The sequence below is a fragment of the Hyperoodon ampullatus genome (assembly GCF_949752795.1).
Source record: "Hyperoodon ampullatus genome assembly, chromosome: 3".
NCBI lineage: Eukaryota > Metazoa > Chordata > Mammalia > Artiodactyla > Ziphiidae > Hyperoodon > Hyperoodon ampullatus.
Window position 1 is genome coordinate 42,998,028 of NC_136916.1, and position 123,957 is coordinate 43,121,984.

General features: G+C 43.1%; 2 protein-coding genes and 1 pseudogene across 3 annotated transcripts; all 3 read right to left on the reverse strand.

Annotated features, from left to right (window-relative positions):
- Positions 1-63,639: 63,639 nt before the first annotated feature.
- On the reverse strand, positions 63,640-66,548 carry LOC307049503 (T-complex protein 1 subunit delta-like; annotated as a pseudogene). The gene is made up of 3 exons: positions 66,537-66,548; positions 64,876-65,498; positions 63,640-64,631 (listed from the first exon to the last, which is right to left on the reverse strand). The product of its transcript is annotated as a T-complex protein 1 subunit delta-like (transcript).
- Positions 66,549-66,857: 309 nt separating this feature from the next.
- On the reverse strand, positions 66,858-69,922 carry BCL2L10 (BCL2 like 10; the record flags this gene model as incomplete). The annotated part of the gene is given in 4 exon segments (XM_079699074.1): positions 66,858-66,980; positions 68,968-69,284; positions 69,287-69,590; positions 69,836-69,922. Coding segments are annotated over 4 exon segments (831 nt in total).
- Positions 69,923-69,926: 4 nt separating this feature from the next.
- Positions 69,927-121,129, reverse strand: GNB5 (G protein subunit beta 5; the record flags this gene model as incomplete). The annotated part of the gene is made up of 12 exons (XM_079699075.1): positions 69,927-70,031; positions 78,028-78,272; positions 79,597-79,693; positions 81,221-81,269; positions 84,464-84,555; positions 86,348-86,491; positions 92,195-92,327; positions 98,756-98,832; positions 100,840-100,881; positions 104,389-104,525; positions 117,637-117,748; positions 121,004-121,129. 12 exons carry the CDS (start codon positions 121,127-121,129, stop codon positions 69,927-69,929), a joined length of 1,359 nt encoding a protein of 452 aa, XP_079555201.1.
- Positions 121,130-123,957: the final 2,828 nt, after the last annotated feature.

Sequence of the window (123,957 nt, forward strand, 5' to 3'; positions counted from 1 at the left end):
CCTTAGGTGAGTGTGGGGGCCCAGAATGGTTTACCTTAGTTGACTGGATCATGGAAGGGCTAGGAAATTCTACCCTGTTGTTTGTGAGGACACTACCTTACCTGATTGTGGGGGTCCATGAAATCTCCCTTAGAAGATAGTGGGGGCCTGGGTAAATCTACCTTATATGATGATGGTGACCTAGGAAACTATACTTAAGTGATTGTGGGCACTTGGGAAAATCAAACTTAAGTGATTGTGGGGCCCTAAACTCAAACGTAAGTGGCAGTGGGGTCCCAGGAAACTCTTCCTTGGTGATTGTGGGGCGCTGAAGATTGGACCTTAGGTGATTGTGAGAATCCAGGAATCTCTGTGGAGGAGATTGTTGACCAGAGAAACTCTATCTTATGTGTTTGTGCGGTCCCCCACAACTTAACCTCAGGTGATCATGAGCTTGAGAAACTCTACCTTTGGAGAGGTTGTGGCCCAAGAATCTCGACAGTAGGAAATTGTCGAGACCCAGAAAGCTCCACCTTAGTTGATTTTGAGGGGCTATAAAAATCTAACTTAAGTCATGCTGTGTCCCAGGAACTTTCTCTTGGCGGGGGAGGGGGACGCGGCAGGAGCAGGAACCTCTGTCTTAAGTATTTTTGGGTTCAGGAGACTTGCTTAGGTCAATGTGTGTCCCAGTGCACTCTGTCACTATTAATTTGATTCTTCCTTATTTGAGTTTGGTGGCGAAAAATTATTACTTTAAAAAGAATAAACAAATGATTACTTTAGGTGAGGTAATCCTAGGAAATTTATTTCAAATGATTGAGGCCTCATGCAACAGTACCTTAGGTGACTGGGCGATGCTGAAAACATTGGCTTAGGTGTTTCTAGGGCCCCAGGAGACTCTTCATTGGTGAATGTTGGGGGCCCATGAAACTGTACCTCAGATGATTATGGGGGTGGCTCAGAACTCTAAATTGGGTGATTGTGGGGACACGGGACACTCTGGCTTTGGGGATTGTTGGTGGCCAGGAAATTCTATCTTAGATGATGGTGGGGGATAGGGAAACTCTAGCTTAGGTGATACGGGAAGCTAGGAAATTCTTCCTAAGTTGATTGAGGGACCAGGAAAGTCTACCTTAGATAATCATGGGAGCCCAGGAAATTCTACCTTAGAAGATTGTGGAGACGCTATAAACTGTAACTTACGTGATTGTGGGGACCCAGCAAACTGTGACTTATGTGATTGTAGGGACCGAGGAAACTCTAGCTTGGGTGATTGAAGTGGGGGAGGGGGCAGTGAATCGTCCTTATGAGACTGTGGAGGACCTAGAAGTACTACTTTAAGCTATTGTGGGTCAAGGAAATCTATCTTTGGTGATTGTGGACCCAGGAAATTCATCTTTAGGTGATTGTGGGCCTCAGGAAACTCTGCTTTAGGTAGTTTTTGCTGCCCAGGCAATAATACCTTTAGGTAACTGTTGGGTACCAGGAAACTTGAGGTTAGGTGACTGTAGGTTCCCATAACTCTACCTCATTTCATTGTGGGACCCAGGAAACTCTACCTTAGTAAATTTGGGGCCCTAGGAAACTCTACTTCAGGTGATTGAGGGGCCCATGAAACTGTACCTTATGTGATTTTTGAGGCCTATGAAACTCTACCTTAGGATATTTTGGGGATCCAGGAAACTCTGTTAGGGGATTGTGGGAATTGAAGAAACTCTACCTTTGGTAGCTGTGGGAGCCTGGAAGTTTCTCCTTATGTGATTCTGGGGGGCCCAAAACTATTACTTTAGGTGACATGAGCCCAGGAATATCTACCTAAGGTTATTGTTGGGGAAACTCTAGCTTAGGTCATTGTGGGGGTCCTGGAGACTCTAGCTCAGGTGATGGTGGAAGGCTGGAAACTCTTCCTTAGGTGATTGTGGGGGGCCAGGAAACCTTACAATATTTTGGGAGCCCAAGAAACTTTACATAAGGGGATTATGAGGGCTTAGGAAACTCTTACTTATTGATTGTAAGTCCCAGGAACTCTACCATAGGTGATTGTGGGGGCACTTGAAACTTACAAAAATTGGGGGCCCAGGAAACTCTAGGTTCTGTGAATGTTGGGGGCCCTGAAACTCTACCTTAGGTAATTTGGGGGGACCCTGGAAACTCTAGCTTAGTGACTATGGATGCCCAGGAAACTAGCTTAGACGATTGTGTGGGCCCAGGGAAATCTACTTTATGTGATTGTGGGAGCCAGTAAACTCTAGTTTATGTGATTTAGGGGCCCAGGAAACTACCTTAGGGAAATGTGGTACCTCAGCAAAATCTAATTTAGGTGATTGTGGAAGACCAGGAAATCTATCTTGGGTGTTAGTGGGGCTCCAGGAAACTCTTTCTTAGGTGATTGTGAGTTCTCAGGAATCTCTACCTCAGTTATTTGCTGGTTCTCAGAAAACTCTTGTCATTTCATCGTGGGGGCCAAGAACCTATACTGAATTTAGGGCCCAAGTAAGTTCTACTTTAGGTGACTTAGGGGGCCAAGGACTGTACACTTTGTGAGTTTTGAGGCCTGGGAAACTACCTGTGGTTGTTTTGGGGCCCAGGAAACTGTTAGGTGATTGTGGTGGGGGGAGGGTGTCAAAGAAACTCTACCTTAGGTGATTGTGGGGGACCAGGAAGATCTTCCTTATGTGATTCTCAGGAGACCAAATCACCTACTACTTTAGGTGATGTGGGCCCAGGAACTTTACCTAAGGTGACTATGGAGGCCCTAGAAATTACCTTAGTGAATTGTGAAGGCCAAGGAAAGTCTACCCTACATGATTGTGGGCTCAAGAAACTATCTTAGTTCATTGTGGGGGCTAGGGAACTCTACCTTAGGTTATGGTAGGTGCCCAGGACACACTACAATAGATGACTGTGGCCCAAACTCTACTTTAGGTGATTGTGGGGGCCTGGAAACTTATCTTAATGATTTTAGGTCCTCCAAAATTCCATCTTAAGGTTTTCTGTGGCCAGGAAACTCCACCTTAGGTGATTTGGGGGGCCTAGTAAACTAATTCTACCTTAAATGATTGAGGGGGCCCAGGAAACTCTATCTTAGGTGAATTTGGGGGGTCCAGGAAAATCAAGCTTAGGTGATTTGGGGTCTAAGAAACTCTAGCTCAGGTGATTGTGGGGTCCCAGGAAGCTTAGATGACTGTTTTGGTCCAGGAAATCAAGTTTAGGTAATCACGGGGTGGCAGGAAATTCATCCTTAAATGATTGTGGGGAAATTCTACCTTAGTAATTGTTGGTGCCTAGGAAAATGTATCTTAGGTGATCAATTATAGGGGTCTTAAGAACTGTATGTTAGGTAATTTGGGTCTAGGAAACTACCATAGTTTATTGTGGGGAATAGGAATCTAACTCTTAGTGATTTGGGGTCCCAGGAAAATCTACCTTAGGTGATACTGGGGGCCCTGGAAACTCTATATTAGATGACTTTGGGGGCCTAGGAAACTCTTATGTGAGGGTGAAGAAAATCTACATTAGGTTAGTGTCGGGGCGGGGCAGGAAATTTTTCTGTATGTGATTCTGAGAGACTAAAAACTTACTTTAGATGAATTTGTTTCCAGGAAAATCTACCTTAGGTGATTGTGGGGGCCCAGGAAACTCTATATGGTAATTGTGCAGGCCCAGGAAATCTGGCTTATTGTGAGGGGATTAGGAAATTCTACCTTAGTGATTGTAGGGGGCTCATGAAATTCCACTCTAGGTTATTGTGGGGGTCCACAAACTACCTTTTGGTGATGTTGAACTAAAATAGACTGTCAGTTATTTCTTCAGCAAGAGAATGGGTTTATTTGGGATCTGCAGAAAATTAAAATTCAGGGTGTGCAACTATGTGGAACTACTTGCATGTCCCCACACAGCAAGGCAAGGAGAGCTCTTACAGAGGAGAAAAGGAAGTTGAGAGGACTAGAGTAAATAGAGTCCATGGCTTTTCATTGGCTGAGTCATTGCCAGGAAAGAAGTCTGTCTTCTTCCTGTTGGGCTCTGTTATCATCACAGGACATGAGAGTTCCCCCTTCTGGTTTCCTGACTCTATCTGAGGTTTCTCTATTTTTTTCAGTGTTGATGGAGTCAGGATACTCTCCACCTTAGGTGATGTGAGAGCCCAGTAAACTCTAGTTAAGATGATTGTGTGGGCCCAGGAAAGTCAAACTTAGGAGAGTGCAGGGCCCCAGGAAATTCCTCCTTGGTGAATGAAGGGGCTCTGGAAACTCCACCTTAGGAGATCGTGGGGGCCAGGAAACTCTACCTTATGCCAGCCTTAGGTTTTTTGAAGGGTGGGGTTGAGAAGAGCAACCATGCCAGGGGTCCAGATAACCTGCCTACACATCTAGGCTCCCTGGTGTATTGTGACCTCAGCTCTGCTGCTTCTCTGGCTTCAGTTCTGCTGCTTCTCTGGCTTCAGATCTCACTGTGGTGGCTCCCTTGCCAGAACTCTAATTTCAGGAAATGGTAATTATGCTTTTATCCACTGGAGAATAAGCTAGAGTCAGATGTTTGGGGGTTTGAAACTGGCCCTGGTGCTTCACTCCTTATTTAATGCCCAGCTAACTTCCAGGCACTACTCCCTCTTTATATATATATATTTTTAAGAATCTTTCTTCTTTCTTTCTTTCTTTACTTTTGGCTGCATTGGGTATTCATTGCTGTGTGCAGGCTTTCTCTAGTTGCGGTGAGCGGGGGCTACTCTTCATTGCAGAGCACAGGCTTCTCATTGTGGTGGCTTCTCTTGTTGTGGCACATGGGCTTACTTGGTCCGTGACATGTGGGATCTTCCTCGAATGGGGCTGGAATCTGGGTCCCTTGCATTGGCAGGCAGATTCTTAACCACTGCATCACCAGGGAAGCCCACTAGTCCCTCTTTTGATGCCTTTGCTGCATCTGATCTTGGCATTATTCCATGGTTTTGTTTTCTTTTTTCTTTTCTGCAGTTTTCATTTTATTTTATATTTTGGTATTGGAAAATACATAATGAAATCAGCAGTCTTAATGATGTACATATATTTATTTTTTTATTTTTTTTTCTGTGGTACACAGGCCTGTCACTGTTGTGGCCTCTCCCGTTGCGGAGCACAGGCACTGGATGCGCAGGCTCAGCGGCCATGGCTCACGGGCCCAGCCACTCCACGGCATGTGGGATCTCCCCGGACTGGGGCACGAACCCGCGTCCCCTGCATTGGCAGGCGGACTCTCAACCACTGCACCACCAGGAAAGCCCATATATTTATTTTTTAATGTTTATTTATTTTCTTATTAGTCATCCATTTCACACACACCAGTGTATACATGTCAATCCCAGTCTCCCAATTCATCACACCGCCCCCCCCACCCCCCCACCACTTTCCCCCCTTGGTGTCCATACATTTGTTCTCTACATCTGTGTCTCAATTTCTGCTCTACAAACCGGTTCACCTGTACCATTTTCTAGGTTCCACATATATGAGTTAATATATGATATTTGTTTCTCTCTTTCTGACTTACTTCACTCTGTATGATAGTATCTAGATCCATCCACGTCACTACAAATGACCCAATTTCGTTCCTTTTCATGGCTGAGTAATATTCCATTGTATATATGTACCACAACTTCTTTATCCATTCGTCTGTCGAAGGGCATTTAGGTTGCTTCCATGACCTGGCTACTGTAAATAGTGCTGCAATGAACATTGGGGTGCATGTGTCTTTTTGAATTATGGTTTTCTCTGGATATATGCCCAGTAGTGGGATTGCTGGGTCATATGGTAACTCTATTCTTAGTTCTTTAAGGAACCTCCATACTGTTCTCCATAGTGGCTGTGTCAACTTACATTCCCACCAGCAGTGCAAGAGGGTTCCCTTTTCTCCACACGCTCTCCAGCATTTATTGTTTCTAAATTTTTTGATGATGGCCATTCTGACTGGTGTGAGGTGATATCTCATTGTAGTTTTGATATGCATTTCTCTAATGATTAATGATGTTGAGCTTTCTTTCATGTGTTTGTTGGCAATCTGTATATCTTCTTTGGAGAAATGTCTAGTTAGGTCTTCTGCTCATTTTGGGATTGGGTTGTTTGCTTTTTGATATTGAGCTGCATGAGCTTCTTGTAAATTCTGGAGATTAATCTTTTGTCACTTGCTTCATTGCAAATATTTTCTCCCATTCTGAGGGTCGTCTTTTGGTCTTGTTTATCGTTTCCTTTGCTGTGCAAAAGCTTTTAAGTTTCATTAGGTCCCATTTGTTTATTTTTATTTCCATTTCTCTAGGAGGTGGGTCAAAAAGGATCTTGCTGTGATTTATGTCATAGAGTGTTCTGCCTATGTTTTCCTCTAAGAGTACTATAGTGTCTGGCATTACTTTAGGTCTCTAATCCATTTTGAGTTTACTTTTGTGTATGGTGTTAGGGAGTGTTCTAATTTCATACTTTTACATGTACCTGTCAAGTTTTCCCAGCACCACTTATTGAAGAGGCTGTCCTTTCTCCACTGTATATTCTTGCCTCCTTTATCAAGGATAAGGTGACCATATGTGTGTGGGTTTATCTCTGGGCTTTCTATCCTGTTCCACTGATCTATATTTCTGTTTCTTGCTAGTAGCATACTGTCTTGATTAATGTAGCTTTGTAGTATACTCTGAAGTCAGGGAGCCTGATTCCTCCAGCTCCGTTTTTCTTTCTCAAGATTGCTTTGGCTATTCAGGGTCTTTTGCATTGCCATATAAATTGTGAAATATTTTGTTCTAGTTCTGTGAAAAATGCCAGTGGTAGTTTGATAGGGATTGCATTGAATCTGTAGATTGCTTTGGTTAGTAAAGTCATTTTCACAATGTTGATTCTTCCAATCAAAGAACATGGTATGTCTCTCCATCTATGTGTATCATCTTTAATTTCTTTCCTCAGTGTCTGATAATTTTCTGCATACAGGTCTTTTGTCTCCTTAGGTAGGTTTATTCCTAGATATTTTATTCTTTTTGTTGCAATGGTAAATGGGAGTGTTTTCTTAATTTCACTTTCAGATTTTTCATCATTAGTGTATAGGAATGCTAGAGATTTCTGTGCATTAATTTTGTATCCTGTTACTTTACCAAATTCATTGATTAGCTCTAGTAGTTTTCTGGTAGCATCTTTAGGATTCTCTATGTATGGTATGTTATCTGCAAACAGTAACAGCTTTACTTCTTCTTTTCTGACGTGGATTCCTTTTATTTCCTTTTCTTCTCTGATTGCCATGGCTAGGACTTCCAAAACTATGTTGAATAACAGTGGTGAGAATGAACAACCTTGTCTTTTTCCTGATCTTAGTGGAAATGGTTTCAGTTTTTCACCACTGAGGACGATGTTGGCTGTGGGTTTGTCATATATAGCCTTTATTATGTTGAGGAAAGTTCCCTCTATGGCTACTTTCTGCAGGGTTTTTATCATAAATGGGTGTTGAATTTTGTTGAAAGCTTTCTCTGCATCTATTGAGATGATCATATGGTTTTTATTCTTCAATTTGTTAATATGGTGTATCACATTAATCAATTTGCATATATTGAGGAATCCTTGCATTCCTGGGATAAACCCCACTTGATCATCGTGTATGATCCTTTTAATGTGCTGTTGGATTCTGTTTGCTAGTATTTTGTTGAGGATTTTTGCATCTATGTTCGTCAGTGATAATGGCCTGTAGTTTTCTTTCTTTGTGACATCTTTGTCTGGTTTTGGTATCAGGGTGATGGTGGCCTCATAGAATGAGTTCGGGAGTCTTCCTCCCTCTGCTGTAGTTTGGAAGAGTATGAGAAGGATAGATGTTAGCTCTTCTCTAAATGTTTGATAGAATTCGCCTGTGAAGCCATCTGGTCCTGGGCTTCTGTCTGTTGGAAGACTTTTTATCACAGTTTCAATTTCAGTGCTTGTGATTGGTCTGTTCATATTTTCTGTTTTCTGGTTCAGTCTTGGAAGGTTGTGCATTTCTAAGAATTTTTCCATTTCTTCCAGGTTGTCCATTTTATTGGCATAGAGCTGCTTGTAGTCTCTTAGGATGCTTTGTATTTCTGCAGTGTCTACCATAACTTCTTTTTCATTTCTAATTTTATTGATTTGAGGCCTTGCCCTCTTTTTCTTGCTGAGTCTGGCTAATGGTTTATCAATTTTATCTTCTCAAGGAACCAGCTTTTAGTTTTATTGATCTTTGCTATTGTTTTGTTTCTATTTCATTTATTTCTGCTCTGATCTTTGATTTCTTTCCTTCTGCTAACTTTGGGTTTTGTTTGTTCTTCTTTCTCTAGTTCCTTTAGGTGTAAGGTTAGATTGTTTACTTGAGATGTTTCTTGAGGTAGGATTGAATTGCTATAAACTTCCCTCTTAGAACTGCTTTTGCTGCATCTATATGTTTTGGATCGTCGTGTTTTCATTGTCATTTGTCTCTAGGTATTTTTTGATTTCCTTTTGATTTCTTCAGTGATCTCTTGGTTGTTTAGTAACGTATTGTTTAGCCTCCATGTGTTTGTGTTTTTTACGTTTTTTTCCCTGTAATTCATTTCTAATCTCATAGCGTTGTGGTCAGAAAAGATGCTTGATATGATTTCAATATTCTTAAATTTACTGAGGCTTGATTTGTGATCCAAGGTGTGATCTATCCTGGAGAATATTCCATGCGCACTTGAGAAGAAAGTGTAATCTGTTTTTGGATGGAATGTCTTATAAATATCAATTAAATCTGGTCTATTGTGTCATTTAAAGCTTCTGTTTCCTTATTTATTTTCATTTTGGATGATCTGTCCATTGGTGTGAGGTGTTACAGTCCCCCAGTATTATTTTGTTACTGTCGATTTCCTCTTTTATAGCTGTTAGCAGTTGCCTTATGTATTGAGGTGCTCCTATGTTGGGTGCATATATATTTATAATTGTTATATCTTCTTCTTGGATTGATCCCTTGATCATTATGTAGTGTCCTTCCTTGTCTCTTGTAACATTCTTTATTTTAAAGTCTGTTTTATCTGATACGACTATTGCTACTCCAGCTTTCTTTTGATTTCCATTTGCATGGAATATCTTTTTGCATCCTCTCACTTTCAGTCTGTATGTGTCCCTAGGTCTGAAGTGGGTCTCTTGTAGACAGCATATATATGGGTCTTGTTTTTGTATTCATTCAGCGAGCCTCTGTCTTTTGGTTGGAGCATTTAATCCATTCACGTTTAAGGTAATTATAGATATGTATGTTCCTATGACCATTTTCTTAATTGTTCTGGGTTTGTTTTTTTTTTTTTTTTTTTTTTTTTTTTTTTTTTTTTTTTTTTTTTGCTGTACGCGGGCCTCTCACTGCTGTGGCCTCTCCCGTTGCAGAGCACAGGCTCCGGACACACAGGCTCCGCGGCCATGGCTCGCGGGCCCAGCCGCTCCGCGGCATGTGGGATCTTCCGGGATCGGGGCACGAACCCGTGTCCCCTGCATCGGCAGGCAGACTCTCAACCACTGCGCCACCAGGGAAGCCCTCTGGGTTTGTTTTTGTAGGTCCTTTTCTTCCCTTGTGTTTCCCACTTAGAGAAGTTCCTTTAGCATTTGTTGTAGAGCTGGTTTGGCAGTGCTGAATTCCCTTAGCTTTTGCTTGTCTGTAAAGCTTTTGATTTCTCTGTCAATACTGAATGAGATCCTTGCCAGGTAGAGTAATCTTGGTTAGAGGTTTTTCCCTTTCATCATTTTGAGTATATCATGCCACTCCCTTCTGGACTGTAGAGTTTCTGATGAGAAATCAGCTGTTAACCTTATGGGATTTCCCTTGTATATTATTTGTCATTTTTCCGTTGTTGCTTTCAGTAATTTTTCTTAGTAATCAAATTTGCAAAAATTAAAGACAATGTGTCTTGGCATGAGTCTATTTCCATTTTGTGGATAAGTTCATTTGTGTCGTATTTGAGATTCCACATATGTAATATTACATGGTATTTCTCTGGCTTACTTCACTTAGTATAATCTCTAGGTCCACCCTTGTTGCTGCAAATGGCATTTAAAAATTTTTTTTATGTCTGAGTAATATTCCATTGTATATATATGTGCCACATGTTCTTTATCCATTCCTTTGTCAGTGGACATTTAGGTTGCTTCTGTGTCTTGGCTGTTGTAAATAGTGCTGCAATGAACACAGGGTTGCATGTACCTTTTTGAATTAGAGTTTTCTTTGGATATATGCCAACGAGTGGGATTGCAAGATCATATGGCAAGTCTATTTTTAGTTTTCTGAGGAACCTGCATACTGTTCACCATAGTGGCTGCACCAATTTACTTTCACACCAACAGTGTAGGAGGGTTCCCTTTCTCCACATCTTCTCCAGCATTTGTTATTTGTAGACTTTTTAATGATGGCCATTCTGACTTGTAGAAGAACAACTGACTTTAGACAAACCTCCTCACCCCTGAACCCAAAGCCCTTCTACTCCCTGCTTGTTTGACTACTGGGCAGAAGTGTACGCTAATGAAATTGTCTTTTAGGTTTTTAATCTCTGGAGAACTAAATATTATTTACTTCTCACCCTAAAAATACAATTGTTTTTTGTTTTTATCATTTTTGTGTGGCCCATTTTTACAGTTTTTCTGTGGGAAATTAGCATTAACAAAAACATAAGAAGTCTCTGTACTGTTGTCCCAAATACATATAAGGCAGATAGCATGTAACAGCTTCCTAGAACAAATGCAGTCACTGCAAGAAAAGGAGAAAGGAGTTTTGTGGGATGGTCAGAGAAAGAATGATAAATTATAAGAACACTCAATTTTCCTTAATAGGGCAAAACCAGGAACATCATCCTCCAAGGTATACCTTACATGGTTCAGTGATTCCCAGAACTCTGTCAAAGCAAATCAGGGAAGTGGAACATGATATTTAGAGGTGTGAAGTCACTTGGACAAAGCTGATAAGTGGTAAGAATAATATTTTTTAGGTAACAGTTAGTACGTGTTATGTGGCAGGCTCTAAGTACCTTATATGTTTCATATAATTCAATCTTCAAAACAACCTTATGTTGTAAATCTATTAATAGGTATTTTTCTGTACTAATGAGGTAACAGATGTTACAAAAGGCTAAATAATTTGTCCAATGTCATTCAATTAAAAAGTGGCAGAGCTGAGATTAGACCAGGCAGGGTCAGGGGGCCAGCCAGTCGTCATAGTTTGCTTTTCAGCATGTCATTGTGCTAATGGCTGTGAGGGAAACTCTCTGAGTGATAACCAGGTGGGTGCAGTATTGTGGCTGGGATAGAGGTCTTGGAAGTCATTTGACCTTGCTTCAAGAACTGGCCCCTCACCTATAATGTGTCTTTGGGCAAGTCACTCAACCTCTCAAAGTCTGTTTCCTCAAATGAGTACAAAGCATAGAGTGAATAATGAATAAATGTTAATTAGCTAGTATAAATAGCTGTGAAAGCAGGCAGGAGTGAATATACGAGAGGAGAGCTTAGATAAAGGTTAAGGAGAGGAAACATCATGCTATACTTTGAATAATTTTAAAATTCCCAATTAGCCCTGAAAAAGTTGAGAAAAATTCCCAATTGATAATGCAAAGTTTCAAATCAGAAAGCAGAAGCTCAGGGATAAGACAGAAGGTGGGGACAACAGCAGTTTCTCTTTCTGGCTCAGAATTCTTTCACTTCTACAGTGACTACCACATTGGGCCTTGAAATGGACCACTCATTTACACTGAGTCTTCAGAACTAGAATGTCCAGTGACTTGGCATTCAGATTGCTTTGGATATAAAGATAAATTCCTGAACCTGGAAATGATCAAGTTTTGCTTCTGTACTAGTTACTTCAGATGCTTCCTTTGTATTGTTTTTTAATGGTGGCCAAGCAAAGTGACTTGCCTGCCTTCTCCTGCACAGGAAGAAGGATCATCTTAAGGATCCCATACTGGGTAAGTAGTGCTCAGCTCCTGCTATCACACACCTACTCCTCCTAAAACCTCCAACACCTTCTCTTCCATCCTTACTCCAGATAAGGATCTTGCTTCTTATTTCACTGAGACAATGGAAGCATCTGAATAGAACCACCACATGCTCTCTCCACCAGATCTCCCCCATGCTGTGCATCTGTGTGCACACACTCGGCCTTCTCTCCTCTAACCAGGGAGACCACTCTGCATCTATGTAAGGCCACTCCTCCATCCGGGCATGAGGGCCCATCTCCTCTTGTTCCTGCATCTCGTTCCTTCCATCTCTTGGATCAGTCCCATAAGTATACACACATGCTGTTATTTTTCCCTTAAAAAAAGGTCTCTTCTATTGGAAAAAGATAAACACAGATGAGTTATGACATTAAGGCACTACTGTTAATATTGTCACTGTGATTATAATTTTTAAGTTCTCATCTAAAAACAATATATACTAAAGTTATCAGAGGTGAAACAATGATTCTTTAAAATACTCCAATCAGAAAGTTGTAGATGAAACAAGATTGTCAAAATATCAATAGCTATTGAAACTGGGAAACGAGTACATGTATCAGTAGGTCCATTTTACTTTTCCCTCTATTCTTGTGTATGCTTGAAAATATACATGGAAAAGGTTAAAAAAATCATCTTAATTCCACTTTCTCTCCAGCTATTACATTCTTTGCTTCCCTTGATGGTGATACTCCTTGAAATAGTATATTCACTGACTGATTTCTTTTCCTCCTATTCCCTTGAACCTCCTTTATTCAGGCTTCTTTCCCTTACCATTTCAGCAAACTTGCTTAAGACCACTAATGACCTCCACGTTGTTAAGTCCAGTGGTCATTTCTCAGTCTTCATCCTACATGATGCATCAAGCGTGATTTGACAGCTGATCTCTCCTTCCTCCTTGAAACACTTACTCCACCTGACTTCCAGGACTGCAGCCTGTGGGGGACTTGCAGTTGTCAACAGTACTGATATTATTCTTTTAGCTCATTAACTCCAATGAGTAAAAATGGTTTCTGAATAGATTTGATTTCCATCTGGGTTAATTACATACAAGGAAAGGATGTGCTCAAGGGCACAATGCAATGTTGGCAGCTGGTCACAAGAGTGAGGCTGGGAGTGCAGGCAGTATCATGGTGGCATGAGTTGTTCCTTTTTTTCTCTCCCCCTCAACGTACAACTATTAGACATCTGTAACAGAAAGTGCCTCTGCACACACACCAAGACACCCAAGAGATGCATCCATCTGTGCATCTGAAAGTGGGTGGGTTGGATCTTGGAGAAGACCACAGAGCCAAGGGAGTTGCAGTGGTGGTGGCAACAGTCTCTCTGGCAGAGGAGGCGGAAAGTGAAAGGGGTGACAGTCTGCCTGGCAGAGTCCTGAAGAGAGACCTCTGTAACCAGGAGGATGGAAAGGAAAGAAGGCAGCCAAAGACAACCGAAGGTATGGGTTTCCTGCCATGTGTCCTGGAATTCCATCAAGAAGTCCTCCTATGCACTGCTGGAGCTCCCCCAGTGGAAGATCCCCCTACCAGGCCATGGGCATACTCAAAGCTCCAAGTGCTTATTATGTACCCCCACAGTCTGTCACCAGCCTTTGTTCTTTTTTTAACACCAGCTTTTTTATGCACATGCTCCCAACTTAGCTCCAGTAAGTCAAAAACGTGTGCTATATTGCCACCTTCTGGAAAGCAAAAGAAAGGCTTCTTATTGCCAACCTGTTTATTAGAATCAAAGCAAACAAAGCCTTACCTGTTACTTCAAATGAAAATGTGCAGAGGCACATTTCATCAAACACTATGAAAAAATCGTCGTAATATGGCAAAAGTAAAAATAAAATGACAGTTTTTCAGCAACTGAACCCAAAGACACAGAATACTGTGATCTACCTTATAAAGAATTCAAGAGTTGTCATGAAGAAATTCAACGAACTTTCAGTGAACTGAAGAATGAAATTAATGAACAGAAGGAATACTTTACCAAGAGAATGAAATTCTAAAGAACCAAACAAATTCTGGACCTGAGGAACTCACACAGGAAATGAGACGAAGGCTGCATTAAAAACATTGGAAATAGAGCAGATCGCATGGAAGAGAGGATTAGCAAGCCAGTGATAGGACTTTAGAAATGATTCAGGTGAGGGAAGCAGTCAAGATGGTGGAGTAAAAAAACCCTGAGCTCACCTCCTCTCACAGGCACACCAAAATCATAGCTATCTGCAGAACAACCATCAATGAAAAAGAAGAACCTACCAAAAAAGGTCTTCTATAACTAAAGAAGGAACCACAACAGTTAGGAGGGGGCAGAGTCACAATATAGTCAAGTCCCCTACATATGGGTTGGCAACCCACAAATGGGAGAGTAATTACAATTTTTTTAAATATCTTCAACTACAGTTGCTTTACAATGGTGTGTTAGTTTTGCTGTATAACAAAGTGAATCAGCTATATGTACACATATATCCCCATATCCCCTCTCTCTTGCAGACTCCCTCCCACCATCCCTATCCCACCCCTCTAGGTGGTCACAAAGCACCGAGCTAAGGGAGAATAATTACAATTGCAGAGGTTCTCCCAAAGGAGTGAGAGGTCCGAGCTCCATGTTGGACTCTCTAGCCCAGGGATTCTACACCAAGAAGATGAGCACCTAGAGCATGTGGGTTTGAAGGCCAGCAGTGCTTACTTTCAGGAGTCCCAGAGTCTGTAGGAAATAAGAGACTTCACTCTTAAAGGGTGTGCACAAAATATCACACACTCCAGGACCCAGGGAGAAGCAGTAATTTGATAGAAGCCTGCTGATCTTGGAAAGTCTCCTTGAGGCAAGAAACAACTGCAGCTCATCCTGGAAACATAGACACTGATGGTAGCCATCTTTGGGAGCCCCTTTTACCATGTGGACCCTGGTGCTGGCAAGTGCCATTTTGGAATCCTCCCTCTAGCTTATTGGCCCCAAGACCCAGCAACTAACTGGGTGTAACCACAGTCCCACCCACCAGTGGGCAGACTGCCTTAAGACCCTCTGAGCCCACAGCTGCCTCTGGACGTGGCCCTGTCCATGAAAGGGCCCAGGACTCAGCCCCACATGTCAGTGTGCAGGCACTAGCCGAGGCCCCCCAGGACCCGCCAGCCAAAGACCCCAGGACCCACTCTCACCCACTAGGACGCAGACACCAGCTGCAAGAAAACTGTAGCCCTGCAGCTTGCAGACCCAGCAGGCCAGATTCTGCCCAGGGACCAGCTGGGCCCTGGCCACCAGCAGGCCAACACAAGCTTCAAAACACCCCAGGTCCCACAGCTAACTGTGTCAGGAACTGGCCCCACTCACCAGCTATCTGACCCCAGTTCTGGGACCTGCAATCAGACACCAGGACCCACCTCTATCAGCCAGGAGGTTGGCACTAGCCCCAGGACTCAGTTTCACATAGTAGTGGGTGGACAACAGCCCTGGGGTCTCCTGGACCCTGACTCTGCCCACCAGTAACCCAGCATTAGCCTAGAGAACCTGTGGGGTTCCACAGTCAGCCGCCTCATGACCCAGTCCTGCCAACCAGCAGCTAGCAGCCTCCACAAAAGGTAGAACCTGGCAACCAACCAGGCTAGGGGCCAACCAAGCCTACCAGAGTGACCACACAGTCAGCCTACCAAGAAAGAAAGCCCCACACAGCTCTCTAGGAACCCCTAGCTCATATAGCTCTGGTGGCAAGAGGGGAGTGTACTGCTCGGATGCATGGGATGTCTCTTACAAAAGGCCACTTCTCCTAGGCTGGGAAATGTAAAGAACAAATTAGGCAAAATGAGGCAACAGATGAATATGTTGTGAACAAAGGAACAAGATAAAACCCCAGAAGAACTAAGTGAAATAGAGATAAGCAATCTACCCAAGAAAGAGTTCAGGGTCATGATTGTAAAGATGACCAAAGAACTTGGGAGAAGAAGGGATGCACAGAGAGAGAGAGATTAGATGTTTCTAACAAAGAGCATATACAAAGAAAAACCAAACAGATGAAGAATACAATAACTGAAATGAAAAACACACTAGAAGAAATCAACAGCTGACCAAATGATACAAAGGAATGGATCAGCGAGCTGGAAGACAGTAGTGGAAATCACAAACTGAACAGAAAAAAGAATGAAAAGATATGAAAATGGTTTAAGAGACCTCTGGGACAACTTAAGTGCACTAATATTCGCATTATGGGGGTCCAGAAGGAGAAGAGAGAAAGAGACTGAGCACATACTTAAAGACGTAATGGCTGGAAACTTCCCTAATTTGGGAAAGGAAATAGATATCCAAGTCCATGAAGCTCAGAGAGTCTCATACAGGATTAACCCAAAGAGGAACACAGCAAGAAACATTATCTTTAATATTCTCTCTTTTTAATTACAATGGTGGCAAAAATTAAAGGCAGCGAGGGAGAAGCAGCAAGTTACACACAAGGGCACTCCCATAAGGCTATCAGCTGACTCTTCAGCAGAAACTGTGAAGGCCAGAAGGGAGTGACATGATATATTTAAAGTAGTGAGAGAGAAAAACCTAAAACAAGAATAATCTACCCAGCAAGGCTCTTGTTCAGATTTGTTGGAGAGATCAAAAGCTTTAATGACAAGCAAAAGCTAAAAGAGTTCAGGATGACTGAAGCAGCTTTACAAGAAATGTTAAAGGAACCTCTAAGTGAAAAAGAAAAGACCACAATAAGAAAACATGAAAATTACAAACAGAAAAAGCTCACTGGTAAAGGCAAACATATAGTAAAGGTAGGAAATCGTTCACTCATAAAGCTAGTAGGAAGGTTAAAAGATAAAACTAGTAAAATAGGGCCTCCCTGGTGGCACAGTGGTTGAGAGTCCGCCTGCTGATGCAAGGGATACGGGTTCGTGCCCCAGTCTGGGAGGATCCCATATGCCACGGAGCAGCTGGGCCTGTGAGCCATGGCCGCTGAGCCTGTGCATCCAGAGCCTGTGCTCCACAACGGGAGAGGCCACAACAGTGAGAGGCCCGCGTACCGCAAAAAAAAAAAAAAAAAAAAAAAACTAGTAAAATAATCTATATCCACATTAAGAAGTTAAGGGAAAGACAAAACAATCAGATGTAAAATATTGTATCAAAAACAGTAATTGGGAGGAGAGTACAAATGCAGGGTTGTTAAAATGCATGTGAAATTAAGAGATCAGCAACTTAAAACAATCATTCATATCTATCTATCTATCTGCGAGCTAGCTGTATGTGAACCTCATTGGAACCATAAATCAAAAATCTATAATAGATACACACGAAGAAGAAAAATGAATCCAAACATAACACTAAAGATAGTAAAAATCACAAGAAACAAAAGATGAAAGGAACAAAAAAGGCCTACAAAAACAAATCAAAAACAATTAACAAAATGTCAATAAGAACACATACATCAATAGTCATTTTAAACGTAAATGGACTAAATACTCCAATCAAAAGACAAAGTGGCTGAATGGATACAATAATCAAGACCTATAAATATGCCGCTACAAGAAACTCACTTCAGATCTAAAGACACACACAGACTGAAAGTTGGATGGCAAAAGGTATTCCATGCAACTGGAAATCAAAAGACAGCTGGGGGTAGCAAAATACACTTTAAAATAAAGACTGTTATAAGAGACAAAGGAGGACACTACATAATGCCTAATGATCAAGGGATCAATCCAAGAAGATATAACATTTGTAAATATATATGCACCCAACATAGAAGCATACATAAAGGAAATATTAACAGACACAAAGGGAGAAATCAACAGTAACACAATAATAGTAGGGGACTTTAACACCCCAATTATATCAAAGGAAAGATTATCTAGACAGAAAATCAATAAGGAAACACTGGCCTTAAAAGACACATTAGATCAGGTGAACTTAATAGATATATATAGAGCATCCTATCCCAAAACAGCAGAATACACATTCTTTTCAAGTGTACATGGAACATTTTCCAGAATAGATCACATGCTAGGACACAAAGCAAACATCAGTAAATTTAAGGAAATTGAAATTCTATGAAGCATCTTTTCTGACCACAACAGCATTAGACTAAAAATCAACCATAAGGAAAAAAAAACCCACTAACATGTGGAGGCTGTACAATGTACTACTACACTACCAATAGATCACTGAAGAAATCAAAGAGAAAATTAAAAAATACCTGTACGCAAATGAAAACAAAACCAAACCTCAACAATCCAAAATTCTATGGGAACAACAAAAGCAGTTCTAAGAGGGAAGTTTATAGCAATACAAGCCTACCTCAGGAAACAAAAAACCTGAAATAAACAACCTAACCTTACACCTAAAGGAGCTAGAAAAAATAACAAACCCCAAAGTTAGTAGAAAGAAAGACATGGTAGAGATCAGAGCAGAAATAAATGAAATAGAAACAAAAAAAATTAAAAAGATCAATGAAATTGAGAGGTTTTTTAAAAGCTAAACAAAATTGACATATCTTATCCAGACTCATCAAGGAAAAAAGAGGGCCCAAATCAATAAAATCAGAAATGAAAAAGGAGACATTACAACTGACACCACAGGAATATAAAGGATAAGAGACTACTACAAATAACTATATGCCAGTAAATTGGACAACACAGAAGAAATGGAGAAATTCCTGGAAATGTACAATCTCCCAAGACTAAACCAGGAAGAAATAGAAAATATGAACAGACCAATTAAAAAAAAACCTCCCACCAAACAAAAGTCCAGGAACAGATGTCTTCACAGGTGAATTCTACAAAACATTTAGAGAAAAGTTAACACCTATTCTTCTCAAACCATTCCCCCAAAATTGCAGAGAAATGAATGCTTCCAAACTATTCTACAAGGCCATCATCAAAATAATACCAAAAACTCAGACAAAGATATCACAGAAAAATGAAAATTATAGGCCAGTATCACGGGTGAACATAGATGCAAAAATCCTCACAAAATATGAGCAAACTGAATCCAACAATACATCAGAAGGATTACACACCATGATCAAGTGGCATTTATCCCAGGGATGCAAGGATCCTTCAATGTATGGAAATCAATCACTGTGATACACCATATTAACAAATTGAAGAATAAAAACCAGATCATCTCAATAGATGCAGAAAAAGCTTTTGACAACATTCAACACCCATTTATGATAAAAACTCTCCAGAAAGTGGGCATAGAGGGGACCTACCTCAACATAATAGAGGTCATATAAGACAAACCCACAGAAAACATCATTGTCAATGGTGGAAAACTGAAAGCATTTCCTCTAAGATCAGGAATGAGACAAGGATATCCACTCGCACCACTATTATTCAACATAGTTTTGTAAGTCCTAGCCATGGCAATCAGAAGAAAAAGAAATAAAAGGAATACAAATTGGAAAAGAAGAAGTAAAACTGTCACTGTTTGCAGATGACATGATACTATACATACAGAATCCTAAAAATGCCACCAGAAAACTACTAGAGCTAATTAATGAATTTGGTAAAGTTGCAGGATACAGAACTAATGCACAGAAATCTCTTGCATTCCTATGCACTAATGATGAAAAATCTGAAACAGAAATTATGGAAACACTCGCATTTACCATTGCAACAAAAAGAATAAAATATCTAGGAATAAACCTACCTACGGAAACAAAAGACCTGTATGCAGAAAACTATAAGACACTGATGAAAGAAATTAAAGATGATACCAACAGATGGAGAGATATACCACATTCCTGGATTGGAAGACTCAATATTGTGAAAATGAATATACTACCCAAAGCAATCTACAGATTCAATGTAATCCCTATCAAATTACCAATGGCATTTTTTTTTCTTGCGGTACACAGGCCTCTCACTGTTGTGGCCTCTCCAGTTGTGGAGCACAGGCTCCGGATGCACAGGCTCAGCAGCCATGGCTCACGGGCCCAGCCGCTCCATGGCATGTGGTATCCTCACGGACCGGGGCACGAACCCATGTCCCCTGCATCGGCAGGCGGACTCTCAACCACTGTGCCACCAATGAAGCCCCCAATGGCATTTTTTACAGAACTAGAACAAATCATCTTAAAATTTGTATGGAGACACAAAACACCCCGAATAGCCAAAGCAGTCTTAAGGGAAAAAAACGGAGCTGGAGGAATCAGGCTCCCTGACTTCAGACTATACTACAAAGTTACAGTAATCAAGACAATATGGTACTGGCACAAAAACAGAAACATAGATCAATGGAACAAGATAAAAAGCCCGGAGATAAACCCACACACCTATGGTCAACTAATCTATGACAGAGGAGGCAGGGATATACAATAGAGAAAAGACCATCTCTTCAATAAGTGGTGCTGAGAAAACTGGACAGCTACATGTAAAAGAATGAAATTAGAACACTCCCTAACACCATACACAAAAATAAACTCAAAACGGATTTGAGACCTAAATGTAAGACCAGACACTATAAAACTCTCAGAGGAAAACACAGGAAGAACACTCTTTGACATAAATCACAGCAAGATCTTTTTTGATCCACCTCCTAGAGTAATGGAAATAAAAACAAAAATAAACAAATGGGACCTAATGAAACTTAAAAGCTTTTGCACAGCAAAGGAAACCATAAACAAGACGAAAAGACAACCCTCAGAATGGGAGAAAATGTTTGCAAACGAATCAACGGACAAAGGATTAATCTCCAAAATATATAAACAGCTCATGCAGTTCAATATTAAAAAACAAACAACCCAATCCAAAAATGGGCAGAAGACCTAGATAGACATTTCTCCAAAGAAGACATACAGATGGCCAAGAAGCATATGAAAAGCTGCTCAACATCACTAATTATTAGTGAAATGCTAATCAAAACTACAATGAGGTATCACCTCACACCAGTTAGAATGGGCAACATCAGAAAATCTACAAACAACAAATGCTGGAGAGGGTGTGGAGAAAAGTCCAGCAATCCCACTACTGGGCATATACCCAGAGAAAACCATAATTCAAAAAGACACATGCACGGGCTTCCCTGGTGGCGCAGTGGTTGAGAGTCCGCCTGCCGATGCAGGGGACATGGGTTCGTGCTCCGGTCTGGGAAGATCCCACATGCTGTGGAGCGGCTGGGCCCGTGAGCCATGGCCATTGAGCCTGCGCGTCTGGAGCCTGTGCTCCGCAACGGGAGAGGCCACAACAGTGAGAGGCCCACATACCTTAAAAAAAAAAAAAAAAAAAAAAGACACATGCACCCCAATGTTCATTGCAGTACTATTTACAATAGCCGGGTCATGGAAGCAACCTAAATGCCCATCGACAGACGAATGGATAAAGAAGTTGTGGTACATATATACAATGGAATATTACTCAGCCATAAAAAGGAACGAAATTGAGTCATTTGTTGAGACGTGGTTGGATCTAGAGACTGTCATACAGAGTGAAGTAAGTCAGAAAGAAAAATATCGTATATTAACACATGTATGTGGAACCTAGAAAAATTGTACAGATGAACCGGTTTACAGGGCAGAAGTTGAGACAGAGATGTAGAAAACAAACGTATGGACACCAAGGGGGGAAAACCGCGGTGGGCTGGGGATGGTGGTGTGCTGAATTGGGCAATTGGGATTGATATGTATACACTGATGTGTATAAAGTTGATGACTAATAAGAACCTGCAGTATAAAAAAAACACACAAACAAAACAACTAATACTAAACTTTCTTTGGGTTATTTGTATGGCAATATGTTAATATAAATGTTTCAGACATTACATGAAATTTCTAAAAATCTTATATGTTCTGGTAAAATGTTATAAGTCATAATTCTAGTTATTACTTTAAAATGTATATCAGAAATAACTAAATTTCCTTGTTAATTGCATTATTATGAACTTTCATCAAATCTTTAACTGTGGTCATTTTAAAGTCTTGTCATTTACAGAGAGTTCTGAGTGTACTCTGATGCTTTTCCAAAAATGTTCCTATAAAAGGGTCTCATCTTCAAGGAAATCATGGAAAAGACTCTGACAAGTACAGGTTTCTGGTAACTGACTATACTGCTGAACTGAATGAATAAGCATTTTCAGAACTCTAATGGAAAACTGATGAATTCAAAGAAGTGCTAACAAAAGATCAAGATGAAAAAAAATTAATTACATGGGACTGAGTGAACTGATGAGGATGATTATAATTTTTGTGACTTTCTGTTTGAATAATAAAAAAAAAATCCCAGAAGGACTCAGAGGCAAAAAATATACAAATCAATTTTCACTGCAAAGTTAAGGAGCTGTTACAGTGGAGGATTACTGGACTGAATGTCAATATTATGACATAGTATGAGTGTGTTTCATGTTTGGTAATTGCAGTCATTGTTGCTTTTGTTGTGGTCATCCAGTTACAATGCTTGGTGTCAGTTTATTTATCTCTTGTAAAAATAAAATACAGTGTGTGTGTGTGAAAAAAAAATGGCTGGAAGATCTAAACGGACATTTCTCCAAAGGAGACATACAGATGGCCAAGAGGCACATGCCAAGATGCTTAACACCACTAATCATTAGAGAAATGCAAAGCAAAACCATAATGAGGTATCACCTCACACTGGTCAGAATGTCCAGCATCAAATAATCTCCAAACTATAAATGCTGGAGAGGGTATGAAGAAAAGGGAACCCTCCTACACTGTTGGTGGGAAGGTAAATTGGTACGACCATTATGCACAACAGTATGGAGGTTCCTTAAAGAACCAATAATAGAGCTACCATGTGATCCAGCAGTCCCACTCCTGGGCATATATCCTGAGAAAACCATAAATCAAAAAGATACATGCAATGTTCACTGCAGCACTATTCACAATAGCCAGGACATGGAAGCAACTTAAGTGTCCATCGACAGAGGAATGGATAAGAGGATGTGGTACATATATACAATGGAATATTACTCAGCCATAATAAGAATGAAATAATGCCATTTGCAGCAACATGGACGAAACTGGAGATTATCATACTAAGTGAAGTAAGTCAGACAGAGAAAGACAAATATCGTATGATATCACTTCTATGTGGAATCTAAAACATGGTACAAATGAACTTATTTACAAAACAGAAATAGAGGGACAGATGTAAAAAACAAACTTACGGTTACCAGTGGGGAAATGGAGGGAGGAATAAACTGGGAGGTTGGGATTGACATATACACACTACTATATATAAAATTAGATAACTAATAAGGAGCTACTGTATAGCACAGAGAACTCTACTCAATACTCTGTAATGACCTATATGGGAAAAGAATCTAAAAATGATTGTATATGTGTATGTATAACTGATTCACTTTGCTGTACACCAGAAACTATCACAATATTGTAAATCAACTACACTCCAATAAAATTTTTTTTAAAAATTAAAAATAAAAAACAATGGAGCGACAAAATAACCAGAAGGAAAAAGATTCAATGGCAGTAGTAAGTTCTTACATATCAACATCACCCTAAATATAAAGGGATTGAACTCAGCAATCAAAAAGTACAGAGTGGCTGGATGGATTAAAAAAAATGACCCAACTATATGCTGCCTAAGGAGACGCATCTCAGCTCTAAAGGCATATTAATACAGAGGCTCAAAATGTAGGGCCAGAAAATGATATTCCAAGCAACTGGAAACAAAAAGAAAGTGGGTGTAGCAATATTTATATCAGACAACATAGACTTGAAATAAAAAATGGTAAGAAGTGACAAATAAAGACAAAAGAGTCAATACACCAAGAACATATAAAAATTATAAACATAAATACACCCAACATAGGAGCACCAAATACATAAAGGAAATATTAACAGACATAAAGGGAGAAGCTGACAGTAACACAATAATAGTAGGGGACTTTAACACCCCACTTACATCAATGGTAGATCATCCAGACAGAAAATCAATAAGGAAACACTGGCCTTAAAGGACACATTAGACCAGATGAACTTAATAAATATACATAGAACATTCCATCCAAAAGCAGAATTCACATTCTTTTCAAGTGCACAAGAAACATTCTACAGCATATAGCATATGATAGGACAGAGAACAAATCCTAGCAAATCTAAGAAAACTGAAATCATACCAGCTACCTTTTCTGTCCCCAATGGCATAAAAGTAGAAATCTAGATCAAGAGAAAAGTGAGATCTACAAACATGTGAAAACTAAACAATACACTTTTAAACAACCAATGGGTCAAAGAAATTGCAATTGAACTAAAAAGTTATTTAACAAAAGAAAATGTAAATACAACATATCAGATCTTGTGGGATGCAGCCAAAGAGGTTCTGAGAGGAAAGTTTTAGCAATCAACACATATATAGTCTAGCTATCTTTTCAAAGAATTAGTTTTTAGTTTTGTTGATTCTTCCTATTTTTATCTGGTTTCCATTTCTTTCACTCTGATTTTTATTTCCTTTCTTCTACTAATTATGGGCTTAATTTGTTCTTTTTTTAGTTCTTTGTGGGGACCGTTAGCAAAACAGCTTACAAGCCTGGGCCAGCTAGTAATATGGCAGCATAATCAGTAAGAAAGGATGCCCCATGATCATCTGAACAGGAATACACAACAGCCTCAAAAAGAGCTATTTGCTTAAGAGATGGAATGACAGTATCTGATTTGCATCACTATTCAAATAGTTCCATAGATTTCTTCCTCTATGTCATTCCAGGCACTGTGTGAAGTGCTGGGAGTACAAATGGAATAAGTAGGACACAGTCCCTGCCCTCAAAGAGGTTATGGTTCACATGGGGTGAGACAAGCCAAGAGTCACAGTTTGAGCTATAAATATGCACACAAGATAGGATGTTGTACAGGAAAGTGTCCTGTAAAGAGGCTTCTAGAAGAGGAGACACTTGAGCTGAGTCTTGAACAACAAGTAAGATTCAGCTGCATAAAGGATACAGATAGGAGAGCAGATGGAAGCACACAGGATAAAACCTGAAGGTAGCAAGTTATAATCACTTCCATAAAGAAGGAATACCGTGGAGAAAGGGTAGGAAAAGGCAGAGAATTGGGTGGGTGGCTTGTACAGAGCAGGATATAAGGTCAGAGAGCTGAGCAAGATGCCAATGGCTTAGACACTTATGGGTTAATTTAGATAGTCTAAACTGTATCTGAAAGCTGGGAAGCTGGACACCATTAGGCTGGCTTTTAAAGAAAGAGCTTTCTGGCTGCCACATGGAAGACTATTAGGAGGGTTGAGCTTCTTGGGTCCTGCTTCAAAGGGGATGAGGAACTGACAGCTGTTATGGACTAAATTGGCCCCCACAAATTTGTATATTGAAATCCTACCCCCCACTGTGATTTGGAGATACGAATTTTAGAGGTAATTAGTGGTAAATAAGGTTATAAGGGTGGGGCTTTAATCCAATAAGACTGGTGTCATTATGAGAAGGGAGAAACCAAGGATGCCTGTGCAGAGAAGTCCATGTGAGGACATGAGAAGATAGCCATCTGCAAGCCGAGGAGAGGGGCCTCAGGAGAAACCAATGCTGCCAACACCTTGATCTTGGATTTACAGCCTCCAGAACTGTGAGAAATCAATTTCTGTTGTTTAAGACATCTAGTCTATGGCACTTTGTTATGGTAGCCCATGCAGACTAATACAAGTGTTTACTCTAAGTTTTAGATGTTGTAAATAATAATCATGGACATAGGCCTTAATCCATGAAGGCTGAGAACACTAATCAGGTGAGTGTTAGATAACTGACACATTGCAAAATACATACAATCAATTATACGTGCGGGGGATCAATCACGGTGTGGAGTAAGAGGACGTGGAGCTCACCTCCCCCCATGAACACATCAAAAGTACATCTACATGTGTAACAATTCTCACTGAAAACTAACTGGAAACTGGCAGGAGGACTCCTATACAACCAAGGATGTAAGAAAGATACACGTGTAATCTGGTAGGAAGGGAATAGAAATTGGGTAGGGACCTATGCCCCTGGGAGGGAACTCAGAGGAAAAGGGAGATTACATGGGTGGACACCCACCCTAGGGAGTGAGTGGTGAGAGCCACAGATTGAGCATCCCAGTCCTGGGGTCCTACACCAGAAGGAAGAGAACAGCCTCCTTTGCTGGTTGGAGGACTGCTGGGACTAAAAGAAGGGCTATGGGAAGCCTGGACTCCACTTGAGGGGAGCACACATGTGCTGGCTTGCCCCTGAGGCAGGGCAGAGAGAGTTCTGCTCTAGAAGCTGCTGAGTTTCCTGAAACCATGGTGGTGTGCACCCCAGCCTGAACCAAGTGAATGGTCAGCCCCCTGTTCATTCCATGTCACAGTGCAGCACTGGATCTGGGGTGGCCATCACCAGGGAGAAGACTTGACTGTGGGATATAGAGGTGACCTGGTCCTGGGGTGGAGCCTGGGCAGGGCAGCGGTGGCCACTGTTGGTGCTTACTCAAGTGGCATACTAGAAGCAGCCCAGAGTCTGATGGGGCTGCCCCTCCACAGCTTACCCCCAATACATGCTCAGAGTCCACGTGGGCCCCTCCTGCCCTGCGGTGGGGCTCCACATGGGCCCCATTTGCTTCAGCACTCCCTTCCTCTGGGGCAACTGTCCCCGTCTGGGAAGAAGGGAAAACACACACTTAAAGGGAACACAACCAGGTCAGCCCAACCCTCAGGGCTTCTGCTCCAGCACCTTGGGATCAGACCCTGCCTGTGATAGGGTGGTGACAGCCACTGAGCAGAGGGAGGGGAAGTCCTGCCTTATACTAAGCTCCAGCTCCAGGCCCTTCATCTCCAGCCCCACCCCCTACCAAGGTGATAGCTGCCAGCACACCCTGAGGAAAGAGGTAGTATGCATCCATGTCTAATCCAGCTCTCCCATCAAAGGCACTGGGCACACACAGTCTGTATAGGGATACTCCCACTTAATAACACCCCTTCAAGATGCAATAGGTAACTGTTTCACCTAAATTCATAGAGGCAGAGAAAGTTAAGCAAAATGGAAAGGCAGAGGAATTGCTCTCAATTGAAAGAGCAAGAGAAAACCCCTGAAAAAAATAATGAAACAGAAACAAACAATTTACCAGATAAAGAATTCAAAGCATTGGTAATAAAAATGTTAACTGAATTAGACAGAAGAATAGATGTACACAGTGAAAAATTTAACAAGGAACTGGAAAATATAAAAAAGACCCAATCAGAAATGAAGAATTCAATAGCTGAAATAAAAAACACACTAGAAGGAATGAATAGCAGACAAAGTGATACAGAAGTATGCATAGAAGGACAGAGGAAGATGGCGGAAGAGTAAGACGCGGAGATCACCTTCCTCCCCACACATACATCAGAAATTCATCTACACGTGGAACAACTCCTACAGAACACCTACTGAACGCTGACAGAAGACCTCAGACCCCCCAAAAGGCAAGAAACTCCCCACATACCTGGGTAGGTCAAAAGAAAAAAAGAATAAACAGAGACAATAGGATATGGACGGGACCTGCACCAGAGGGAGGGAGCCGTGAAGGAGGGAAGGTTTCTACACACTACAAGCCCCTTCGCGGGCGGAGACTGCAGGTGGCGGAGGGGGAAAGCTTCGGAGTAGCGGAGGAGAGCACAGCAACAGGGGTGCGGAGGGCAAAGCGGAGAGATTTTGGCACAGAGGATCGGTGCCCTCAGGCACACACCAGCCCGAGAAGCTTGTCTGCTCGGCCGCCGGGGCGGGCGGGGCTGGGAGCTGAGGCTCGGGTATCAGCTTTCAGTCGGAGCGCAGGGAGAGGACTGGGGCTGGCGGCAGGAAGAGAGCCTGAAGGGGTTAGTGCTAGCCCGGAGGGAGTCCGGGGAAAGGGTCTGGAGCTACCGGAGAGGCAAGAGACTTTTTTCCCTTTTGTTGCCTGGTGCGCGAGGAGAGGGCATTCCCCTCCCCCCCCCCTGCCTGAGTGAGCCAGAGCCCCCGAATCAGCAGCTCCTTTAAACCCGTCCTGTCTGAGCGAAGAACGGACGCCCTCCAGCGACCTACGCGCAGAGGCGGGGCCAGGTCCAAGGCTGAGACCCGGGAGTTGTGAGAGCAGAGACAGGGAAACCTCTCTGTGCAGCCTCGGAGGCAGTGGATTAAAGCTCCACGGTCCATTTGATGTGCCCTGCGTCTGTGGAGTGTATGAATGGACAGCGAATCATCCCAAATTGAGGAAGTGGACTTTGAGGACAAGATTTAAGACTTTCCCCCCTTTTTACAACAAATTATCCCAAATTAAGGAGGTGGACTTAGCAAGATTTCAGACTTCTCGCCCTTTTCCTCTTTTTACAACGAATTATCCCAAATCGAGGAGGTGGTCTTGGAGGGCAAGATTTTTGATTTTTCCCCCTGCTCTCTTTTTGTGAATGTGTATGTGTAAACTTCTGTGTAAGATTCTCTCTGTATAGCTTTGCTTCCACCATATGTCCCAGGGTTCTATCGGTCCGTGTTTTTTTTTTTTTAATAATTACTTTTTAATTTTAATAATGCTACTATATTTCAGACTTTATTCTATTTTACTTTACCTGCTCTTTCTTTTTTTCCTACCTTCCCTTCCTCCCTCCCTCCGCTCCTCCTTTCCTTCTTTCTTTTTCTTTCCTCCCTCCCTCCCTCCCACCCTTCTTTCCACTTTCTTTTTCTTTCCTTCCTCCCTCCCTCCCTCATGTCTTTCTTTCTTTCTTCCCTTCCTCCCTCCCTCCCTCCCCTCTTCCATTCACTCTTCCTTTTGCTTTCATTCCTCCCTCCCTCCCTCCTTTCTTTCCTACTTTCTTTCCATCCTCCCTCCCTCCCTCCCTCCTTTCTTTCTTTCTTCCTTCCTTTCTACCCTTCTTCCTTTCTTTCCCTCTCTCTTTCTTTCTTCTACTAATTCTTTCTTTCTACTTTTTCTCACTGTCATTCTGAGCCGGGTGGATGAAAGACTCGTGGTGCTGCAGCTAGGAGTCAGTGCTGTGCCTCTGAAGTGGGAGAGCCAACTTCAGGACACTGGTCCACAAGAGACCTCCCAGCTCCACATAATATCAAGCAGCTAAAATCTCCCAGGGATCTCCATCTCAACACCAGCACACAGCTTCAGTCAACGACCAGCAAGCTACAGTGCTGGTCACCCTATGCCAAACAACTAGCAAGGCAGGAACACAACCCCACCCATTAGCAGAGAGGCTACCTAAAAACATAATAAGGCCACAGGCACCCCAAAACACACCACCAGACGTGGACCTGTCCACCAGAAAGACAAGATCCAGCCTCAACCACCAGAACACAGGCATTAGTCCCCCCCACCAGGAAGCCTACACAACCTACTGAAACAACCTTAGCCACGGGGGACAGATACCAAAAACAACGGGAACTACGAATCTGCAGCCTGCAAAAAGGAGACCCCAAACACAGTAAGATAAGCAAAATGAGAAGACAGAAAAACACACAGCAGGTGAAGGAGCAAGATAAAAACCTACCAGACCTAACAAATGAAGAGGTAATAGGCAGTCTACCTGAAAAAGAATTCAGAATAATGATAGTAAAGATGATCCAAAATCTTGGAAATAAGATAGACAAAATGCAAGAAACAGTTAACAAGGACCTAGAAGAACTAAAGATGAATCAAGCATCGATTAAAAACACAGTAAATGAAATGAAAAATACTCTAGATGGGATCAATAGCAGAATAACTGAGGCAGAAGAACGGATAAGTGAGGTGGAAGATAAAATAGTGGAAATAACTGATGCAGAGCAAAATAAAGAAAAAAGAATGAAAAGAATAGAGGACAGTCTCAGAGACCTCTGGGACAACATTAAACGCACCAACATTCGAATCATAGGGGTTCCAGAAGAAGAAGAGAAAAAGAAAGGGACTGAGAAAATATTTGAAGAGATTATAGTTGAAAACTTCCCTAATATGGGAAAGGAAATAGTTAATCAAGTCCAGGAGGCACAGAGAGTCCCATACAGAATAAATCCAAGGAGAAATACGCCAAGACACATATTAATCAAACTGTCAAAAATTAAACACAAAGAAATCATATTAAAAGCAGCAAGGGAAAAACAACAAATAACACACAAGGGAATCCCCATCAGGTTAACAGCTGATCTCTCAGCAGAAACTCTACAAGCCAGAAGGGAGTGGCAGGACATAATTAAAGTGATGAAGGAGAGAAACCTGCAACCAAGATTACTCTACCCAGCAAGGATCTCATTCAGATTTGATGGAGAAATTAAAACCTTTACAGACAAGCAAAAGCTGAGAGAGTTCAGCACCACCAAACCAGCTTTACAACAAATGCTAAAGGAACTTCTCTGGCAAGAAACACAACAGAAGGAATATACCTACAATAACGAACCCAAAGCAATTAAGGAAATGGGAATAGAAACATACATATCCATAATTACCTTAAATGTAAATGGACTAAATGCTCCCACCAAAAGACACAGAGTGGCTGAATGGATACAAAAACAAGCCCCATATATATGCTGTCTACAAGAGACCCACTTCAGACCTAGAGACACATACAGATTGAAAGTAAGGGGATGGAAAAAGATATTCCATGCAAATGGAAATCAAAAGAAAGCTGGAGTAGCAATTCTTATATCAGACAAAATAGATTTTAAAATAAAGACTATTAGAAGAGACAAAGAAGGACACTACATAATGATCAAGGGATCGATCCAAGAAGAAGATATAACAATTGTAAATATTTATGCACCCAACATAGGAGCACCTCAATACATAAGGCAAATACTAACAGCCATAAAAGGGGAAATCGACAGTAACACAATCATAGTAGGGGACTTTAACACCCCACTTTCACCAATGGACAGATCATCCAAAATGAAAATAAATAAGGAAACACAAGCTTTAAATGATACATTAAACAAGATGGACTTAGTTGATATTTATAGGACATTCCATCCAAAAACAACAGAATACACATTTTTCTCAAGTGCTCATGGAACATTCTCCAGGATAGATCATATCTTGGGTCACAAATCAAGCCTTGGTAAATTTAAGAAAATTGAAATTGTATCAAGTATCTTTTCCGACCACAATGCTATGAGACTAGACATCAATTACAGGAAAAGATCTGTAAAAAATACAAACACATGGAGGCTAAACAATACACTACTCAATAACGAAGTGATCACTGAAGAAATCAAAGAGGAAATTAAAAAATACCTAGAAACAAATGACAATGGAGACACGACGACCCAAAACCTATGGGACACAGCAAAAGCAGTTCTAAGGGGGAAGTTTATAGCAACACAATCCCACCTTAAGAAACAGGAAACATTTCGAGTAAACAACCTGACCCTGCACCTAAAGCAATTAGAGAAAGAAGAACAAAAAACCCCCAAAGTTAGCAGAAGGAAAGAAATCATAAAGATCAGATCAGAAATAAATGAAGGAAATGATAGCAAAGATCAACCAAACTAAAAGCTGGTTCTTTGAGAAGATAAACAAAATTGACAAACCATTAGCCAGACTCATCAAGAAAAGAAGGGAGAAGACTCAAATCAATAGAATTAGAAATGAAAAAGGAGAAGTAACAACTGACACTGCAGAAATACAAAAGATCATGAGAGATTACTATAAGCAACTCTATGCCAATAAAATGGACAACCTGGAAGAAATGGACAAATTCTTAGAAATGCACAACCTGCCAAGACTGACTCAGGAAGAAATAGAAAATATGAATAGACCAATCACAAGCACTGAAATTGAAACTGTGATTAAAAATCTTCCATCAAACAAAAGCCCAGGACCAGATGGCTTCACAGGCGAATTCTATCAAACATTTAGAGAAGAGCTAACACCCATCCTTCTCAAACTCTTCCAAACAATATCAGAGGAAGGAACACTCCCAAACTCATTCTACGAGGCCACCATCACCTTGATACCAAAACCAGGCAAGGATGTCACAAAGAAAGAAAACTACAGGCCAATATCACTGATGAACATAGATGCAAAAATCCTCAACAAAATACTAGCAAACAGAATCCAACAGCACATTAAAAGGATCATACACCATGATCAAGTGGGGTTTATTCCAGGAATGCAAGGATTCTTCAATATACGCAAATCAATCAATGTGATACACCATATTAACAAGTTGAAGGAGAAAAACCATATGACCATCTCAATAGATGCAGAGAAAGCTTTCGACAAAATTCAACACCCATTTATGATAAAAACCCTGCAGAAAGTAGGCATAGAGGGAACTTTCCTCAACATAATAAAGGCCATATATGACAAACCCACAGCCAACATTGTCCTCAATGGTGAAAAACTGAAACCATTTCCACTAAGATCAGGAACAAGACAAGGCTGCCCACTCTCACCACTCTTATTCAACCTAGTTTTGGAAGTTTTAGCCACAGCAATCAGAGAAGAAAAGGAAATAAAAGGAATCCAAATTGGAAAAGAAGAAGTAAAGCTGTCACTGTTTGCAGATGACATGATACTATACATAGAGAATCCTAAAGATGCTACCGAAAAACTACTAGAGCTAATCAATGAATTTGGTAAAGTAGCAGGATACAAAATTAATGCACAGAAATCTCTGGCATTCCTGTACACTAATGATGAAAAATCTGAAAATGAAATCAAGAAAACACTCCCATTTACCATTGCAACAAAAAGAATAAAATATCTAGGAATAAACCTACCTAAGGAGACAAAAGACCTGTATGCAGAAAATTATAAGACACTGATGAAAGAAATTAAAGAGGATACAAATAGATGGAGAGATATACCATGCTCCTGGATTGGAAGAATCAATATTGTGAAAATGACTCTACTACCCAAAGCAATCTACAGATTCAATGCAATCCCTATCAAACTACCACTGGCATTTTTCACAGAACTAGAACAAAAAATTTCAAAATTTGTTTGGAAAAACAAAAGACCCCGAATAGCCAAAGCAATCTTGAGAACGAAAAACGGAGCTGGAGGAATCAGGCTCCCTGACTTCAGACTATACTACAAAGCTACAGTAATTAAGACAGTGTGGTACTGGCATAAAAACAGAAAGATAGATCAGTGGATCAGGATAGAAAGCCCAGAGATAAACCCACGCACATATGGCCAACTTATCTTTGATAAAGGAGGCAGGAATGTACAGTGGAGAAAGGACAGCCTCTTCAATAAGTGGTGCTGGGAAAACTGGACAGGGACATGTAAAAGTATGAGATTAGATCATTCCCTAACACCATACACAAAAATAAGCTCAAAATGGATTAAAGACCTAAATGTAAGGCCAGAAACTATCAAACTCTTAGAGGAAAACATAGGTAGAACACTCTATGACATAAATCACAGCAAGATCCTTTTGGACCCACCTCCTAGAGAAATGGAACTAAAAACAAAGATAAACAAATGGGACCTAATGAAACTTCAAAGCTTTTGCACAGCAAAGGAAACCATAAACAAGACCAAAAGACAACCCTCAGAATGGGAGAAAATATTTGCAAATGAAGCAACTGACAAAGGATTAATCTCCAAAATTTATAAACAGCTCATGCAGCTCAATAGCAAAAAAACAAACAACCCAATCCAAAAATGGGCAGAAGACTTAAATAGGCATTTCTCCAAAGAAGATATACAGACTGCCAACAAACACATGAAACAATGCTCAACATCATTAATCATTAGAGAAATGCAAATCAAAACTACAATGAGATATCATCTCACACCAGTCAGAATGGCCATCATCAAGAAATCTAGAAACAATAAATGCTGGAGAGGGTGTGGAGAAAAGGGAACACTCTTGCACTGCTGGTGGGAATGTGAATTGCTACAGCCACTATGGAGAACAGTATGGAGGTTCCTTAAAAAACTAAAAATAGAACTACCATATGACCCAGCAATCCCACTACTAGGCATATACCCTGAGAAAACCATAATTCAAAAAGAGACATGTACCAAAATGTTCATTGCAGCTCTATTCACAATAGCCCGGAGCTGGAAACAACCTAAGTGTCCATCATCGGATGAATGGATAAAGAAGATGTGGCACATATATACAATGGAATATTACTCAGCCATAAAAAGGAACGAAACTGAGCTATTTGTAATGAGGTGGATAGACCTAGAGTCTGTCATACAGAGTGAAGTAAGTCAGAAAGAGAAAGACAAATACCGTATGCTAACACATATATATGGAATTAAAAAAAAAATGTCATGAAGAACCTAGGGGTAAAACGGAAATAAAGACACAGACCTACTTGAGAACGGACTTGAGGATATGGGGAGGGTGAAGGGTAAGCTGTGACAAAGCGAAAGAGAGGCATGGACATATATACACTACCAAACGTAAGGTAGATAGATAGTGGGAAGCAGCCGCAGAGCACAGGGAGATCAGCTCGGTGCTTTGTGACCGCCTGGAGGGGTGGGATAGGGAGGGTGGGAGGGAGGGAGACGCAATAGGGAAGGGATGTGGGAACAGATGTGTATGTATGACTGATTCACTTTGTTATAAAGCAGAAACTAATAAAAAAAAAATAAATTAATTAAAAAAAAAAAAAAGGAAGTATGCATAAATCATCTGGAAGATAGAATAATGGAAATCACCCAATCAGAACAACAAAAAGAAAAATTTAAAAATGAAAACAACTTAAAAGATCTCTGGGAAACATTAAGCATACCAACATTGGCATTAGAGGGGTCCCAGAAGGAGAAGAGAGACAGAGGGGATTGAAAATGTATTTGAGGAAATTATGGCTGAAAACTTCCCAAACCTGAAGAAGGAAATAGATATCCAGATACAGGAAGCACAGAGGGTCCCAAACAAGATGAACCCAAACAGACCCACACCAAGGCATATCATAATTAAAATGGCAAAAGTTAAAGCTAAAGAGAGGATTCTAAAGTCAGCAAGAGAAAAACAAAGAGTCATACACAAGAGAACCACCCCTGCTAGAAGGCTATCAGTTGACTTATCTGCAGAAACATTGCAGTTCAGAAGGGAGGCGCATGATATATTCAAGTGCAGAAAGGGAAAAATCTGCAACCTAGGATACTCTACCCAGCAAAATTATCATTTGGAATAGGAGAGATAAAAGAACTTCTCAGACAAGCAAAAACTAAAGGAGTTTATCAATACTAAACCTACTGTAAAAGAAGTGTTAAAGGGCCCTCTCTACATGAAAAGAAGTAAGAATCCAGAGGAAAGGGAAAATACCTATAGGAAAGGCAAATATAGAGCAAGGACTGAGAGTCAACCACTTAAAGAAGCCAGCCTGAAGACTAAAAGACAAAAAAGCGTAAAAGCAATTATAACTACAATAAACAGTTAAGGGATAAACATGGTGTAAAATATGACATCAAAAACAAAAAATGTGGTGGAAGGGAGTAAAAAAAAAGTAGATCTCTCAGGTGTGTTTGGACTTAAATGAGTACCAGTTTAAAACAAGTAGATATAGGTCAACATATATTATCCAGGGTTTCGAGAGAAGATGGCGGAAGAGTAAGACGTGGAGATCACCTTCCCCACAGATACATCAGAAATACATCTACACGTGGAACTGCTCTTATAAAACACCCACTGATCGCTGGCAAAAGACCTCAGACCTCCCAAAAGGCAAGAAACTCCCCACGTACCTGGGTAGGGCAAAAGAAAAAAAGAAAAAACAGGGACGGGACCTGCACCAGTGGGAGGGAGCTGTGAAGCAGGAAAGGTTTCCACACACTAGGAAGCCCCTTTGCGGGCGGAGATGGGGGTTGGCGGGAGGGGGGAAGCTTCGGAGCCGCGGAGGAGAGCACAGCAACAGGGGTGCGGGGGGCAAAGCGGAGAGATTCCCGCACAGAGGATTGGTGCCGACCAGCACTCACCAGCCCGAGAGGCTTGTCTGCTCACCCGCCGGGACGGGGAAGCAGCCCAGAGCAGTTTTCCCCGGACAGGTCCGGGGAAAAGTCTGGAGCTGCCAATGAGGCAAAAGGCTTTTTCTAGCAACTTTTCTTGCCTCTTTGTTTCCAGGTGCGCAAGGACAGGGGATTAAGCGTGCTGCTTAAAGGAGCTCCAGAGACAGGCGCGAGACGTGGCTGTCAGAGCGGACCCCAGAGACGGGCATGAGACACTAAGGCTGCTGCTGCCGCCACCAAGAAGCGCAAGCACAGGTCACTATCCACACCGCCCATCCCGGGAGCCTGTGCAGCCCGCCACTGCCAGGGTCACGTGATCCAGGGGCAACTTCCCCGGGAGAACACACAGCGCGCCTCAGGCTGGTGCAACATCATGCTGGCCTCTGCCGCCGCAGGCTCGCCCCGCATCCGAGCCCCTCCTTCCCCCCAGCCTGAGTGAGCCAGAGCCCCCGAAGCAGCTGCTCCTTTAACTCCGTCCTGTCTGTGCAAAGAACAGACGCCCTCAGGCGACCTACACACAGAGGCGGGGCCAAATCCAAAGCTGAACCCCGGGAGCTGTGCGAACAAAGAAGAGAAAGCGAAATTTCTCCCAGCAGCCTCAGGAGCAGCGGATTAAAGCTCCACAATCAACTTGATGTACCCTGCATCTGTGGAATACAGGAATAGACAATGAATCATTCCAAATTGAGGAGGTGGACTTTGAGAGCAAGGTATATTATTTTTTCCCCTTTTCTTCTTTTTGTGAGTGTGTATGTGTATGCTTCTGTGTGAGATTTTGTCTGTATAGCTTTGCTTTCACCATTTGTCCTAGGGTTCTGACCGTCCAATATTTTTTTCTTTTTTTTTACTTAGAATTTTTTTCTTAATAATTATTTTTTATTTTAATAACTTCATTTATTTTATCCTACTTTATCTCCTTTCTTTCTCTCCCTCTCTCTCTCTCTTATTTTTTTCTCCCTTTTATTCTGAGCCTTGTGTATGAAAGGCTCTTGGTGCTCCAGCCAGGAGTCAGTGCTGTGCCTCTGAGGTGGGAAAGCCAACTTCAGGACACTGGTCCACAAGAGACCTCCCAGCTCCACATAATATCAAACAGCGAAAATCTCCCAGAGACCTCCATCTCAATGCCAAGACCCAGCTTCACTCAAGGAAGGGCAAGCTACAGTGCTGGACACCCTATGCCAAACAACTAGCAAGACAGGAACACAGCCCAATCCATTAGCAGACAGGCTGCCTAAAATCATAATAAGGCTACAGACACCCCAAAACACACCACCAGATGTGGACCTGCCCACCAGAAAGACAAGATCCAGCCTCATCCACAAGAACATAGGCACTAGTCCCCTCCACCAGGAAACCTACACTGAACCAACCTTAGCCACTGAAACAACCTTACCCACTGGGGACACACACCAAAAACAATGGTAACTACGAACCTGCAGCCTGTGAACAGGAGATGCCAAACACAGTAAGATAAGCAAAATGAAAAGACAAAAAAACACATAGCAGAGGAAGAAGCAAGGTAAAAACCCACCAGTCCTAACAAATGAACAGGAAATAGGCAGTCTCCCTGAAAAAGGATTCAGAATAATGATAGTAAAGATGATCCAAAATCTTGGAAACAGAACAGAGAAAATGCAAGAAACATTTAAAAAGGACTTAGAAGAACTAAAGAGGAAACAATCAATGATGAACAACACAATAAATGAAATTAAAAATACTCTAGAAGGGATGAACAGCAGAATAACTGAGACAGAAGAACAGATAAGTGACCTGGAAGATAAAATAGTGGAAATAACTACTGCAGAGCAGAATAAAGAAAAAAGAATCAAAAGAATTGAGGACAGTCTCAGAGACCTCTGGGACAACATTAAATGCACCAACATTTGAATTATAGGGGTCCCCAAAGAAGAAAAGGAAAAGAAAGGGACTGAGAAAATATTTGAAGAGATTATAGTTGAAAACTTCCCTAATATGGGAAATGAAATAGTTAATCAAGTCCAGGAAGCACAGAGAGTCCCATACAGGGTAAAACCAAGGAGAAACACACCAAGACACATATTAATCAAACTATCAAAAATTAAATACACAGAAAACATATTAAAAGCAGCAAGGGAAAAACAACAAATAACATACCAGGGAATCCCCATATGGTTAACAGCTGATCTTTCAGCAGAAATTCTGCAAGCCATAAGGGAGTGGCAGGACATATGTAAAGTGATGAGGGAGAAAAACCGTCAACCAAGATTACTCTAGCCAGCAAGGATCTCATTCAGATTTGACGGAGAAATTAAAACCATTACAGACAAGCAAAAGCTGAGAGAGTTCAGCACCACCAAACCAGTTTTACAACAAATGAGAAAGGAACTTCTCTAGGCAAGAAACACAACAGAAGGAAAAGACCTACAATAACAAACCCAAAACAATTAAGATAATGGGAATAGGAACTTACATATCGATAATTACCTTAAATGTAAATGGATTAAATGCTCCCACCAAAAGACACAGACTGGCTGAATGGATACAAAAACAAGACCCATATATATGCTCTCTACAAGAGACCCACTTCAGACCTAGGGACACATACAGACTGAAAGTGAGAGGATGGAAAAAGATATTCCATGCAAATGGAAATCAAAAGAAAGCTGGAGTAGCAATTCTCATATCAGACAAAATAGACTTTAAAATAAAGACTATTACAAGAGACAGAGAAGGACACTACATAATGATCAAGGGATCAATCCAAGAAGAAGACATAACAATTGTAAATATTTATGCTACCAACATAGGAACACCTCAATACATAAGGCAAATACTAACAGCCATAAAAGGGGAAATCAACAGTAACACAATCATAGTAGGGGACTTTAACACCCCACTTTCACCAATGGACAGATCATCCAAAATGAAAATAAAGAAAGAAACACAAGCTTTAAATGATACATTAAACAATATGGACTTAATTGATATTTATAGGACATTCCATTGAAAAACAACAGAATACACATTTTTCTCAAGTGCTCATGGAACATTCTCCAGGATAGATCATATCTTGGGTCACAAATCTAGCCTTGGTATATTTAAGAAAATTGAAATCGTATCAAGTATCTTTTCTGACCACAATGCTATGAGACTAGATATCGATTACAGGAAAACATCTGTAAAAAATACAAACACATGGAGGCTACACAATACACTACTTAATAACGAAGTGATCACTGAAGAAATCAAAGAGGAAATCAAAAAATACCTAGAAACAAATTACAATGGAGACACGACAACCCAAAACCTATGGGATGCAGCAAAAGCAGTTCTAAGAGGTAAGTTTATAGCAATACAATCCTACCTTAAGAAACAGGAAACATTTCAAATAAACAACCTAATCTTGCACCTAAAGCAATTAGAGAAAGAAGAACAAAAAATTGAAGGAAATGATAACAAAGATTAATAAAACTAAAAGCTGGTTCTTTGAGAAGATAAACAAAATTGATAAACCATTAGCCAGACTCATCAAGAAAAAAAGGGAGAACACTCAAATCAATGGAATTAGAAATGAAAAAGGAGAAGTAACAACTGACACTGCAGAAATACAAAAGATCATGAGAGATTACTACAAGAAACTCTATGCCAATAAAATGGACAACCTGGAAGAAATGGACATATTCTTAGAAATGCACAACCTGCCAAGACTGAATCAGGAAGAAATAGAAAAAATTAACAGACCAATCACAAGCACTGAAATTGAAACTGTGATTAAAAATCTTCCAACAAACAAAAGCCCAGGACCAGATGGCTTCACAGGCGAATTCTATCAAACATTTAGAGAAGAGCTAACACCTATCATTCTGAAACTCTTCCAAAATATACCAGAGGGAGGAACACTCCCAAACTCATTCTATGAGGCCACCATCACCCTGATACCAAAACCAGACAAAGATGTCAAAAAGAAAGAAAACTACAGGCCAATATCACTGATGAACATAGATGCAAAAATCCTCAACAAAATACTAGCAAACAGAATCCAACAGCACATTAAAAGGATCATACACCATGATCAAGTGGGGTTTATTCCAGGAATGCAAATATTCTTCAATAGATGCAAATCAATCAATGTGATACACCATATTAACAACTTGAAGTAGAAAAACCATATGATCATCTCAATAGATGCAGAGAAAGCTTTTGACAAAATTCAACACCCATTTATGATAAAAACCTTCCAGAAAGTAGGCATAGAGGGAACTTTCCTCAACATAATAAAGGCCATATACGACAAACCCACAGCCAACATCGTCCTCAATGGTGAAAAACTGAAACCATTCCCAGTTAGATCAGGAACAAGACAAGGTTGGCCACTCTCAGCACTCTTATTCAACATAGTTTTGGAAGTTCTAGCCACAGCAATCAGAGAAAAAAAGAAATAAAACGAATCCAAATCGGAAAAGTAGAAGTAAAGCTGTCACTGTTTGCAGATGACATGATACTATACATAGAGAATCCTAAAGATGCTACCAGAAAACTACTAGAGCTAATGCATGAATTTGGTAACGTAACAGGATACAAAATTAATGCACAGAAATCTCTGGCATTGTTATACACTAATGATGGAAAATCTGAAAGTGAAATTAAGAAAACACTCCCATTTACCATTGCAACAAAAAGAATAAAATATCTAGGAATAAACCTACCTAAGGAGACAAAAGACCTGTATGCAGAAAATTATAAGACACTGATGAAAGAAATTAAAGATGATACACATAGATGGAGAGATATACCATGTTATTGGATTGGAAGAATCAACACTGTGAAAATGACTCTACTACCCAAAGCAATCTACAGATTCAATGCAATCCCTATCAAACTACCACGGGCATTTTTTAAAGAACTAGAACAAAAAATTTCACAATTTGTATGGAAATACAAAAGACCCCGAATAGCCAAAGCAATCTTGAGAACGAAAAACGGAGCTGGAGGAATCAGGCTCCCTGACTTCAGACTATACTACAAAGCTACAGTAATCAAGAGTATGGTACTGGCACAAAAACAGAAATATAGATCAATGGAACAGGATAGAAAGCCCAGAGATAAACCCACACACATATGGTTACCTTATCTTTGATAAAGGAGGCAAGAATATATAGTGGAGAAAAGACAGCCTCTTCAATAAGTGGTGCTGGGAAAACTGGACAGGTACGTGTAAAAGTATGAAATTAAAACACTCCCTAACACCATATACAAAAATAAATTCAAAATGGATTAAAGCCCTAAATGTAAGGCCAGACACTATAAAACTCTTAGAGGAAAACATAGGCAGAACACTCTGTGACATAAATCACAGAAAGATCCTTTTTGACCCACCTCCTAGAGAAATGGAAAGAAAAACAAAACTAAACAAATGGGACCTAATGAAACTTCAAAGCTTTTGCACAGCAAAGGAAACCATAAACAAGACCAAAAGACAACCCTCAGAATGGGAGAAAATATTTGCAAATGAAGCAACTGACAAAGGATTAATCTCCAAAATTTAAAAGCAACTCATGCAGCTCAGTAACAAAAAAACAAACAACCCAATCCAAAAATGGGCAGAAGACCTAAATAGACATTTCTCCAAAGAAGATATACAGATTGCCAACAAACACATGAAAGAATGCTCAACAGCTTTAATCATTAGAGAAATGCAAATCAAAACTACAATGAGATATCATCTCACACCGGTCAGAATGGCCATCATCAAAAAATCTAGAAACAATTAATGCTGGAGAGGGTGTGGAGAAAAGGGAACACTCTTGCACTGTTGGTGGAAATGTAAATTGATACAGCCACTATGGAGAACAGTATGGAGGTTCCTTAAAAAACTGCAAATAGAACTACCATACGACCCAGCAATCCCACAACTGGGCATATACCCCGAGAAAACCATAATTCAAAAAGAGTCATGTACCACAATGTTCACTGCAGCTCTGTTTACAATAGCCAGGACATGGAAGCAACCTAAGTGTCCATCAACAGATGAATGGATAAAGAAGATGTGGCACATATATACAATGGAATATTACTCAGCCATAAAAAGAAACGAAATTGAGTTATTTGTAGTGAGGTGGATGGACTTGGAGTCTGTCATACAGAGTGAAGTAAGTCAGAAGGAGAAAAACAAATACCTTATGCTAACACATATATATGGAATCTAAGGAAAAAAATGTCATGAAGAGCCTGGGGTAAGATGGGAATAAAGACACAGACCTACTAGAGCATGGACTTGAGGATATGGAGAGGGGGAAGGGTAAGCTGTGACAAACTGAGAGAGTGGCATGGACATATATACACTACCAAACGTAGGGTGGATAGCTAGTGGGAAGCAGCTGCATGGCACAGGGAGATCAGCTAGGTGGTTTGTGACCACCTAGAGGGGTGGGATAGGGAGGGTGGGAGGGAGAGACATGCAAGAGGGAAGAGATATGGGAACATATCTGTATGTATAACTGGTTCACTTTGTTGTAAAGCAGAAACTAACACACCATTGTAAAGCAATTATACTCCAATAAAGTTGTTTAAAAAAAAAACATATTATCCACATGGTAACCACAAATCAAAAACCTACAATAGATACACAAAAGCTAAAAAGAACAGAACACAAGCATATTCTAAAGAAAATCACCAAACCACAAGGGAACAAAATAAGAAGAAATAAACAGACAATAACTACAAAAATAACTGGAAAACAAGTAATAAAATGCCAATAAGTACATACTTATCAACATTTGCTTTACATGTCAATGGACTAAATGCTCTAATCAAAAGATGGAGTGGCTTATCAGATGAAAAAACAACACCCTTCTATATGCTGCCTACAAGAGACTCATTTCAGAGCTAAAAATACACATAGACTGAAAGTGAGGGGATAGAAAAAGATATTTCTTGCAAATGGAAACAAGAGAGCAGGGGTAGCAATACTCACATCTGACAAAGAGACTTTAAAACAAAAGCCATAAAGAAAGACAAAGGGCATTATATAATGATAAAGTGATCAACACAAGAAGAGATTATTATACTCATTAACATATGTGCACCCAATACAGGAGCACCTAAATATATACAGCAAACACTAACAGACGTAAAAGGAGAAATTGACAATAATAATAGTAGAAGACTTTAACACCCCACTGATATCAATGGACAGATCATCCAGACAGAAAATCACTAAGGCAACAGTGGTCTTAAATGACACAACAGACGAGTAGGACTTAATAGATATCTATAGGACAGTACATCCCCAAACAACAGAATACACATTCTTTTCAAATACACATGGAATGCTCTCCAGGATAGATCACACACTAGGCCAGAAAACAATTCTCAACAAATTTAAGAGGACAGAAATTATATCAAGCATTTTTTTAACACAATAGTATGAAACTAGAAATCAATTACAGAAAGAAAAATGGGAAAAAGAACAAACACGTGGAGACTAAACATCATGCTACTAAAAAACCAATAGGTTAATGAAGAAATCAAAGAGGAAATCAGAAAATGCCTCAAGACAAGTGAAAATGGAAACACAACACTCCAAAATCTGTGGGATACAGTAAAAGCAGTTCTAAGTTTATAGTGATACATGCCTTCCTCAAGAAGCAAACAAACAAAAAACTCAAATGAACAAACTAACCTACCACCTAAAGGATTTAGAAAAAGAACAATCAAAACCCAAAATTAGCAGAAGGGAGGAAATAAGATCAGAGAGGAAACACAGACAAAAAAAAAATCAATAGAAAAAACTGTGAAACCAAGAGTTGGTTTTTTGAAAACATAAACAAAATTGATAAACCTTTAGACAAACTGAAAACTTACCAAGAAGAAAAGAGAGAGGACCCAAATAAATAAGAAATGAAAAAGGAGAAATAACTGATACCAGAGATACAAAAAAAATCATAAGCAAATACTATGAACAATTATATGCCAAAAAATTAGACAACCTAGGAGAAACAGACAAATTTCTAGAAACATACAACCTTCAAAGACTGAATCAAGAAGAAACAGACAATTGGAACTGACCAATCACTAATTGAAATTGAATTTGTAACTGAAAACAAACTCCCAGTAAACAAAAGTCCAGTACCAGACAGCTTTGCAGGGGAATTCTATCAAACATATAAGAAGAACTAATATCTACCCTTCTCAAACTAGTCCAAAAAAATTCAAGAGAACAGAACACTCCCCAAGTTTGTTCTATGAGGACACCATTACCCTGGTACCAAAACCAGACAAAGACACTACAAAAAAACAAAATTACAGGCCAGTATTTTTGATGAATATAGACGCAAAAATCCTCAAAATATTAGCAAACTGAATCCAACAATATGATCTTTAAAAAAAGATCATACACCATCAAAGTTGGATTTATTCCAGGGATGAAAGGATAGTTCAATATTCAAAAATCAATCAATGTGATACACCATATTAACAAAAGGATAAAAACCACATGATCATCTCAACAGATGCAGAAAAAGCATTTGACGAAATTCAACATCCATTTGTGATTAAAAACTCTCATTAAAGTGAGTAGAGAGGAAACAAATCTCAACATAATAAAGGCCACTTATGACAAACCTACAGCTAACATCATATTCAACAGTGAAAAGCTGAAAGCCTTTGCTCTAAATTCAGGAACAAGACAAGGATGCCCACTCTCATCACTTTTATTTAACACAGTATTAAAGTCCTAGCCACAGCAATCAGACAAGAAAAAGAAATTAACAGTATCCATATCAAGGGAAGAAGTTGAAGTGCCACTATTTGCAGAGACATGATACTTTATATAGAAAACCTGGAAGTCTCCACCCAAAACTACAACTAATAAATGAATTCAGCAAAGGTGCAGGATACAAGGTTAATATACAGAAATCTGTTGTTTTTCTATACACTAATAATGAACAGAAAGAAACTAAAAAAAAAAAATCCCATTTAAAATTGCATCAAAAATAATATACTTAGGAATAAACAATCAAGGAAGTGAAAGACCTATACTCTGAAAACTATAAAACACTGAGGAAGGAAATGGAAGATGATACAAAAAAGGGAAAATTATCCTATGCTCTCTGATTGAAGAATTAATATTATTAAAATGGCCATACTACCCACAGCAAGCTACAGATTTAATGCAACCCCTATTAAAATACCCATGACATTCTTCACAGAACTAAAACAAATAATCCTAAAATTCATATGGAAACACAAAAGATCCCAAATTGCAAACGCAATCTTGAGAAAAAAGAACAAAGCTGGAGGTGTCACCCTCCCAGACTTGAGACTATACTATAAAAGTATAGTAATAAAAACAGCATGGTACTGGCACAAAAACAGACACATAGATCAATGGAACAGAATAGAAAGCCCAGAAACAAACCCACACACTTAAGGTCAATTAATTTACAGCAAAGAAAGCAAGAATATACAATGGAGAAAGACAGTTTCTTCAATAAATGGTGCTGGAAAAACTGACAGTCACATGTAAAACAATGAGATTAGAACATTTCCTCACACCATATAAAAAAATGGTCATTAAAAAGACAAGAGATGACAAAAAAGAGGATGTGGAGAAAAGGAACCTCTTGTGCATTGTTGGTACAGCTGCTATGGCAAACAGTATGGAGAAACCTTAAAAATGTAGCTACCATATGATTTAGCAATTTGACTTCTGGGAATTATCCAAAAGAAATGAAAACATTAACTCAAGGAGATATGTGTACTCTCATGTTCATAGCAGCATTATTTACAATACCCAAGACATGGAAAAAACTTAAGTGTCTGTCAATGGATGAATAGAAAAAGAAGTTGTGGTATATGTATGTTAGTTCAATATTAGTGTACAGAAAAGCAACAGACTTCTGTATATTAATATTGTATCCTACAACTTTGCTGAATTCATTTATCAGTTCTAATAATTTTTAGGTGGAGACTTCAGGGTTTTCTATACACACACACACACACACACACTTACTTACACACACACACACACACACACACACACACAGGAGTATTATTCAGCCATAAAACAACAATGAGGAAATCCTGCCATTTGCAACATGGATGGACCTTGAAGACATTATGTGAAGTAAAGTAAGTCAGAGAAAGACATACTGTATGATCTCTATATGTGAAATCTAAATATATATGTGAAATCTAAAACAAAACAAAACAAAAAAACTCATAAAAAAGAGATCAGATCTGTGATTACCAAAGGTAGGGAATGGGGGGAGGGAGAATTGAATGAAGGTGGTCAAAAGGTACTAACTTCCAGTTATAAGATAAAAAAGTACCAGGGATGTAATGTACAACATGATGACTATTGTTAACACTGCTGTATAATATACAGGAAAGTTGTTAAGAGTGTAGATCCTGAGTTCTCATCACAGGAAAAAAAAAATTTTCTTTTTGTTGTAGTAATAATTTCATAATATATGTAAGTTAAGCCATTATGTTGTATACCTTAAACTTATGTAGTAATGTATGTCAATTACATCTCAATAAAACTGAAAAAAAATACTGTGACCTTCTCCCCCACCCCCCCCACAAAAAACATCCAGAGGGAGGAAAATGAAAACCCCCATGCCAGGCAGGAGCCATATGGGTCAATCAGAAAGCAATTCAGCCCTAAATTACTGCTGCAGTTTCTATCACATGACATTAAGGAGTCCTGACTTCTTCAAGCGTCACCTCCTCTTGGTTTCCATCACACCCCTAGTTTCCTCCTTTTCTCTGCTCTCTTCTCTCCCCTTCCCCCAGGGCTCTCCACTCCTCCTGCGACTCAAACTTCACCTCTACAGGGAGGCCCTCCTTGAATCCTCATTCTAAATTAGCCCTCCAAAAACAAAAAAAAGCTGAAAAAAGGGAATTCCCTGGCGGTCCAGTGGTTAGGACTCTGTGCTTTCACTACTGGGGGCCCGGGTTCAATCCCTGGTCGGGGAACTAAGATCCCACATACATACATAAATATTAGCCCTGACTGCCCCACTTTCATAGCACTGCATTTCCGTAGTTGTAAGTGCTTGCAAAAGGAAACCTTTGGGAAAGACCAAAGAACCAGGTATGTTTTGGTTAAGGTCCTAGCTTTTATACTGTGTGGTGTATTCATGGTTATCTCATTAAAAATAAGCAGTCCGTGCAGGCATGGATTAATGATGTGTATGTCCTGAACTAATAATTATGACTGATGTGATTCTCTGCACCCGAGAGCCATTGAAAAGCTAATGAAGAGCCATTATTAAGTATTCTGAACACTTTATGTATTTGGCTTTCTGTTGATAATGAGTTGAGGGTAGTAGAAGTCAGGGATTTGTGCTTATTTTAATAATTTAGCCCATTTGATGGAGGTGAGAGAAGGGAAGGGGAGTAGTAAGGTAAGAACTAAAATACAAAGTGGCAGTTGAAGCCCAAGAGAACTTAGCAGTAAGAGGGAGATGTTTTCTTGAAATTTCACTGAAGAGACAAAATTTAATATGGGTATTGAAGAATTTCAGCAAGTGATGGATGGGAAAGAGTGTTGTTGTTGAGGAAATGGCATGAACACAAAACTGGTTCAGAGACAGTACAGAGAACATGAATCTAGGGGACAGTGGGACAGACTGGCAGGACTATGAGGCCAGAATGAGGGAAAGCTGGTCTCGGGATCTGGACTGTTTCCACTGTAGGCCATGAGGAACCAATAAAGATCTTTAAACAAGGATGCATCCCTGAGAAGCATTTTACTATTTATTCCAGGTAGCAAAGTTGCAGATGGATTTGGCATATATGAGGACAAAAAGTGGTCAAAGAGAGCTGGAAAGGTTTTAAGGTCATAAATGTGGGGCATGTGGGGCAGAGAAGGGCTTCTAGAGGAAGATTAGAGAATATTTTCATTAAAAGAGGGAAAGAATACACCCTCAGAATGATAGTAGTGTGGGTTGGGAAAAGCAGTAGGGAGATGAAGGGGAGTGGGGTCCTAAAGAACTATGGGAAAAGGACAACTGGAAAAAATGGATGAGTTTGAAGCAACAGCATTTACCTAGAAGTGCCCAGCTAGAAGCTAGAAATGCAGGATAAATTTGAGAAAAGATAATAACAAATATATTATCCTTCAAGGTAGACAAGGGATAGGGTATGAGACAAAATTTTGAGGGACCCAATGCTTACAGGCTGATGGGTAAGAATATTACTAGAAAATGCACTCCAACCCAGCACCTCAAGAGTGTCTTGGACTGTCACATTACTCAGTGCTACATAATGCTATTCATCTTCTTCTCATGAGCCCACAATAATTAGCTTGTGGAACAAGCATACACATGCTAAGAACAATGACAAAATTACCACATGGGAAAAATATTTCATCCTCTTGTGGCTAGATAGGTCCAGTCAAAAACATATCTGAAACCTGGAATGCTTCATCACTCAGCACTGTCAGTGCTGTTAAGGTACTGTTTTTTTCTTACCAGAGGATTAACATAGGTGTGTCTAATCCTTAATTTACTCAAAGAACCTGAGAGATCCTAGGTTAAATTTTGGTCTGAGCAATGACACCACAACTCCCCCCTCCTAAAATGCTAAAATGAAAAAAAATGCTGGAAGAAAAGAAGGCTATCAACAGACCAGAAATCAAGGGAATTCCTGGGAGATAGAAAACAACTATCCCCATCATTCACTAATTTATACAATTATCTAAGAAAAAGAAAGTGAGGTATAAATTTTGAGAAAGAAACATTAGTTCCAACTAGTTAGAGTTCAAAATAGCCAGATTTAAAACCCACATTACCTTTCTTTTTATGACAGCCATTACTTACTAACAAATGTAACAGGGAAAAATTGATTCTGTGACTCAATAATGAATTGAGTTTCACTTGTAAAAAAAAAAAATCAGTTTAGAGATTAGCTCAAGATGGTGGAGTAGAAGGACATGAGCTCACCCTCTTCTTACAAAAACACCAAAATCACAACTAACTGCTGAACAACCATCGATAAAAAAATGCTGGAACCTACCAAAAAAGATACCCTACATCCAAAGACAAAGAAGTAGCCACAACAAGAGGGTAGGAGGGGTGCAATCATGATAAAAATCAAATCATATACCTGCCAGGTGGGCAACTCACAAACTGTAAAACAATTATACCACAGAAGTTATCCCGCAGGAGTGAAAGTTCTGAGCACCATGTCAGGCTTCCCAGCCTGGTGGTCAAGCAACGGGAGGAGGAGTCCCCAGAGAATATGGCTTTGAAGGCCAGTGGGGTTTGATTACAGGACTTCTACAGGACTGGGGGGAACAGAATCTCCACTCCTGGCAGGCACTCAAAGTCTCATGTGCACAAGGACCCAGGGGAAAAAAAGCAGTGACCCCATAAGAGACTGGGTCAGACCTACCTACTAGTATTGGAGGGTCTCTTGCAGAGGCGTGGGTGGCTGTAGCTCACTGTGGGGACAAGGACACTGGCAGCAGCAGTTCTGAGGAGTACTCACTGGCGTGAGCCCTCCCAGATGCCACCATTAGCCCCACAAAACAGCCTGTAGGTTCCAGTGCTGGGTCACCTCAGGCCAAACAACCAACAGGGCAGGAACACAGCCCCACCCATCACCAGACAAGTTGCTTAAAGTCTCCCTGAGCATGGCCCTGACCACCAGAAGGACAAGACCCAGCTCTATCTACCCATGGGCAGGAACCAGCCGCTCCCATCAGGAAGCCTGCACAACCCTCTTAGACAGCCTCAACCACAAGAGGGCAGACAGCAGAAGCAAGAGCTACAATCTTGCAGCCTGTGGAAGACACTGCAATCATAGAAAGTTAGTCAAAATTAGACGGTAGAGGAATATGTCCCAGAAGAAGGAACAAGATGAAACCCCAGAAGAACTAAGTGAAGTGGAGATAGCCAACCTCCTGGAAAAATGCTTCAGAATAATGATAGTGAAGATGAGCCAAGATCTCAGAAAAATAATGGAGGCAAGGATCAAGAAGATGCAAGAAATGTTTAACAAAGACCTAGAAGAACTAAAGAACAAACAGAGATGAAGAATACAATAACTGAAATGAAAAGTACACTAGAAGGAATCAATAGCAGAATAACTGAGGGAGAAGAACAAATAAGTGACCTGGAAGACATAATGGTGGAAATTACTGCCATGAAACAGAATTTTAAAAAAAGAATGAAAAAGAAATCAAGACAGTCTAAGAGACTTTTGGGACAACATTAAATGCACCAACATTCACATTATAGGGGTCCCAGAAGGAGAGGAGAAAGAGAAATGACCTGTGAAAATATTTGAAGAGACAATAGCTGAAAACTTCCCTAACATGGGAAAGGAAACAGTCACCCAAGTGCAGGAAGAGAGAGTCCCAGGCACAGATAAACCTAAGGAGGAACACTCTGAGACACACAGTAATCAAATTGACAAAAATTAAAGACAAAGAAAAAATATTAAAGCAATAAGGAACAAATGACAACATAAAAGGGAAGTCCCTTAAGGTTATCAGCTGATTTCTCAGCAGAAACTGCAGGCCAGAAGGGAGTGGCATAATATACTTAAAGTGATGAAAGGGAATAAACTACAACCAAGAATACTCTACCCATCAAGGCTCTCATTCAGATTTGACGGAGAAATCAAAAGCTTTACAGACAACCAAAAGCTAAGAGAATTCAGCACCACCAGACCAGCTTTGCAACAAATGCTAAAGGAACTTCTCTGGGCAGGAATGAGACCAGCAACTTAAAACAACCATGTACATATATAGACTGCTATATCAAAACCTCATGGGAACAGCAAACCTGAAAACTACAATAGATTCACACACACACACACACAAAAGCAACCCAAACACAACACTATAGACGGTCATCAAACCACAAGAGAACAGAAGAGGAAGGGAAGAAAAAAGACCTACAAAAACAAACCCCAAACAATTAAGAAAATGACAATAGAAACATACATATCAATAGTTACCTTTAATGTAAATGGATTAAATGCTCCAACCAAAAAGACAGACTGGCTGAATAGATACAAAAACAAGACCCATATATATGCTGTCTATGAGAGACCCACTTCAGATTTAGGGACATTTACAGACTGAAAGTGAGGGGATGGAAAAAGGTATTCCACACAAGTGGAAATCAAAAGAAAGCTGAATGGTAATACTCATATCAGACAAAATAGACTTTAAAGACTGTTACAAGAGATAAAGAAGGACACTGCATAATGATCAAGGGATCAATCCAAGAAGAAGATGTAACAGTGGTAAATATATATGCACTCAACATAGGAGCACCTCCATATATAAGGCAAATACTAACAGCCAAAATGGAGAAATTGACAGTAACACGATAATAGTGGGGGACTTTAACACCTCACTTTCATCAAATGGACAGATCATCCAGACAGAAAATCAGCAAGGCAACAGTGGTCTTAAATGACACAGTAGACCAGCAGGACTTAACAGATATCTATAGGACATTCTATCCCAAAACAACAGAATACATATTCTTTTCAAATACACATGGAATGTTCTCCAGGACTGACCACATGCTGGGCCACAAAGCGAGCCTCATTTAATTTAAGAAAACTGAAATCGTATCAAGCATCTTTTCTGACCACAATGCTATGAGATTAGAAATAAACTACCAGAAAAAAACTGTAAAAAACACAAACACCTGAAGGCTAAACAATATGCTACTAAACAACCAATGGATCACTGAAGAAATCAAAGAGGAAATTAAAAAATACCTAGAGACAAATGAAAACAAAAAGACAATGATCCAAAATCTATGGGAAGCAGCAAAAGAAGTTCTAAGAGGGAAGTTTATAGCAATACAATCTTACCTCAAGAAACAAGAAAAATCTCAAATAAACAACCTAACCTTACACCTAAAGCAACTAGAGAAAGAAGAAGAAATAAAACTCAAAGTTAGTAGAAGAAATCATAAAGATCAGAGCAGAAATAAAGGAAATAAAGACAAAACAATAGCAAAGATCAATGAAACTAAAAGCTGGTTCTTTGAAAAGATAAACAAGATTGATAAACCTTTAGCCAGACTCATCAAGAAAAAAAGCAAGGACTCAAATCAATAAAATTACAAATGAAAAAAAGGAGAAGTTACAACTGACACCACAGAAATACAAAGGAACATAAGAGACTACTACAAGCAACTGTATGCCAATAAAATGGAAAACCTGGAAGAAATGGACAAATTCTTACAAAGGTACAATCTCCCAAGACTGAACCAGGAAGAAATAGAAAATAAAAACAGACCAATCACAAGTACTGAAATTGAAATTGTGGTGGAAAAAACTCCCAACAAACAAAAGTCCAGGATCAGATAGCTTCACAGGCGAATTCTATGAAACATTTAGAGAAGAGTAACGCCTATCCTTCTGAAAATGTTCCAAAAAATTGCAGAGGAAGGAACACTCCCAAACTCATTCTATGAGGCCACCATCACCCTGATACCAAAACCAGACAAAGATAACAAAAAAAGAGAAAATTACAGGCCAGTATCACTGATGAACATAGACACAAAACTTCTCAACAAAATACTAGCAATCTGAATCCAACAATACATTAAAAGGATCACACACCCTGATCAACTGCGATTTATCCCAGGGATGCAAGGATTTCTTAATATCTGCAAACCAATCACTGTGATACACATCAACAAATTGAAGAATAAAAACCATATGATCATCTCAATAGATGCAGAAAAAGTTTTTGACAAAATTCAACACCCATTTATGATAAAAACTCTCCCGAAAGTGGGTATAAAGGAAACATACCTCAACTTAATAAAGGCCATATATGACAAACCTACAGCTAACATCACACTCAACAGTGAAAAGCTGAAAACATCTCCTGTAAGATCAGGAACAAGACAAGGATGTCCACTCTCACCACTTTTATTCAACATAGTTTTGGGAGTCCTAGCTACAGCAATCAGAGAAGAAAAAGAAATAAAAGGAATCCAAACTGGAAAAGAAGAAGTTAACTGTCACTGTTTTCAGATGACAGAAAACTATTAGAGCTCATCAATGAATTCGGTAGAGTTGCAGGTTATGAAATTAATACACAGAACTCTGTTGCAGAGGAGCTTCAAGATGGTGGAAGAGTAAGATGCGGAGATCACCTTCCTCCCCACAAATACATCAGAAATACATCTACATGTGGAACAACTCCTACAGAACACCTACTGAACGCTGGCAGAAGACCTCAGACCTCCCAAAAGGCAAGAAACTCCCCCATGTACCTGGGTAGGGCAAAAGGAAAAAAAATAAACAGAGACAAAGAATAGGGACGGGACCTGCACCAGTTGGGGGGAGCTGTGAAGGAGGAAAGGTTTCCACACACTAGAAGCCCCTTCGCGGGTGGGTGGTGGAGTAGGGGAGCTTCAGAGCCACTGAAGAGAGCGCAGTAACAGGGGTGCGGAGGGGAAAGCGGAGAGATTCCCGCACAGATGATCGGTGCTGACCAGCACTCACCAGCCTGAGAGGTTTGTCTGCTCACCCACCAGGACGAGTGGGGGCTGGGAGCTGAGGCTCAGGCTTTGGTCGGATCCCAGGGAGAGGACTGGGGTTGGCTGCGTGAACACAGCCTGAAGGGGGCTAGTGCACCACGGCTAGCCGGGAGGGAGTCTGGGAAAAACTCTGGAGCTGCCGAAAACACAAGAAACTTTTTCTTGCCTCTTTGTTTCCTGGTGCACAAGGAGAGGGGATTAAGAGCGTGACTGAAAGGAGCTCCAGAGACAGGCGCGAGCCGCAGCTATCAATGCGGACCCCAGAGACGGGCATGAGACGCTAAGGCTGCTGCTACATCCACCAAGAAGCCTGTGTGCAAGCACAGGTCACTATTCACATCTCCCCTCCCAGGAGCCTGTGCAGCCCGCCACTGCCAGGGTCCTGTAATCCAGAGACAACTTCCCCGGGAGAACACAAGGCGCACCTCAGGCTGGTGCAAAGCCACGCTGGCCTCTGCAGCTGCAGACTCGCCCCGCATCCATCCGTACCCCTGCCTCCCCTCGGCCTGAGTGAGCCAGAGCCCCCGAATCAGCTGTTGCTTTAACCCCGTCCTGTCTGAGTGAAGAACAGATGGCCCCAGGAGACCTACACGCAAAGGCGGGTCCAAATCCAAAGCTAAAACCCAGGAGCAGTGTGAACAAAGAAGAGAAAGGGAAGTCTCTCCTAGCAGCCACAGGAGCAGTGGATTAAATCTCCACAATCAACTTGATGTACCCTGCATCTGTGGAACACCTAAATAGACAACGAATCATCCCAAATTGAGAAGGTGGACTTTGGGAGCAACGATATATATATTTTTTTCCCTTTTTCTCTTTTTGTGAGTGTGTATGTGTATGCTTCTGTGTGAGATTTTGTCTGTATAGCTTTGCTTTTACCATTTGTCCTAGAGCTCTGTCTGTCCGTTTTTTTTATTACTTAAAAATATTTTTTCTTAATAATTATTTTTTATTTTAATAAATTTATTTAATTTAATTTTAATTTTATTTTATCTTCTTCATTCTTTCTTTCTTCCTTTTTTTTCTCCCTTTTATTCTGAGCCGTGTGGAGGACAGGCTCTTGGTGCTCCAGCCAGGCGTCAAGGCTGTGCTACTGAGGTGGGAGAGCCAAGTTCAGGACACTGGTCCACAAGAGACCTCCCAGCTCCATGTAATATCAAATGGTGAAAATCTCCCAGAGATCTCCATCTCAACGCCAAGACCCAGCTCCACTCAACGAACAGCAAGCTACAGAGCTGGACACCCTATGCCAAACAACTAGCAAGACAGGAACACAACCCCATCCATTAGCACAGAGGCTGCCTAAAATCATAATAAGGCCACAGACACCCCAAAACACACCACCAGACATGGACCTGCCCACCAGAAAGACAAGATCCAGCCTCATCCACCAGAAGATAGGCACTAGTCCCCTCCACCAGGGAGCCTACACAACCCACTGAACCAACCTTAGCCACTGGAGACAGACACCAAAAACAACGGAAACTACAAACCTACAGCCTGCGAAAAGGAGACCACAGTAAGTTAAGCAAAATGAGAAGACAGAGAAACACACAGTAGATGAAGGAGCAAGGCAAAAACCCACCAGACCTAACAAATGAAGAGGAAATAGGCAGTCTACCTGAAAAAGAATTCAGAATGATAGTAAAGATGATCCAAAATCTTGGAAATAGAATGGAGAAAATACAAGAAACGTTTAACAAGGACCTAGAAGAATTAAAGAGCAAACAAACAGAGATGAACAACACAATAAATGAAATTAAAAGTTCTCTAGAAGGGATCAATAGCAGAATAACTGAGGCAGAAGAACGGAGAAGTGACCTAGAAGATAAAATAGTGGAAATAACTACTGCAGAGCAGAATAAAGAAAAAAGAATCAAAAGAATTGAGGACAGTCTCAGAGACCTCTGGGACAACATTAAACGCACCAACATTCGAGTTATAGGGGTCCCAGAAGAAGAAGAGAAAAAGAAAGGGACTGAGAAAATATTTGAAGAGATTATAGTTGAAAACTTTCCTAATATGGGAAATGAATAGTTAATCAAGTCCAGGAAGCACAGAGAGTCTCATACAGGATAAATCCAAGGAGAAACACGCCAAGACACATATTAATCAAACTATCAAAAGTTAAATACAAAGAACAAATATTAAAAGCAGCAAGGAAAAAACAACAAGTAACACATAAGGGTATCCCCGTACGGTTAACAGCTGATCTTTCAGCAGGAACTCTGCAAGCCAGAAGGGAGTGGCAGGACATATTTAAAGTGATGAAGGAGAAAAACCTACAACCAAGATTACTCTACCCAGCAAGGATCTCATTCAGATTTGATGGAGAAATTAAAACCTTTACAGACAGTCAAAAGCTGAGAGAGTTCAGCACCACCAAACCAGCTTTACAACAAAAGCTAAAGGAACTTCTCTAGGCAAGAAACACAAGAGAAGGAAAAGACCTAAAATAACAACCCCAAAACAATTAAGAAAATGGTCCTAGGAACATACATATCGATAATTACTTTAAATGTAAATGGATTTAATGCTCCAACCAAAAGTTAGACTGGCTGAATGGATACAAAAACAAGACCCATATATATGCTCTCTACAAGAGACCCACTTCAGACCTAGGGACACATACAGACTGAAAGTGAGAGGATGGAAAATGATATTCCATGCAAATGGAAATCAAAAGAAAGCTGGAGCAGCAATTCTCATATCAGACAAAATAGACTTTAAAACAAAGAGTATTACAAGAGACAAAGAAGGACACTACATAATGATCAAGGGATCAATCAAAGAAGATATTACAATTGTAAATATTTATGCAGCCAACATAAGAGCACCTCCATACATAAGGCAAATACTAACAGCCGTAAAAGGGGATATCAACAGTAACACAGTCATAGTAGGGGACTTTAACACCCCACTTTCACCAATGGACTGTTCATCCAAAATGAAAATAAATAAGGAAACACAAGCTTTAAATGATACATTAAACAATATGGACTTCATTGATATTCATAGGACATTCCATCCAAAAACAACAGAACACACGTTCTTCTCAAGTGCTCATGGAACATTCTCCAGGATAGATCACATCTTGGGTCACAAATCAAACCTTGGTAAATTTAAGAAAATTGAAATTGTATCAAGTATCTTTTCTGACCACAGCGCTGTGAGACTAGATATCAATTACAGGAATAAATCAGTAAGAAATATAAACACATGGAGGCTAAACAACACACTACTTAATAACGAAGTGATCACTGAAGAAATCAAAGAGGAAATAAAAAAATACCTAGAAACAAATGACAATGAAAACACAATGACCCATAACCTATGGGATGCAGCAAAGGCAGTTCTAAGAGGGAAGTTTATAGCTATACAAGCCTACCTTAAGAAACAAGAAACATCTCAAATAAACAACATAACCTTACACCTAAAGCAATTAGAGAAAGAAGAACAAAAAAACCCGAAAGTTAGCAGAAGGAAAGAAATCATAAAGATCAGATCAGAAATAAATGAAAAAGAAATGAAGGAAACGATAGCAAAGGTCAATAAAGCTAAAAGTTGGTTCTTTGAGAAGATAAAATTGATAAACCAGTAGCCAGACTTATCAAGAAAAAATGGGAGAAGACTCAAATCAATAGAATTAGAAATGAAAAAGGAGAAGTAACAACTGACACTGCAGAAATACAAAGGATCATGAGAGATTACTACAAGTAACTATATGCCAATAAAATGGACAAACTGGAGGAAATGGACAAATTCTTAAAATGCACAACTTCCGAGACTGAACCAGGAAGAAACAGAAAATATGAACAGGCCAATCACAAGCACTGAAATGGAAACTGTGATTAAAAATCTTCCAAAAAACAAAAGCCCAGGACAAGATGGCTTCACAAGCAAATTCTATCAAACATTTAGAGAAGAGCTAACACCCATCCTTCTCAAACTCTTCCAAAATATACCAGAGGGAAGAACACTCCCAAACTCATTCTGTGAGGCCACCATCACCCTGATACCAAAACCAGACAAAGATGTCAAAAAGAAAGAAAACTACAGGCCAATATCACTGATGAACATAGATGCAAAAATCCTCAACAAAATACTAGCAAACAGAATCCAACACCACATAAAAAGGATCATACACCATGATCAAGTGGGGTTTATTCCAGGAATGCAAATATTCTTCAATAGATGCAAATCAATCAATGTGATACACCATATTAACAAATTGAAGGACAAAAACCATATGATCATCTCAATAGATGCAGAGAAAGCTTTTGACAAAATTCAACACCCATTTATGATAAAAACCTTCCAGAAAGTAGGCATAGAGGGAACTTTCCTCAACATAATAAAGGCCATACATGACAAACCCACAGCCAACATAGTCCTCAATGGTGAAAAACCGAAAGCATTTCCACTAAGATCAGGAACAAGACAAGGTTGCCCACTCTCAGCACTCTTATTCAACATAGTTTTGGAAGTTCTAGCTACAACAATCAGAGAAGAAAAAGAAATAAAAGGATTCCAAATCAGAAAAGAAGAAGTAAAGCTGCCACTGTTTGCAGATGACATGATGGTATACATAGAGAATCCTAAAGATGTTACTAGAAAACTACTAGAGCTAATCAATGAATTTGGTAAAATAGCAGGATACAAAATTAATGCACAGAAATATCTGGCATTCTTATACACTAATGATGAAAAATCTGAAAGTGAAACTAAGAAAACACTCCCACTTACCACTGCAACAAAAAGAATAACATATCAGATGGAAACAACCTAAGTGTCCAACATCTGATGAATGGATAATAAAGAAGATGTGGCACATATATACAACGGAATATTACTCAGCCATAAAAAGAAATGATATTGAGTTATTTGTAGTGAGGTGGATGGACCTAGAGTCTGTCATACAGAGTGAAGTAAGTCAGAAAGAAAAAGAAATACCATATGCTGACACATATATACGGAATCTAAGAAAAAAATAATGTCATGAAGAACCTAGGGGTAAGACGGGAATAAAGACACAGACCCACTACAGCATGGACTTGAGGATATGGGGAGGGGGAAGGGTAAGCTGTGACAAAGTGACAGAGTGCCATGGACATATATACACTACAAAACGTAAAATAGATAGCTAGTGGGAAGCAGCCACATAGCACAGGGAGATCAGCTCAGTGCTCTGTGACCACCTGGATGGGTGGGATAGGGAGGGTGGGAGGGAGGGAGACACAAGAGGGAGGAGATATGGAAACATATGTATATGTGTAACTGATTCACTTTGTTATAAAGCAGAAACTAACACACCATTGTAAAGTAATTATACTCCAATAAAGATGTAAAAAAAAAAAAAGTAAATCACATCTTCTACATTGACAACATAGCTGGTAGTGACTACACATTAAAAATATATTAAAGGCCTTTAAAAAAAAAGAATAAAATATCTAGGAATAAACCTACCTAAGGAGACAAAGACCTGTATGCAGAAAATTATAAGACACTGATGAAAGAAATTAAAGATGATACAAATAAATGGAGAGATATACCATGTTCTTGTATTGGAAGAATCAATATTGTGAAAATGACTCTACTACCCAAAGCAAAATACAGATTCAATGCAATCCCTATCAAACTACCACTGGCATTTTTCACAGAAGTAGAAAAAATTTTTTCACAATTTGTATGGAAATGCATAAGACCCCGAATAGCCAAAGCAATCTTGAAAAAGAAAAATGGAGCTGGAGGAATCAGGCTCCCTGACTTCAGACTATACTACAAAGCTACAGTAATCAAGAGAGTATGGTACTGGCACAAAAACAGAAATATAGATCAATGGAACAGGATAGAAAGCCCAGAGGTAAACCCATGCACATATGGTCATCTTACCTTTGATAAAGGAGACAAGAATATACAGTGGAGAAAAGATAGCCTCTTCAATAAGTGGTGCTGGGAAAACTGGACAGCTACGTGTAAAAGAATGAAATTAGAACACTCCCTAACACCATCCACAAAAATAAACTCAAAACAGATTAAAGACCTAAATGTAACGCCAGACACTATAAAACTCTTAGAGGAAAACATAGGCAGAACACTATGACATAAATCACAGCAAGATCCTTTTTACCCACCTCCTAGAGAAATGGAAATAAAAACAAAAATAAACAAATGGAAAAACTTAAAAGCTTTTGCACAGCAAAGGAAACCATAAACAAGACCAAAAGACAACCCTCAGAATGGGAGAAAATATTTGCAAATGAAGCAACTGACAAAGGATTAATCTCCAAAATTTACAAGCAGCTCATGCAGCTCAACATCAAAAAAACAAACAACCCAATCCAAAAAATGTGCAGAAGACCGAAATAGACATTTCTCCAAAGAAGATATATAGATTGCCAACAAACACATGAAAGAATGCTCAACATCATTAATCATTAGAGAAATGCAAATCAAAACTACAGTGAGATATCATCTCACACCGGTCAGAATGGCCATCATCAAAAAATCTAGAAACAATAAATGCTGGAGGGGATGTGGAGAAAAGGGAACCCTCTTGCACTGCTGGTGGGAGTGTACATTCATACAGCCACTATGGAGAACAGTAAAAAAACTGTTTAGTTAAAAAACTAAAAATAGATCTACCATATGACCCAGCAATCCCACTACTGGGCATATACCCTGAGAAAACCATAATTCAAAAAGAGTCATGTACCAAAATATTCATTGCAGCTTTATTTACAATAGCCAGGACATGAAAGCAACCTAAGTGTCCATCGACAGATGAATGGATAAAGATGTGGCACATATATAGTGGAATATTACTCAGCCATAAAATGGAACAAAACTGAGTTATTTGTAGTGAGGTGGATGGACCTAGAGACTGTCATACAGAGTGAAGCAAGTCAGAAAGAGAAAAAGAAATACCATATGCTAACACATATATATGGAATATAAAAAGAAAAAAAAGTGGTCAGAAGAACCTAGGGGGAAGACAGGAATAAAGATGCAGACCTACTAGAGAATGGACTTGAGGATACAGGGAGGGGGAAGGGTACGCTGGGACAAAGTGAGACAGTCGCATGGACATATATACACTACCAAACATAAAGTAGATAGCTAGTGGGAAGCAGCTGCATAGCACAGGGAGATCCGCTCGGTGCTTTGTGACCACCTAGAGGGGTGGGATAGGGAGGGTGGGAAGGAGGGAGATGCAAGAGGGAAGAGATATGGGGACATATGTATATGTATAACTGATTCACTTTGTTATAAAGCAGAAACTAACACACCATTGTAAAGCAATTATACTCCAATAAAGATGTTTAAAAAAAAAAAGAAAGAAATCTGTTGTATTTCTATATGCTAACAATGAAAGATCAGAAAAAGAAATTAAAGGAACAATCCCATTTACCATCACATCAAAAAGAATAAAATAGCTAGGAATAAAACTACCTAAGGAGACAAAAGACCTGTACTGTGAAAACTATAAGATGCTGATGAAAAAAACTGAAGATGACACAAACAGATGGAAAGATATACCATGTTCTTGGATTGAAAGAATCAATATTGTCACAATGACTATACTACCCAGGGCACTCTACAGATTCAATGCAATCCCTATCAAATTACCAATGGCATTTTTCACAGAACTAGAACAAAAAATCTTAAAATTTGTATGGAGACACAAAAGACCCTGAATAGCCAAAGCAATCCTGAGAAAGAAAAATGGAGCTGCAGCAATCAGGCGCCCTGACTTCAGACTATACTGCAAAGGTATAGTCATCAAAACATTATGGTACTAGCACAGAAATAGAAATATAGTTCAATGGAACAGGATAGAAAGCCCAGAAATAAACACACACAGCTATGTCAATGAATCTATGACAAAGGAGGCAAGACTATACAATGGGGGAAATACAGTCTCTTCAATAAATGGTGTTGGGAAAACTGGACAGCTACATGTAAAAAAAAAAAAAAAGAAATTAGAACACTCTTTAACACCATACACAAAAATAAACTCAACATGGATTAAAGACCTAAGTTGAAGACCAGGCACTATAAAACTCTTAAAGGAAAACGTAGGCAGAACACTCTTTGACATAAATCGCAGCAACATCTCTTTTGATCCATCTCCGAGAGTTATGGAAATAAAAACAAAAATAAACAAATGGAACCTAATTAAACTCAAAAGATTTTGCACAGCAAAGGAAACCATAAACAAAATGAAAAGACAACCCACAGAATGGGAGAAAATATTAGCAAATGATGCGACCGACAAGGGATTGGTCTCCAAAATTTACAAACAGCTCATGCAGCTCAATATCAAAAAGACAAACAACCCAATCAAAAAATGAGTAGAAGTCACATGAAAGGATGCTCAACATTGCTAATTATTAGAGAAATGCAAATCAAAACTACAATGACCTATCACCTCACACCAGTCAGAATGGCCATCATCAAAAAGTCTACAAACAGGGCTTCCCTGGTGGCGCAGTGGTTGAGAGTCCGCCTGCCGATGCAGGGGACACGGGTTCGTGCCCTGGTCTGGGAAGATCCCACATGCCGTGGAGCGGCTGGGCCCGTGAGCCATGGCCGCTGAGCCTGCGCGTCCGGAGCCTGTGCTCCGCAAGGGGAGAGGCCACAACAGTGAGAGGCCCGCGTACCGCAAAAAAAAAAAAAAAAAAAAAAAAAAAGTCTACAAACAATAAATGCTGGAGGGGTGTAGAGAAAAGGGAACCCTCCTACATTATTGGTAGGAATGTAAATTGGTACAGCTACTAAGGAGAAGAGTATGGAGGTTCCTTAAAAAAGCTAAAAATAGGGCCTCCCTGGTGGCGCAGTGGTTGAGAGTCCGCCTGCCGATGCAGGGGATACGGGTTCGTGCCCAGGTCTGGGAGGATCCCATATGCCGCGGAGCGGCTGGGCCCGTGAGCCATGGCCGCTGAGCCTGCGCGTCCGGAGCCTGTGCTCCGCAACGGGAGAGGCCACAACAGTGAGAGGCCCGCGTACCGCAAAAAAAAAAAAAAAAAAAAAAAAAAAAAAAAGCTAAAAATAGAGCCACCATATGATCCAGGAATTCCACTCCTGGGCATATATCTGGAGAAAACCATGGTTTGAAAGAATTCATGCACCTCAATGTTCACTGCAGCACTGTTTACAATAGCCAAGACATGGAGGCAACCCAAATGTCCATCGACAGAAGAATGGATAAAGAAGATATGGTACATATAAACAATGGAATATTACTCAGCCATTAACAAGAATGAAATAATGCCATTTGCAGCAACATGGATGGACCTGGAGATTATCGTACTAAGTGAAGTAAGTCAGACAGGGAAAGACAAATATCATATGATATCACATATATAAAAAATATTTTAAAAATGGTACAAATGAACTTATTTACAAAACAGAAACAGACTCACAGACTTAGAGAACAAATTTATGGTCACCAGAGGGGAAGGGTGGGGGGTGGAGAGGGATAATTAGGGAGTTTGGGATTGACATGTATACGCTGCTATATATAAAATAGATACCCAAAAAGGACCTACTGTATAGCACAGGGAACTCTGCTCAATATTATGTAACAATGTAAGTGGGAAAATAATTTGAAAAAGAGTAGGTACATGTACATGTATATAACTGAATCACTTTGCTGTACACCTGAGACTAACACAGCATTGTTAATCAACTATATTCCAATATAAAATAAAAGTTTTTAAAAAATCAGCTTAAGCAGAAAAGTAAATTTATTGAGCCCCAACTAGCTTTAGGCACAGCCAAATTGTGAGATTTCAGTCATGTCATCAAAACTTTTTCTCCATGCTCCATCCCACCCCCAATCTCTGACCTCTGTCCTGTGAGCTCTTCTCTTCAAGGCAGGATCTCTCTGGGAAGGCAAAACATCCTCTCCAGATTCTATTCCCAGTGGCAAAAGAACTCAAAGAGTTGGACTACTCCTGGCAAAAACACAGGACCTGTATGAAGAAAACCATAAGAGACCTAAATAAGTGGAACAGGAGTTATGTTCCTAGAAGGGAAGACACAATATTGTAAAGTTACTACTTATTTCCAAATTGATTTATAATCCAATCCCATTCTATTCAAAATCCTAAAGCAATGTCTTAATGGATTCTTTATAAACTGGCTTTCAGAGTTCAACTTAAACAATTCACAGAAATGGCCAAGGATTTTTTTTTTGAGAAAGAAGAATGACGAGGTAGGAGATTAGACTATAACACCAGATGTTTAAACATGTCATAAGCATATAGTAATTGAGACAGAGTGCTATTAGTAGAGGAAAAGATAAGTCAACAAACTAGAGAAAACATTCAAATTAGCTGGGAAAAAACAGACCATCTATAAACAGTGCTGAAATACCCACCCCAACTCTTCTTTTATAAGAAGTGAATCCTACTTCATACTGTTACCAAATGCAAGTTCATGTGCCCCACATACAGTGAAGACAAACAAACTGAAACATCAGAGTTTGGAGCAGAGAAAGGTTTATTGCAGGGCCACACAGTTTCAGTTGCTAGAGTCAGTACACTGACTGAAACCAACAAAGGCTGAATAACCAGTTCCTCCAAAACGTTGGAAATACCATCCTTTTGGACATTATGCCTATAGTTTTTCTCCTTGCCATGCCGGTTTCCTTAGTTCTGTGACTGTAGACATGGGATTCAGTCCAGCAGTTTCAGCTAGTGTAGATGGAATGAGCTCCGTAACATCCGCAAAGGCATGAACGCAGTAGGAATCCATACCACTCAATGTTCGTGAATATTCGGTTAACCACAGGGCCCACTCTATCTCTGGAGCACTACCTCCTGCAATAAGAGCTCTCTGCTTTACTAAACAATGAATAACGCATAGGGCATCATGAACTGAGGGCCCAGCTTCTTCAAATCACCAATGTGTTAGAACCAGGAACGACAGCTGTAACTTTTTCCTGGGATAATATAGCCTGTAATCTTGAGCAGTGTGCCAGAACCATGTAAATTGACCCCCTCAGCTCATTCAGCCAAACCCAGCAGGTCAGCAGTTAAGTTGGTCAGTATGAGCAATTGGCTTGGTTCCAATATTTTCTCTTTCAATGTTCTTAACTACCACAATCTTCATTTTGATCAGGAAATTTAATACAAGATCACTAAGAGCATGTCTTAAGAATAGACTTCTGTATGTGAAAGACATTATATCCATTTTTAAAATTTGCTTCGTTAAATTTAGAATATAGTTTGTCTTTCCTCAGGGCTCCATCCATGTGGGCATAGCAGAAACTGTTTGATTATCATGATCTGTTTTTAAGCCCAATCTTAATCTTTTCAACTCTGGATATGTCAGAATTGGCCACCTTTTGGGTGAGAACCAGCCCTTCCACCAACACAAAATTATCAATTGTCCCACCAAGTTTCTTTCTTTTTTTTTAAAATGACAGTTTATTTAAACTAAAAACAAGCAAAAAAACAAGAACAGTCTACCCACCCATTTCTCTCACCCCTCTACCCCCACCTCTGGAAACCACCAACCTGTTCTATCGATGAGCTTGTTGTTTTTGTTTTTTTTTTTTAGATTCCACCTGTAAGAGAGATGACACAGTATTTGTCTGTCTGATTTATTTCACTTAGCATTATACCCTGGAGGGCATTAGCAGGTTTTTTAACTATTCTGACCTCTCTGAGATCTACAACAGTAGCTGTGGCTGGATCAATCACTTTCCTCCCTGCATTTACACTCAAGTAAGAGAAAGACTTGAATACTGAGAGACAACTGCTGAGCTCAATGAAGTGGCTGCAATGTTTAACAACACTTCTCTATCACTCGCTTCCACAGGTCACGGCATGTCAAGATTTCAATACCCTTTCCAAATCCTTCTAAAGTGATTTGGAAATGATGAATCCATTTCTGAAAAAACCTGGTACAGGAATCAAAGAGAGAGCCATCAATGATGACCACTGATGTGGTGCCATTTCCTTCTTTCTCTTGAGCCTTAGCTCTACCAGCATTCTGGCTGTTGAATGTAATGCTTGTGTTTGTTTCAGAATGGTAGCACCATTTGTAATGGCCACATCACCTCTTCCATCTTGAATCATTTTATCCATTCCTTTTGGTCCAAGTCTTGATCTAATGCATCGGCAACACCTTTGGCCGTGAAGATGTTGCTGAAGCAGATCTGTGCTGGCTTCTTGTCCTCACGGGTGCTTTTCCCCTGGCTGCTAGCAAGCTTGGTTGGGTCTGTGTGGGCTCCGAAAGGACAGGTGGACGCAGATTCCAGCAGGCACTAGAATAACTGTGTTCTCTGTTAACCACTGAAGGGGATCAGAACATGTTACCCCCACATATTTCACCTTGGCATATTGATTATTTTAGCTGAAGGCAACTGAGAAATAGCATATATAGGAAGGGCGCTCTGACCCCTTTCTGCCTAAAAGCTGGGCATAAATTTCCTGTGAGAAAGGTGCCTTCTTGTACCAGGAAGGGGAGAACACTCTTATCACTGGCAATGGGAGTTAATACCAAGATGAATCTACATTAATTTTACTAAAATAATCCTCATCTTCCATTAGCTTCCCCCATATATTTCTTAGTCACTGTCCCACAATATACCACCCCTGGAAGCCCAAGCCCCTTTTCTTTGTTTAGTCATATCTCCACAATTTATCACCCTTTGTTAAAATGGTATATAAACCCCAAGTCTTACTGCTTCTTTGAGTTTTCACTTCTTTTCTATGAAGTCCCCTGTAAAAAACATTAACATCAAATAAGATTTGTATGTTTCTCTCCTGTTAAGCTATCTTTTGTCTTTGAAATTCATAGGGCTCAGGTACAGGGTAAAGTTTTCTTTCTCCATCTACTTCAAGCGATGGGTTGACTACAGAATAGAAGGTGAAAGAGAAGGACTTGTTATGTGCCTGTGTATTGATTAAATGTTTAAGATAATTGTATGTGTTGTATTTAAAGAGACAATAAAAAGGAAATTGTCATCAATCAAGTTACTCCTAAGAATAAAGACTTATTGAATCCCAAGCAAAACCAACTGTTTTTTTAAAGATGCATAAATTAAAACTTTAAAGATATAATAATTTATTGAAGTCAGAAAAATAAAATTTCAATATATTAACCCTAAAAACCTAGAAGTCCCAGAAATTACATTTTAAAGGATTTAGAAAGAATTCCTTATAAAAGGATTTACTATTACGTTCCTTGTTAAACTAAACTGTGACTCAGAGGACTTGTAGTATCATTTTACACCCCTGACACAGTGCCCTGATAAATTAGTCAGCAGTAGCACATGAAATCATGGATAGATGAGAGATACATATCCACTCATATCCAAACATAGCAAATAGCACTGTATTTCCTATTTAATGGAAAGCAGTTTCTTCTGTAATTCTTCGGAGCAATAAGCCTTTAGATCCCTGTGTCTCCCATTTAAAGAAGAGCCATTTGTGCCTTTGTCCTAATATCTCTGAGTACTTGTCAGGAGTTAAAATGCTGGCTGAATCACTGTAGGACTACTTATATGAATGCAGGTAAAAATGTCTCAGGAGGTGGTTTCCTCTGGTTTGTTTTTTCACATCTCAAATTTGCTTGGCTGGTCACAGTTAGGCAGGTAGAAATGAGTTAAGAATTTTAGAACTCACAATAATTTTGACCAGAAGTAGATTAAGATCATTGCTATACAATATGAGAGAAAAACCCAGACCAGCTGTCTTTCCCAAGATGGCTGCAATGAGTGTTGGAAGAAGAGACAAAATCCATCCTATAAGGGGAGGGAGAAGAGAATTAGATTGCTTTGTAACACTCAAAACCTGTACTCAATAAAATACACCTGAGGCTCTAGATTAAACACTAAGACAACTCCTGAATTTAAAATGTGAAAAAAGGAAATCCTGGGGCTTCCCTGGTGGCGCAGTGGTTGAGAGTCCGCCTGCCGATGCAGGGTACACGGGTTCGTGCCCCGGTCCGGGAAGATCCCACATGCTGTGGAGCGGCTGGGCCCGTGAGCCACGGCCGCTGAGCCTGCGCGTCCGGAGGCTGTGCTCCGCAACGGGAGAGGCCACAACAGTGAGAGGCCCGTGTACCGCAAAAAAAAAAAAAAAAAAAAAGGAAATCCTGAGCAATAGGTAACTTGTAATTAGGAATCTTTGAGTTAGTATTTGTAAGAAGTAGTCTGACATAGGGGACACAACTTTGTCAGTGAGAGCAGGAATACTCACCTTTTCACTCACTTCTTTCAAAAGCTGAGAGGAAGGTAGAATACTGTATCATGTTCTTTCCTGAGCAAAGAACTGATGCCATTTGGGGAAACTGACAAATCGCTAAATTGAAAGGTATCCCCTGAGACAATAAAGCAAGAAGTTCCAGTCAGAAAAATGGGGGGCGGGGAGGGGAGACTTGAAATCCAGCCTGTGGCATTTTAACTGCAGTTGAGAGAGGTGTGGGCAGGTCTAGTTTACTCATTTGGAGAATTTCTGCTTCTTGATGTTAAAAGATTGTTCCTTACTCATTGGTGATTAGCCAAAAGATGAGAACAAAAACAATGCACCCCTATCAATTTCCTCTTTAGTGCGGAGTGCCCTTGGGGGCCAAATGCCTTGTTAAGACAAATGGCTCAGGTGGGGTTCTGAGAGTTCACAGGCCTGAATAGTTGAAGACCCCGCCTCCCCATCCCTTCCCATCCCAAAAGAATGGAATTAATGCTAACACCTCAAACTGTTCATGCAAGGTCAAGGTTCTGATTCAAACACTACCTCTCCTCCACAAATGGAACCCAATTCATCAATACAGGTCTACCAGGAAATTGCAAAACAGAAGGCTAAGTTTCCTGCAGTGTCTTCCCTAGATTCTTAGATTTTTTTTTTAATTGTTGGTTTTAATAGTTTGGCTGTGTTTCTTCTATAACCTGGGTCACCACGGTTGCTGATTCAACTCCAGTAAGGAGGAGAAGAAAGCAGCAGAGGTCTCGCTCAGAACCCAGGAGGCATTCTCCCTTCTTACTGAAGGCTGGCCAGACTCTCGCTGATCATGAGCTCAGTTTAGGAGCCGCAGTGCAAGGGCCTCCCGCTCTAGCCTAGACCACAGAGATCAATGGCTTACAGCTGCGCGCCAGGGCGCCTGGCTATCTGCCAATTGAGGGCTGGGTGCAGTGAATCAGAAGTTAAGGAACTCAAGTCGTCAGCACCACGGGGTGCCCGCGCAACCACTGCCCCCTACCCCCACCCCCCCAGAGACCTCTGCCTCAGCTCTTCCTGAGAGATGGGGGGGGGGCTGGACAAGGGGCTGCCTTTTCATTCTAACGTTTTAGGCTGGCGTGCTCTGACCTGCAGAGCCATGGGGTCTATGGAGAAAGGTGCAACTAATAAGTGTTGGAGAAAGAACCCACCTGGCCCAGGCCACCCCGTTGCTGACTTCGCCACTTTGGGAATTTCTACTTAAGCAAAGCATCCAGACCTAACATGAGCGCACCCTAAAACCCCGAGGGCGGTCAAGGACAAGGCCAAAGTGTGCAAACCCAAGTCGTGCGCTGCTGTTTCAGAATGGGTTAGTATGAGAGCCGTCTAGCTAGGCCTATTTCGGTGACTGACTCCGCCAGTAGAGGAGAAAGCCGAACTTCACCACGAATGTCCCAGGCCTGCTGAAACGAACGCCCCACGGGGCTGGCGCCGCAGGGTCCCTCCGGGCGCCGGCCGCGTGGGCGCGTCCCGGGCTGCCCACCCACCCCGGGTCCCCGCGCCCGCCGCGCTCACCCAGCCGCCGTTCGCCATCAGCCGGGCGCGGTGCCGTCCGGAGAGCTGAGCACACAGCAAGGCCACCAGGAACCGGCAGTCTCTGCTAACGTCTTCATTCTCCGTCTTCTTCCGCCTACAGGCCCCCCGCGGCGGCCTCTCCAGCAGCGTCCACGCGAAGGTCACGAGCGCTGCTACGCGGGCCCAGCTGGGGCCGCCACTGTTGTTGGCGAGTAGCTCCTGCGCCATCCAGGCCACGAGCTCGACGCGGTTCTCGCGGAAGCCGCGGTATTGGGACAAGAAGTGCAGGTTGGTCTCCTGTATCCGGGCGGCCACGGGCGCAGCACGGCGGCCTCAGGCGTGGACGGCGTCCGCACGGGGGTGCCGGGCTCGCAGGCGCAGTACTCCAGGTAGTCCATCAGCAGCCTGGCTGTGCGCTCCCAGAATGCGTCCCCCACGGCTCCGCCTCTGCCGGGGCCCGACCCGGCCGGTTTTCTAGGCCCGCCCGCGCCCCGCCCCTCCCCGCTCCGCTTTGACTCGGCTCCGCCCGGTCCGCCCTGGGCAGTTGCTTTCCCAGGTCCGGAGAGGAGCTTTTGATGGGAATCCCATCTACACCTGTTCCGGCCCCAATAGTCGAGACCCAGCTGTGTGCATGTGTTCACATAACAATCAGGGGCAGAGTGAGACTCTTTTGGGGTTATTGTTTAGCTCTGGCTTGGGGACTAAGAACCCAGTGGGGGACAGTCTGGGAAGCTGGACTAGACTTTTGCCTCCTTTTTAGGAGAGGTTGACAAAGGCTACACACAGCCCTCCACTGGCGGCTCCCTTGAAAGGATTATCAGCATCTTCTCAGATTGGACTGAAGCATCCAGGTGTGTGTTGGAGGTACCTTTCTTTGGGTCTGGTATACGTGGCAGGAAACAGGATGATTCTCCTGCAGGTTGCTAGAGTGCCAATATTGGCTGCATTCACTCATTCATTCACTCATTTACTCCTAGTCTTTGGGGGTGGTAGGTCTCCCCCTTAGCACTGGAGATATAATGGAGAACAAGGCGTGTGGTTCCTGCTCTCAAGGACTCTAGAGTCTAGTGATGGGACAAAGAAACAGGCAATCACAGTACAGTTAAATTATCACTATAATAGAGGTTGAAGGAGTACCCAGCTTTTGGCTGCTTCTTATAGCTACCATCCCTATATTGCTTAGAATTCTCCACTTTTTACTGGCCAATCCCTCATTACCCCAATTCCCTATTATAGTTAATACTTCTTATACTAATCTTTCTCTGTTCATGTTACTCTATGGCTTCTTTCTCCTGACTGGACACAGACTGACATAGAATTGTACCAGCAGTGAAATTTGTGAGGGTTCATTGGTCTGGAGCATTTTGAAATATCCCCGTCAGGGTGGAAGATGAATTGCTGCAGCTCGTATCACCGACAAAAACAAAGAAGCACAACCCTTGGTAGGTCACTTTGGAGGCAACATACACATCTGAGTATGCAACCTCAACCCATCTACAGGCAGGTGGATTGGGAAGCAGAACAAGAGAAGGCTCTTGCAGCTGTTTAGGCTACAGTACAAGCTACTCTTATCACTTGGGTTTTATGATCCAGCAGGTCCAATGATACTTGAAGTGTCAAATAGAGAAGCTGTATGGAGCCTCTGGCAAGCACCGATACAGTTATGGTGCAGACCTCTAGGATTGTGAAGCAAATCTACGTCCTCTTCTGCAGATGACTATCCTTTTGAGAAGCAGGTTCTGGCTTGCTACTAGGTCTTCATAGAGGCTGAATGAGGTGACCATGCAGCTTGAGTTCTCCTCATAATATGGACGGTGTCTGACATGCCTTGTTTTAAGGTTGGGTGTGCACAGCAGCAATCTTTCATCAAGTGGAAATGGTATATGAGAGACTGAACTCAGGCGGGTCCATGAGGTACAAGTAAATTGTGAGTAGGTGGCTCAGACCCCGGCAACACAGCTCCTGTTGTTTGCCTCTTCTCTTGTTCCATGCCTATGGCCTTCAGGGGATTGCTTATGACCAGCTGACTGAGGGAGAAAACTCAAGCGTGGATTATAGATGGGTCCGTATGATATGCTGGTAATACATGAAAGTGGACAGCTGGAGCATTACAGCCCCACTCAGGGGGGGACTGTGAAGACAATGGTGAAGGAAAATCCTCCCAGTGGGCAGAAATTCAAACAGGATATATGACTGTACACTATGCCTGGGGGGAGAGATGGCCAGAGTACAGATCTACATTGATTCATGGGCAGTTGCTGATGGTTTGGCTGGATGGTCAGGGCCTTGAAGATTGGTGACAAGGAAATCTTGGACAGAGATATGTGGCTGGACCCCTCTGAAGAGGCAGAATGAAGATACTCGTCTCCCATGTCAATGCCTCCAATCCAAAGGGCAGCCACTGCAGAGAAGACTCTTAATAATCAGGTAGACAAACTCCTGTACTCTGTGGAGGTCAGAGAGCTTCTTTACACAGCTGCCACAGTGCTTGGTCCATGCGACCGTGAATGAAGAGGCCATGCAGCAGGGACCGAGGATGTGGCAACAACAGAATTCCCCTTACAAAGGCTGAGCTGGCTAATGCTACTGCTGAGTGCCTTATCTGCCAGTGCCAGTGATTCCTCTATGGTGAGCCAAATGAATTTTCACCGAAGGGAATATAAATCTCTGTAAGTCAAGCTGAGCTGGTTGTGACATCTTACGAATTCCCTTATTAATTAATTATTAAGTTAAATAAACATTTTGATATATGTTCATGTTTTATTTTCAAGGGAGTCATGATTTTATCTTTTTGAACATTATATTTTAGCAGCAAGCACACAGTTTTTCTTAGATTTGGAGAAGCCTGGGGGTTAGAGGTAGATCCTCTGGCCCTGTCATTGGTTAACTCTAATAATTATCAGTGCAATCAAACAACAAATGAATAAATTAACCTCCACACAGAATTTCCTATGCAGTTTGCAGTCAGATTTGGTTGCAATCCCCCCTCTGCCACTCAGAAGCTGGGCGACCATGAGCAAGTTATTCAGCCCTCCCAACTTCAATTTCCCCACCTACGAAATGGAGGCAATAAACTGCATTATAGGCTGTTACAAGGATTACATGAGTTGGTATGTGCAAAGGCCTTAGCATAGTACCTGGCACATAGTAAAAGCTCTTTACAGAGGAGCTTGTATTATTAGTATGAGTTGACCAGGGTTACCAGGCTCGCTTGTCCCACTTTTAACCAAAAAATCAAGATGTGACATTTTTGGTGAGCCTTACTTATATGGTTTCTGGTTTTGTTTTTGTTTTTAAACTACTGAAAATATCTAGAGATTTTCAGTGATTCACAGCCCCCATTGGTCTCTTGCCTTTCCCACTGCCTCTGTGTGCCCGCAGGGCCCCTCCTGTGCCGCATATGGCTGCCCCAGAGCCTCCGCTTGAGCCCCCCTCTCAATTACCTTCCTCCTCCTCTTCCAAACCCCTACAAGGGCCTGAATGGCCCCAGGGACGTCTCACAGGGAGGGGCTGGAAAAGGGCTCATTAGCCCAGATGAGCTGCTTTCAAAGTTGATCTGACCCTGGGAGTCCTTCCAGGGGATCCTCCAAGGTCAAAACTATTTTCATAATAATACTCTTTTCTGGACGTGTGGCTTTTAAAACACTCACTTTCTCAGGAGTTTTCCAGAGGCTACTGATGTGTGGTGAAGGCATCATCACTGGAATATGTGCTTCTGTATTCTTGTGTTTTATGATTTTTCTCAGTTTTAATTTCTAATATGATAAATATTGATAGATATAAATCCATATAAACAAAAAGCTCTTTGGGGTCCTCAATAATTTTTAAGAGTGTAGAGGGATCCTAAGATGGAAAACTTTGAGAACCACTGGCCCAGATGAATCTCTAATTGATGATAATTACCAATTTGATACATGAGTAGGGATCGCTTATGTGGAGTGGGGGGAGAGGAGAGAAAAGAATGAACAAGGGGAAGGGGAATAGGGAGGAGGGGGAGAAGAAGAGGGGGAGAGGTAGGAGGAGGAAGGGGATCAGGAAAGAGGTGAGACAAGGAGAGGAGGAGGGAGGAAATGGGGCAAGGGAGGGGGGAGGAGGGAAAAGGGAAAGGAGTTGGAAAGGAGAGGAAGGGAGGAGGGGAAGGTACTTTACGTACCTTGGGACTGTCCCATTTCCTAGATGAGGGAACTAAGGCTGAGACAAATTTAGACATTGTATATCCTGTAAAAGTGGTAGAGCTGGGTCTGAAACTAGGTGCACATCCTTTGTCCCCATGCTGTCCCCCTCTTATAGATGAGTCCTAGTGTCAGCAGGACCACCTTCTAGCCAGATGGCCAAGCAACTATGAGAGGCAAGGATGCTAAGGCCCTTACAACCTGTACTGCCTTTAAGCCACTTATAATCCCGGGAAGGGTATAGAGGAGGTCCAGGGTGGGAAGAGGGAAGTGGATATGGGGTGCCTGCTCTGGCCTTGGGCTCATTCCAGAACAGGACCAGCAGCAGGGCCCTACTTCTGGGAGGCCAGCCGCCCATTCCCTCCAAAGCAGCTGCCTTGGTTTCAGTTCACAGGTATTTCCCACAAACACCTGTCATCACATACCTCCTTGTTTGACCCCCCTGTCTGCCTAACCTTTCTCTTCTCTGGCTGGAAAGGGGGTGTCCAAGGCTATGCACACCTCGGGGCACATCTATTTGGCCCCTTCACCACAATGGTTTGGTAGCTTTGCCTCCAAGTCCTCTAAAAAAAAGAAAACCTGATTAAAAATCTCCACTCAGCATTATTTTCAATATGCAAAATATAATTTATTACCTGGGGTTTATCCTTCAGTCTCCATGTGGTGTAGTATATTTCCAACCAAGTATTTCATCAATAAATACTAAACAACAGGCGCTGTGAGATTACATACTTATAGGGGAGGTGGCTAACTGCCCATGGGGGTGAGTGTTTGAGGGAATACTTTCTTAGGGCCTTGAAGGTCACTTTTTTAAAAATTATTTTTTATTTACTTTTTTAAACATCTTTATGGGAGTATAATTGCTTTACAATGGTGTGTTAGTTTCTGCTGTATAACAAAATGAATCAGCTATACATATACATATGGCCCCATATCCCCTCCCTCTTGCGTCTCCCTCCCATCCTCCCTATCCCACCCCTCTAGGTGGTCACAAAGCACCCAGCTGATCTCCCTGTGCTATGTGGCTGCTTCCCACTAGCTATCTACCTTACGTTTGGTAGTGTATATAGGTCCATGCCGCTCTCTCACTTTGTCACAGCTTACCCCTCCCCCTCCCCGTGTCCTCAAGTCCATTCTCTACATCTGCATCTTTATTCCCGACCTGCCCCTAGGTTCTTCAGAACCATTTTTTTTTAAGATGCCATATGTATGTGTTAGCATATGGTATTTGTTTTTCTCTTTCTGACTTACTTAACCCTGTATGACAGTCTCTAGTTCCATCCACCTCACTACAAATAACTCAATTTCGTTTCTCTTTATGGCTGAAATGTGGTCACTTTTGTGGTCACATTGTGGTCACTTTTTTGATTGGAAAGTTAGGGGCTATTTTGCACATATACTGAAGATGCTCCCCCACCTCTCTAAACATATAACCTTGAATTTGCTTCCCCAGAGTCTGGGTGACTTTTCCTTTGCCCTGCCTTCCTTCACTTCTGGGAGGCCCAGGTCAGAGTGCAGAGACACAAAAAGGTCTGTGGGAGAGAGGGAAGGGGATGCCCTAACTAGGAGCCCAGGAACAAGCTCAGGAACATTCTGGGAGCAGAGCTTGAGAATTTCACAGGACACATTGTGGGGCCAGCCCTTCAGCAGTTGGCAGGAGCTGGGTAGACCCTGTGCCCATTTCCCTGAGCCCCTGTTCAGACTGGAATCTACTAGAGGGAGAAGGTGGCTGAAAAGTTGTCCCTCTGGACCATGCTCCCTCCCCGCCTTCCCTCTGGACTCTCAAGGTGGGTAGGGCGGGGTGGAGGTCTGGGAGATGCGGGAGGAGGGGGGGTGAGGGGGTAGGGGGGTGAGCAGTAGCCTTTCATATTTTCTCTCTCTACTCCAGGGCCTGCTGTGTAGTAAAACCCTTGGTAAATGTTTTCTTGGCAAATGATTGCATATAATCATTATGTTTATTTCAAAAGAGTTGATTGAAAAGCTGGCTTGGGTAATTTTTGACTGACTGGGCCCATCTTGATACCTGAACAAGTTGTTTTGCAGGTGGGCCTGGCACGCCCCCTGAGGTTTACAGGGGCACTGGGTCCAGGCCTGTCGGATGGCTCCAGCCCTGGAAGGGCAACTTCAAGCAGCAGAGCCTGCGGCTGGGCCTGCAAAGCCAGAACTACCATTAGGAAAAGGGCCAGGCTGGAGCAGGGCCAAGAGAGGGGACCGAGGATCCAGGGGACTCAGCACACACAGCCCTTGGGCACCATGAGAACCTGGCCTGCCAGACCCCAGACCACCCACAGGGCAAGCCTCACCCAGGAACCATTTTTGGTCAGAGATGACCTTTTATTTCCCTAAGTGATGCATGCCATCTTTATGAATGAGGAGTTTTCTAAAACAAAGAATAAGCCTCTACACCTTAAAACAAGACAGAACAGAAAATAAGGGATCCTGTAACTAAAGCACTTGGTACCTTCCAGAAGGAACTGCTGAATTTCAAATAAAGACAAGATATATTTTATGTTATTTTTCCTCAATATAAGTGAAATAAAGACATTATCATTCGAGACCTACCCTATCAATTAATTTGTATATGTAATTGCACTTGCAATGCAATAAAGATGAGTGTAACTGATACGAACAAGATTCATTTTAGTCTGAGCAGATGCTACTAATCCTAATACGTCTAACACTACAAACAGGTTTTTAAATGAGTTTACTGTCTTATGTTCCCACACAGAAAGGTTTTGGTTGCTCTGAGAAGCATTTGTGTCACAAACAGCACTCAGCTTTTCCCTCTAAGAAAAAGTCCTGTCCCCATGATGCAGTGATATATCCCACCATCACAAGATCCACACATCAAACCTTCTATTTTATGATATCTCTGCTTCATTTATAACTGTTTACACATATGAAAATGTTTTATCCTAAAAAATACAATAGGACGCAAGGCTGAAAAGGCTACTTTCACCATAAAAACACACTAAAAAAATTGATTCTGTCTAATTACATTTGGAATTGGCATTTTCTTCTATCAAAGACCAATTAACACTGTCCTTCTCACACAGTCCATTAAAGTCAGCACTTGCAGGGGAAGGTTCCAAAAGTCACAGTGTACACTGAGAAAAATCAGCTTTTAAAGTGCTCCGAAAAATAAATTTGATTCAAGGAAACAATATGGAATATATTATATGCTGAACTGTACTGGCGATAGAATGAGTTGAGACGACAGTTTAGAATAACCTTAAAAACAGATACATTTTGGGCTTCCCTGGTGGCGCAGTGGTTGAGAGTCCGCCTGCTGACGCAGGGGGCGCGGGTTCGTGTCCTGGTCCGGGAAAATCCCACGTGCCACGGAGCGGCTGGGCCCGTGAGCCATGGCCACTGAGCCTGCGCATCCAGAACCTGTGCTCGGCAATGGGAGAGGCCACAACAGTGAGAGGCCCACGTACCGCAAAAAAAAAAAAAAAAAAAAAAGATTCATTTAAAAAAGTGTTTGAAATGAAAAACACTGTACTTGAAGGTGTTCTCATAGTGCTGAAGGCTCATTCTGGGATCTTTCCAGGGTGGTGGTTTTAACAGTAATATTGGAGATGCTTGCTGAACATTCAGTCATGGAGCTGCTCCCTTAAGCTAAGTTGCAATAAACTCTCAGATCCTCTAGAAGCAAGATCTATTTACATGTGACGATTTCAAATTCTATTCTCAGGTACCTATATGTGCATTATGATTAAGCCCAGACCTGCAAAGACACAAATAGATAATATTTAGTCTGTTTTCAGTTAATGACTTGTAAAACCTGAGTTTAAACAGATAAAATCAAAGTCTACTATACACAAACATACACACTACATCCAAAATAGAGCATTCACATGTCTTAGAAAGATAACACTGTACTCCTAGCATCTCAAAGGTGCTTCTTTGGCCCTGGCTCCCCCTCCCCCTTAGTTAATCATCTGAAGGGCATCTGTGGCCTTCTTGCTAGGGAAGGTAACTCTTAGATTGAAAACCAGAACCCTCTGTACCCATTCAGCTCACTGGGTACATTGGCATGTTTATTAATTTAGCAAACTCTTGCCCAGGATGATGAAGTCACAGGTAACTTTCCTGTGTGTTTCAGGAACTTCGCAAAAATCCTTTTATCTATTTACCCTAAGACTAGACTACTCAATTACCCTCTTTAGAAAGGACACACACTTCTCACGACAGTACACAGCATCAAATGACCACCTACTTTTCAAGACGGTCTTCGAAATTCTCTCCCTCCCCCGACCCTGTGTCCAACAATCTTAAACTATGCCACAAATTTGTCCAATCCTAATTAAGTCCCTCCATCAAAAGACTTGCCTTCAACCAGACTCCCCAAACCTCATAAATACTGCCTTTGCTCTCCCCTTCTGAAATGCTAATAAAACTGTCAAGTTTGTGATCTTCCACAGTGAGATAAGCTTTGCTTGATGAACAGGTTATTTTGGTGGCATTTCTAGGGAGCGAACATCTGACAAAGTCATGGAGCTCTTTGAGAATCTAATAAAAGCCATGAGGACTTTTCCTGGAAAAAATGCGTACGCGTGCGCGCGCGCGCACACGCACACACACACACACACACACACACACACACACACAATTTAGCATATAATTGCAGGGGCTTCATAGGTCTCCTGAAGCCCCTGTGTGGGCTTCACAGGCTTCTGTGACCAAAGATTAAGAATCCAGCACTACTGGGAGGTGAGACTGGCAATCTGACTTGTCAAAGGCTGGAATCAGACTTTTAGGGTATCTATGCTTGAATAGCTGCATTGATGGGGAACTCACTACCTCCCCAGGCAAATCATTTCTCTGTGGCTACAGAATTGAAAGTAGAGCTCTATTTTGGCTGCCCAGGCCCATCCTAGCTTACTCTGACCTCTCTGCTTTCAGGAAGGCCAATCACCCCTGCTCTCACACACAGAGGAAAGTAGAAAAACTTCTCTCTTACTCTGAGGGTATGATCCCATGATCCTGAGCAAAAGGCAGTCCCATCAGGGGAAACTCGTAGAGTACTAACACGGTTTTCATGTCCAAACAAGATGGAGACTCGGGATCCCTTGAGGACATCCCAGACGTTGATGGTATAATCGTTGTATCCAGCAAACAGCAGGCGACCTTAAAGCAGGAGGATATGATGGTTATGAAACCAGTTCCTTCCTTCTTGTTTTTCTTTTCATGACTCTCACTCATGCACTCGCTCATTCATTCATTCATTTATTCATTTAATAAACAGTGATTTAGTGCCCATTATGTGCCAGGCACTGTGCTTTGCCCTGGGGATTCAAAGAGGAGAAAGCACAGTTGCTGGCCCCTGTAGAGGGTGGTGGTGGGCAGGCTGACTCATAAATCATTGCAGCACCCTGTGGTAAGGGCTGTCATGGAAGTGCTCAGCTATGTGTGAAGTGTTATGTGATCATAGAGGAAGGGGGATCAAGAAGGGCACTACAGGGGACTTCCCTGGTGGTGCAGTGGTTGAGAATCTGCCTGCCAATGCAGGGGACGCGGGTTCGAGCCCTGGTCTGGGAAGATCTCACATGCCGCGGGGCAACTAAGCCCATGTGCCACAACTACTGAGCCTGCGCTCTAGAGCCCGCAAGCCACGACTACTGAGCCCGTGTGCCACAACTACTGAAGCCCACGCACCTAGAGCCCGTGCTCCACAACAAGAGAAGCCACCGCAATGAGAAGCCCGCGCACCGCAATGAAGAGTAGCCCCTGCTCGATGCAACTAGAGAAAGCCCATGCACAGCAACAAAGACCCAACACAACCAAAAATAAATTAATTAAATTAAATTAAATTAAAAAAATTTTTTAAAAAGGGCACTACAGGGAAAGCAACATTTGAGCTGGCCTTTGAGGGCTGAATAGGAGTTTGCAATGCAGAGAAGGAAGGGAAAAGACGTTCCAGTAGCAGCATGCATGCACAAAGGCACAGCTACACAACCGGGGGGTGTCTGGGAAAACTGAATGGTCCAGTGACCCAGCATAAGAGTGCTGCCTTAACTTTCACAGGCAGCCTCCCCAGCTGTGAGGGCAGAGGTGCCATGAGCTTCAGGGCATTAAGAAAGGGACTCTTGCTTCACTCCCCCCCACCCCACCTCTGAAAAAAAAGGTCCCTTTTCAGGTGTGAAAGGAAAATGGAAGGCTGGAGAGGAAATGCCTAAAGGCGCAGATGGAGTTTTGATACATCATTGTTTTGAAGAAGAACATAAGGTGGGCCCAGCCTTCATTTCCCGTGGAGCGAACTGGGCTGGGGAGGCTGCTTCAGGCAGGGCAAAGCAGGCTGTCAAAAATGCAGTGGAGGAAAACTGGTGCAAAAGTAGACTCTTTAGCACATGGACCCATAGGAAGTTTAGCTAGGAGGGGAAGCTTGGCAGAGCTGGGTTTCATTGAAGTCCTGTTTTACAGTCCTGGGAAAGTTTCTGAAATAAAATCTTACCACTGAGGGAGAAGTCCACGCTGGAAGCTCCAAAGATGATACTCTCTTTGGAATAGATGGCAACCTCCCTGTCTGCCCGGAGGTCGTAGAGGCGACACTGGGGTGACAAAGAAGACAAAGAGGCACTTGTATCTGGATCCTGTTTGGTGCATTGATGGCCACAGAGCTACAAGCAGGTGCCAGTGGCTTGTGTAGTTTTTTTTTTTTTTTTTTTTTGGCTTGTGTAGTTTGAGGGATAAGGGAAAAAACTCTTTCATTTTCTCTCCTAGTATTTTCTCCCTCAATCCCGATTCCTATCAATCTCCAGGGATTACTAGAGATTCAAAGAAACAGCAAATACAGATTTCTTTAGGTACAAAAACAAAAATGAAAGCCCTCTTTTTTTTTTCTGACAAAGAATATGTGTTCACTGCAGAAAATTCAGGAAAACTCAGAAATGCATAAAGGAGGAAATAAAAGTCATCCCCAATCCTAGAGGTATTTACTAACATCTGGACTATTTCCTTCAGTCTTAATCTATTTTATGTGTGGATTTAAATGGGGAGGATGTTTCATTATTGCTTCTATTAGCATTATGCTGTGAGCATTTTCTCATATCATTAAATAATCTTAAAAAAAACAGGAGTAATATGGTTGTTATATTCCTCATGTGGATATATCAGAATCTACTTAGCCATACCCTGCTAAGTGTTTGATTATGTCTGATTTTTCTCTTTTACAAATAAAATTATGGGGAAGCCATGATCCTTCTTCTATAAAAATCTTTATATGCATCTCTGATATTTTCCTTAGAATAGCTAAAAAACAGAATCCTTAGAATAGAATTGTTCCCAAGAAATAGCATGGCTGGATCAAAGGGTAGGGAAGTTTTGAAAGCTCTTGAATTTTCCCAAATGTATGCCCTTAAATTTTGTTAAATATTTTTTGAAATACAGAAGTTTTAAATTTTCATTATTATCAAACCCTCAATCTATTCCCCTGTAATTTCTTCCATGATAGCAAATTAGAGTGCAATTCATTATTTAATAAGATATTTGCTATTTTGAGGGCACAGGAGAATTTTTTTTCCTCCTGAAATATAGGTCAACATAATTTGATAATTAGTATCAAAAACCTTAAAACTAGGCTGATTTTTAACTCAACAAGTTCATGTCTGAGAATTAATTCTAAGGAAATGATAAGAGAAGTACCAAAAATATCTGCTTATAGCAGTGTTTTTAACAGGAAAAAAAACCTTGGAAAAAACCTAATGACCCCAAACTTGAAGACTGGTTAAGTAAATGATGGCATATCCATAACATGGAAAACTATTTAATCATTAAGAAAATATAATGTGGGAGAAAAATATGTATTGGCATGGGAAAATGTTCACAATCTATTGCTAAGTGAAAAAAGCAAATTATAAAGCACGTTGTTTTAAAACTAAAAAGACAGAAAGGAATTCACCGAACTGTGATTTTTCTTGGGTATAATGATTAACATAATTTAGTGTTTTCCCCCAAGTTTTCTTTATTGAAGTCACATCAGTTCTGTAATCAGGAAAAAAGTTATTTTTGAAAACTAAAATTAGGTCAGCATATCTCTCCTTTGGATAGGAAAAGCTCTCAATAACTTAGAAACATACCGTAGCATCATCTGATCCCGAAGCAAAGGCATCTCCGCTCGGGTAGTATCTGCAGAGAGAAAGTGTGGGGAGAAAGCACTTAGAGTGGTGATTCCCAATCCTGGGTGCCCATCAGAAGCATCTGGGAAGGCTGTCCCATGCTGGTCCCCCAGACTTCTAGGGATACACAGACCACTCATTACAGAGGCCAGAAAGGGAGGCTCATCTGGAAGGTCCCACTGACCTACCTAATTTTCTTCTCTGTAAACAGGGGACAGTGACACTGGCCTTGCAGAGTATTGGTGAGGAGTAAATGAGATAATATGTATATCTGTACCAGACACCAAACACAAGCAGGTCCCCTGTATCCTTGCTTCCCCTTGATCATATACCTCATTCCCAAGACTTGGCCAGAGCTAAGGGATAAGACAGTGGTTATAAACACAGACACTGCAATCAGATATACAGAGCCATGGGAAGCTGTCTGCACTGACCACTCACTACATGGGATACTTCTGGCAAGTGCCTTCACCTGGCCCAGCCTCAGTTTCTTCATCTGAAAAGTGAGGAGAATAAAGCACATTTCCTGCTGTAAAGACTGAATAAGACAGTGACAAAGCGAGAGAGAGGCATGGACATATATACACTACCAAATGTAAGGTAGATAGCTAGTGGGAAGCAGCCGCATAGCACAGGGAGATCAGCTCGGTGCTTTGTGACCGCCTGGAGGGGTGGGATAGGGAGGGTGGGAGGGAGGGACACGCAAGAGGGAAGAGATATGGGAACAGATGTATATGTATAACTGATTCACTTTGTTATAAAGCAGAAACTAATACACCATTGTGAAGCAATTATAAAGTTGTAAAAAAAAATAAAAAAATTTTTAAAAAAGGCTGAATAAGACAGTATATATATTATACAAAGAACGTGGCATGGTGCCAAATAAGAAGCATGAAGTAACTAATGATTATTACTGTTATGGTCATCCTCTCCTCTAATCAGGCCTTCAGGGACTTCCCTGGTGGTCCAGTGGGTAAGACTCCGCGCTCCCAGTGCAGGGGGCCCGGGTTCGATCCCTGGTCGGGGAACTAGATCCCGCGTGCATGCCACACGCCGCAACGAAGATCCCGTGTGCTGCAACTAAGACCTGGCACAGCCAAAATAAATAAATATCTAAAAAGAAAAATTATCAGGCCTTCTGGAGAGAGGGCAGCCTAAGTAGAGACCTGGTGGATATTAGAAGAAGAGGGTTCTGGGTAGAGGGAACAGCATGGGTGAGAGAATGTGCATGTTTAAGCTGTTATTTCATGAATATATAGGGATTTAATTTAGCTTTGTGGCTTTATATTCTATCCTGTATCTTAAAAACCTCATTTACTATCTGTAGTAATTTCTCAATTGATTTCCTTGGATTTTCTGGGTAATTACTGCACATTTGCAAAAAGTGATCTTTTTTTTCCCGTTTTCCTTTCCTACATTTGAGGTCAAAGAGCTAGAAAATTCTCATTAATATTTCTACCACTAAGGTAATTAAGTATTCTTATTGTGTTCTGGCTTTTTAAAATTATTATTATTTTATTTATTTATTTTTGGCTGTGCTGGGTCTTCACTGCTGCATGTGGACTTTTCTCTGGTTGCAGTGCACGGGCTTCTCATTGCGGTGGCTTCTCTCGTTGCACAGCACGGGCTCTATGTGTGCAGGCTTCAGTAGTTGTGGCACACGGGCTCAGTAGTTGTGGCACACGGGCTCAGTAGTTGTGGCTCACGGGCTCTAGAGCACAGGCTCAGTAGTTGTGGCGCACGGGCTTAGTTACTCCGCAGCCTGTGGGATCTTCCCAGACCAGGGCTCAAACCCATGTCCCCTGAATTGGCAGGCGGATTCTTAACCACTGCACCACCAGGGAAGCCCTGTGTTCTGGCTTTTAAGGGGAGTAAGTCTAGTGCTTTCCTCTAAGTATAAAGATTCTTCAGTGATTATACTTTAAATGCTGTCCTGACAGTGCCAGCTTCTAAATATATATGTCAAGTCCTGACCTCTCTCTTGGAATCCGGTTCACAGCTCCTGCTACCTACTTGACATTCCCACTTGGTCGTATAACAGCATCTCAGACTTAGCTAGCCCAAGACAGAGCTCCAGAATCCATGTGCAACCACTGCCTTCTCCCTGCACTGCCTCCAACCCTCCCTGTCTTAGCAAATGGATCAGTGCTTACTGCCCCTTATAAAAGATTCAGGTTCCCTAAGCTCAGGGCTCTTCTCCTATAATGCAGCCCTTTGCCTGGGCAGGTGTCATTTGGCCCTTTTCATGTGACCCTGTAGAATTGGGGCTTAGGTAACCAGCACAAAAATGCTGATACCCCAGCTACTGCCATCACTACGAGTAACCAACTATCCTTCATCTCTAACCCAGGAGTCTCATGCCTTCTAGCAGCATCCACGAATCTGTGGCAGCCTTACTTCATAGCTTGCAGCTAGGGTAAAATCTCAAATCCTTCCCAATTCTAGACATTTCTATCCTCCCTGTGTGTCTTCTTTAGTTTCAGCCACCATCATTTCATTCTCAAACTCACACAACAACCTTCTAACTGGCCGTCATACTTCCATTCTTGCTCCCCTACAATCCATTCTCCATACAGCATCCAGAGTGATCTTTTAAAGGCAAAACATGGATCATGCTAGCCACCTCCCCAACTCAGGACTCGCTAGTGGTGACCTGGCCTTTTGTTAGGTCCCTGAACATCTCACCTTCCTGATCTTCCCCCCAGCTCTTTGCAAGCCTGGCTCCTTCATTATCCTGGTCTCAATTTAAACATCAATTTCTCAGAGAGGCCTTGACCATTCAAAGAAATAACCCATCTTACCACAGTTCCCTGTTTTACTTTTTCTTAGCACTTAGCAGTACTTAAATAGCACATTTATCTGTGCTTTGTCTTCCATAGGACAGGAGAGATGTTGTCTTGTTCAAAACAGTACTCCCAGTTTCTGGAATAATGTCTAGCAGATAAGGACTTAATAAACATTTGTTGAATGAATGAATGAGAAACACTGACTTGACCTACACAGGATAATATTCATTGCCCCTAGTGCAATTATATTAAAATTCTCCAAGAAATCGGGAGTGCTGTTCAGTCCCACCACAAATCAGCCATTATTGCTGGAAAAGCCTCTATCAGCCAAGTAAATTGAGCCTAGAGGCTAAGCGCTAGCCCAGGCCGGGAAACACTGGGAGGACAGAGGAGCAACGTGAACATTTTACTCACTGACCGGACACTGTTGATGTCAGATTCGTGTGTTTCAAAGGCCTGCACGCACTGTCCGGAGCGCATGTCCCACACCATGGCTTTCTTGTCACATCCCTACAAACGGAAAGTTACCCAGAGTTATGTACAATGCAAGGAATGTCTACAGACAGGCATGAGTTCTGGTTATGTCACAGAGACCTTTTAGTTCCCATTAGTAAATGGCTGACAATATGCTTTTCTGGCACTAGCTTTACCTAAGGCCACTTTCCTCAACTGATAAGCCCTCACACGGCCAGAGTGAGGTCTTGGGGTCAGGGTGACGAGCAAGGGAAGGCACCCAGCCCCCTTTTAAGCATGTTTTCTTCTCTCCCACCTTTCTGAGGGGCTGAAAACACTCCAGAGCCTCCTTCTCCCCTTCCTCCTGGGCATGTCTCTTCACTTTTCCCTCCCTTTCCCCCTCCTCTTTATCTCTGCCACTGTAAGCCCAGAGGGGAGGAGGGCAGGTGGACAGTGGGTGTGGTGGGACCTCCCAGCTTTGTCTCAGGTGTGTGGAGCAGCCTGAGCACAGGTGGAGAGCCAGGTGCCCCTGGGCCAGCTGCACCCCAGCAGCCTAGTCAGGGTGTTGCCTGCAGTCAGCTGGGTGGCTCAGGCAAGTCACCTCCCTGGACTTCTGCCTCAACACCTGTAAAGTGAACCTTGTCTGGGTTGCTACCATGACCCAGAGAATCATAAACACTAGGCTTTCACATACTATCCTGCTTCCGGGAGCATTTTCATAAATTCCTGCAGAGCTTTCTGTGATCAAGCATGAGCAGTATAATTAGACTCTCAAAGGTCAAACAGAAGGAGTAATGGATTAAAATTAGTGTCCAAGTTGTTGGTTTCAACTCAGAGGAAAGGGTGGATGAGGTGCCATAACTGATGTCTCAGAAAGACCTGCTATGGGAGTTGAGTACTCCAAGCATCTTTACTGAGAATGTGGACAAAGGAATCAGCGAGTCTCTTCAAATCGTTACAGGACCCTAAATCAGATGGAGTTTAATACTCTGAAAGAGACAATACAATCCACAATGATATCAACAATTTGAAAAAACAGTGTCGTTGAGTAGGGATAAATACAGTTATACAAAGACACAAGAATGAAATGTACACAGATAGGGCCAAATACCCAAGAAGAAAATCAGGGCCCCTGCCAACTAGAGGCCTCACAGCCCTCACCTGAGGCCCAGGACTAAGATGTGGGCAGCTCGGAGCAAACATCATTAGATAACGTTTGCACCTCTGTCCTCTCTCATCACTGTCTCCTGAGCGAGATCAGACAGGACCCAGGGGTCAGGCCAGCCACCTCAGTTCTCCACTCTTATTCCCAGGTGTCCATAGAAATACGTGCCTCTCTGCATAACACACTGTAAACTCTTCCCTCTACTGCTCACAATATCCTGGGGAAGGTAGGGGGCAAATGCTATCGTGCCTTATGCCCAATTTACAGAGGATGCAATGTAGAGTCAGGTAGCAAACGTGGGTCCCAGGTGTCCTGGCTCCTCATCTGGTGCTCCTCTGCCATGGTGGCCTGCCTGTCCGACTCGTAGCCTTCAGATACACTGTTCCCTGTGCCTGAGAGTGGGAGGGGCTGGTGACTGGCAGGGGTGGGACGGGAGAGTGTCCCACCAGTGTCAAAGCTCTGATCACACCACAGTGATGCCTTGCCACCACTGCCACCTGAGCGTCCTGGTGCCTAGCGACTGTCTCTAAAGCTCTCAGATGCTAACTCTCTGCTACTTCTTTAAGGAATCTCAGCCCCAGCCAGGGAAGTGTCCAGCCTAGTCCCACAAATTAACAGGAAGTGCCACCATGAGCCTCCCTAGTGGACAAAGGACCCCCCCAGAGATCTTCCTTGGGTCTTTACCCCAGACACGAAGGTGTTCCCGGTTTCTGAGGGAGCCAGGTCCAAGCAGAGCACATCGGCCCCGTGGCCATGGAAGCTCTGCAGCAGCTGCCCGCTCTCCACGTCCCACAGGGCACACGTGCCGTCGCCACTCGCTGTCAGGATCTGCCGCAGGAAAGGACAGGAAGGGTGTGGCTGTCATTAATGTCCCTGTCAGGGGAAGCCAAGCAGATGCTTACAGTTCCACGGGGAAGAGGAGGCTCCTTACACACACACACGCACACACACACACCTGCTAAATCTGGACTCAAGCACAGAACTCTTTCTCTGGTACTGAGAAAGAAACAGTTCATTTTTGACACCCTCGCTGTCCTTGAGCTGTTTATGTGCCTGTCCTCCTGCAGAGTATGAAACCCAGAGGTCTCCCTGCGGTACCTGTGGGGCTCTATACCTGCCTGCCACGTAGGAAGTGCTCTGTGAACGTTTGCTTAACAGAACCTCAAGCGGCTCCCACAAGCAGCCAAGCCCAGCATTGTGCTTCCCAGACATTAATGTGCAACCCCATACTCAGCTGCTAATAGAGAGCCTGGGGTGGGGCCTGAGATTCTGTATTTCCCACAAACTCCCAGGTGACGCTGACGCTGCTTGCCGGGACCCACCTGGAGCAGGATTTTGCTAAACACATTCTCCTGTAGCTGGATCCCCCAGAGGCTCCCTGGGCCACTGAGTGGTGCTGACAGACACACAGGGCCCACCAGCATCTGCCGTGTGCTGACCACGTCCAGGCCCTCCACTAGGCGTCAGGGTTTGCAGAAAGACTGTGTCTTGGTCTCTGCTCTCCTGGAACTTGGTTAACAGGATTGTCAGGAAGGACTGAAACCCACCAAAATCCCTGTCCCTATGTTAATCAATTCCAGGGCCAGGCAGACTTCCCGGTGCTGCGTTAGACAATATTGAGAAGCCAAGTAAAAATAACTTAGCTGCCCGCTCCAGGAAATAACTGCTCCTGCAAGATAAAACTGTGAACCAGGGCTTCCCTGGTGGCGCAGTGGTTGAGAGTCCGCCTGCCAATGCAGGGGACGTGGGTTTGTGTCCCGGTCCGGGAAGATCCCACATGCCGCGGAGCGGCTGGGCCCGTGAGCCATGGCCGCTGAGCCTGCGCGTCCAGAGCCTGTGCTCCGCAACGGGAGAGGCCACAACAGTGAGAGGCCCGCGTACCGGAAAAAAAAAAACAACAAAAACTGTGAACCAACTAAGCTTACTTATCAAGACTAATAGCTTTGTAAAAAATTAATGAAACAGAAGCCTCAATTAAATACAGTGGGAGACCAGACGGGGGAGCTCTCATGTCCTGTGATGATAGAGACCAACAGGAAGAAGACAGACTTCTCTTCTTTCCTGGCAAGGATTCAGCCAATGAAAAGCGATGGACTCGAGGTTCCCTGGTGGCACAGTGGTTAAGAATCCACCTCCCAATGCAGGGGACACGGGTTTGATCCCTGGTCCGGGAAGATCCCACATGCATGGAGCAACTAAGCCCATGCACCACGACTACTGAGCCTGTGCACTAGAGCCTGCAAGTCACAACTACTGAGCCCGCGAGCCTAGAGCCAGTGCTCCGCAACAAGAGAAGCCACCGCAATGAGAAGCCCACGCACCACAGTGAAGAGTAGTCCCCACTCACCACAACTAGAGAAAGCCCATGTGCAGCAACAAAGACCCAACACAGCCAAAAATAAATAAATAAATAAAATAAATTAAAAAAAGAACAGCCATGAACTCTGTTTAATCCTCCCAACTTCCTTTTCCACTCTGTAAAAGGGTCCTCCTTGCCTTACTGTGTGGGGACTTGCACATGCCTTGCCATGGTCCACTCACTATGGTTGCAGGCAAAAAAAGCGCAGGGACAGCAGCTTGCTCACCAGCTCTTTCTGGAAGCCTCGCCGGTTTCCTCCACGACCGCTGCCAAGGTGTGTGCCCTCCCATTTTAAGGTGGGTCTTTTAAGGTGGAAAACTAGTTATGACATAATAGCTTAGGGTTGGTAAACCCAGCGAGGTAAGGGTCTTAAAGCAAGTCCTGGTGAGCAAGCTGTTGACCTGAAACAAACAGACTGCCAGGTATTTCTCCAGCAAAGATGGGTTTATTCAGTATCAGCAGAGAACTGCGATTCAGGGTCTGCAACCATGGCGAGGTTGGACCACTCACCCTGGACCCTGAAACCCTCTCAGGACCCTTCCCCAGTTTCTTCATTTTGAGAAGGTATAGCGATTCTGTCAAGTTGGGGTTCTCCCTTGCTGCAGTAGGTCTAATAAACTTAGCATTGCTGGGTGGCAGGTGTTCCTGATGGTCTTGGCAGACAAGACAATGATCACTTACGATAGAGTGAGAAGTGCTGAGATACAGGTAGGTCTGTGAGAGGGACACCAAACCCACTTTGGCAACATGTGAGCTGATCTCAGAGGAGGAGTGAGAGCTGGCCACTCACTAAGGAAGGGGAGGAGAGCAGAGCGAGCTGAGGTGAAGGCGCACCTGTGCAGTGAATGAAAGGTGTGCCTGGGTACAGAGTGAGGACTTTAGCCTGTAGGCAAGAGGGACCTGTGGAAAGCTTCTGAGCAGAACGACCAAATCAAGGGTATATTTTAGGAAAATCTGTCTGAGGTCAGTGCAGCTGTCCCTCAAGCAGACTCTGGGTAGTTTCAAGTACAAAGGCTGGCCCATGCATGAAGAAGAACACTGGGGTGCCTGGGGAAAGGCATGGCGGCCAGAACTAGGGTTTTAAATTTTGTTGCTGCCAGTGTGTGTGAGGCTTGGGCTCTAGTGCAATTGGGAGAAAGGCAGTGGGGATCCAGCGCTCAAGGCCTCAAAGACCCAGCTGATGGTATTGCAGAGCCCTGGAGCCAGCATGGTTCTGAGCAGCCATGGGGGGACCCACAAGGGTTAAGCCCTGGCAAGCAGAGCCTCCCTACGCCCCACCTTCCTGCTGCTCACAGGGGCTGGACAAGGTGATAAGACAGTGTGGGAAGGGGCTCTTGCAGTGTAAGTGCCCACAACAGAGCCCTCTGTGGATGGAGATTACTGATGGCTGAGGAAAGAAAACAGGAAGTAGGCCTTACAGGACTGCCAGCACTCAGTGTACCCACTGACTGTGCTGCACCTCTAGTTTCCACGTGCTGGTGGTCTCCTCTCATCCTCTCCCTCCTTCCCCCTCTCTTCCCTTCCCTCTCGCATGCTAGGCCTAGCACTTGTAAAAGAATCTTCTTTTTCTTGCAGGGAGGGGACATATTACAAGGAAAGAATCCATTCCCACCGTGGCCTTGCACCTGCTGGCCACACCGTCTTGGGAGTGGGTTCCTGCCAGCAGTCTGGGAGGCCTAGGATCTTCTTGCAGCCAGGAGAGGCCCCTCCATGGAGAAAGAGCTGGCTGAGTTCCGGAGTTCTCAGGCTTCTTGGGTGTGGGCCCCAAGGCCCTCCTCAAAGCCCCCACTTGCAGGCAGCTCTCAAATTTGGAGACTCTCCAGGCTGCAAAGCCCATGCAGCTGCCCATGGGACTCCCTCTGGCCTCGACTTCCCTTAATAGGCCTGTGTATATCTGACAAGAGGACTCAGGCTGGTAAAAGCAGCTTAGGAACACACAAGACTTGGACCGTGTCTTAATTTGAGAACTTGTATTTTGTGATGTGCTACAATTCCCTCCAATCTCTGCTGGCCACACCCACTAGTGGATGTTCCACCCTAGTCCTGTCCTAACATTTGCAAGAGGGCCAGTAATTGCCAATCTTTTTTGGGACATCAGGTCCAAACAAATGACTGCCTGAAATGAGTCCCTCGGTCTAGCTCTTTAATGGGAATTTTCCATACCATACTTTTCAGTCAAAGAAATGAATGGTTTTTAAAAGTTAACAGTAAATTCTTAATATTTAAAAAATATTTTAAATATTTGTGATCTTCATTACAATGTAAGTAAAAATAAATTTTATAAACCAAACATTCATTATGATAAATGCACTAAACAGATCCTCTAACTCATTGTCATTCACTTATTCTGGAATGTAGAGAATCTGTAGGTCTTATACCAGCCTCTTGAGGTTTTTGTTTTTCATCTTAGATCCCAGAGCTGGAAGGAAGCTTAGTTCATGAGTTCAGTGGTACCCAAACTAGGCTATGCATCTGAATCACCCATGAAGCTTTGTGTTAATACAAATAACAAAACAATAAGAGCTAATGTTTATTGATATTTACTAAGTATTTGAGATGGATCATCTCATTTAATCCTCAGAAAACCTCATGAGGGAAGAATTTACTACGATCCTCACTTGCAAGTGAGAAAAACAAAACACAGAGAATAATAAAACCTTGTTTAGGATTCACCATCCAGAACAGGAGACTAAACATCCTCGGTTGCTTTGGCTGCCCCTCAGGCCCAAAGACATCCGATCTGGCCACTGCAGCAGCCAGGGCAACAGCACTCTCTACTGCACAGGCCTGCAAGACTCCTGATCACAAACAACAGGTGTAAACGCTGCCCTCTAAGTCCGAACAGCCCTCCAGTCAGCAGTGAAACCATTACCCATTCCCGGGTCTCCTTGCCGCTATGCTTGCCACCCCCCACCCCCCACCGCTGACATCAGTCAGGCCCAGTGGCCTTTAATCTGACTCAGTCTCCTCCTTCAAACAAACCCAATCTGCCCCAGCCCCAGCAATGGCTCCCTGCCATTTGTAGGGTCAGCCCCACCACTCAGGGCACCCTGTGATCGGGCCCTGCCCACCTCTCGGGCCACCTGCCTCCTACAGTGCTCCCCTCCACCTCACTGGCAACACACTCGTCCTCCAGGGTGGCCCCTGCAGCATGTTTACAACCCCCTACTCCTGCTCTGAGCTCCCAGCTTCCCCTGCTATTCAGTCACCCCTGGTATCTGGCAGTGTGAGTGGTGGTATCTGTGCAGGTTTTCTGCAGAGATGTGACAGAGACACGATAGGATGCTTTAGGACTTGTGAGAGAAAACGTAGCCAAAGCGTTGAAGTTGGATTGTCTCCACTTTGTGGCTTGTTCATAGTAGGGCACAGGTTTACCCTCTGATGCTTTTTCTTTTCGAACGTGTTAAAACGGGAGTGTAAAATAGGTATGATGAGGCGTGTCACATGCACAACTCTGAAAGTCAGCACCCTGTGAAGTTTTACATACGGAAGCACCTTGGAACCACCTCTCTGACCCAGATAGGAATTTCCACCACCCCAGAAGTTTCCTTGACCCACTCCCACCCCCACCAAGTCAATTAGAGGAGGATGTTCAATATGGCATGGAGTTCATCTCATCTCTACCAACAGTCAATAGCCCTGACTTTCCCCATTTCTGATTTTATTAAAAATAACAATATAACCAGGAATTCCCTGGTGGTCTAGTGGTTAGGATTCGGCCCTTTCACTGCCATGGCCTGGGTTCAATCCCTAGTAGGGGAATTGAGATCCCACAAGCTGAGTGGCACGCCCCCCCCCAAAATATATATATACGCATATACACACATACACACACATATATAAACATATACACACATATACACATACACACACATATACACACACATACACACATATAAACATATATAAACACACACATATATACACATATACACACATGTACACATACACACATATACACACACATACACACACATATATACATATACGCACATATACACATATATATGAAAAACAACAGAAGCTTCCTCTTAGAGCCAACTGGAGTGCACACAGCCTCCTGTGAAGAGGGACACCAGAACAGCTTCCTCGCCTGCAACTCCGCTTTAGCTCTCCACGACCAACCCTGCTCCCCAGCAGGCTGGCCCGTCATCATGCGTCCCCTTATTTACCTGCATGTCAGAGTTGGTAAAGCTGCAGGCCGACAGGTAGTTGGTGTGCATAGCAACAGACTTCTTTTTGGCAGCCATGTTTTCATTTTTGTCAAAAGTCAGTGGATACACAGAACACTTATTATCCAAACCACTAGCATGGAAAGACAGAAGTGTCAAATGTTAATACAGGGCAGTAGAATATGTGTATGCTTTCTCATTCACACAAACTTTTCAAATTGTTTTCCTTTGGCAGTATCATATGCTGTAACCTTTCCCTCAGCTTTTACTTTGAAGATTTTCAAATGTACAGTAAAATTGAAAGAGAAAGTAGTACAATGAACACCCAGATCTCTTCACATACATTCACTAACTTAACATTTTTCCATATTTGTGGGAGCAAATTCTGAACCATCTGAATACAAGTGGCAGACATGACACATTACTTCTAAATACTTCAATTTGCAAATTTACATCTCCTAAAAATAAGAACATATTCTATAATCACTAACTCATTATCACATCTGCGAAAACAAAAATTCCATAACACCATTTAATAAGCCATCCATATTCAGTCTTTCCCAACTGTCTCCAGGATCCAGGGCCCATTTAGATCCACACATTACATTCTGTTTTTATATCTTTTTTAGAACTTTTAATGGAGAACACACACATTTTTTTGGTTGTTTATAATGAGAGAACTTAGGTCAGTTGTCCTACAGAATGTCACACAGTCTGGATTTTTCATGTTGTTTCTTAATGGTTGTATTTAAGTATAACATTTTTTTACAAATTTATTTTATTTTACTTATTTTTGGTTGTGTTGGGTCTTCATCACTGTGATGGGCTTTCTCTAGTTGCGGCAAGCGGGGGCTACTCTTAGTTGCAGTGCATGGGCTTCTCATTGCAGTGGCTTCTCTTCGTTGCAGAGCATGGGCTCTAGGTGTACGGGCTTCAGTAGTTGTGGCACACGGGCTTCAGCAGTTGTGGCTCGCAGGCTCTAGAGCACAGGCTCAGTAGTTGTGGCACACGGGCTTAGCTGCTCCACGGCATGTGGGATCTTCCCGGACCAGGGTTCAAACCCATGTCCCCTGCATTGGCAGGCGGATTCTTAACCACTGCGCCACCAGGGAAGTCCCTCAAGTATAACATTTTTAGCAATAATATAAATGTGATATATAAAGGTGATATTGTGTTATTTCTTTCTTACTGCTTCACTTTAGGAGGCTTGCAATGTCTCTTGTGTCAAGATTGGTGATGCCAACTTTGATTACTTGATCAAAGTGGGGACCACCAGATCTCTCCATAGTAAGGGGGATTTGTTTGTAATTACAAGCATATTTTGTTTTATTGCGCTTTGCTTGATTGCATTTTTACAAATTGAATGCTTGTGGCAACCTGGCATCAGGCAAGTCTATTGGTGTCATTTTTCCAACAGCATTTGCTCACTCTGTGTCTCTGTGTTACATTTTGGTAATTCTCAAAATATTTCAAACTTTTTCATTATTGTTATATTTGTTATGGTGATCTGTGATCAGTAATCTTTGCTGTTACTATTGTAATGGTTTTGAGGCACCATGAACCATGCCCATATAAGATGGTGAACTTAAGCGATAAATGCTGTGTGTGTTCTGACTGCTCCAACTGACCAGCCGTTCTTCTCTCTCTCTCCCTCTCCCCAGGCCTCCCTATTCCCTAGGGCACAAAAATACTGAAATTAGGCCAATTAATAACCCTACAATAGCATCCAAGCGTTCAAGTGAAAGGAAGAGCTGCATGCCTCTCATTTTAAATAAAAAGCCAGAAATGACTAAGCTTAGTGAGGAAGGCATGTTGAAAGCCAAGACAGGCTGAAAGCTAGGACTCTTGTGCAAAACAGCCAGGCTGTGAAAGCAAAGGAAAAGTTCTTGAAGGAAATTAAACTTGCCGCTCCAGGGAACACATGAATAAGAAAGCAGAACAGCCTCATTGCTGAAAGGAAGAAAGTGTTAGTGGTCTGGATAGATGAAACCAGCCACAACATCCCCTTAAGCTAAAGACTAATCCAGAGCAAGACCCTGACTCTCTCCAATTCTGTGATGGCTGAGAGAGGTGAGGAAGCTGCAGAAGAAAAGTCTGAAGCTAGTAGAGGTGGTTCATGAGGTTTAAGAAAAGAAGCTGCTGTCCATAACATGAGTGCAAGGTGAAGCAGCAAGGGCTGATGTAGAAGCTGCAGCAAGTTATCCTGAAGATCTAGCTAAGATAATGAAGGTGGTACACTAAACAACAGATTTTTAATGTAGACAAATGAGCCTTATATTGGAAGAAAATGCTATCTAGGACTTTCACAGCTAGAGAGGAAAAGTCAACGTCTGGCTTCAAAGCTTCAAAAGGCAGGCTGACTCTCTTGTTAGGGGTCAATGCAGCTGGTGACTTTAAGTTGAAGCCGATGCTCATTTACCATTCCCCAAATCTTAGGACCCTTAAGAATTATGCTAAATCTACTCTGCCTGTGCTTTATAAGTGGAACAATAAAGCCTGGGTGACAACACATCTGTTTACAACATGGTTTACTGAGTATTTTAATCCCACTGTTGAGAACTACTGCTCAGAAAAAAAGATTCCTTTCAAAATATTACTGCTCATGGACAATGCACCCAGTCACCCAAGAGCTCTAATGGAGATGTACACAAGATTCATGCTGTCCTCATGCCTGTTAACACAACATCCATTCTGCAGCCCATGGTTCAAGGAGAAATTTTGATTTTCAAGTCACTCTTTAAGAAATACGGTTCGTAAGGCTATAACTGCCATAGACAGGATTCCTCTGATGGATCTGGGCAGAGTAAGCTGAAAACCTTTGGAAAGGATTCCCCATTCTAGATGCCATTAAGACCATTTGTGATTCATCAGAAGAGGTCAAAATATCAACATTAAAACGAGTTTGGGGCTTCCCTGGTGGCGCAGTGGTTGAGAGTCCGCCTGCCGATGCAGGGGACACGGGTTCGTGCCTCGGTCTGGGAAGATCCCGCATGCCGCGGAGCGGCTGGGCCCGTGAGCCATGGCTGCTGAGCCTGCGCGTCCGGAGCCTGTGCTTCGCAACGGGAGAGGCCACAACAATGAGAGGCCCACATACTGCAAAAAAAAAAAAAAAAAAAAAAAAAACGAGTTTGGAAGAAGTTGATTTCAACCCTCGTGGATGACTTTGAAGGGTTTAAGACTTCAGTAAGGGGTTCAAGACTCCAGTGGAGGAAGTAACTGCAGATATGGTGAAAACAGCAAGAGAACTAGAATGAGAAGTGGAGCCTGAAGATGCGACTGAATTGCTGCAATCTCATGATAAAACTTGAACAAATGAGGAGTTGCTTCTTACGGATGAGCAATGAAAGTGGTTTCCTAAGATGGAATCTACTCCGTGGAGGTGGTTGAAATGACAACAAAGGATTTAGAATATTAATAGACTTAGTTGATAAAGCAGTGGCAAGTTTTGCGAGGACGGACTCCAATTCTGAAAGAAGTTCTACTGTGGCTATAATGCTATCAAACAGCACTGCATGTGACAGAGAAATTGTTTGTGAAAGGAAGACTCAATCTATACAACAAACTTCACTGCTGTCTTACTTTAAGAAACATCCACAGGCACCCCAGCCTTCAGCAAACACCATCCTGCTCAGTCAGCAGCCATCAACACTGAGGCAAGACCCTTCACCAGTAAAAAGATTAAGACTCATTGAAGGCTCAGTTGATGGTTAGTATTTTTTAGCAATAAAGCATTTTTTAATTAAGGTATATACATTTTTTTAGACATAATGCTACTGCACACTTAGACTATAGTATAGTGTAAATATCACTTTTATACACACTAGGAAACCAAAAAATTCGTGTGACTCACTTCATTGTGATATTTGCTCTATTGCAATGGTCTGGAACCAAACCTGCAATATTTCCAAGGTATGCCTGTAATAATAACTGTGGTGTGACACCTTTAGGTCATGTTAATATCCTGTTCCCAACAACCATCATACAATGGCTTTAGCATGATTATCCTTGTTTGAATAAAATATTACTTTATGGTACAAAATAGTGATCCTCTAATTTTTTTTTTTTTTTTTTTTTTTTTGCGGTACGCGGGCCTCTCACTGTTGTGGCCTCTCCCGTTGCGGAGCACAGGCTCCGGACGCACAGGCTCAGCGGCCATGGCTCACGGGCCCAGCCGCTCCGCGGCATATGGGATCCTCCCGGATCGGGGCACGAACCCGTATCCCCTGCATCGGCAGGCGGACTCTCAACCACTGCGCCACCAGGGAGGCCCGTGATCCTCTAATTTGATAATTCCTTCTGCATTTATTAGCTGATATTTTTCTGTAAAGACAAATCCAATCCCTCCTCCTCCCAGTATCACTGCACACCCATGGATTCTTTTTTCTCTTCAACTGGGTTATGATACATTACTACCATTATTCCATGTGATACTAAAATTATCCCAATTTGGAAAGTTGGCGGGGGGCCCTTCAAGCGGCTCCTGTTTCTGTTTGATAAGATTCCATTAATATGACTTGAGTGTTCCCTTGCTTTCTGGAACAAGAAGATATCCTAGGTTCACTTTACTCTTTTCCTGCCCCAGACCTACAATCAGTCTTACTCCAAGAAGCTCTGCTTTCATTTAGTGGGGAATGACATTTAGGAGGGGCACTCCCTTCTGAGGCCCTGGGGAACCTAGGGGACCCCTTTGCCTTTCCAACTGCTTGGAGGTGCAGGTGTAGACTTGGGTAGTCTCTTACAAGTAACTAGCTTTGGCAGCATGTTTATAGATGGTGTGAGTGAGAACGATTTGCACTTGGCTGTGACAATGAACCAGCGTGCTTCAGACTATGGGCTTCCCTGACTCTCAAGGTGAAACATGTTCTCCTATTCTGAAGCCTCAGAGTAATTTCTGTAGCTCTGTCGGGATACTCACTCACACTTGGGTTTATTTGCATTGCTATGAGAAGCAGAAAGGTTTTGCAATGTGATGCATTTGGTATTGCATCTCTGCTTTAGTACCTAACTCATTTTGTGATCTTTGTTATGTTTTTTAGCCTCTCTAAGCCTCAGTGTTCTTAACTATAAAATGGAGTGGATCCCACCCACCTTTCACAAGGGGCTGTTGTGAAGATAATATAGAGTTCAGAATGGCCCTTGATGCATGACAGAGGCTCAGTAAGTGGTCATTATTGTTATTTTTATATTCTTGCTTGGAGGCAGGTACTATGTTTTATTCATCTTTGAATTTCCCTAGGACACCCAGTCCAGTGCCCTGCACACAGGTGCTCATAGCAAGTGTACAATACCTGAATGAAGGCTTCTTGGTGATATGGCTTCAAATAAAAAATACACATATATGTATATAAAATCAACTGACACGTTTTTTTGAGAAGGGAATTGTGTAAATACTGGTGGAGTTTTAGCTTTCAAGTTTGGAACCAACTGAGAGATAGACCCAGTAGTCAGGCAGATGAAGAGAAAAACACCCTTTTGTCACCTATAATGACATATAGAGAATACGACATAGGTGTGGATCTGTGTGATAATGGAGTTACAGGGATGTCACAAAGCCATAGCTGGGAAACACTATGTTAGATTATCACTGGAAACTCAAAACGAATCGCAGCATGGTGTGAGTAGGGCAGATGGTGCTTTTATCTAAGATGAGGACTCAGTCTTTCTCAGTTTAGTTTTTCTGCTCTCTCCTCATCCATGGGACTCCCGATATTTTAAAAAGTGCTTTCCCAAATATTCACACCTTGAACTTCTACTCTGGTTTTTATATCAGCCTGTGAGACAGCCAATGCAGGCCTTGACCATCTACCACATGCCAGGACCCGGGAAACAGAGATGACAGCGATTAAGGCACCAGCCATTCCTCCACTCTGTACTCTCTCTGCACTGGGTGTCACCAAAAAAGCTGTCTACCTGGGCCTTGTAAAATTATTCTCACCCCTGACTGTCCCCCTGTCCTCCTGGAAATCCTTCCACTGGGTTTCATGTAGTGAGGGTTAAAATAAGAAATAGTCTACAGAATCATTTTCTGAACTACTGTTGAAGACATTGTGTGCTATATTATTATATTCATCATATATCACAGAAGGATATACCCAATGTATTCTTTTTGTAATTTGGTGCTAGACATCTGATATCTCAATAGCAAATATTGAGAAATTTATATAACCCATCCAACTCTATGCATTTGCTAGAATTAATGCCCGATTAGAAACATACTACCCGAGGGTTTTTTTAAATGTAGAGTATTTATCATTCTTACTGAGTACTGAAGAATTAACCTTACTTAATGGAAGGTCTGGCCTTTGCCCTTCGCTACTGGGAGGTGATCTCTAAGGCCCTGGAATGTCCTGCCTGTTGGGAGTGTCTTTGCCTGGGGTTTTGGCCACTGGACAGTCTAACGTTGTGATTTGTGATGGAGGTTTTGGGACACATCCTGTGAGTTCTCACCTCTGAAGGAAGTAGAGACTAAAGATATTAACCTGACCTCCAGGAGAGAGGTCATAGAACAATATTTTATGGCCAACAGGACATGTGAAACGCTGCTGTGTCACCCATACTTACCCACATGCAATGGCACATCCTGATGGGGCATACGCACATGCCATCACCCACGTGCAGGGCATTGTGACCGCGTGCTCCTGCAACACAGCACACACCATGCACGCAATGAACGAGGGCACTTCTACACAAACGTCAGTTTTTACCAAGTAAAATCACTGAAGCGTCTACCAAATTACTTTCTAGTTTCAAAGGTCAGTGGTTTGGGCTGAGACTGATGAGGAGACTCAGATCCTCCATAATCAACCAAACTTTATGTCATACATTCTAAAAGTTAAAAATCTCAACTAGCAAAAGAATATCCTTAACATCTTACTTCTTCCTTACTGTTATACTCCCCCTGTTGTTCTGAATGAATATTGGGGCTCATTTTCTTTGAAAGATCTGTCTGAATTTCATTTCACATACGTATATGCTTCACCTTATTTACTCAGATTCCCTCTATTTTAAAAACATATTCTTGAATGACTCTTTATATGTGTGTTACAAGTTTGTTTACCTGTGAGTGAGTATACAAGAGCCTTTGTCCTCTGTGGGTCTTAAACCATTCCAGGGCGGGTAAGAATGGGGGTGGGCTTGGGGAGGGGAATTAAGAGTTGTGCTCTGGGAGAAAAGGAAACCTGTAAAATGGAAGCATTCAGAGGAGGTGTAAGTCCTCGGCTCCTGGCTGGGGTCTGAGTCACCCGTATTCTCCTGCATGCATATAAGCAACTAAGGCATGATTCAAAAACTTCTCAGTCTGTGGCCCTATTTCCATGGGAGCCATGGGCCCTGGACCTGGTTCTAACACCAGCGAGATGTGCAGCCTCACATAGGCTGGCCATTGTCTTACCTCATTCTACTCCGTCTGGGAAGGGAGAGGATGGGTCTAGATGGTTTGTAAAGTACATTCAAGTGCTGGTCTTCTTTCCTGTTATGATTCTCTGTGTTTTTGTGGGGAGACATGGGCCTTGATACTGCCTGTCAAAGTTCTTTGTCACTCACAGAGTAGTAGCCCTTCAGACATCATGAATAACCTACTTCCACGAATGAGTGGCCACTCTCAGCACAGGGCACCCCGGCCCCTTTGCTGACAAGTGATAACTATGGCCCTGCGAGGGACCACAAGTGGCAACCCCATGGCTCCCCAGACATCAGGCAGCGTGTGCTCTACGCCATGCTAAGGCATAAACAGAAGCAACCCCCTAGCCCCACCCCTGAAGATGCTGAGGAGTTTGGGAGAGGCAGAGTGATGTATAGGAAAGCCCTCTGCAAATTGTTACATTGTCATTTTTATTATTCCCCAGGGGCCTGACCATTCCGGACTCTGCTCTACAAGATGGTTCTGGGCCCCCTTGAGCAGGCTGTATAACAACTGCCTATTATGACATTTACTGAACATGTTCAATAGTGCAGAATAAGGACGCTGTTCAATTTGAGACAGATAGGTGAAAAGGAAGGCTTTCTTTCTAAGTAAACACTGGAGTCCATATTTAACATACAGTACTTGTTACTGCAAATGCCAACACGATGCAGGCATGCAAGCGCACCTACACAGATTCTGGCCTTTCTGTTTCATTAGAAGTCTAAACTTAGGTCTCACTTGGAGCAGTACATGCCTATGCCAGACTTGCAAGGGGCTGTGACTCCACGGCATCCCTGTGAAGAGCGGTTTAATCCCACTGAAGTCTCAGCTCCCCACCCACTGTTTGCTCAAGTCCACGTGCTATGGAGTCTAGTTGAAGACAGAGAGGGGAGAGGAAACTGGGGGTTGGGTACCTCTTATCATCAGCCAGAAGAAAAATCCTAAATGCAGTAGTAGCATGTGTGAATGTGGCAAGTTTTGGGGCCATGCCCTTTCCTGTTTCCGTATCGGCACCCTCTGTGTTAGCCCTGCATGCTCTTCTCTGGGAGAGGGGTTCGGCTCAGGAGAGGAATGAACGCTACAGTGGGCTGCTGAACCATCCGAACACGGGTGGGCTTTCATGGGGTTTGCACCCCCAAATAGGCTCCTGAAGGGCAGGGCGACCAGTAGTGGGGTGCTTGGAGAGGACGAGGACAGGGCTGGGGTTCTGAAGTGCCTCAATCCACCAGGGACAATGCCTTACCTTGTTAGTAGTGAAGGAATCCCACACGATCACCTTCCCATCCTGGAGGGAAATGAGTAAACAGTTGAACAAGCTAGAGGTCACCACTGGGGAGATGGAAGGCGGGGAGGGGCAATATAGGGGTAGGGGATGAAGAGGTACAAATTGTTATGTATAACATAAGCTACAAAGATATACTGTACAACACAGGGAATATAGCCAATATTTAATAATAACTATAAATGGAGTACATAACCTTTAAAACTTGTGAGTCACTATACTGTACACCTGTAACTTATATAATATTGTATTATCAACTACACTTGAAGAAAAACAAAAAAGAGTAAACAGTTCAAAAACTGTCAACAAGCCCTAACACATTAACTGCTGAGAACCTCATGGAAAGCCAAGTCCAGCTGGGCAGTGCCAAGTGGAAAGCCAGAGCAAGTATCTGGACCATCAAGACCCTCCAACCCATCCTTGAAGAAATGGGAGTAGGTGGCGACAGCACTTTCCAGCCTGATGCAAGTCTCAGTTCTCAACCTTGCATCCCTTGTGTAGACACAATGACAGAAAGCAACACTCAGACACTTCTTTTATGCCAATTATAAACCAAGCACGAATTGTTGGTAAACTGTCATCACCATCGTACCCCAAATGTCAGTAAGTTATACACGGATAAGGTAAAGCTGAAATTACCTTCAGATGCCCGACAGTAACTAATGGTCCTTCTCCTCACCCTCCCCCCACCCCACCTCCCCAGCCTGTCCTCCCTACCATTCGCCTTTGAGTCCACGTTCCCTGCAGGACCGTGTAAGAGCCCCACCCCACCCTTCGCCCCCCTCCCTGCGTGGAAGCTGTGGAGGGGGACTGGGTGGGCCTGACATCAGTCTGACTCCCCCAGGTGCTCAGGGACATCACAGCCTCACCCCCACCCACCCTGCAAAACAACATGGGACTCACACCTCTGATGGTGGGGACCCCCGTGGGCAGCTGTTCCGGAAACAAAGAGCACTCCCTGTGGAGGGTGAGCTCTGGGCGATGCCACAGACAACACGGCCACTTTCACTGCAATCGCTCTGCAGCCCCAGTAGGGGGTGTGGGGAGGGATATGATGCCATCTGTTTGTAACACAAACCCATCAGAGATAAACCCACGTAAGCCCCGGTCGCTGCAGCGCAGTCATCTACCCAGAACGTGGCGTAAGGGTTGTCTGGGCCCCCAGGCTCCCGCTGGCAGTGGAGGAGGACGGCTGAGCCGACCTCCTTCAGCACGTGGGTCCCCCCCACATCCTCAGGGATGGAGAATCTGCAGCCTCTACCGCAGGCTTGATTTTTTTTAATCACTCAAGCCATTTGGAGCCAGATCTGGTGAGTGAGGTGAATGCCACTTAGGGGCACCAGCAAGGTCTGAGTAACGAAAGTGACACAGCTGCTTGCTTCACTTGATCTGATGGAAGATTTCCATATTCACGGTGCGTGGGGCTGAGAGGCTGTGATCAAAGGCAAAGTCGGTGGTTTGGGGCCTTTTAGGACTCCTAAGCACATTTGTGCTTCTAATTTTTCTGACTAAACGCCCATACATGCTGTGTGGGTGAATTAGATAACAGAGCAGAGGGCTGCGGCGGGGCGGGGGGTAGAGACTCAGTGTATCACCCAAGTCAGCGTTCCCTTCAGAGGCTTCCTCCACCGCACAGCCCGCCTGCCTGGCTCCACCGCCCACCTACTGTGCGCTCTGGAGAGAGAAAGGCAACCAAGAAGCTAAAAGCAGTCTCATAACTAAATGTGGTCCCTCCGTGAGCACAGACATTTACACCAGGGGCCTACGTACCTGGAGAGACTGTGCCTCCACCCCAAACCCCAACCCACTCAGTCAGGCAGATTAATTTCCTGCCTTTTAAGGGAGAAAGGCTGCTCTGAGTCACTCAAAGTCTGTTCCAGAGCCCTTCTGCTGTTTCCCACCTCCTCCTTTCCCCCACCCACCTCTCCAACTCCCTTTGCGGTAGAGGTGGATGGATGGGGTCAGTCAGCAGTGCTGAAGCATCCTTCCCCTCTCCCACCCTCTCTGGTAAGAGCGGTACACGAGTGACAGAAAGTCCAACATAAGGCATCCTTTTAAGGATTAAAAAAAAGCCTAAAAGGCTAGGCGGCAGCATGTACATCTCAACAACCACTTTGAAAAAAGGAGCCTTTGGAAAAAAGTCTAGAAAGAGATGCTCTAAGATAATAATGATTGTAACAGGGTGGTAGGGGTGAAAACCTTTTCTTTCTTTTTTCCAGTTAAATACATAACTGATATATTAAATTTTTTATGAACATAAAAAAAGCAAGTGCAACGTGATATACTAGATTTGTAGGTAATAACAGGATATTAATAACACCTGTCCTATCAAACATAGTACCGACAGAGATATTAGAACTCATGGATTATTTAGAATATGTACAGTTTTGATACTTAAAAGGGTTATAAATAAAAACCAAATTTTCCTTTGAAAAAGCTGGACTAAAGGCAGAGGCAGGGGTGGGGGGGCGGTAAACTGGCCATAAAAATATATGACTTCAGTTTATGGTTTTATGTTCAACGAATGTAACATCAAAATACACATAAAAAGCACTAAGCAGTGGTAGCTAGCCTCCTGAAAGACATGTCCTTGTCCAGGCCCCTCCCTCATTGTATCGGTGTTGGTCTGTGTGACCAGTGGAATGCAGAAGAAGGGAAGGAATGTCACTTCTGAGGCCAGGTCGTCAAAGACAGCACGGCTTCTGCCTTTGTCTCCCTCTCCTGCTCTGGTGGAGGCCAGCTACCATGCCGCGAACAGCCCGATGGACAGGTCCACACGGTGAGGAGCTAAGGCCTCCAGCCAAGAGCCATGTGAGTGAGCCATTTTGGAAGTGAGCTTCTGCCTTAGCCAAGCTGTCAAATGACTGCATCCCTGACCAACATCTTGACTGCAACTTTGTGAGACACCCTGAGCCAGAACTATCCTGCTGAGCTGCTCCTGATTCTTCACTCTCAGAAACCATGTAAGATACGAAATATTCACTGTGTAAGTTGTTAAACTTGAGGGTAATTTGTTATGTAGCAGTTTAATAACTAATACATAAGATGTGAAATAAACCATGTCAACTATATAAAATGAATGAAAAAATTATACTTCACAAAATACATAGTTTATATTTGTTCTTTAAGGCATAAAAACTGCTAAACTCTTAAACTGAAAGAAGCCACAATGGCACTTCAACCACTTATGCCCTCAACTTGGAGAAAAAAAAAACCCTAATTTAAAAATGGTTTCACTTACAAATAAGACCTTGAAATAGACTCAGGAAGAAAATTTTTGAATGGTTTGTCAAATAGACTTTATAATATTTCAGTTATTACTAATTCCAAATCTACCCAAATTAGTGAAGTTTTCAAGTATACCAGAAGAATTCTTAACAGGGTAACTCGTGTCCTTTGGCGAACGGGCAGAGACATAACATTCGGAGAGGGTCTTTTGAAAAGGACGGCTCTTTCCCTTCAGCTTACAATGAGAAATGTGCCCACCATCACCCGACAGGTGTGACGTACCTGCGAGGAGCTCACGATCCTCCTCTTATCCTTGCACCAGTCCATGCACAGAACCTTGTTCCCGTGGCCTTTGAGGGTCCTTCTGGTCTTCATGACAAACTGCCCCAGGGCCTCCACGCGCTCGGCCACCTGGTGCACTGCAAGGACAAGACACACTCAATCCCGTGACCAAGGACCAGGTCTGAGCCACAAGCTGGCACAGGGAAGCCATCGGTGCTTCATTCTCCTGCGCTTTACCCTATTGCCCTCGCGATGCCCTCTCTTTCAAGCTCAGGAGAAGGCAGAGACACGCTGTCATTATCTCTGTGTTTAAGACCCTACATTTATAACTTATATAATATTGTGCATCAACTATACTTCAATAAAAAATGACCCTGTTTTTCAAAGCACTTCCATATATGCACGTTGAGGGATTAAGGACAGGACTGCCTCATATTTGCAAAGCTCTACATAGAACTCTCCCACTGAAGGGCCACAGCTCTGCAAGGCGGGCAGGTAGGAAGTGGAATGAGATCGCTATTCCCTTTGAATGGGTGAAGAGACTGAGGCTTACAGAGGTTATCCGGCTAATACGAGTTCATACAACTGACCAGGAGCAAAGTGGGGGCTTCTGGTTCTTTTACCTACCACTGTCCAGTCACAAGGACAAGTGACTTTACAGAAACCATCCTATCAGGTGCCAGGACGTGCACCATCTGCTCAACAGCAGGCCCTGTGTTTCCTCACTGGTCCCCCCCATGCCGGGCACGGGTCTGGGACATGGTAATTGCCCAATCCACGTGCTGCAGGAAAGAGCGAATTGACTGACCCTCCAAACAGTACACTGTGGATTTACTGAAAACTCACAGGGCGGGCAGAGATCAACGCAACATTCCACAGGTCTGAACACATGATCTGCAGAAGGTACATACCTCAGGCAGGTGCTCCAAAAATCAATCTCTCAGGGGCTGGGACCACAGCCTCTTTCCTGAGCCCAAGGGAGAGCTTTTGGGGGGCTTTTGGAGAGGCTGTCAGAGGGAGACAAGTTCACGCGAAGTAGCAGAAAGGGCCCCAGAAACCATCCGGTCCATGCCGTCATTGTGCAGGTGAGGAAACTGAGGTGGGGGTCACGTGGCTTCTGCCCCCTTGTGCGGCGCCACTCCCTTTCCGGTTAGAGGCTGCGCCGGGCTCCTAACCCCACCTCTGCTTCTCCTTCCTCTAAATCTCTCAGCTGGGCCTTTTTCTGGGCAGGTGGGGAGGAGGGAAGGGGGCATTCTAGGCCAGGGGACAGCCCCAGGAAAGGTGTGCTGTCTTGGCACAGACAGAACATCAGGGGTGGAGGGAGGCAAGGCACCGGCTCTGGCCTTCCCAGGGAGCTGCTGGTGCTCGCTGGGGAAGTGCCCAGCTCCCTCCCTTGAAGCCTGGGCTGAGGGGCTGACTCTGTGCTTTAACCCTTGTGACAACAGCGCCCCTTCTCAGGAAGTCCTTCCTTCCTTCTTCCCTCCCCTCTTCCCTTCCTTCTCTTTAAACACTTCAGTGTGTAGTTCCTGAAAACAAGGAATTCTCTTGCATAACCACAGTATGACTATCAAAGTCAGAGAACTGACACTGAAACAATACAATGTCTAATCTATAGACCTTATTGAGATGCTCTCCATTGTCCCAACAATATCTTTATAGCAAAAGAAAACCTAAGATCACGTGTTGCAGTCACTGGTCGCTTTCTTTCATCTCTAGTTAGTTTGTTCCCCAACCTGGGCTTGTCTGATGCTTCCTCAAGATTAGCTTTGGGTAATGCACGTTTGGCAGGGACACCACAGACTAGTGCTGAGGTCCTGTCCCGAACACCTGTCCCATCAGGAGGCACCTGCTGCCCGCTAGTCCCATCACCAGCAACGTTTACCCGGATCATTTGGTCAAGGTGGCGTCTGCCAGGGTTCTCCACTGTACAGTTACCATTTTGCCTTTTGTCATGAAAAAGTACTTTGTGGGGATGTACTCTGAGAGTACATAAACATCACAATACTCCTCAAACTTGAATACCCTACTTTGAACATCCATTAGTGATTCTTGCCTGAACCAATTATTATGATGGTTGGTAAGTGGTGACTTTTCTAATTCCACCATTCCTTCTGCATTTTTTAGTTGACTTTCTAATATAAAGAGGAGTGCTCCTTCTTCCCCAATGTATTTATTCATTCATTTACATTAGAAGGGACTCATGGATTCTCACTTTATTCAAGAAGTTGTGATCCTTTACTACTATTTATTTTGATGCCCAACTCGTCCCTGGTTTGCTCAGTGGGAGTCCTATCAGGCAGGCTCCTGAGACCTTCCGACAGGTCCCCATCATCCTCGGAGCACATCTTCTTGCGGGCTCATGTTCCCTCCCTGCCCTAGCCCTGGAAGCAGGCATTTATTTCTCCAAGAAGTCCTGGTTTCTTTTAGTTGCCCCATTTCTTTGTGATGAAATAAAAATGAGTGAACAGGTTAAAAGTCTCTGTGAAAACCCACGCTGTAAAAAAAAGTACTTGCTAAGACACAGACCGACTAGAGAATGGACTTGAGGATAAGGGGAGGGGGAAGGGTAAGCTGGGACAAAGTGAGAGAGTGGCATGGACATATATACACTACCAAATGTAAAATAGATAGCTAGTGGGAAGCAGCCGCATAGCACAGGGAGATCAGCTCGGTGCTCTGTGACCACCTAGAGGGGTGGGATAGGGAGGGTGGGGTAGAGGGAAACACAAGAGGGAAGAGATATGGGAACATATGTATAACTGATTCACTTTGTTATAAAGCAGAAACTAACACACCATTGTAAAGCAATTATACTCCAATAAAGATGTAAAAAAAATTAAATTAAATTAAATTAAAAAAAAAGTACTTGCTAAACTATACAGTGCTACATGACTGTGCAATTATTATGCCATCGCTTCTGCGAAGACACCGCATTCTTTATTGCCACCAACAGCACATTAGTCTTTTATGGAAACATTCTTCACAAAAACATATTGAATGCAATTTAAAAACAGACTGAATTTTTCTAATTTCTTATAGGCCTTTTACACAAGCCTATACCAGCTCAGAGCTGTGAGCATATTCTAGTTAGTATTTTACTTTGAAACTTCATATCAAATTAGTGCTACTTCCCCCAGTTCAGCATTAGGACAATCATAGCCATTTAATGTCACTCTTACCAAAAAAAAAAGATGACTCACCAACCAAAATAGGGCCTCCTTGCAAAGCATGAATTTGAACATATCCCAACTATTAATTATTTTTTCTTACTGCATTTTCTCTTCCCATATATAGATTCACTCCCAACCTACTCTATCCTGTTTCTATTGGCCAAATCTCACATCTGCTGAATTAAAGAGTTTTTAAAAACTTTAAATACCAGAAAGTAAAAACAAAACCCAAAAAACTGGAAATGAGTGGAATATGCTCTGTAACTCATTTGTGGGAGCTTGGTTCAGGACAGATGTGGTTTCTTTTCTCTCCTTTGCCTTCTGATGAAACAGGCCTTCAGGATTTAACTTTTTCTTTTTTAAAAAAAGAAATGATGAACACGGCTAGCTGGTTTCTATAATAGTAACTTACTAGAATAGAATGATAGCCTGTTAAGAAATTCCACTAGAAGGTAAGTGGCAGGAGGATGGGGTGCTGTCTTGTTGGATCTCCTTGGAGCATTCACTGCAACAGAGCAGTCACCCGGGCTCCGGGTCACAGTCTTGCGCAGTTGCACAGCAGCTGTGCAACCGTGAGCCTCCGCTCACCTTCCTGCCCCCTCGCTTCCCTCATGGGGTTGCTGGGACAACTATCCCAGCCTGGCACAAAGGGAGCACTTAATGAATGTTAGCTATTACTCTCCAGCTTGGCACACAGTGGGTACCCAGTAAATATTTATTGAAAGGATAAAGGGAATGCTCAGTGATTACTAAATTTCAGTCAACTGCAGCAATCCTAGGCAGCAGGTTTTGGTGGGCTAACCTAACTTTTCAGCCCCTTTCCCTTCTTTTTCTGTACCTCTCTCTAGCCCTAATCCATCATCTCTGCTTCAGCTGCCAACCAACTCCTAAATTTATCAGCGCAAACTTGCTAGCACTGGCAGTGGGAGCCTCACTTGTTTCCTGATCCAAGGAATCCGAATCCATGGGATGGAGCCAGGATGCTGCATTTCCACATGCTCTCCAGGTGAGTTATACCCACTAAAGGTGGAGGTGGGGCAGCTCTGAGAAGGTTCAGAAAGGCAGCTTCTTGGATGGGAGGGCGGGGCGGTGAAATAGGGCAGATAAAGGGAGGATTCCAGAGTCTGTGGTTGAGAACACAGCGATGCCTCAAACCCCAACAGACAATTCAGAAAGGAGCTGGTTGGGGAGAAAGCCATCATTCAAAAAGATACGTGCACCCCAATGTTCACTGCAGCACTATTTACAATAGCCAAGACATGGAAACAACCTAAATGTCCACTGACAGAGGAATGGATAAAGAAGATGTGGTACATATATACAATAGAATACTACTCAGCCATAAAAAAGAATGAAATAATGCCATTTGCAGCAAAATGGATGGACCTAGAGATTATCATACTAAGTGAAGTAAGTCAGACAAAGGCAAATATCATATGCTATCACTCATATGTGGAATCTAATTTTAAAAAATGATACAAATGAACCTACTTACAAAACAGAAACAGACTTAACAGATATTGAAAACAAACTTATGGTTACCAAAGGGGAAATGAGGTGGGGAGGGATAAATCAGGAGCTTGGGATAACATACACACACTACTATATATAAGATAGATAACCAACAAGGACCTACTGTATAGCACAGGGAACTCTACTCAGTATTCTGTGATAACCTATATGAGAAAAGAATCTGAAAAAGAATGAATATATGTATAACTGAATCGCTTTGCTGTACACCTGAAACTAACACAACATTGTACATCAACTATACTCCAATAAAATTGAAAAAAAAAAAGAAATAAAGGAGCTGGTTGGGAATTAAGATGGTAAGTGCTCTTTCTTATGAATGATGTGCAGGTAGGGTAGTTGCTGGAAACTGAAAGCCATGGCTGGAACTCAAGAAGAGGGATAGAGCTGGAAGTATAGGCTAGTAACTGTCTACTGCTTGAATGATGTTTCCCTCCTATGTGCCAAATGCTTGGGTACAGAAAAGAAGAAGACAGTTCCTGCTCTTACTGGGCTCACAGTCTGCAGGGCACGGACAGGCCAGCACACAGGTAACCACTGCCGTGTAGTGAGAAGGTAGCTAACAGAAGTGTTGGGGAGCCGAGGGCAACATGGCTGACTCTGCTGCAGGTGCAGCCATCGGAGGAGCCGTCACAGGAACCTGGTTTTGAAGGATGCATAGGAGTTGGGGTAGGGAAGGGGGAGGCAGGAAATTAGTTTCTTACCATTTACTTTTGTTCATTATTCAGTAAAACGGAAGACATGATCTAATCCATGGGGTGTGCTGTGGTTTAATAGGGAAAGCAAATTAAAGTGCTTAACGATATTTGGCTGGCCAGGAATCAAAAATGTACAGGTGGGGACTAGGGGCTGAGGACCAAACCACTGGAAACAACATGACCTGGAGGAAAGAGGGCTTCTGAAATGGAAGGGCCATGAAATGTCAAATGTAATTATCTGTCATTTTTAATGACGGCAGAACATTCCACTTATGAATATACCATTAACTAAAAACTCCCAACCAAGTGTCCCAGTGGACACTTACTTTGCTCCAGCGCCACTGTGATACCCTTGCATTGCATTACCTCCTTAGATAAATTCCAATTTGTGGCATTGCTGAGTTAAACGGAAAGCACATTTTTGAAGGCTTTCAATGCCCATTGCCATTATCCATCATTTACTGTGTGTCTCCCGCGTGACAGATGCTGGGCTGAGAGCTTTACACATTGCCTGAGGTCACGGGCTTTATCTCCATTTCTACTGAAAAGGAAACAGGCTCAGGGAGGCTAAGGACCTTATGCACACACACACTTGGGCCTCTAAGAACAGATAAATACCTCCCATCGTGGGGTAAACTCTGGGCAGGTGGCTGTGATTCTTTAGAAAATCAAGGACTAGGTGAGGCAGTGACAAAGGCTTCCTGGTCCAGAAGACACCCCAACCTTGGATCCCTCCCACTTCCTGATGTAGCCAGAGCAATGGGTCCTTTAGACCAAGAGTCAAGAAACCTGCCCTCACCTGGCTCAGCCACCACCTGGCAGGGAGAGGGGTGCCAACTTAGAACCAAAAGAGACCTTAGCAACTCGACAAGCAGTGCCCAGCATCATCCCCAGGCACCTTGTGCGGGGTGTCCTTGTGTGTGCAGGGCTGAACCCTCCCTGCCCGGGGCCTGGGGTTGGGCAGTCATGTGGAGCAGTTGTTTTCAAACTTCTATTTGAGTTGCACAAGGCTCCCTCCCCCTGCCTGCTTCCACTTTCTCTCATAGATAAAATTTTACTAGAAGCCCAATCTAGAAACTAGACAGAGCAAAGCCAGGCTGGTGAACAGTCGAGGGAGGTGCTGGGCTCAGAGGCGCTTCTGCTCTGCACGCCTCGAGCCCAGGGGCTCCCAAGGTCCAAACAGCAAGCGTGCAGGCCGACATGGGGCGCTGGCCCTGTCACTTCTCAGAAAGGAAAATGAGGCCTGAGGGGAGGGCACACTTATAAATTAGAGGTAAACAAATGTGTCCTCTGAGCCTGTGCCCTCCTCTGTAAAATGAGGGTGTGATGAGTTTATCTCTGGGGCCTTGGAAATGATCTGTAATACTGGCTTCAGACAAAGATGAACTTTTCATCAAGAGTGGCTTCCTCTCAACTTTCAGCGAAGAGTTTTGCTATTTATTTTATAATCAGTGCACACAGGAACCTAAAGTAAAATGTAGAACGTGGAGGTCAATACACAAGAATTCAAGCCATGTAACTTCATAAAGTGAAATTATGCAACAGTGTCATTCCTGTGCTCCGTAAGGCCATGAAAAAATGACCCCAGCATGAACAGGCTCTAAAATTTCCCTGAAAATGAACACTGTGAAATTGATTGTAAATACAGAACACAAGTTCAAAGACATATGAGAGGTCTTAAATACAAAAACAGAACTATTTAAAAAATGATCTTGGGGGCTTCCCTGGTGGCACAGTGGTTGGGAGTCTGCCTGCCAATGCAGGGGACACGGGTTCGAGCCCTGGTCTGGGAAGATCCCACATGCCGCGGTGCAGCTAGGCCCGTGAGCCACAACTACTGATCCTGCACGTCTGGAGCCTGTGCTCTGCAACAAGAGAAGCCGCGATAGTGAGAGGCCCGCGCACCGCGATGAAGAGTGGCCCCCGCTTGCCGCAACTAGAGAAAGCCCTCGCACAGAAACGAAGACCCTACACAGCCATAAATAAATAAATAAATAAATAAATATTTTTTAAAAATGATCTTGAATAACTTACTAAATTTTACATCAACATACAGTCTTGTGATGGCCACAATTTGGTAGAAGATCAAAGGAATCAAGGAAGAAAACTTATCCAAAGCTAATTTTTAAAAACTCATTCTGTCTGATTCTACCCCAAGGTAGAATGGGATGGGATGTATACAAAACCCTCACACACCTGGATGGAAGGAAAACATTTATAATCACATTACCTCACTTGCGTTAGAGATTTTTTTTTAACATCTTTATTAGAGTATAATTGCTTTACAATGGTGTGTTAGTTTCTGCTGTATAACAAAGTCAATCAGTTATACATATACATATGTCCCCATATCTTTTCCCTCTTGCGTCTCCCTCCCTCCCACCCTCCCTATCCCACCCCTCTAGGTGGTCACAAAGCACCGAGCTGATCTCCCTGTGCTATTAGACTGCTTCCCACTAGCTATCTATTTTACGTTTGGTAGTGTATATATATGTCCATGCCACTCTCTCACTTTGTCCCAGCTTACCCTTCCCCCTCCCCACGTCCTCAAGTCCATTCTCTAGTAGATCTGCATCTTTATTCCCATCTTCCCCTAGGTTCTTCAATGACCACTTTTTTTTTTTAGATTCCATATATATGTGTTAGCATACGGTGTTTGTTTTTCTCTTTCTGACTTACTTCACTCTGTCAGAGATTTTTGAATTGCCCCAAAACCATAAATTAGTCACAAACAAAAATGCCTGAATTCCTGAATTAATAGTTGGAAGGGTTAAGTTATGGTACAGCCTTTATGATGGAATACTATATGGTTCCAAATCATAATTTTTAAATACTGACATTAAAAAGAACTGTAAAATGACATGAGGAGGTATTCAATCCATTGGGTTAAATTAAAACTAGACTCATACAAAAAACAAACTAAACTCAAACTATACCTACTACAATCCCAAGTATGCTTATAAATACATACACAGACGTGAAAACGTAAGCTATAAAGTCCCAAGTACGCTTATAAATACACACACAAACATGAAAACATCAAAATATTAAAAGTGGCTACCTCTGGGTGGTGGGGTTATGGATGACTTGTTTTCCTGTATTTCTGAATCTGCTACAGTGGCATTAGCTTATTATGACAGTTTTCTAGCAAGAGGAAGGGGTGAGGAAATGAAAGGCAAGTTTGCTTTCTGCTCCTTCTGATACCACAGGCCACACATGGAAGAGCAGCCGGAAGCAAATTACTCTGCTGGGAAACTCACTTTTATAAGCCTCAGTACATGCAGCATATTTCCTTAGAACGTGGAAAAAGTGGATCAACATATTTGCTTCAGACTAATCCAGAAATACGGATTTCCTAAATTTCTCTTTACACTGTAAAGTCAGAATAGTCCAAGGCTCTGGCCACAAGTTCACAGAGTTACACTCAGAACACAAAGAAAAGGGAATAACATCAGATGATAACTCCTGTGGTTTCCCATATTTCCTCTGGATTTTTAACCTAAAGACATTACACAAATCTTTTTTGAGATGCTCTGCTCCTAGATAATAATAGAATCTTCCCCCAAGGAGCTGGGAACCGGAGTGAAGTCATCCCCACACAGGCCCACAAGGCTGCCACGTATGTTGGCCAAAATGAACACGGCCTCCCTCCTGCTGTCTGCTTTCAGCCTGTCTTCCAGATCATTTGTCCCTTTAATTTCAAGTTAAGAACTCTTTAAAACTGAACTCTCTCCTTTTTCTCTGGATCTTGACTCCCATTTCAGTATTCATTTTTTATTATAAAAGCAATAAATGCACACATGTGTATAAAGTAAAACGTACCTCTACATCCCCCCACTCCCCTCTCTAGAGATAACAAGCTTCCTGTGTCTCCTGCCACAAATTTAATGCATATACAAGCAGCTCTTGTTTAAGCTAATGAGACCATATCATACACACTGCTGGGCACTTTTTTTTCTTACTCAATACTGACACCTCTTCACACACACGCACACAGATTTAGTTTTTCGTTTCTGTTTTTCTTTCCATTTTAATGTGACTCTCAGCTTTCTAAGAGACCGTCTAGCATGGTGAGAAGGAGAGCTGTACTCCCCGTTTGCCCTTAGAGTAGCTGCATAACCTCTGGGAAATCCCTTAACCCTTCCCTGGATCTCTGCTGCTACTTCATCCCCAAGGAAAGGGGAGAGGGCTGTTGGGAGGGGAAGAAAACTTTTTGTGCCCGAAAACTGAGGCTGAAGCAGGTGGCCCCTCTAGTTTCAAGAGTTGTGTGATAGGCCCCCCCAAAGATGTCCACATCCTAATTCTCAGAAGCTGTGAATATGTTACCTTACGTGACAAAAGGTGCTTTGAAGATGTGATGAAGTTAGGGATCTAGAGATGGGAAGAGTATTCTGAATTATACAGGTGGGCCCAATGTAAGTAATTACAAGGGTCCTTCTAAGAGGGAGGCAGGGGGATCAAAGTCAAAGAAAGTGATATGATGACAGAAATGAGGTTGGAGTGAGGTGGGGTCACAAGCCAAGGCATGCAGCAACCTCTAGAAGCTGGGAACGGCAAGGAATGGACTCTCCCACAAAGCCTCAGAAGGAATGCAACCCTTCCAACCCATTTTAGATCTCTCATCTCCAGAACTGTAAGAGAATAAATTTGTTGTTTTAAGCCACTATGTTTATGGAGATTTGTACAAGTAGGAAACTAACACAAGCTGCCACCTCACGGTTCTAAAATGCCTGAGAATCAAACGAGCGAGCACCTACCCATGGGAGAAGGTAAGCAGAAGGCGATGACAGAAAACATGTGGAGAGAAGCAGGAAATGCTGGAGGAGTGAGGGGAAAGGCAGGGCAGGGGCCCGAGGCCTGGGGCTGTGGAGTTTGACTAGGCTGGCTTCCCCTTAGGCCGCCCATAAAGGCCACTTCCTGTAGTTAAAGTTGGCCCAGTGTCTGACTTGGGAATGAGGGCCCAACAAAATGGATGCTGGTTTGAGGGTCAAAGGGATGGGAGCTGAAGAACTGAGAGTCTGAAGTTCAGTTAAGTTCTCTTTCCTCCAAGTTTATGCTCTGTAGTTTTGTTGTGTTGAGTTTTTTATGGCAAGAATTTGGGCAAGTCAGAGCTAACAGAAGGCTGAACAACTGTCCTGGTTTGCCCAGGACTGAAGGGCTTCCCAGTATGCAAGGCTTTCCATTTTAAAACCAAGAGTCCCAGGTGCACCAGGATGACTTGGTCACCTTGGCTATGGCCTAAAGACCTTTCCCTGACCAGGGTAGGCGCTACAGGGCAACCTATGATTTAACATCACCAAAATGCAAAAACGCACATGCTCAGGAAGAGGCTGAGAGACTGGAAGAGCCCAGGGATCATGGAGAGCTCTGTGGGAGAGACTGCGGTCACAAGAGGAGGAGCAGTGCTGAGTGCTTACAAGATCCCGGGGGGCTGTGACGGAGTGAGGGGCCAGTGTCTTACGAGGGTCACCCTTGTGGATCCTGAAGACACCAGGGATAGGACAGGGCTTAGGGTCAAAAGGAAGGCTTGAGCCATGTGCCATAGTCCTCAGAAAAGGAGGGAGCCTGGCTGGGGGGTCAGGAGACAGCAGCATGGAGAGGGAGATCAGTTGAATGCTCGGAGCCTCAAAGGAACAAGGGTTTTACATGAGAGTGGAAGAGAAGTGGTCCGGAAGATACAGAGGGAATAAAGGGGACCCTGACCACATGGCTTCTGGTCTTTTCTACTCAAAAATTCTAACATATGCAGGTGGGGATAAATCCTTCCACTGTGGGTCCAAAATTTGGCCCCGACCTCTGAGAGCACTGCATCCTTGGCAGGACAGAGGTTCCCTGTTGAAAAGCTGCATCTTGACCATCTCTCTGCCTTAGGCAATTTACCAGATTCACAGAAAATCCTGAAACATATCCCAGTGGGCAGCCTTTACTCTCCAGAGCGTTTCTGGAGAATGCCCTCTGCACTGAGCACTAAGACGTTTGGCAAAAAAGCTGAAGTGAGGTTGGGCTGGAGCTCTGACTGGCTGGGCTGGAATCCACTACTTACTAGCTGGGATCTTTCGGCAAGTCCTTTCACCTCTCTGTGCCTCAGTTTCCTCGTCTGTGAAATGGAGGAATCAGACGACCTACCTTAGAGGCACTAACACCATGCTTGCAGCATCGTCACTATCATCTGCAGCGTGTAGGAATTTGCAAAGGGAAATGGGGCAGACCCATTATCCATTCCCTACTTCTCTGATAACAGAACCCAACTTTGTTTGGGAATGGCAGCGTACTCAGCTCACTTCTCTCTTTCTCAGCCTCCCTTGTTGTAGCCATGTGACCTAGTTCTGGCCAATGAAGTGCAAACAGAAATCTGTTGGGGAGAAAGGAGGTTTTTGAAAAAACTTTTGCCTTCCTGAAAAGAAGGAGAAACAGAAGCTGGTGCCCACATTCCCCCTTCTTCCAGCCCTGGATACGGAGGTGATGCTGGGCACTGTGGCAGTTATAACCATGGGGCAAATGCCAGTGCTCTGAGGTAGTGGAGAAAAAAGAAGCATGGGTTCCTGATAGTACACCGGGCGGCTGAACCAAAGCTGACAATCGCCTACCCTTGTTCTTGTTAAGAAAAATAACTCCCAATTTGCTTAATTACTTTATTTGGGGTTTATAGCTAATTGTAGCTGAATACATTTCTAAATGATATAGGGGCTTAGCCTGCCTCCTACAAAAGCACAGCACATTTGAAATTCAGGTCACCTGCTTCTATCAAGTGATTTTCAAAGAAAGGAATCAGGTGCTAAAGGACCTAGCATAAACCCCATCTTTCTTTTCCAAAGTGAATGTAGAGGGGTGGTACCAAAATGGCAAGAGCACAATGTATAGGTGTGCCTGAGAACACCATGCATGCGGAGGCCCTGTTCAGCAAAGGGGAGCTGCCACCCTCAGGGCTGAAAAGGAAGATGAAGCCACTTCCCCAAGCCTGGCCTGAGCCCAAGCACTACTGAGGACACAGCATCCCACAGAGTAAAGGGAAGCTGATCCCACTAAGTCATGTAATCTGGCTATTTAATTGTTCACTCATAAAAATCACAGACTGGTTCTGAATTATGGTCGTGGTCAATAATGTAAGTTTATTTAAGATTGCTACTGCTGTTTTATGCTAACCACACCTCATCCGTCCAAAAGCTTCTTAAACAGCCTTAAAGGAACTAAATGTTTGGATTTGTTAAGCTCCTCTGCTTCCCTTCCCCCATCTGGCTCTCCACTCTCGGACTGGAAAAGTGCGCTTTTATATCAGAGTCTGGGTCCTTGCAAAAGCAAAACTGAGAAAAGACAACAGTGATGGAGAAAGTAAAATGCTTACCAAAAAAACCAGGAGTTTACCCTAGGCCGCGTCCACAAGACCTCGCTGCGCTTGCCTCCGCTGACAACCACCCCCCGCCCCGCTCCGCCCACCCCGCTCCGCTGGGGAAGGGCAAGAATGAGATCAGCTTGCGTCTTCCAGGCAGGCAGGTGATGACGGTAACTGGTCCCACGATCCAACGTCAGGAGGACAGCAGCCAGGGGCCGCCCCCGCCCAGAGGCGGGCTGGCTTCCACTAGCCGGCAGGGGCTCTGCGAGGTGCCGGGAGCCCGCGAGCGTCCGTCTCGGGTCCCCCACCCGCGCGTCCGGGGGCTCGGGCCGCTACCCGCGTCTCATGTGGCGCCTAGGCACCGGGGCCCTCATCCAGGGCGGTAGCAGGGGCCTGGCTCCGGGCCCGGGCCGCCCCCCTCCATCCTCTCCCCCTATCCCCCCGGGAGCCGGAGCCGGTCTCCTTTCCCCGGCCCGCCTCCCTGCGCGCAGCCCCCGGCCCCGCCCCGGCCCGCACTCACGCTCCACGTCGTGCAGCTTGGCCCGCTCCTCCTCCAGTTTGCCCTTGAGGCTCTCGGCCTCGCTCTTGAGCGACGCCAGCGTCTCGTTCTCGTGCAGCCCGTCGGTTGCCATCTTCGAGCGAGGACGCGGCGGGAGGGAAGCGGGGATGCGAGTCAGCGGGCGGCGGAGGCCGGGCCGGCGAGCTTGCGCCGAGCCGCCACCGGCGCAGCCCCAGCCGTCTCCCCGAGCGCGCCCCGCCCCTCGGCGCTGACGCCGGCTGCTGAGAGCCGGGCTGCTGCGGCCGATCCCCTCCCCCCTCCCCCGGACGTGTCCGCGGGCGCAGAGCCCTTGCGCAGTGCCCTAGGCGAGGCCCGAGTTAGCGCTGCAGCGCACAGCACCCGGGGACGCAGGGAGTGTCGTGCCCATTTTGCGGGTGGGAAAACCGAGGTTAGGAGGAGATACGTGACTTGCTGAAGGACGCGCACTTAGTGAGGGCCAAGCTGGGATTCCAACCCAGGACTGCCCGGCTCCTGGGAGTTTGGGGAAGTCCCAGTGACACAGCCCTTGCAACACCCCTTTCCCCCAGTCCCCCGCACACATCTCCCCTCCTTGGTGGCTTCTGCCTGTCGAGAGAGGAGAGGGGAAGGGGGCCTGGCTCGCGCCACTGGTACCCGGTCTGACCCCTGGTAGCTCTGATGCTCCCCCTACAACGAAATGAAAACTCTCCTCGTTTATTGACTTAAATATACAAAGCTAGTTCTGGCTTCTGAGAAGCTGTGGGGTCTTTGCCCGTTCTTGGTTTTGCCTTTCTTTTATTCACTCGGGAATTAAGTCCCTGGCAGCAGAAGGAAGTGGTGGTGGGGCCAGGGACACACAGGGACCCAGACTAGGGGCTTCTGAGCCCCTGCCCAGTGATCTCAGACACGTCACTTCTGAGGCAGCTTCCTCCACCTTAGAATGAAGGGTTGCTATAGTTCCCTCAAGGAAGCAAATTAGTGACTTTGTGGCAGACTCAAGCATCCGTTCTTTCCAGTCTCTTTTCATGCCAGGCACGGTTCCAAGTGCTTTACATTAATAACTCACCACAGTCACCCTGAATGGGTATTATTGTCGCCTCCATTTTACAAACGAGGAAACTGAGGCACAGAAAGGTTAAATGATTTGCTTAGTTCACACTCCCAGAAACAGTGTCAGAATTAGAGCAAAAGACTAAGGGCACAGGCTCTGTCTAGATCAGACTGCCTGGGGGTAAATCCTGGTTGTACTGTGTGGCCTTGAGTGGCTTACTAAACTTCTCTGTGTCTCAGGCTCCTCATCTGTAAATGGGGATAATACCTTCCTCATAGGATCCTCATCAGGAGTGACTATGTAGAGCATTCAGAGTGAAGCGTGGCACACAGTATGTGCTCGTTGTTATCATTAAGGCTGCCTGGTACACTCGAGCAATTCACAGCAAGTAATTTAAATGAGACACTGGATCATGGGGGACACTTCTCACAAGTATCATCTCAGAAGACCTGGGAAGAGCAGCATCCTCTCATCACCTCCTCAGGCTGGCACCTCTTTGCCCACTGTGGGATGTGTGTCTACCTCAGGGGCTGCCTGTTTGTGGAGACCTGGGGTGAGTGGAGCTCCATACTGGTGTGTGCCCTCCTCTGAAGGCTCTTTGTGTAAAATAACCCCCAAACATCCTCCAATCTGGAGAGTTTACCATCTAGAGATGAGGCCATGTAACTTTTCAATGGCTGGCAAAGTTTGCAAAGTGCCTTCCTGTAGTTTGCTGTTCACTGCTTTTTGTGAGGAAGCTGGAGGTCAGAAAAGTTGAGAGCTGCTACGTTTCAGCAGTGGTGGAGTTACAGGGTTGCCCCTATCCATGAAAAGTGTCCCCGGGGGGCTGTGTCTACACAATCCCAAACACCTGGATTAAAAAGTTAGCTGTCAGTCATTTGGATGTCTCCACAGTCAAAAGACTCTGTCTGAATATTTGGGAACCCCAAGTGCTTGTGGTGGAGATAGCTGGCGACAATCCTCTGAAGAGTATCTCCAGGCAGGGTGCTGACCTGGGAAGAATCTGTGATGCTACAGAGGACCTGACATCTGGGATTCTGGGCTCCTTCTGTCCACAGAGGAAGTTGTTTCAAAAGAAGAGCTGGATTAATAAATAGCACTGCTCCAGGATGGTAGGGCCATCAGAAAGCAGGTTTATTTTAAGAACTGAATGTCCTCAGTTTGCAGTTTGCAGATCCAAGTTTAGAACACAATGTGCTGCAGGTAGAAGCCCATCACACTGAGCCTGAACCCCGTGACATCAGGATTACTATGCTGTACCAAAGCCTGTGTGCCACCTGAGGCTGCTTACTTGCAATTTGCTTTATAGGAATAATTTTTAAAAATGTGATCACTGTCAGGGGTTACAATGGGACTAAAAGGATGAATACAGTTTTTCCTCTTCAGTTGGATAAAATGTCAACATTATCTTTCCTCCCTCAGATATGTGTTTTGTTTTTTCATCGTGTCCATGATCGGGATTTCCTACTGAGCTTGTGGGGAAGAGTGCTTTACCACTTGTGACCAGGTGGGGGCTCCACACGGCTTTGCAAATCCTCTGAGACAGGATATTCCTAGTGCCTCAGCCCGGCTGTGGGCATTTCTGCTGCAAGGTCTGAAGCCTGCGCAAAGCCATCTCTGGTGAGGATTGATGTGTGTATTTTGAAAAGTGCCAGGTTTTGTGTTCAGTGCCTACCCTCGCTGAAGGCTTAGACCCAAGGAGCACTTTTCCTTAAGCCTGATTTTGCTAAATACTGAGGCCCTATATGGTTCAATCTTCTGAAGAGCTGTTCCTAGGGACAGCCGGAGCAGGGCCTTTGGGAAGGTGCTCCCTGGCTGTTTATTTACCAGAGTTTCTTTTAGCTTGCTTGCTTGCCAAGCAGACTAGGAGAAGACAGAAGAAAAAAGCATTAGCTCTAAAAAATAATAAGCTAAAACATTTATTGAGCACTTCCTCTGCTGGAGGAGGAAGTGCTCAATAAACACTTTCTCAAATAAACTCACTTTTGTTTCTCCCAAAACCCTATGAGACAGATGCCATTATTGTTGTTTTACAGATGGGAAAACAGACCTCCCAGGAGAGGGGAGGTCCATTGGTACAAGGCCTCCAAGGAACATAACTGAGAGTTGAACCCAGGCAGTCAGAGCCCAGAGCCCACATCCTAAATCCCCACACTATACTGTCTCACCCAGCCTGGGTGTGCTGCAAATGTGTGTGTGTGTGTGTGTGTGTGTGTGTATGTGAACTGATTCTCTGGCAACCCACCTGTCACAGGACCCTCACATCAGACATTGTTTAAAGACAGGTAGTGACTCAAAGTTTTAAAGAGCAGCACTTACAATTTCTGCACATACTGAACAGTAGTTGAGCTGTTGAGATTTCTTGAAAACTGGTCTCAGAGCCCGTTGTTTGAAACATTTGTCACAGGAGCCAAATACGTTAACGAGAAAGGTCTGATCACACATCTTTTACCCAAGATGAAGCTGAAAGAGAGGGAGAGAAGAAAAAGGGATGTGTGTGTACGAGAAAAGTTCCACAACCTAAGAAACAACCTTTCACAAACTCTTTAGTCTCATTTCTCTGATTTCTCCGGCATTTGACAGCAACTGAAAGCATTATGAAACATTCCTAAGTATTTTATAACAGTGTGCAAATTTTTACTTTCTACTGTTTGTTCATAAAAGAAACATTGTAAGAGACTTTAATGAACTTTGTATTAACATGGTAGTTAGTGTGGATGTAAAAATCACTTTCTTGACTTGAGGCTGCTGAGCTGAAAGCAGAGCTGGATTGTTAAACAAAACAGGCCTCATCCTCCCACGCAGCATGGGGCATCACCGTAGTCAGGTGCTTCTTCTGAAATAGTAGTAAGAGCAGCCAAAAATTGTAACCTCAAGGAAACCATAAGTCTGAGTGCCTTGATCTTTAACCAGTTTCCAATCAGCGGATTAATATGTGCTTTTTGTTTTTGTTTTTCTTTTTTTTTGGTCACACCGCATGGCATGTGGGATCTTAGTTCCCCGAGCAGGGATGGAACCCGCGCCCCCTGCAGTGGAAGCGTGGAGTCTTAACCACTGGACCACCAGGGAAGTCCCCAATACATGCTCTTGTTGACTTAAAAAGAAAGAAAGAAAAGAAAAAGAGGGAGAGAAAAGAGGGGGAGAGGAAAAAAAAGGGATGTGGGTACATGAGAAAAGCCATCAGAAAACGCTTTTTAAACCTCGTCTCCCTGTTATCATGGTAGCTGCTCAGACCTCTACATGAGGAATAAAGTCTGTGCAGTTAATTTGTAACCTTCGATTTATTACAACATGCTGGGTCAACACCAGCTCATTTATTTAATCAGTAAGAGAGTGTCAGACAATAGGTTTCCTGAACAGACATGGACACAATTGATCTTTGCAGCACAGTATTAATCCTGTGGGGCCTCACAAAGGAAAGTGTCCTTGTAATGGATACTGTAATTTAAAACTTAAAAAAAAAATTCCTCCCCTCAGGATGAACTTTTGCAGTAAATACAAGAGTCAGAAAACAGCAGAGCCTGACCCCAACCGAGTAAATGTGGTGTTGGTTCCCTGCAAGTAACACATCTCATTTATGAAACATTTGACAGTCACAGACCTAGGGGTCGCCGCTTGTTCACCCAGAAGTCAACAGACAGGTCCAGGTCACTGAAGGGAGGGTAACGTTGAGGAAACAAAATCATCTTGTGCTAAGGGTAGGGCTCTGGCTGGCCAGATCCTGGCCCTACTACTTAGGCAAGTAACTTCACCTCTCTGAATCTTTGTTTGCTAGTCTGTCAAATGGGTATCTTAGAATCTACCATCACAGGGGTACCAGGGGAATTATGAGGGACAGGGCAGGAAGCGTTTAGCTCAAGGCTGGAATATAGTGAGTGCTCCACAGCTGTTATGCTGCCCTGTGGGTGGCTACAATAGCAGCAGCCATAGCAGCCGCCACCACAGCAGCAGGGGGTGGGGGGAGGAGGGGAGGGGGGGATGAGGCTGGAGATGAGGAAAGAGCAGAGAGGAGCCTATGGCCACAGTTCAGACGAGATGAAGGCGTGAACTAAAGCAATGCTCTGGGGTGGATTTGGCGCATGCTTACGAAGGAGAGGGAGCTGGACTTGGTGACGTGTGGGCACGAGCAGAGGGCGATGTCTAGGATGTCTCCTAGGTTTCTGTTTGGGAGGCTGAGGGGTCGTGGTGCCGCTGTTGGAGAGGGAGGCCAAGGGGGTAAAGGTGGGAGGGAGCAGCCATTGTCGCCGAGCCAATTTAACAGGCGTTCCAAAGAGTGGGCCATGTCAAGGGCAAAGAAGAGAACCACTGAGTGTAAAGATATTGGGGCCCTGGTCTGAACATTTGGAAGAGCCCAAAATGAGAGGGATGTATCTGTGGGGCAGGTGGCAGTGGGGACACCGCTGAGGGGGAATGTCTACCATGCAGAGGTCACCATGGGGCGGGGAGAGAATGGGGAGCTCATGAGTTGGGGTGGACTCCTACAGCCAAGGGCCAGCTGGCGGAGTTCTTGAGATCTCTGAGGAACAAAGGAGTAGAGGGCAGTCCCTAAGGATGAGAGATCAGGAGGGAACCAGCTACTGATCACCTCGAAGGGCTGGTCCCTGACCTCTCACAGCCACCCTGGGAGGGAGGAAGGACATCCGTGTTACCGCAGAGGAAATGCTGAGGGCTTAAATGAGATCAAGGTCAGTGACGGAGCCTGAATCTGTATGTAGTGGGACTCCACAACGTTTACCACAGAGCTAGACCATCAAGCCACTCTGCTTTGTCCCAAAGAGCGAGTTAAAGACCGGCAAAGGGCCTGCCCACCCGAGCCTGGCCCGTGCCGGGGGCCTAGTAATGTTGCCCACCTCCCGCCCCCCACTGCCCAAACCTGTTAAGGAGGCCAGTCACGAGGTCATGCTGAGGACTCCAAGTAATAGCATTAGGAAGGTGAGCCATGGATTTATTCAGCAAGGGAGCGACGTCATTCAAGTGGATTATTCCAGCATTTGCGCTTCCAGAAGTAGGTCAGAGAGACAGAGCACAGCAGGAAAATCAACTAGGTTAAGAGACTGTTATCATGTTCTGGGGAAGAGGAAATGAGCTCTGGACAGAGTAGCAGCTGCAGGAATGGAAGGCGAGAGGAACCCGAGAAAGCAAGGGCAGAAGGAATAGAAGGATGACTAGGAATTATGGGAGATCGACCCCCACAAAGAGAGAAGTAGAAACATTGCCACACAGAAAGACAAATATCGTACGATATTGCTTACATGTGGAATCTAAAATAAAGG